This window comes from Tenrec ecaudatus, chromosome 9 (assembly GCF_050624435.1).
Source record: "Tenrec ecaudatus isolate mTenEca1 chromosome 9, mTenEca1.hap1, whole genome shotgun sequence".
In the NCBI taxonomy this organism is placed as follows: domain Eukaryota; kingdom Metazoa; phylum Chordata; class Mammalia; order Afrosoricida; family Tenrecidae; genus Tenrec; species Tenrec ecaudatus.
Window position 1 is genome coordinate 157,397,029 of NC_134538.1, and position 140,771 is coordinate 157,537,799.

The following is a 140,771-nucleotide window of genomic DNA, read 5'->3' on the forward strand; positions in this document are numbered from 1 at the left end:
CATGTAAGAAAATACATAAAAATATCCACGTATAAATTGTTTTATTGAAATAGTATAATTTGCATGTGATCTGTAATCAGTAAAGGTATCACATGTGAATTAAAACTTTTTATATACCCATTGTACTTGCACTCTTATTAATTGCTTATCACAGGATTTAGAAACTATCTAAATTGGAGACCGTGTCACCTTTTCATAGTATATTATAAACAAGTCATTACAGTACATATTTTGTGCATGCATGCCAGAGGCCTGCACACTGAGCTCACACATGTTCACATGCCAAAACACAGTTGTTGAGCTCTGTTGGTAGATTTGGCCACTGATGATATAAATCCCATTTTGTGTGTTTATTTGGGAAATAGTCACTAGGACTTTAATTCTGTTACACAACAGATTAAACTGTCAAAGATGAAAGAAAATTTCTCAAGAAATAAACAAAACCCCCAACATCAATATACGATTAAAAATCAGTAAAATTTCCCTTGGTAGCTACTAATAAATTCTTGTGTATATACATTAACCCCTTTGAGTTATTTCATAGAAATAGCATATGTTAGAAAAAAATCATTAAGTTTTAAATTAGTTTGCACTTACTTTCCTTAGTAACAAATGTCTTATTTACCAATTAATACAGATTACTCGATAGTTATCAATATGCTAATGGTTTTTACCATTTTATTCTCGTTTTTATTATAAAAAATAACAAAAACATGACTACTTAAAAAAATATTTGTTGGCTTGGCTGATCTGGTCATCTTCCTGGGAGGAGAGAGATCCTTGCGTGACCTGGGGCAGTCTCTGCCAGGTCGCATGGTCAAAGGAATCCTATGGGTGCCGCGTAAAACCTGAAGCTTCTTTTAAATCTCATTAAATTCACTTGGATCACGAAAAAAATATATATATTTGTTTCCACCACCCCCTTATTTATTTTTTTTTACAAGGGTAATAAGCCTAATTTATTTCAGTGGAACCAACTTCAAAACACACTCCTTTTACATTCAAATGCTTTAAAAACAATTTGCAAAAAATTTTAACAACCACAAAGATTTAAAATTTAAGTTATTTTAGTACTTTTCTATTTTTTCAAACAGTATTTTTTGCCAACAATAAAATTTTCATTTTATTAACAACAAAATGTCAATAATACAACTATACAAATATGTCAATAATACAACTGGCAAATGACTTGAATAGACATTTCACCAAGACACCCAATATCGACCAAGCATATTAAAAGATGCTCAACATCGTTACCTACCAGCGATGTGCAAATTAAAACCACAATAGAAATCAAATAGATTTGATGAAATAGATACCATTTCATTCCAACTACAATAGCTGACATGTTTTTAACAGAGAAAGAGAGACAGTTAAACTGACTTTAAGAAGATAAACACCTAAACTTGACAAATGGTAGTTTCTAAAGATTAAAATGAAGACTCACATCACATCAATAAACTTTTGGGGGATACTATTACTTAAAAATCCATTAGAGTCTCTTTCACTTACAATGGACGTTTAGTAACATCATTTGAAGTTGTAGGTTCACTAACAAATGCATTACTTCTAAATGTTAGCATATGACATTCCACAATACCAAAGCGTTCACATGTGTAAATATCACCACCTATCTCACCTAAAGAGAAGTTGGTGGTAGAAAAATTTTCTCCATAACCCTAATTTATGCATATCAACTTAGATTTTGTCATGAAAATTGACACTGCCAGTTATTTGAAGAGACAGGCACAATTTATTTGAGAAAATGTTTCGCAGATGCTTAAATTTAAATAGTCAGCACCTGTTAGTCATTCTTTTTTTTTTTAAACCATTTATTAGGGGCTCATACAACTCTTATCACAGTCCATACATATACATACATCAATTGTATAAAGCACATCCATACATTCCCTGCCCCAATCATTCTCAAAGCATTTGCTCTCCACTTAAGCCCTTTGCATCAGGTCCTCTTTTTTTTCCCCCCTCCCCCCTCCCTCATGTGCCCTTGGTAATTTATACATCGTTATTTTGTCATATCTTGCCCTATCCGGAGTCTCCCTTCCCCCCCTTCTCTGCCGTCCCTCTCCCAGGGAGGAGGTCACATGTGGATCCTTGTAATCAGTTCCCCCTTTCCAACCCACTCACCCTCCTCTCCCAGCATCGCCCCTCACACCCTTGGTCCTGAAGGTATCACCCACCCTGGATTCCCTGTGCCTCCAGCCCTATGTACCAGGGTTCAACCTCTGCCCTATCCAGCCCTGCAAGGTAGAATTCGGATCATGGTAGTTGGGGGGAGGAAGCATCCAGGATCTGCACCCCCTTATTTTTATTCAAGGTTTCAAGTGCACCCATGGCTACTATCGCCTCCCTTGTCCCCCGCCCACTCTGGAAGCGGTACCCAGGTGAGGTGCAGTGTGGCCTCGGAGGTGGGCAGTAGCCCAGAGAGTCTGGTGGCGCTGTGGGGTCGGAAGATGCGGCTGGCTGCCGCCTCCGTCCCCCTTTAAGAAAACCCCATGTTAGTGGGCAAGATTTTTGTGCGTGTGTTTAAAACCAACCAGCAATTTTATAATCAAGTATCCTTTATTGGTCTAACAAGCATTTAAAGAGATCATGTAAATTGTTTACTCATCCTCATAACAAACAACTTTCAAGGCAATGCATACAAAAAAAATCAAAAGCCATGGCTGTCTCTTTTGTTTCTTCCAAGGGCCTGTATCTCAGCTTTGAGAATATCTCACTAAAATCAACCCTCGGGTAAGTCTTCGTGGCCTCAGGGTCCCCACAACATCGCTAGATTGCGTGAAGTCCCGCGGCCGCTCTGGGAGGGCGGGCAAAATCGAAGAAAAGGGGTCTCCACGTGGCCCTGGGGGTCCTGACCTACGCGTTAGTCAACGAGTGTTCGTCAGAATTACGCCCGCCTCAGCGACGAAGACGAAGCCAAGAGGAGACAGGGCGCATGGCCTCTACTTACTTCCGACGTGGGCCAACCCTCCAGCACATCCGGCTAATTTGGGGCCGGCTCGCACGCAAGGCGGCCCGCGGACACCAGCCGGCAGCTGCTGGGAGACTTAAGGCTAGAACGACTTAGGCGGATGCCGTTCTGACAAGGCCGAGGAAGCGAGTCTCGCGAGATTTGGGCACGGCGCGGGCGCGGCCGACGTGCGCGCGCCAGTGAGCCGTTAGGGTGGGACGCTTGCTGGGAGGGGTGGGCGGAGCCACTACAGTTGAACGCCCGTTGGTGGAGCCCCCGCGGGAAACAAGCGCGCGCGAGTTACGTGCGCGCCCACGCCGAGACGACGGCGGCAGTGACGAGCGGCGTAAGCGCTCGGAGGGGGGGCCGACGGCTTGTGGCGGGTGGCGGTGCTGGCGGCGAGATCTCGCTTATCCTGTTTCGCTTCCGTCCCAGGACTCAGACCGAGCGAGGGGACCAGGGCCGCTTTCGGGGCCGCTGCCTTCCACGCACTCTTCATCGCGAGGCGTGCAGCCTGGACGCTTCCGCGGCCTTCCGACTCCCCGTGCGCACGCTGTGAAGCGGCGGTCGCTACCGGGACAGCGTCTCGCCTCCCCCGCCCCTCTCCCCGTCCCCCCCGCCCCAAGGCCCCGGCCTGTGCTCAGCCCCGCCCGACCGCCACTCCGCCGCCGCCATGTCGGCGCAGGCTCAGATGCGCGCGATGCTGGACCAGCTGATGGGCACGTCCCGGGACGGTAAGCAGGCACCGGGCCCCAAGGTGGGGGAGGGGCGGCGGGTCGGGGCGCGGGCGCACCTGGGCGTGAGCGTGTGTGTGAGGAAGGGGCTCCAGATTGGTACCACGAGGGCCCGGCACCCGTCCAGTCCAATCAGCGCTCGGCGGGCGGGTGAGGGGCGGTGCCTGTTCGGATTGGCGGGAACGGCTGCCAATGAGGCGAGGCGGGGCCCGGAGGTTGCGGAGAGTGCCTTCAGTGTTGACTGCGACCCAGACCTGCGCACTCGGCGGCCGTTTCGCGTTGCTCGGGGACCCACGGGCTGATGGCGCCTTGGTTCCGGAACTTACTTAGTCCAGAGCTCTGGGCTTCTCCCTCGACGCGTCCTGCTCCCGGGCGTCGAAAGAGACGTCTCCCCTCCCTTTTCCTGGGTCCCCAGGAATCTTGCCTTCCTGAGTCCACCCGCCCGGCATTGCGTTCCCGACCATTCTTTCGGGAGAATCCTGCCCAAACCGTGGTTTCCTGGAGTTGGGTGTCTTTGGCCCCATTTTGTGGAAGGGGGGGGGGATCCACAGGCGCTGTGGTCTTATTTTTCGGGGAGTCCTCCATTTTGTTACATGATTGAATTGAGGCCATGTCCAGTAAACACCGACAGATTTTGCCAGTGGCCCCAGTAAGATCATTTTGGAAATTAAGCTGAATGGAGGGCAAGGAAAGAGCCCTCATCTTGGGTCACAACTGATGACTGGAGGTTCCTTTGTCACGGAGTGAATTTTTGATCCAAAAGATGAAAAGTTTGCTGCTTTTTTGATGCTAGTAATGCGCTCTTTCATGGTCAAAGAATACCCATGCTAATAAGGGCGAAAGGTCTAGAAAGATCAACCCTTTTGGGAAAGAAGACCCTTATTTATTTGGTTCTTGTTCAGTTAAATTGTTTACAAGCTGCTGAAGAAGTGCTTATTTTCTCCACAAAACACTCATAGTTGAGTCTCATAATGGAGTGTTTTGCAGTAAAACTTGTGTGGCGAAAAAGAGGGAAAACCACTTAGTGAACTCATTTTTTTTAGCAGCATGTAATTAGATTGGCTTCTTAGAACCTTAATACAAACATTAGAACCTTTCTTGGGGAACTTAGAGGCAATCAGGTGTAGACGGCAAACCTATGGTGGGTGTGTTGTAGAATGGAAGGAAAGATTGGGAAGGAAATTGTGGTATTTGGTTAGTAAACCTTTGGAAGTGCAGGCAGTTAAAAACAATCATTTGTGTAAGTAGGAATAGTTGACCTTACTGTAACACCTCTTACTATTGTACCTTTTCCAATGAATAGAGGGTTTCCTAAATCCAGGGCTTTAGCCAACAGAATTTTTTGGAATAAAGTTGTGGAAATCCTTAAAGATTTGGTATGATGATTCCATTCATGATGGATACGTTTTTTGCTACTTCTGTATGGATTGGATTTCCTAACTTTGTAGGAGGGTGGTTGGGTCAAGGTGTAAACTTTCACCACCTGATATATTTCTGAAACAGCCCTTCTAGTATGACAAAACTACTGTAACTTAAATAGATGTGTGCACACATGCACAATTCTTGTTTATGTAGCAGAAATGGGGATTTCTTAAAATCCATGCTTTGTATACAAATACTGTATATACTCATGTATAAGCTGAGTTTTTTCAGCATATTTTAATGCAATTTTTGTGGTAAAATTGGGTGTCTCGGCTAATATTCGAGTATATACGGTAAATTTATGCTTTTTATGTGTCTGTTAGTGGATCAAAAAGATGGTTTGTTTGGTTTTTTAGCATTCAGGCTTAGAGGATTTCTATGTGAACTTGGGTGTATGAATCTCCAATGTCATTGAGCGGAAGTGACTGAATCCTCACTGCTGTTAAGCTAGAAATAGGAAGCATACTACCCTCAGGAATAAGGAATGAAATGGGTTTGTTTTTTAAGTGACCCAAATGAGTCTTTTATGTGGTTAGCATAAGAACCAGAACATTCTTTCCTTTTAATCAGATACTTAATGAGTTTACATATTCTCATTTCATGATTAAAGACCTTTATATAATCAGGATTGTTTTTTTTCCCTAGCATACTGTCAACTTCAAGTTAACCAGGGCTAGGGGAGCATGGATGCAGTCCCAAATAACTCTGTGTCTTTGAAACCACATGCTAGGAAACTGGGCACAAGAACCTCTTACAGGGAATGCTTGCTGTTGGGGGTCCTTGGCACGAAGAGGTGGACCTCTGGGGAGCCAGGAGTGGGGAGGAAGGGTAGGTAGTAGGATGTATCTAAGGCAGTTTCTCGCTTTTTGTTGCCTGTTATTAAGTCCTAGAGACTTAATAGAAAGCAACTGTTCTCTTGGTGGGTTGTGGGGCTCCAGTTGGCAGTAGGCCTCTCAGTCTTTAGTGTGTGGTGTGAGAGGATCTGGAATGGCACACGGATCAGAGGTTCAGGCCTTCACTGGGACAGCCTTGCTTTTCTTTCTTCTCCCCTCCCCCACCTACCTCCCATCCTTTTCCAACAGCTTTTAGTTCTCTTTTTATATTTCTAGGAGATTGAGGTCTTCTAGTTCATTGTAGGGTCATCACCAACCAATTACCTAACTATACTGAAATCTGCAGGAACCAGGAATTTTGGTGGCAGGGATATGGGGAGGGAATTTTGGGACACTGGGTAGAGTAGACAAGGTGAGGCTAGGGTGAGTGGTGATGTGGGGGTGTGGGAGGAGAGGTGGGCGGATGAGCAGACCAGCATGTGGCACTGGGAGGCTGGGCAGGGGGATGACCAGGAGGTGGGAGGGCCAAAGACAAACTTTGCCTTCTTTGCAATTTTGCCTAGGGCCCTGGTGGTGGCAACCGCCTGTGTGCCACTGAAAACCGTGCCGCTGCCTGGCATACTGCCTAAATGGAAGCAGGGTACCGCGTGAGTTGAAACATTGGTCACACTATATCAAGTTTGTATATGTGAATCAGTGTAACTCGTACCCAGGTACCTGGGGGTCTGACTGTATCTGGATTTTTCTAAATAAGGCTTCGTGGGCTAAGGAAGCGAGCACTGGGCTGGGACTCAGGACACCTGGTTTTTAGCCCCAGCTGTACCTCTAATTGTAACCGTGGGTAAGTCACTTAACCTTTTTTCCTCTAGTTAAAATCTCTGACATGTTACAGGGGAAGACAAATAACTTTCCTATGTTATACTCAGAACTGTTGGGAAATACTTTTATTGTTAAAGTATCGTAGGAGGGAGGAACAATATGTAGATAAGAATTATTTGTATCTTGTTTTATCTCACGTTTAAGATGTGTGTTAAATTGTTTTAATTGTTGGCACTAGCATAGAGGAGAAGGGAACGGGGTTGGTTTTCCCTAAATACGTTCCATTTGCAATTAGGAAGGAGCCGCTTAGGAAAGTCCAGGAAGCTGTGTGAGATCTATGTAATACTAGCGGGAACTTGACTCCCTTGCACAGTGGTCAGCTTGCTGGGCAGGATTAATTGCCAGGATGGATATCCCTTAAGAAAGACCTTTCACCATAAATATGGTGGGGGGCGGCAAAAAGTGGAAAGTTTCATGCTATTTTTTAATTCCATGCACTTTTTGATGCCCCCTTTATAGTTTGGCAATGATAAGCCCCTGGTCCTGACCCAAAAAAGGTTTGCCAAGGTGAAAAGGATAGGGATTTTTGTTTACCAAATTACGAGCTTGGATTTAGATTATACCCAAAGGTTAGAAATTCTAGAGAAATTACCGAAGGTGGTTCTGAGGATTCCACTCTTAACAGCTTGCCATGTGTAAACGGAGCGCAGAGCTGGACAGGCCAGCAAGGGTGCTGTGCTGTCCAAGATAACCCGTACTCTGCTGGAATGTGACAGGAGTTTTTTTTAGCATCTTTAGTTGTCCATTTTGACTAGGGAAAGTTTTGGGCAAGTTAAAGCTGTCTGATCATCTTAACCATTATGTATGACATTATGTTTAAACTGTACGATGGATACTTTCTCAGGAAGGTATTGGTCATAGACTTACTATAGTTTTTCAGTTATATCTATTATGGAATGTAAAATGGGAAGTCTACTCACCCTGGATGGTACTTAAGAAAATACAGTTGAGAAAATCCCATCCTGTTTCTAATCTGTGTAATGATTACATAATTATAACCTCTCAGGCTTTGCTGCCTTTCTGCAAAATTAACTTCACTCAGAGAAGTGGATTTTCTTCTTCATAAACTCATCTTTATTGTAATCTGTGTTCCTTCCTCAATCTTTCATCCACAGTCAGAGCATTTTCTCTAGCTTCCCTCATTCACCTCAGAGACCATATTCATTCCTTGGTCAGTTGTAAACTGTTCTTCTATTCCACTCTGTTCATTTTACGTGAAGGAGGTGGGGCCCTTAGCATGCACACACACAATTTTGGGATAATAATTGACTATATTTTACTACAGAGCTTTTAAGTTCTTTTTCATTCTAAGTAGTTAAAAATTAAAACCAGAAAGGCTAACCCATGGTTGCATTGAGGTTTCATAAATTTTATCTGGGTTCTAAGCAAGCCCCCAATACTGAAAGCTCTCTTTACCACTGCATAGTGAATCATTAACACCCTCCCCAATGTAGGAGCCCCAATAAAATGATTTTTAAAAAATCCCCCCAAATAAAAAATTTCCTCATTTTGAACTCTTAAACGATTTTTCCATCTAGAGAAGCTCCAGGAAGACACATGTTCTTTTACTTCGATACAAAAATTAATTGGAACCAAAGAAAAAGCATAAGCTCTTTGCAACAAGTAGGCTGCCCTGTGAGGAGAAACGGTCTGTAGCAGGCTGCGTGTTCCATGGGGTTCTGCAAGGTAGCAGCAATCCAAAGAAGAGTACGGGGTGGCATGGGTCAGCCAGTGAGTCAGCTAGTGTTTAGTACCAGGTGGCTCATGCCTGCATAGACTCTTGGTATGGCTGAGAATACAGGCAGGTAGTGGGATTGAGGAGCCCGGCAGACAGGCTTAAAACCAGACCAGCAGGTGTGAGCAAGATTGGAATACATGAGTCTGATGCTCCTTAAGATGAAGTTAAGATGAAGTTCCAGAAGGATTCTTGAGGGACTAGAAATTTGTAAGGCTCAACACTGTTGGCTATAGTTGCTGAGGAACCAGAATTTTACCTTAGCGTCTACCAAGAAGTTGACCAGGATGAAAGTTGGTTCCATTGTGCTAAGATGGGAGTGAGGGAGAGAAGGTAAGTTTCTGACAGGAATCTTGTCTCTTTAGCACCTGCAGAAAAGTGATTCTATTCTTTGGTGGTTTAAATATTCATGTACTAGCAGCCACTGAGGTAGGCTTTGGAGGCAAGATGAAAAAAAATCAAGTGATTAGAATTGTAAAATTGAGGAGATGGAGAGAGAGTAGTTTGTAAAATTTCTCAAGTTTCTGCAGCTAACTGGTTTTCACTCTGAAAAGGTCAGCTAGCAAAAAGTAGTTGGAGTCATTTAGTCAACTGCTAGAGTAAAGGATTTCTAAGACTTCCTTCTTGTTGGCTCTTGAAGTGTTAACCCAGGTTTTCTAATAGTATTGGGAGCCCTAGAGAGGAAGTCTGGCGTATTTGACTCATCTGCAGCATTTTCTCAGGACCCTTTGGAGATTTCAGTTTTTGAGAGGTCTGTTTTCTTTTAAAGTTAAATGTTCAGAAGTTTTGCATTTTGGTAGAAGATGTCAGATACTTAGTGTCAGATAACAACAACATCCATATACTATGGACCTGGCTGTCCTACCTGGTTACACACAGGTAGTTCCCTGTGTGGCGCAGAGTATTCAGTACTAGACTGTTAGCTGAACCCACCCAGAGGTGTTACAGGAGAAAGAACTGGCGATCTTAGATCACAGGCATGAAATCCCCGTGAACTGCATTGCTAGTCTGCAGACATGGCATTGCTGGGAGGCAGAGCTGACTCAATGGCACCTGCCTCTAGGTTCTAGTACAGTATGCCCTACTCTGTCTAAGGTATGTTCTAGATCAAGGGTTGGCACCAGGGCCTGCCTGTTTTTGGTAAATAAAGCTTTGTTGTAACATTCATGTCCATTTGTGCCCATATTGTGTCCTGGACAAACCAGGCATAGACAATCTGCAGAGTGGAATAGCTGCTACAGTGAGGTGTGGCTGGGCAACCAAAAGTACGCGCTAGGTCAGTGCTTTTCGGGGCTAGTCTCCAGACCAGCAACCTCTGTGTCACCTGGGAACTGACTACAAATGCAGGTTCTTAGGCCCACATAAGACCTGCTGAATCGCATTCTGGGTGGTAGGGCCAGCAATCTGGAATTTAAGACGCTTGGAGGTGACTGAGAATCACTGTTATAAGTAATTGTCAAGCCTTAGTCACCCATACCACCTTTCATGGTTTTCTTAATATTGTTTTCCTTCACGTAATGTTTTTTTGTTGTCAATTCACTTTCAAAAACTAATTTTATGAGAGTTAACACCATAAAAAGAGAGACCATGAAAACAGTATGTTATAAAGCCATAACTAACCCAGCTAGGTACTTTTCTTTTTAAAAACTTTCTTTTGTGATATGAGCGAAGGGGACACAGCACAATGGTTTTCTGTTCAACAATCCATACACATTTTGTTTCCTGACCTTGGTAGCAGTCCCCTGCTGTAGCAGCTCCCTTCCCTGTTAGTTACCATTTCCCTTTGTCCTCCTTTCGGATCCAATTCTTGCTTTCTGCGCTTTCTCCCTGGGCAAACATGCTGCCCTTTTGATCTCCTGGTTGACTGTTGAAAGGATCCTGCACTTTGCTGGTGGCATTGTTCACCCTGTACCCACCCAAACCCAAATCCCCTGTCGTTGAGTCTATTCTGACTTGCTGTAATAGCTATGGTTTCTGAGGCTGGAAAACTTTGTGGGAGCAGCTCACCTTTTCTGTCTCCCACGTGTTTGAACAGTCAACCTTTCAGTTAGCAGTCCAGTGCTTTTCCTGCAGTGCCACCAGAACTCCTTGTTCACTCTATCGGTCTATTTGGCTGAAATTTGAGCTGTGATGCTGAGTCCAACCAAACCTATTGCTGTTCCCCGTAGGACAGGCTAGAACTGCACCATAGGTTTACCATGGCTTTCATCTTTCCAGTAGCAATCTGCCACATCTTTTCTGCTGCACAGCATCTGCCCTTTCAGTTAGCAGCCCAGCATTTAACCACGACACTACCAGGACTCCTTGAAGCCATAATTAACGTTATGCCATCAAGTTCCTTCTGACTTACAGCAATACATCAGCTCCGAGCTCACTGCCATTGAGCCCATGCTGTTATAATGACCCCATAGGACAGTACAGCTGCCCCCGTGAGTTTCCAATTCTGTAACTTCACAGAAGTAGAAAGCCTTGTTCTTCTGAGGAGCAGCCGGTGGTTTCCGATGGCTGATTGTGAGGTTAGCAGCCCAACGTGTAACCATTAGACCACCAGGGCTCTTTAGTGATAGCTAGACCCTGTTAAATTTAGTGTTCTCAACATTAAAAATTAGAGCTTATTAGATGTGTTAGGGCCAGATGGAATTATTTTCTTAATCATGGTAAATAAGTGACTTGGCAGGGATGATTTAATGGAATTTAAAATGTCAAAGAGGTAAAATCATACACTCCTAAAGCTGTTTTTGCACAAACCCCAAACTGTTCTAGGTATTTATGTGAAGGAAAAGCCGAAGTGGCAAGATCTGGGAGATTGCTACAGAGTTCCTTCTAGACTGCCCAGGTGAAATGTCCTCTAATCCACCAGCCTGTGCCTTGATGGGGATGAGCAAAGATGCTGTGCTGCTCCAAGCTATCTAGAAAGCGTTTACTTCCCTTAGCTCCGAGAAAACATGTCTTTAGAGGCTTCCTGTCCTTTGTACCTCCCCATGTCCTGTTCAATGGCCAGTGTGCTGAGGGGAAGGTCCCCTGGTGCTCGGAACAGAGTCTCCGTCCATGGCGACCCGTGGCTGAGCGGCGTAGTCCTTTTCAGAGATGACCGCAGATAAGGGGCCAGCAAAGTTTCTGGAAAAACGTCATCTTTTCATTTCTCTTTCCCACTAACTCTGAAGCCGTCCTATTTGTCCTGTCATCTTACGATACCAAACCCTACCCCTAGATTTAAAGCCCATATGTGTGTTGCACATGTTTACACTCAACTGTTTCTTAAGTGACAAAAATCTGAGACTGATTATTGGTGCCTGATTTGCGGAAAGTTAAATAGAAAAGTACAAAGCACAGTCAAACACACCGGAGAATGGGCAAGTACTATCTTGTATGTTTGCCTCAAAATTTTAGTGAAGAAAGAAAACATACAAATAAATTCTTTACTTCTGAGGCTGTCCTTTCTCCCTCCAGGACCACCATCCTTCCCCTACTGACTGGCCTGGGGAGTCCCGTGGGTCAGTGCTGGGTGCTAGGATTCTGTGGGATGGAGAATGCGCATCTCCTTCATCACCACTTTCCTTTTCTCATTCCAGCTTTCTGCCCTTGTTCCTGGGTTGCCTGCAGGTCTGTCCCTTGTGTGTTAATGTTCTTTTCATTTTTTCATGTTCTGTGCTGGTTTATGGATTTGGGAAAGCTTTGCTAGGCTCTTGGGAGCTGTCACCACCCACTGGGAACTTGTTGTTTTTTCAATAGATAATCAGCCAATCATTTTTTCTTTAATTCTCTTCAGTTGTATCTTTATAGCCAGAGATAGCTTTTTTTTCAGAGATAGCTTTGCTGTTCTAATTGTGTGCTTAGAACTTTTTATATTGGAAGACACCACACATTGGAGTGCGACTGCTACTGTGTCAGAATTGCAGCTCTGCATCTAACTGTTACAGTGTAAGTATTTGCAGGCTGCACATTAAGTTTTAATTGTTTGCTTAGCCTTTTCTAATGCTTCTCACATCTAAGAAGAGCTGTCTCTGGGGAGAGTTCCTAACAGGTATCCTTAGACAATGCCAGTGGCCAAACCCTGTGCTTAGATTTGAGTGGGGCAGAATAGATCTACTTTAGCATTTTTGCCTGTTTTGTTGGCATATAAAGACCTGTCCGGTGGTATTTCTGCCGACTACCACGGCTGTCTCCCAGTCCTGTTGTGTATCATGTGACTACATGGCTGTGGGGCTAGTAGATTCCCCCCCCCCCCCCATATTTTTTATCACATCCAGCAAGACTAAACCTATTCTGGACATTTCTTCTGGGATAGGCATTCCATTTGTGAACATTTCTGGCCTTGTCATGGGCATTATGGTGGGAATGATACCAGTTTTGGTTATTGTGAACCTGTGGGACTATCTGATGCCACCACAGAAGATAACCCTGCTTTTGCATGGGAGGCATTGGAGGGAAGGAGCTCCCATCACCGCTTGATAGGACTTTCATAAGTTCTGGTAGGAGGATTCAAAACCAAACCAAACTCAACTGCCATCCAGTCGATGTCTACTCATAGTGACTTACAGAACAAGGCAGACTGCCCATTGAAGTTTCTGAGACAGCAGCTCTAGGGGAGCAGAAAGCACAGTCTTTCTCCAGAGGAACAGTTGGTGGTTTTGAACTGCTGACTTGTGGATTACAGCCCAACAAGTAAGCACTACACCACTACCAGGCCTTTCAGGAGGATAGCATATTAGGACTGTTACCGTGTGATTAATCCATTCCTACAGAGTTTTGTATATCTCAAGTCATATTAATCATTCCCAACTAAAGTACAGTGATGCCCTGGTTGTGGAACTCAACTAGTTCCAAATTCTTGTTTGAATACTGAAAAGTTTGAAAACCCAACATTTTTTCCCATTAAAAATGGAAAGAGCTGTAAGAGCCCCCAATACAATGTTTTTAAAAATCATGAAAAATCAAATAATTGGTTCTGAGGCTGCAAAATTACCCTTATAAATTCATTTATTCCAGCACTTAAAGTCACTATGGTGACTTCTTGCATATCACTGTCTTGGATATGCTACTGCCATCGAGCTGTTTCTGATTTATCGAAATTAATAGTAACTTTTCAACCTTTTCCATGGTCTGAGTTTTTTGTTTCGTGGTTAACCATTTGACACCTTTTGCTACATTAAACTCTTTAGTCTCTTTTCCCCCTTCCCAAAATGTCGATAATGTCGACTTAGCCATCTATTCAGCTGCCAAGTCAGACAAACGGTGACCTGATTGAAATTTCACAATGATTTCGTTCTTTAACACTCTCTGTTCTCACCGTTGTCTGCTTGCCTTTGCTCCTGCTGTCATTGACTTTCTTAGGAGCCATGGTTAGGATCTTTTATGCTCATTTGGAAACACAATGAAGGATGTTTTAACGCACTGACACAAGCACTCTGTATCTGAGGGAGAGCGGCGCTTAAACTGAAATGCCACTCCTTTGGTGTCCGAGACGAGATACACCGTGTGACTTACTCGGCCTGTGCAGGGTTTTAAAACTGGATTTTCAGTTTGACGACTGAGCAAAGTTAATCAGCAACAAGCAGAGTTTTGGGGGTTTTTTTGGACTAACTGTTCAAGTAGTGGAAAGTTGGATCTTGGAGCCCTTCGACAACTGCGGTATCACTTTATAGGTGTCTACAGCCCTCCTGTGTCAGTGTGGTGAGTTTTTTCGTAATGTGAACCGTACATTGTGAACTGTTGACATTTGAAAAGGGAGTTATAAAACAAATGCAAATGTATAGTGGACTAAACGGAGTATTTCCTCACAGGAGAACATGGTGTAAAAGAGTAATGAGTTTGTTTTTTTTAGAGCTTTATTACCAAAGAGTTTGCATAGGTGATTTTGAAGCTGAATTATAAAGGAACAACAAAGGTAGGTGGGAGAGGTTAGAGCCTTTGAAAGGGATCCGCACGAGGGTAAGTCAAAAAGCATTACTATAAAATCATAGACACGCTTGTGAAACAATGTAATAGAGCGTGCAGCCAGTTTCTCCACACAGCCTCCATCCGGTCTTTTGCCTCCTCCTGACTGATACCAGTGGCTCCATCTCTCAACTTTTTCTTTTTTTTAATTTATTTTTATTTTCTTCCCCATGTCTCAACATTTTCATCAAGAATTCTGCACTCTTCACATTATGTCACGGTGAAATGGCAGTTTGGGCATCTTCGAGGTTCTGGAATCCTGTTCCTTTTCAGTGTTGTTGGAGTTTGGGAGCAGAATGAAGCAAGGTCGGGTGGTAGTGGGAGGGGTCAGGTTTCCCTTGAGGAGTGAGAATAGGGGCACTGTCACGGTGACAGAGTTCTTGACACACGTTCCTGGTTTCTCTTTCACCAGTGCAGTTTTTCCTTTTCTGAAAACGACTCCCTCAGTGCCCTTGATGGTTCTGTGTCCTCTGAGAACATCTTATCAAGGTAAATGGCCCTTTTGGTGTCTTAGAAAACAGAGCCGACCGCTCCGCCTTGAATTTAGTGGGACCAACAACACCCCTTGGAAGCCACTGCTTTAAAAAAGCATTTCTCTGAAGGCACCCTAATGGGACTAACTTGTCTGCAGCCACCCACTGCTTGATCTCGGAGATCTTGTAAACTCGTTTAGAATAAACGGCTGCATATGTGAACGTGAAACCTTGTAGCAATACTTTTTGACTTACCTTTGTGTTAACAGCTGCTTTTTGCCTTGGTTCCACCTGAAAACTTGAGCACTTCTGGTTTCTACCCACTCTGGACTAGACTGGAAATGGGCTAGGGGGTCTTTATGCAGAATCCCCATGGCTGTGTCCTCAGTACTGAGTATTCTGTAGTTAGATAAGAGAGAAGGGGGCAGAGAAGGTGTACCCTCATTCTTCAGGTTGAGTGTTTGAGGGAACCAGAAGTACTCCCCTCTACCTTCAGAGGGAAGGGACCTGCGCTACCCCAACCAGTTGTGAGCAGGGATCCTCTGCTCAGGCACCCCCCAAATCCAGCGCTACTGTGCAAGATTACACCCAGGCATAAATTTAAAAGATTGCTTGCCATACATTTTATGTAGTAAATTAAGGATTCAACGTGCCTTATGTATGTGAAATATTGCCAACTCTCAGGCTCCTAGAAAACCACCATACTAGACCCCGGTCACTTGCCTCAGCTTTCACATCTGTTCACATAGTGTGGTCCTCACGGCTCTCACACACGGAGTGTTCATCCAAGGAATGGGTAAGCAAGTACGTGTGTGTGTGTGGGTATAATTGCACAGACATCTCTGAAGATTGATCAGGTTTCTTGTGTGGGCGGGAGGGGGAGGGTGGGAGGTCACCTGGGCTGGGGGGATCTAGGAAAGAGGGCTGGCTGTCTGTACCATGTGGTTTTGAAAGAGTCGCTCCTCAAGCCCAACTCTAGGTCAGTCTCTCAGAAGACAGGCCCAGAAATTACCTCAGTGGAGATATCAGTGAGCTTTATTCCTCTTCAGGTGGCCCTGCCAGGCTTCTTGAGTCACAAGGGTAGGAGGAGCCTGCATTCTGGTACTGGGATGTCTACCCTGGATCCCCTGACAGTCCCAAGTACAGAGTCTTGGTGGAAGGGCTGGGTAGGAGCAGGCTGGAGGGGAAGTGTATCTTGAAGGTAGCTGCTGGGTAAAAAATATAAACAAACATTTTTCTGTTGCTTTTCAGATAAAAAAAAACACTTGGGCCGCTAAGTTCTCAATCAGGTTTCTAATTCTAAGAAGGTAGCATGTCATTCTCAAAGCATCTGGTTCATTCTTGTCAGGTTAGCAAGATGTGGCCTCCCTATTTGTGCTTGTCCCAGGATGCTCGAGTCTTTGCCCTGTTGCTCTTTTTTTTTTATTTAAACATTTTGTTAGGGGCTCATACAACTCTTATCATAATCCACACATGTACATGCATCAATTGTATAATGCACATCTGTACATTCTTTGCCCTAATCAATCTCAAAGCATTTGCTCTCCACTTAAGCCCTCCGCATCAGGTCCTCCTTTTTTTCCCCTCCCTCCCTGCTCCCCCCTCCCTCATGAGCCCTTGATAATCCACAGATTGTTATTTTGTCATATCTTGCCCTATCCGGAGTCTCCCTTCCCCCCCTTATCTGCCGTCCATCTCCCAGGGAGGAGGTCACATGCGGATCCTTGTAATCAGTTCCCCCTTTCCAACCCACTCACCCTCCACTCTCCCAGCATCGTCCCTCACACCCCTGGTCCTGAAGGTATCGTCCACCCTGGGTTCCCTGTGCCTCCAGCTCCCATATGCACCAGTGTACAACCTTTGCCCTATCCAGTCCTGCAAGGTAGAATTCGGATCATGGTAGTTGGGGGGAGGAAGCATCCAGGATCTGGGGGAAAGCTGTGTTCTTCATCGGTACTACATCGCACCCTCACTGACCCATATCCTCTCCTAAACCCCTCTATGAGGGGATCTCCAGTGGTCGACATTTGGGCCTCGGGTCTCCACACTGCACTTCCCCCTTCATTCACTATGGTGTGTGTGTGTGTATGTATATATATATATATATATATTTTTTTTTTGCATGATGCCATATACCTGGTCCCTTTGGCACCTCGTGATCGCACCAGCTGGTGTGCTTCTTCCATGTGGACTTTATTGCTTCTGAGCTAGATGGCCGCTTGTTCACCTTTAAGCCTTTAAGACCCCAGACACTATCTCTTTGATAGCCTGGCACCATCAGCTTTCTTTGCCACATTTGCTTATGTACCCGTTTGTCTTCAGCGATCGTATCATGGAGGTGTGCAGCCAATGATATGATTTTTTGTTCCTTGATGCCTGATAACTGATCCCTTCGGGACCACGCAATCACATAGGTTGGTGTGTTCTTCCATGTTGGCTTTGTTGCTTCTGAGCTAGATGGCTGCTTGTTTATCTTCAAGCCTTTAAGACCCCAGTCACTATCTCTTTTGATAACCGGGCACCATCAGCTTTCTTCACCACATTTACTTGTTCACCTACTTGCCCTGTTGCTCTTCTTGTTTTTCGCTGCATTTTTTTACTTGTTAGGGGACCTTGGAGTTTGTTCCAACTTACAGTGAGCTGGTGTACAAAACACTACCAGGTCCTGTGCCATGTTTGAGCCCATTGTTAACTGTCATTGTGTCGATTCTTGTTTTAACGGTCTTCCCCGTTTACTCTGCCCTCTACCAAACCAGTCCTCCAGGGACTGGTCTTCTGACATGTCCAAACAACATGACTGTGTCTACACATTTTAAGACTAAACAACTATATCGGAAACGAAATTTTTATCCTGTTTTGCTGTTCTGCAGGAAGCTCTTTGCCAAAGGGAGATACAGTCTTGTCTGTTGCTCCCAGACCTCCCCGGCTCCATGAGCTGTGTTGTAGATAGCATTCCATCCCAGAATGCTCCACCCCTTTCTCTGATCTCAGCCCTGTTTTCCTTCAAAGTTTGCCCTGTCCTTACTGCTTTAAGCCTTCCCTACCTCTCCAGTCATGTTGACCATTCCAGTCTTAGACGTCTTGAGGCAGCACCTACCAAGAGCACCTACTGGGTACCTGGACCTTGCTGCTTGTATTCTGTATCTTGCCACTTACCTGGGGGGTGGTCAGTGGAATTTTCCCACCAACTTTTTGAAGTTTATCTGTCTATTTTTCTCTAGCCAATATCATGGGCTTCTTGAAAGTAGAGAGCTTCTCTCCTGTGTTTCTTTGCCCGACCCAGAAGCATGTTCGGGGGAGATGTTCAAGGAGAGGTGGGCTTTTGCAATTTTGACTTCCCCTTTGATAACAGGGCTGTTCTTCTTCCTGCTTAAGGTCCTTTCCCTGGGCCCTTAATATATGTCTAGAAATGCCAACAGTACATCCACTTTATAAAATAATCCCTTGAATTGGGCCAATAAAATTTTTTTTTTAGTGGTGTTTTACTGTGTTTCCTAGGCAAAACATAGCTTGGGCTAGATATTTTGGCCTGAACCTGAAGTGATTGGTGATTTTATTTTAAAATTCTCTGTTTAATGGATTATATTTCCATGACACAAACCCATATCAATCTGTTAAATACCTGCATGGGAATGTAGCTGAGTTATTTTTTAATGTTTATCCTTAAAGTTCCTTTAAAATGTTTTATCTCTAAGCAAACATTGAGTTGCTAGTCCCTCTCGAGTATTTGTGTCTTAAACTACTAAGGCTTGCTCATTTATCTATCTATTTGTGTTTTAGACTTCTCTGTAATAGCACAGGCTAGTATTTGGTGCTGTGTTTATTTTTTTAACTAGTTATAAAATATTTATAAAGCCTCCATTATATGCTGTGAGGATTTAAATTTTTTTCTTCATTTACAGTAGAACTGATTCTGTTTTATTAAAGTTCACCAGGAATGCTGCTATGCTTATATTTGTAGTTTTTCTGTCTGAACTGCGTGTCTTCAAGGAGCCCTGGTGGTACAGTGGGCTTCTCGCTGAGCGCTAACCGCACGGTCAGCAGTTAGAGCTGCAAGAGAAGATGAGGCTGTCTGCTCCCAGAGATAGGGACCGCTAGAAATCCCACGGAGCAGTTTACTCTGTTCGCAGGGGTCATGATGAGTCAGAATTGACTTAGTGGCAGTGAGTTAACCATAACTTCGGGTCACTTAAATTTAATGCTGTGATTTCTTAAGGAAAAGCAGTCACTCAACCTGTTTGATTAGTAAAATGTCTTACTTAATTTTTTTTTTATTTTTTTTTATGGTAAAGCCTGACTTGCCATAAAGAGCCTGACTTGAAATCTCCTTGGGCCATTAGTCTGGAATGGGACTTTTGCTGAGGTCTCAGCGGGTGGGTGGTTGTGTTTTGTTCTTTCTGCCTACTTTCCAAATTTGCACGATCTTTCCTTTCATTAGCATCCCTAAGTTTCAGATTGGACGTTGAGTTGTCTTAGCTGCCAGGAAGCAAGAAGCCGCTAGTCGCTGGTCTGGTGGGAGCCCGTCGCCACATAGCACCATCCTAACGTGAGCTGAAGGCCTTTCTCCAAAGGCTTGATGATGAAACACATACTTTAAACAGTCACTTTTGCAACCCCAGCTGCCACAAGGACCAAATCCCTCAGAGCCTTGAACCTTTTTTAAACCAATTGTCAGTCATAATCTTCTTTGGTCACTGCTTGTATGAAATAAAACCACCCTGATCTTGTTCACTTTATTTTCCTATCCCAGAATCTTTATGGTCAACCTGTTTTCGATGCTGTGTTGACATTGCTGGCAGAGTTGACTCTGTACAAATCGACCCGTTGTTTTCATTTATAATGCAAGGTTCAGTGTTTCTCTGACTGCCTACTTCAGCCTGTGAGGGGGTGTGCATTCAGGAAGGCCCCTGCTCGCCGAGCCGTGAGTTACCCCCAATTTTTCAGATAAATTACCGAATGCGAACAGAAACAGGTGGTGAGGAAGAGAAAGGACGTGAGAGCAACCTCATCCATCATAGAAGCAGGCGTGCACAGTGAAAGGGCAATTTCCAACGTTGTCAGATACAGCCTACTTGAACCAGAGACTAGCGTCCAGAAACCCCCTTGTTGAACTGAAGCTGTGATTTGAACTGTTCCCTGTTGGTGAAATATTAAGTACCCTGGTAGTAGATGAGATGTTCAGAAGCCATCGTAAGCAAGTTAAAGCAATTGAACAAAAGTTTGCTCCACTTAAAAAATGACCATATCTAGTTCATTTTAAAAAATCACATGAAAAGAGTTTTGCTTCTTATACTATACTGTTCACACCTGAAAATATAAATGTGAATGGAAGTCCGTGACTCACTTCCTTGATGCCAGTGTTTAGCGAGCTCCAGGCATCCTGCAACCTACAGAGGTGATGGTAGTGTGGTTTGCTACCCACCATTGTTCTTGCTTCAGTGATTCACTAGTAGGTTTTCATCCATCAGAGAGGAGATGAGGGTTTTTAACATTTCAGCTAAAACACATTTCTACCGTTCTGAGGATTTTTTCCAATTGTTTTTACAAGAAGATTCCCAAAACAGTTTCTCCTAATGTCTACATTTTGTTTATTAAAGCTAGTTACTTTTCTCATCCTTAGCTACCATCTTAAGATGAGCAATAGGGATTCGGGGATTCAGATATTTGTGTTCTATGCAGATAATGGCAGTGGGGCGGTAGGCCTGTGCCGCAGTGTGGAACTCAGTGTGACTCCCTCCTTCCAGGTTTGTAAGCCATCCCCCCCCCCTACCCCCCAACCCCTTCCTGCAGCACCAAGGACAGGATAGGGGAAGGAGTGGAGCTTGGGCTCAGTGGGCGGCGGCGGCAAGCACAGTGTGTATCGAACCTTGGCCAGCTTGTTTTTTTACATTTTTCAGTGACTGTCAGAAATGACCAACACTGAATCCCAATGGTTAGAAACTCCTTTGGGTCTTCTGCAGTTCCCCCAGCTCTCAGAGACTCATTTCCTCATCCACAGTACAAAGGAGTTGGACTCGGGAATCTTTACGGTCCATTCCTGCTCTCCAAGTCTGTGCCTTTCTGAAACCCTGTTTACCAAGAGTGTAGTGCTTTCCACTTGGACTTTCTGAGCTAACGCCTGCTGTACACATACTGCAACAGCATGCTGTCTGACATAGTTTTTCTAGACGATGTCTCCTAAAAATCTAGCCCCCTCGAGTGCTATCTCTGTTTGTGTGCTGTGTAGAGCCACACACCGGAGGCTAGTGATTGTAGGAGTCTGAAGAAAGAATGGTTTCCAGTTGTCTAATCTGGGATGCTATCAACTTCTCTATGTTACAGGAGATACAACTCGTCAGCGCATCAAATTCAGCGATGACCGAGTTTGCAAGAGTCACCTTCTCAACTGTTGTCCCCATGATGTCCTCTCGGGAACCGTACGTATTAATTCAGTGTCAAATTTGATTCCTGGCATACTGCTGAAGTGAACTACTGAATATAATTGATTCCTTATGACATTATACAGCGATTTAAAAATTTTTAAACATTGTTGAGAAGTGCTCATATCATAATTTCTGTCTACTCAGATTGGTGACTTTAATTTACAATAATGGGTTTTCTTAAGTTTTCACAAACATTGTATTTTGAATATAGTTATTGATTGCACTTTGGGTTCAGAAATTGTATAATTTATTTTTAAAGTTTCTTTTGTTGTCTTAGAGAAAGTAGACTTTAATTCAAAGTAATAGACACTATTATGATTTGTGCACCTTTATACATTAGAATCATAGTGGGGACAGTATGTTAGTAAATACTTAAATTCACACAAGCTTAGTTTCCAAGGAGTGTTACTTACATACGTTCATATTGCTGACTCCCAATAACGTAGAGCTTTTCTCAGATTGCATGTCTAAGACATTGGTTGGGTCTTGAGGATCATCATTTGAATTTGTGAAAGAAACTACAGTGGTGAACAGAATTTTTTCCCTGATTCAGGGCTTTGGTTGAAATGACTTCTCGCTACAAGTAGCTTCCCTTCAGCAGACTGGTCTGGGCCCGGGCGGTCAGTTAGTCTTGCTGGTCAGAAAAGAGTGAAATGCATAGATTTCTCTTTTCAGAATTGGCAACTCTTTTGGCTGAAGCTGCCTAAATGTGTAGCAGAGGGCCTCCTTTGGTGGGAAGAAGGATGAACCCCCACCATAGAGGAATCAGGGCAACTACAAGAGGATACCCCTTCCTTTTCCAGTAGGATTGAAACTACATTATTTTTTTAAAGAGGCCCATTTTTGTTTTTCCCAGCACAGTATCACAAGATAAGAAACCCAGGTCTGAGCACTTGAATGATGGCTATGACTATTAGTAACAGAAAATAAAGTTTCTTTTTTTAAAAAAAAATCATTTTATTGGGGGCTCATACAACTCTTACCACAATCCAGAAATACATCAATGTGTAAAGCACATTTGTACATTGTTGCCCTCATCATTCTCAAAAATTGGCTCCACAGAAAATAAACTTTCATAGCTGCTCTTTCAGAGTTTCCACAATTACTTTCTACTGTGCTGCAATGCATGTGACATCTGTGAAATCTTTCTGTAGTCTGTGTCCTGAGGCTCTGGGTTTCAATTGTATCCATTCTAACAGTTTGTCATTTTATCTAATTTATAATTTCAGGTAATTTTAGGAACATAAATAGGGTATTGATTAATGCATAAGATGGCAGGATTTAGTTCATTTTAATTTTTTTTTCACTTTAACTTTTTTAATACTGTACACCCAACCATTAAAAGGAGACCGATGATTTCTTATTTTGGTCAAGCGCTGATCTTCCTCAGACTTGGCAGGAAGGAGTAATGGAAGCACCTTCTCGTGTAGTTCTCCACATAGTTCCGTGAGACCCGTGTTCCACAGGGTGCAGATGTTAAATTAGCTCTAATGAGATTACATGGATTATTCAGAACCACACAGTTCTGGTGATTTTAAGTAAAACCGGGACTAAACTCCAATTTTCTGATCTTCCATCTTTGTCCAGTTCTTGTTGGATGGAAAGGGTAAGTGGTTGGTCTTGGACCTTTCTTTTTTGTAACGTTCTTGCTGATGAAATGTAGGATGTACTGTGTATCTTTCAATTGGTTTTAACAAAACTTTGATCACATTTGGTAGCATTTTCCTGTATGGTACAGGAAAAAAGTGGATGTGTAGACTTGGTGGTGCCTTCTGAGTTGGTGACAAATTGTTAAGCACTCTTTTAGGAGACTGGTGAAATGTCTCCGTTTGGTCACCTGGTGAGACAAGGCCTTGTCACAGTGAGAGATGGGCTCCAGGTGTTCTGGCCTCTTGGTGAGGTTAAGCCAGCAGTCAGAGGGCTGATTGCAGGATTGAGTGGGACCTCAAGGTAGTCCTCGCCTGGACGACTCCTAAAAGTATCCAGAACAGCAAGTAATAAAGGCCGTGACTGCTTTAGCAGCAAGTGCCTGCTGAAGCAATGCTTTCCTCAGTCAGCGTCTCTTCCCCATCCATGCCTCTGGGTTCATGAGGCCTGCTTCCTTCTCTTTGTTACAAAGAATGGAAAGACTCAACTGACTGTAGCTGGTGGATTTCCAGTGCTTTCTCTTGGTTATTTAGAGGCCGAACTTTCTCTGTCCTCCTGACCTAGTTCCTTAGATTTCTCACTTTCATCACAATGAGACTTCAGCAACATTTCAGATTATTTAACAAAACATATTCCATGACTTTTTCATTTCCAAGTGCTGCCAGGCATTTGGAGATGGAGAATGTGTTCTGAAAATGTGCTCATAATTACCAATTAGTTTGAGACTGTGTAGTTCAGTTTGATGAAGATGTCCCTATAACATTTTAGCCTTTCTTAGCTTCATAAAACCCAATTCTTGAGCTAATACATTAATCAGAGGCAATAAAATGTAGTACAGAGAACTCAAATAATTGCTTGATTATTTTTATAAGAAATGTTGAGTATTTCTCTCTCTTGTTGTGAGTATTAATAGCTTAGGAAGTGACTTCATTAGAGGCCTGGGTTATTTTCCAATCATCTCGAATGCTGTCTTACATAATAGCTCCACTTTTGATCCCCTTTGACACACGCCGCCGAGAGGTGTCTCCTTTCAGATGCAGGCAAAACACAAACCTGTGCAGCGTTGTGGATTTTTTTTTTCTCCAAGAACTCTTTCTGATGCATATCTTTCCCAGGAGTGGAGAAGGTAATGAAGATTGATCCTAGTCCCTAATGATGTGTGGGAGAAAGAGCAGTAGTTCACAGAAGGCATTTTCCTTAGTTATACCTCATGCTACTATGAGAGGAACACCATGTTTTTAGCAAACAACAGTTCATTTCTCCTACTGTGGGCTCTGTATCAGCTCTGGGGGAATTCCTATCTCCTCCCAGTGTCTGCTTCCCGCTTCCCTGGAGATCTCCACATGTCTTGACATCTCTGAAGGGCTTCAAAAGATGCGATGAAAAATGGAATTTAAAAGATAATGGCCTTTTACATGACCTCCTTGAAACCTCCTCATGTCCCATTCAGTGTATTTGTTTAATCTCTGTTGCATCCTACCTTGATTTGTCTTGTTAACCTCACAGACTTTCCCAGCAGGGTGATAGAATCCGCTCTTTCCCCTGGGGGGAGGAGCATTCATTGATTCCTATCAGAATTCCATCCAAGTCAGGGATGGCCACTGCAGCCTGAAGTTCAGGTCTGCTGACATGGCAGTGCACCCTTGCTCTGCCTGTCCCGAACAGAAGGTCCACTCCCAGCTTCTCCCTGCTATTGGGAGGACAATGTAGGCTAGCAGGTGTTACTTAAATCCCACACAGGAGTCTCAGGGTTTTGAAAGTAAAGGCTGTGTTTGGGGGTGGGGTGGGTGTTTCATTCCTTTTTGAGCCAGCACAATGCTTGCTGTTGGTGAGCTTCTGATTCCTTAGAGGCACCTCATAGATTAGGGGTGGGGAGCCAGGCCAGTCTCTAGGATTTCAACTACAATTGTACATATTTTAAATAAAGGAATTGTCCATGAAATTTAGTTTTGAAAAAAAAAAAAAAAGAAATTTAGTTTTGAAAAGTACCCCTGCTGTTTAAGGGGATTTGGGGGGGCAAACCTAAGTTTTGAGAAATGACATGCCTTCCGTGGTTTTTGCAAACCCCTCAGGAGTTCCTTTTCTGTAAGTGTTACATGTCTGCGTGTGACCGATGTGTGCGCATCTTCTGAAATACTAGGGTCATTAGGAACAAGGCCAGGTATTTCTCAAAGTCCTTATTAAAAGATGATCTGCTTTTTTGAAAGGATTGGTTGGGAGTATTGGCTGCTCAAACATTCTGACTGGCTTGATTTTATGGGGCCCTGAGTAGGTTCTGGGTTTTATCCAAGTGTAATTTTTACTAATTGAAACTCTCTTTATTGCTCCTCTGACTTTCTGTTAAGGCATGGCCTAAAATCAGTTAATTGGGTACACACTATCCTGAATGTTTGCTAGTACATACGCAAAGAGCCCGTGACCTTACGGAGAAGCAGACTAAGTGAGGAGACAGACGTAGACCTGCAGAAAGTGCCCGCCACCAGCCGCTGCCATGTAAGTGTCGTGAAGGCTGGGACTGGGTTCTCTTCCGAGCTCTAGCCCTGCACCCGCACCGTGCTTCTCCTGTGTTGACTTGACTCACCGAGCTATCCCCAAGCAGAACCCTGCACAGACCTCGTCCCCAGTAGAATCTCGAAAAGCATGTCTAGTGATAGCAGTACTGCTGGCTTTTCACAGATGAGCCACCAGAGAGCATCCTGGCTTCATTGAGCTGCTTGATGGATAGGGCAGCAGCTGGTTACTCAGACAGGCACAAAGCTAGATGGAAGTCTTTCTTGGCGTGGAAACAATCTCTTTCCCAGAAATGGACTTTGGGAGCAACTTTGGTATATTAAACGAGTTGCTTCTTTTCCCACAGTATTGGTGTGGTTATTTTTCTTTCTACTCTGTACTAAATATGACAGCAAGTTTTTCGAGCTTCCCAGTTAACAAAATACCATTCCCCCTCCCATGTGACTTTAAAGTTTATTATTGTCCTTATACGATACAGATTTACTATGTGTTTTGTTTATCTCAGTGTACTATGAACTCAGGCATTCCTTTAGCAAGTGTGTCTAGAGACTTTCAAAACTAAAAACCACAGTATAAGCACAAGGTTACTGACAGCCTTGAAAACCAAGCCCTGCATGTTGTTTGGAGCAAATGGGCACGTGAGCATTCTGAGCTGCTCAGTGTGGTGGCAGGGTGGGGAGTTAGATCTGGCCCTTGCCACGAGCTTTGCCATGACACCAAAGGGCTGGCTCAGACTAGGCTCAGACTATGCTGCCGACTGCCTTGCTAGTAATGTAAATCAGGTGCTTGAGGGTGGGACCAGGCAAAACTGCCAGTATATGGAACCCTAATGAGGGGCTGGGTCAGTTTTGTTGGAAATGAGCCATCTCAGAGGTGGGAACCAGTGGATCTCCAGAGCACCAAGAAAGGTGAGCCGAGAGTGGAACTTGTCCTTTGGGCCTGAGATGATTCCCATGCTGAGAACCTCCTTGACCAGAACTCAGAATTGTCACCTCTTACTAAAGTGGGTGACGGAGGGAGAAGTGGAGGCAGCAGAAGCAGGAGACGGCCAGGATACCAGGAGGAGACTGCCCACAGATTAAAGAAGGCAAGCCCCTCCGGCATTTGGTGGACCTGGGTGTGCCAGCCCACCAAGCTAGAGCTGAACTCCTTTAAAAGTGGGCCTTGAGAGTGGAGTGTCTTTGGGCACTTGGACTCAGAAGAGACTGCAGGGCAGGGGGCCAGAGAGGCCTATGTGCGAAGCTGTATCCTGAGTTGTTTCTGATCCTGAAATGTATGTAATCTGTTACTTCCTGAAAAAGTCTGTAATGTATTGTCTACTTTTTGGGTAACCATTCCAAGGAATTGGTCACACCCAGCAGAAAACTAAGGGTGCCACGGGGGGAGGAGGGGCAGTTAGTGTTGGATTTGGTGAGGGGTTAGGGGCATGTCTTAACTTTTGTCTCAAGGGAATCAACCTTGGGTTGCTAATGCTGCAGGTGGCCGCCCTTGTGAAGTTAGCTGAGGAGGGCAGACAATTTTGCCAACATGCTTTGTCCATACACGTTCTCTGGGGATAACCCATGTCTGTAGTTCTGGATAATCTTAACCAACACTCACTTTGAAAAAATGGTTTTATTTATTTTTAAAACTCTTAAGTGCAAAATAAGTACACAGACATTCTTTTTTATATGTTTCATATATTCCAGGCTGATAGTTTTTTGTTTTTAATTTTTTAAATCATTTTATTAGGCGCTCATACATCTCATCACAATCCATAACATACATCAATTGTGTAAAGTAGATTTGTACATTCATTGCCCTCATCATTCTCAAAACATTTGCACGTAAAGAAGCCCCTGACATCAGATCCTAATTTTTCCCCTTCCTCCCCGCTCCTCCTCCCTCGTGAACCCTCGATAATTTATAAATGATTATTTTGTCATATCTTACACAGTCTGATGTCTCCCTTCACCACTTTTCTGTTGTCCGTCCCCCAGGGAGGTGGTTATATGTAGGGCAGGTAGTTTTTTAAGGTGACTTGTTTGGGGGTTTTCTCTGGGTGTTTAGCTGAGGCAGTCAGTACGTCCATGGGTCAAATGCAGACGCAGGTGAATCTCAGTATGGTGAACTGAACACTGATATCTTAACTTCCCCTGTATTATAAACACACAGCATTTTTGCCAGTACAGCGTTTTGCAGGTGTGCAGTGTCCTGTTAGCGATCACAGTACTCGTGTTGTGCAACTACCACCTAGTCTTTGCAGTACTTTCCAGCTAGCTTTTTAAAGAATAGGAACTCTCAACACATCAAAGTAGAGAGTAAGTTTAAGTAACCATTTTACACAGAACCCACCTTAATTCTTTTACCATCATGTCTTTATTTTTAAAAGATTTTGAAGGATATCTCATGCCTTGGTCCTTTGAATTGAATTCAGAGCCTCTTGAAGATAGGAATAGAATGGAGCAAAGACTGCTTACTCTAACTGGGTGGGAAGATGGGATCACCTGAAACAACTTGTTTGATGGTCTGCTGCCTCAGGGTTGTCAGTACTTCCTGGAGCCTGGTTTTGTGTAGTGAGTCTATCTCTATTACATGCTGTTGACTAAGAGCTGAGAATTGCTCAGTTGAGCGACCCTTTCACAGGGGTTACCCGGTTCATAACAGTAGCAAAATTACAATTATGAAGTAGCAGTGGAAGTAATTTTATGGTTGGGGGTCACCACAACATGAGGAACCTTTATTAAGGGTCACAGCATCAGAAAAAGGTTGAGAATGACTGCTCTAGAGAAATGAAGAGTTTTGTTAACCTGCTCGTATGCTTTCTGAGGCTGTCCTGCCCACTGGGCCGGGGTGGGATGGTTGAGGGCGAGTAGGTGGGGGGAGGGGGGTGTACAGGGGTGGCGGGACAGACATATCATGTGGAGCATCCAACTCTTAGAATAATAAATGAAGCCCTGAAACCAACAATGTGATCACTATTATTTAAGTGATGAACCACAAAGCACTAGCACATACTCTGCTGAGGTGTGTGAGTTTTTAGAAGGGATGTGTTCTTTAATGATGTGGTGGGACCAACTCCCTAGGGGAGCTGACTCGATGAAGGACTTGATGGTCCCTCTGGTTTCTAGAGTTAACACATTGTGAGTATATGACACCCGTAAACTTTGTTGGTCTTGATGGACTATAGGAATATGTCAATATATTTGGATACATTAATTTATAAGATAACAAATTTAGGCAGGTTTTTTTTTTTTTTTTTTGCCTTTTCCCTCTTTATTTTATTTACTATACTAGTGTTTGGAGTGCTGAGGTTTTCTGTAGGTTGGGATTCAGTGGAGGGGAATACTGAGGAAGGGGAAGAGAGCAGGCAGGCGAGGTGCAGAAGACTGAGGGAGCAGCCCAGAAGAGCAGTGTCTGCTGGCAGACCACCATCGAATAAAAGACTGATTATCTAGCTGTTTGTTTTCTTTCAAAACTAATTTCAAATGTGAATCTAACTGCAAAATTCTTCTGAAAGAAGTTTATTTTTCTCCCGTGTCCCAGAAAGGCACTAGAGTGGTACAGTGGTCCAAGCCGCCCAAGCAGAGGCTGTCTGCTCTTGTGAATGTTGACAGAAGCCTCAGAAGCCCTGTGGAGGGAGCAGCTCTTCCCTGTCCTGTAGGGGTTGCTGTGGGTCCTGGTGGACAATAGCTGGCAGTGGGTTATGGATATCCCAGGGTGATGTTGGTGCAAAGATCAGCATTCATTTGTCTTGTTTATTGAGGCCCCAGGGGTGCAAGCATTACCCCACATGGCAGCTCCTTGAGTGATTGGAGGTTCATGTCCAACCAGGTGCCATGAAAAAAAGCTTGGTGGTCTACTGAGAAGTCAGCCATTAAAAACTAGATGAGTGATCTCCAGAAGTCAGAGTTGCCTCCATAGTGACTGACTTCGAAGTAGAGCTAGGTCACTGGGTGGAATGGGGTGGGGTGGATGGGGTGACTGTGCCAGTACAGTGTATATAACTCTGTTGTGGGGATTGGTCAGTTCTGCTATCCTCCTGGGCTTAATTAATATGAGTCATTCCCTGGGCAGAGAAGCCTCATGACCATCCAGAAAGAAGAGCCAGGAGTGGACGTAAGATCCCTTTGATGAGCTACCTGGATCCAGGAGAGAACTGCGTTAGTGAAGAGAGCAGAACCATGGAGTCAGCACAAGGCAAGCAGTGGCCTTACTGGACCACTGAGCAAGAAAATCGAATGTCTTTAGCAGGAGCTTTGCATTTGTTGGAGAACTGGGTTTGCTGACCTAGGAGCTGAAACCGAGGGCCTTTGGACTGAAGCTTCCCAGCAGAGCGGGCTCCCTCTGGACATTTAGTGTCAGACCTGTGAAAGCATTGTAAAATGTGTGTGAGTGAGGTGGATGGGGCCAAGGGCCAGAATGGGCACAACTGAGAGGAAGCTGTTCTGAAAGAATTGTGTGATGGTCGTTTTTGAGCCTGAACTGTAACTTGTACGATCTGTGTGATACATGTCAGGGACCATTGAAGCCAGAGAAGCAGAGAGGGGTGTGGTCAGGTCATTGGGCTCTGTGAGTTGGTGAAGTACGGAGGCTGGTGTTATGTCTAACCTTGGAGGTTCCAGCCTTGGGCAGTTGATGTGATCAGAGAGCGTGATTCTCTCCTGGCAGTCAGGGGAGGTCAGACACCGCTCTTCCTCCTTATTACAGGGCCCAAAACTATCTGGCCCTGCGTGGGAAACTCTTGATAAAGTAACATTTGAAGAAATGCTCTTGATAAGAAGCCAGCCTTTGCTGAGTGACAGTGCATATGCCTGGTGCTCACCTGGGCTCCTGCACAAAACCTCCAGAGACCTTTAGTGTGTGGGGTCAGAAAGCTGCAATGTTTTATGGCCCTGCCCCTGCTGCCAGCACCCTTTTCTCTGCCTGGGCAGCTTTCTTATGGCCCAACGGGAAGCGTATGGACCCCAGGGTAGCACCTGGTCTCTGCACTTCTCTCATAGGTGCACCTTCTTTCAGTAACAGGATGGTCTGTTGTAATAATACTTGTGTTCTCGGCATATCCAGGGGCAGAAGTTGGCCAAGTGTTAATTACTACAGTCTTTGAAAAGGGGGAAAAAAGAAGAACCCCTCCTAATTTTTTCCTCTTCAGGTCCCAGTGGACTTGGGGTTGGCAGAGAGGAAGTGGGTGGGGTGGAGATCAGAGGCAGAATGGTAGGGTTCCTTTCTGCACATGGTATGTGACACCCTCACCAGCCAACACCCATTTTGAGGACTTGCTAATTAGAGGGCCAGGATTGAAACTGGCAAAGAAAAAACTTAATTTTGATAGAAGAAATACTAATGACCTGCCTGAGGCGCAGGGTTAGGCCTTGGCGTATTGCACGTGGCTTCTTGAGCTGAGTGTCCAAGCCAGCATTGAGGGCGAGAACTTGGAAACGTCTAGGGTACCATCAGGAAGGGCGAGCGCACCTGCAAAGTCCATCTCTCCTCCTGCTGAGGCACTCTGCCCTCGTCATCAGTGGCTTCAGCAATAGACTGACAAGGAGCTGTCATGAGAAGAATGGGAATTCTAGATCAGATCATTGTGCTTTTTCAGAACTTATACATGGATCAAGAGGCAGTTGTGCGGACAGAACAGCGGCATACTGCCTGGTTTAAAATCAGGAAAGGTGTGTTAGGATTGTATCCTCTCACCATTCTTGGCCAATCTGTATGCTTAGCACATCACCAGAGAAGCTGCTGGGCTCATATAAAGAATGTGGCATCAGGATTGGAGCAAAGCTTATTAACAACCTGTGCTGGGCAGATGAGATAACCTTGTTGACGGAAAGTGAAGAGGACTTGAAGCATGTGTTGATGAGGATCGAGGATTACAGCCTTCAGGGTGGGTTGCCACTCAATGTCAAGAAGAACAAAATCCTCCTAACTGGGCCAATGGATAACATCATAGTAAGTGGAGAAAAGATGGAAGTTGTCAAGGATTTTGTCCTGGATCCACAATCAAGAAGCAACTGTCAAGAGATCAAAAAATGCACCACATTGGGTAAATCTGGTGCACAAAAATTCTTTAGTGTTGCTTTGAGGACTACTAGTGCACCTGACCCAAAGCCATTGTATTTTTAATCATCTCATATGCATGTGGAAGTTGGTCATTGAATAAGGAAGACTGAAGAATATTGATGCATTTAAATTGTGCTAGCAAAGAGTATTGAAAGTACCATGGACATCCAAAAGAACAAACATGTCTTGGAAGAAGTATGGCCATAGTCCTTATAGGCAAGGCTGGGAAGATTTTGTCTTAGATACTTTGGCATATCAGGAAAGATGAGTCCCTGGTGAATGACATCATACATGGTAAAGTGGACAGAGGAAAGGAGGAAGGCCCTTGAGATGGATTGACACAGTGGGTGCAATATTGGGCAGGATGGAGCAGGACCGGGTACTGTTTAATTCACTAGTACATATGTGTCGTAACCGACTGGATGAGACATAAGAACACCACCAGCAACTGATGTGTATTCCCTGCTGCCTTTCTTACTTTCTCCCTTACTGTCACTTGTAACGTTTTGGTGTTTTCTGCCCCTTTCTTTGAGATGCTTGAAGTATCAGACAGCATAACAAGAAGATGGGAATATTTTTGGCACAACTCAGTAATAGAGTCATTGGGAGAGTGAGATAGGGTGTGTGTCACTGGATTGCACATGTAGAAATGAACAAATTGCCTTATGTTTTTCAGTATATATGAATGAATGGAAGCTAGGTTCGCATCCAAGGTACAACAGTTGGTCTCTTCTGGAGCCACAGAGGGAGGAGGGTAGTTTGGGATTGGACGAGGCTGTGGAATGAATATATAGCTCATTGCGTTCATGAACAACTGTCTCCTTTGCTGTGGGAGCAGAACTGCCTGACCTTGTTAATAAATCTCTGTAGCAGAATCCCAATCCAAAAGCGGATGGGGCAATTGGAACACAACTTAAAACTAGCAGGAAATCCTAGTTTTTAAACTGCAACTCTGCCCTGTAGTTGTTAACAAAATCATAGTTTAGCTTAATTATGAAGCAAGTCTGCAGTGAGCATTGTGCTCTCTTTTTAAAAGACTTTCCATTCTGTCCAGATTGATGACGCAAACTTGAATGGTTAGAAGCTTAGTGGGCAGAGTGAGTTTTCTTACTAGTGGTAGGATCATTTGGAAAAGGATAGTGAGACTGCTTACACAATTTGAATGTTGCCAGTGCCGCTGTATTGTACATGCTGAAATCATTTGAGCGGAACTTTGTTTTGCTGTGTAGTCAGAGGGAGTGGGGTGGGGAGAGTGTGTGTATGTGTGTAAAATTTCAGAAAAGTTACTATTAATTGCTCTGATACAAATGTTGATTTCAGTGTTAAATAAAATTTCCCATGAATGTGGCTTATTTAATGAATGTTCTTAAGACAGACTATTTTATTTCCCAGTGCTTGTCCTCCACCTTCTCCCTCATTAATTTTACTCTGAGTGGACACTGAAAAAAACCTAATCCATTGTCATCAAGTATTCCAGCACACTGTAGCCTTATATAGGGTTTCCAGGGCTGTAAATCTTCATGGGAGCAGACAACTTCATCTTTCTCCTCCAGAGTGGCTGGTGGACTTGAACCACTGACCTTGTAGGTAACACTTAGCAAGCAGCACTACCAGAACTCCTGAGGGGACACTGGTCTTTAAAACCCCATTCAGTGATGGTGGGGAAATAGATGTACGTGCATATATTTATAGGCTTAGTATTTAGGCAGCAGATGGACATTGGATACTTATTTCAAGAATACTTTATTAAATTGGCATTCCATGAGGCACACCTTCTTGACACGATCGCTGAAGACAAATGTGTGCATAAGCAAATGTGAAGAAAGCTGATGGTGCCTGGCTGTCAAAAGATCTAGCGTCTGGGGTCTTAAAGGCTTGAAGGTAAACAAGCGGCCATTTAGCTCAGAAGCTGCAAAGCCCACATGGAAGAAGCACACCAGCCTGTGTGACCACGAGGTGTCAAAGGGATCAGGTATCAGGCATCAAAGAATAAAAAAATATTGTAAATGAGGGTGAGTGCAGAGTGGGGACCCAAAGCCTATCTGTAGGCAAGTGGACACCCCCTTACAGAAGCGTCATGGGGAGGAGATGAGCCAGTCAGGGTTCAGGGTAGTAATGATGAAACACAGTTTTCCTCTAGTTCTTAAGTGCTTTCTTCCTCCCTCCACTGCCATGACCCCAATTCTACCTTACAAATCTGTCTAGACCAGAGGATGTACACTGGTAGAGATAGGAACTGGAAACATGGATCTAGGACAGATGATACCTTCAGGACCAGTTGTGAGGGTGGAGGAAAGGTGGGGTAGAAAGGGGCAACCGATGACAAGGATCTACATATAATCTCCCCTGGGGGACATACAACAGAAAAATGGGTGAAGAGATATCGGACAGTGTAAGACATGACAAAATAACTTATAAATTATCAAGGTTCATGAGGAAGGAGGGAGGGAGAAATGAGTTGATATAAGGGCTCAAGTAGAAAGCAAATGTTTTAAGAATGGTGATGGCAACAAATGTGCTTGACGATGGATGTATGGATTGTGATAAGAGTTGCATGAGCCAACAATAAAATGATTTTTTAAAAACCCATTCAGTTCCACCATTACCTGTAAACTGACCTAGGGAAGTCGGCCTCCCAGTTCTCACCGTTTGTGTTAATGCCAGTAGCTCCAAGGAGGCGTGTGTAAAACTGCTCTTGGATGAGAAGAGTCTGGAATGACTGGCACCTTCTCTCTACCCTTCCAGCCGATTAACTGCTGTTCTTGTCAGATGTAATGTGTCCAAAAGTAACCAATTATCTGTCATAAATCACCCCCCCTGCCCTTTGGTTTAGTCTTTTCTTTTGGGGCATGGGTGGGCTTGGGAGCTGGGGCTGAGTTGTTTCTTCCAGTGTGGGCGGATGGCCACCTCATCTGCATGTACTTCAGTCTGTTGGTGGAGACCTAGGTGTCTGTCCGTGAGGCACCAGTGAGTGACTAGCAGCAGACGTTCACATCCAGTTCTGCTCCATTAGCTTCGGGTTTGAGGCAGATCCCTTGAGCTCTCAGCCTTTCTGCTCATATCTTCGGGAAGGCGATGATGGAGTCAGCAACTAAGAGGCTGCCAAGTGCGTTATCTGCCCCGCTCCTTTTCCTTGCCTTTCTAGTTGAACCCCTAGGTCCTTATTTTTGCTAGCTTGTGGTAAATAGCCTCACTTGGCCTTTGCCACCCAGGAGTGTCAGTAATGCTCCTGAAGCATAGGGTTTATTGTGTCATATTTCTGCCCAAGTAGCCCAGTATTATTCTTTGCCAATAGAGTTCCTTCTGCATTTGTTTGATTGCTATTCAAAATCGTTGGAACCCTGCTGGCGCTGTGGTTTAAGTGCTCATCAGTTGCATGGTCAGTGGTCCAAACCTTGCAGCCACTCTGCATGAGAAAGAAGAGGCAGACTCGTACTTTAAAAATTGTCTTGGAATGGCTGCTGTTTTTTGTCACTGTGAGTTGGAATGAATCAGTGACTTTGGGTTTGTTTTATTCAACATCTTGAGTCGGCAGCCTCTCTGGGCTGGATCCCTGCCTCCTGCTTTCCCAGGCCATCTCACCGTGACAGCACCAGAGCAGCGCTCTGGCTCCGTTGACCTGCTTGCTGGGCGTCTGCAGGTAGGAGAGGCTTCGCTTCTTGAGGACTTGGTCGGGCCTCTCCCCCAGCTCTCCTGCTGCCCTTCCTCTGCTGGTGTTCTGTTCCCGGAGAATTTCACCAAACATTAATGCTGAGTAGTGCTCACTCTCTTTTCTGAAGTTCTTTGAATATGAAAGCATTAGAAATATGTGAATTAATGAGATTGGGGGAAAATGCATCCTTCGTTTAGTCAGTACTTAGCTGTAATTTTATAGATAGCAGTTTTGTTTCCTGTTTTCAGCAGAACGAACTGCCAAGTACTGCCTAGTCCTGCAACTTCCTAATTTCGTGTCCATTGTTGCAGAAATTGTCCATCTGTCTCCTTTAGGGACTTCCTCTTTTTCTCTGACCCTTGCTTTATTAAGCCTGATGTCTTCACACACTGGTTTATCCAGCTCTCATGTCTCAAGTTCAAGACGAGTTTCCCCATCTTTGTTTCTCAAGAGTATTCTGACTGTCCTTCCAAGGCAGAGTTGTTGGTTCTTCTCACAGCTCACGATATAGTACATATGCTTCACCAGTTAACGGCACTGCCCTCCTCCAATCTGCCGTATTCACGGGTCAGGTGCTCTGTAGGCCTTCCTTGTGACATGTTTGCTTTTTAGCATTTCAAGATTTGCCCAGCGCTGTGTTTGCTTTCTTCATTGCTGGCCTCATGAGCATTGGCTGTCGGTGCAAGTAGAAGGGAATCCTTGACAAGTTCAGTGAGTTTCCTTCTGATGATAATGCAGTTACACGGTCAACTCTGTGATGCTGCTGAGCTCCGATCCCATGGAGGCCATCATTGGTACTGGAGGAGAAGAATGACCAAGGGCTGCATTCTTCCTTGTTGTGCTTTATCACATGTTATTAATACAAATCGATATGCTGTTGACGGGCTAGCTTTAGAACACTCTGACAACAGCATACAGAATCCACATAGCAATCGTGAGCGAGCTGAAAAAAGACAAGTTCAGAGAGAGTCATTTCTTAGGGCCAAGTGGATCACAAAAGGTAATGGGAGGTTTCTGGTTTGTCCCAGTCTCCTGTCTTACTTTTGTGCTTAAGTCATAATGATTTTGAACAGAAGAAAAGCATAGGACACAAACGTTTCCCATGATTCTGTGCCTTCTTAAATGGACATGTTTATGTGTGTGCGTGAGTGTGCCTGCTTAAAACAGCACGATGTATGCTCTGTAGTGTGTGTTTCACTCAGTCTGTCTCGGGATATTTCCGTATCCATTATCTACATTTTTATTTTAAGTGAATGCTATTTCTAGCTATGAATGTCTTTTGTTTCTACTGTGCTGTGTGGCAGGGATCCTGGTCCAGGTGTTTTGGTGTGTATTTACAACCATGATTACTAGCTGCCCTTCCAGGGCCTTAGAACAGAACTGGGCTCCACAGGTTTTTCACGTTCCCGAAGGAGGCTCCTAAACTTTCCTTTTGAGGTGTCGAAGGCAAGATTTACATTGTCATACTATTTCTTAATTCCCTTCCTGGCCTAATGAATACAACCAAACAGACGTACTTACTACAAAGCAAGTTCATTCGTAGCTGTTTGGGGGTGCCCCTGTGCCTGATGGGGACAGTCCCTGGGGCCTTCCCCAGCACACTCATCCGCTAGTTATTAGTTGGCAGTGTGCTTAGCTGTGCGAGGTTAAGTCACAAGTATTGCTACCAAATCAGAAAAACCACTCCAAGACAAAGACGGCAAACGGAGAAGCTCTTGTTTCTCGACCTAGCTTCCACTCTAGAGTTCTGTTTCTGAAGGGGTTTCCTTCCCCAAAGAAATCTGAGCGCTAAGATTTACACTACCTGTAGCAACAGCCTTGGCCTCGCAGAATGACTCCAGTTCTGTTCCTTTTCCATGTTCTTTGAGCTTGGGGAACAGAAAAAGTACGAGGGGGCGGCAAGGTCAGGGCTTAGCACGCCGTGTGGGGTCTCTCAGTGGGATTCTCAGCGCAGCTCTTGCTGGCCTGCAAGCATTGTGCTTTGTGATGGTGGAAAAACATCCTTGCTGCAACTTTGTTGATCTTATTCTCACCAGCGCAGCTTTCAGTTTTCAACTTCTCCCTAAGCGCAAGCCCTCATGATTAGGGTCCTTTTGAGAAACTCTATCAGACAACCCAGAAGCCTGGGAAATCCCGAGGGGGGGAGGGCCACTACCTCCATAACCCTAGATGACCTTTCTGCCTGGAATTTTCCTGGCCTAGCAGCTGCCTTCCAAAGCCACTGTTTTGATTCGACTTTGCTCCCTTGATCTTACTGGTAAATCCAAGACTCATCCTTGGTTCCATTTCATTTAATAAAATTCTCTTTATTAGTTTGTCTTTTTCTCGGAAAACTGCCGGAGAGATCAGGTCTCTGATCTAGCTGCTCTTGGCATCACCCTCCTGGCTCCCCTCCAGCAGCTGTCGCTTCAGGGGTCCCTTTCCAGTTGTCTTCCACCAGTTTCTGCGCTTGAGCTAGTCTCTCTGTCAACATTGGTCATCTTTCCTCCCTGGTTCATCAACTCTGGTCTTCCTGGCCATCCTTAAAATGCCTGCTCTTCCCAAAACGGGTTGGGGCTGCAGTTGTTTCCATTCTCTCCAAGCTTCAGTGATTTGGGAAGATGTCTGTTTGGGCTTTGTTTTTTAAAAAATTGACCTTATCTTGGACCTTAGAATGGGTTTTTTCCTTCTATGGTGCAAAAACTGCCCCTTGTTTGAAGACACCGGATGAAGCTAAAACAAGTATATGACCGAGAGACCTTGTCTGAAGCCATTCACGTATCGAAGAACTATGTTGAAACTCATTTGGTGTGGAATAAACCACACCTGGTTGCGGTACTTTCAAGCCGTTCACTTTTACTTGTATCAATCAATCTTTCATCTTTTTTTGTTAATTTTAATGTACTGCTGCCATATGCCCAGTTCCACTACTTAAGTTGAGACGAAAGTGGCTTCATTGACTTTTGTCTTATTTTAAGAATAAGGTGTTCAAGGAGCCCAGTGGTGCAGTGGTTAAGCAAGCACTCAGCTGCTAACTAAAGGTCAGTGGTTCAAACCCACCAGCCACTTCATAACGGAAAGATATGACAGTGTGCTTCCATAGAGAGAGAGGGCCTTTTATAAACCATACAGGACAGCTCTCTCTCCTATGGAGTTGCTCTGTGTTGGAATTGACTCAGCAGAATTCAGTGGGGGATTCATCCAACACCAAAAAAAGGTTCAGCAGACCTACACCAATTCGTTTACCTAATCTTGTCAGTTGCCTTTAGTCACTTGTCATCTTCCATTAGCATCTTCTCTTGAAGCCCTGTGGGCTAAAGAGTACAGCTGGAGCACCATTTTTAGTGGCTGCATAATAATTCATTTTATGACTCCTTTATAAATGAATCAGTCCCTGCTGCTAGGTTTAAAAATATATATCATTGTTTGATAGCCGAACTAACTCTTGCTTCTTTGCTATTATTCAACAATTTGAGCACAGGCATGCCTGCCTTGAGCTTTTTTCTCTCGAGTGAACTTCCTGTGTGAGGATAGGGGGAAAGGTGAGATGAGAACCTTAGGTGGCACTGTGTGTTTGCGAATGGGGGAGAAGGAGCTTGTGGGAAGCGAGGGTGAGAGTGGTGGCACAGTGCAGTGGCTGAACCGGTGCACGTGTTCCTGTGTGTGCTCGCAGCAGCAACTCGATCTGTGGCCTGCTTTCTTTGCTTCTGTTTGTTCTTGGACGAGTTGACATAAGAGTCACAGGTTGTGTAGGAAAATCAGAGAAACCCAACATTCGTCTTCTCATGAAGCTGAGACTTCATTTTGGAATTTTAAAAAGAACAGAACAGACTGTGCTTGACAGTAAAGTGTCATATAAAATGCTGGGTAACAGAGTGGGTGCAGGGGCGAGGCGTGCTGGTGGGTGGTCAGGATTTCATTGGGGAAGTGGATGTAAGATAGTGGAGAATTCACAGAGAACTGACTATGTATATAATTGTGTTGGGTTTCTTACAGCTCTTATAACAATCCACGCATCAATTGTATCAATTGCATTTGTACATATATTGCCATAATTTTCAACACATTTTCTTTCTAGTTGAGCCCTTGGTATCAGCTCCTCTTTTGTCCCTCCCCAGAACTGAATGTATCACATTTAAAAGCAAGCCGTCTTTCACCGATAAACCACACAACATTCCTGTAGTTCTTGAATGCTTCCGCTCCCCACTATCATGACTCCAGTTCTAGCTTACAAATCCTGTCAGACCAGAATGCGTTCATTGGTACAGGTAGGAGTTCTCAACCCACGAAACCCAGGAACAGTAATGAGAGTAGCGATACCATGGGTGGGTGGGTTGGTAGGAGAATGACTGATCACAATGATGGATATATAATCTACCCACCCACTTACAAGGAGGACAAATAACAGAAATGTGGGTGAAAGGAGACAGCGTAAGATATAATAGTAACAGGAGTAATACACAATTGATCAAAGGTTCACATGGGTGGGGAGGAGGGAGTAAAAAGGAGCTGATACCAAGGGCTCAGGTAGAAAGAAAATGCTTTGAAAATTATAACAGATATACAAGTATGCTTGATGCAATTGATTTATGGGTTGTTATAAAATCTGTAAGAGCCCTCAATAGAAGGATTAATAAAAATAAAATAGAAAACTTTAGGGCTGGGAAGCCGTTTTCCATTTGCAATCAGTTAGGGATTGTGTTGTATCTCTGAATGTTGTTGGCCGTGAATCCAAATGAATATGACTGGTTATAATCTCATTTGGGAATGGGTTGTCTGTCTTAGGTTAATTGTTAATGAGAAGGGGTTAGCATAGGAAGTGTCTTGAGTCTGTCTCTTCAGAGATATAATAGTGATTAAGCAAACAATCGGAGAGGATAGAGGAAGGTAGATGCCAAGGCATGTGGAGACCAACCAGAAGATCAACTAGGAGGAGAAACTCAAGAAACTTAGCGGCACCCCCAGAGCCAGAGCCCACACAGCCTTCCCCTGGATTTGGACTTTTACCTGTGAGAATGCACAGCGTCTGCTGATTCAGGCTCCCTGCTTACAGTGTTTGTTACACCAGCATTGAGAAACTAAGACACACAATCAGGATGATTTATTAGACTACCAAGAATAGTGATAATTTGATTGTGAAGTAAATTACTTGGTAAACTGAAAATTTTTAACTCATTTTTATCACAAATAAACTCATTTAAAATTAGAATACATGATGACCAAATATATTGTTTGTTGAATTTTAAGCTCATGTATTTTACAGATTGGCCAACCCCAAACCAAACCTACTGCCATCAAGTCAGCTCTGACTTGCAGTGACTCTCTAGGCAGAGTTGAACTGCTCCCTAGGGCTTCCAAAGGTATAATCTTCGTGGGAGGAGACTGCTGCATCTTTCACCTAATGAACAGCTGGTGGGTTTGAACTGCCAGCCTTCTAGATAGTTTCCCAATACTTAATCCACAGTGCCATCAGATTTCCTTAAAAGAGAGCAGCAGATCTGGGGATTTGTGCTGAAATGACAGCAGGTGACGGGAGTTGCTGTGGACTACTCTGTGGGTAGTCATGGGGTGCTTCTGCCGGAGTTCCCTTTGTGGACAGTGGCATGGGTTAGCCTGTGGCTCCTGTGTCACTTAGGATGGCAGGTAATTGTTGGATTTGTTGGCTTCTGTGTTGGTTGTTTTAAGGCTGTGGCACATTGCACAAAGCCGGGGGTGACGCCAGGTTTCTGCAGTGGCACCATATTCACAGACCAAGCACTTGTTCCCAGTGATGTGTTGATTACTCCCAGAATCAGCGGGACAGGAATGAGTGGACCACACATGTCATTCGTCTACGTTTCCTGAAGTTGGGCTCCTGGGTTCATGGTCCGCTCCCATGCAAGCACGACTCAAGTCACATCTTGGGAGGAAAATTGCCTGAATTTCTTCCTCTCCTGGAATTAAACTGATCAACGAACCTTGTGTGTAAGCAGGGGCTGGTTCAAGGTAAAAGGATCACTGAGGTGGAAAGCAACGCCCCTGTTGGCGGAGGACAGAATTTATTGTCTGTTCAGATCAGGCTAGATGCACAGGTGTCAGAGCTCCATGCAGTTCTGGTTCTCCTCAGGACAGTCATCGCCCCTGGAGTCTGTAGACCATTCACTCCAGTGGGGACAGTGATAGCACACCTGTACACCCACCTAGGAGGGGTTTCGTCCTTGACATTCCTTCTATGACAGTTGTGTCAATGCCATCAGGTGATTCCAACTCCCAGGTGCAGCAGCATGGAACATTGCTATCCTGAAGGGTCCTCACGAGGATTATATTTGAGCTCATTATTATATCTATTGTGTCAGTGTCTCTTTGTCTATTTTGCTGACTGTCCTCCTCCCATACACGGTGTCCATCAGGGACTGGTCCTGCTGGCTAGCATGTCCGAAATAATGTGTGTCATCAAAGTCTCACTGCCCTCGCTTTTGAGCACCGTTCAGACTGTGCTTCAAGAGTCCTGATTGCCATGATCTTAGTAGAGCAGGTTTCAAGAAAAGTCGTAACACAGTAATAAGTTTTACCAAAGATCCCTGGTGGTACAATGGATTAAGCACTGGCTGCTAACAGCAAGGTGTCAGCAGTTCAGACTTACTAACTCCTCTGTGGGAGGGAGAGGAGACAGTCTGCTTCTATAAAGATTACAGCTTCTGAAAAACTCTGGGGAAGGAAGTTCCCAGTCCTAAGAGTCATTGTGAGGCCAAATCAGCTCACGGACAGTGGTTGTGTGCTGTTGCAATGACCATTATAATCTGGCCCATCGGGACATTTGAGCCTCTGTCACAATCCCCATCTGAGATTGCCAAGACAGTAGAGATGCGATTCCAGCTACCTGCCTGTCCAGGGCATGGACGTCATGTGTTATGCTGTACTTCTTTGTCATGACAACACAAGTACTCACTAGGGCACGGCTTCGTCCTTGTACTATCAGCAGGTAATCTAAGGCCAACCAGCAGCTGCAGCTCAGACTGGTGGGTCAGCATTACACACTCTTGCCTTGTCCCATTCGTCTGCATGCCCTTCCCCTCCTCCAATCCCACCTGTTCAAGTTGAAAAGGCTGTCTGTTACCAGGAGGGTTCTTTCCAGGGTAGAAGAGAGTATTCCTTAAGTCAGCCTCCACCCACGGACTTATCATGCAGAAACTTTGCCCCGTGTTTCTGCCATGTTCCTTATTTGGAATTGGAATAGAGGAAATGTGCCCATTAGACAAAGTCACTACTGCTTGGGACACGGAGATGATCTGGTTTAATCCTCCTCTTGATTGGATCTAGTGTGTAGGTTCTCAGTGTTACTTGGCCTGCTGGGCCTTTTTCAGAAAAAAGTACTCAGCACCCTCCTGGCAATGTAAAAGCATAGTGCATCCTCCAGGATAAAGTGTGGGTATCTGCCTTGGGGACAGTATTGCCCATTTTGCGAAACACTATCCTTTCTCACTCTGCTTGTTACGCAGAATTCATGATAGATCCTTTGTTATGCACATAATTGGATGGTTGGTGAAAAGTGAAGCAGGCCAAGCCATTCTTGGGTACTCCCTGCAGATTGCCTTGTGGCTGCTGGAAAGGAACTTTCTCTGATGGAATAACTGTGCTTAAAACTAAAAACCAAAACAAAGGCTGCCTCCTAAATCTTCTGCGAAGCCCAGCACATCCTTAGGCTTTTCCCAGTCTGTTCGCTTCTCTTGGTTCAGTTTCAGTTGCACTCCTTCGGAAGGCCTTCCCTACTCCCACAGACCAGTCACTTGCCTGAGTTAAGGGGAGCAAGGGCACAACCCTGGCCCATCTTCTGGCTGTTTGAATGTGACTTCCAGGGGATCTGAGAGGGGCGGTGTCTTCTCTCAGTCCCTCTAGCACACCTGACTTACTAGTGTGCAGCGCAAGAGGGCACTCAGTCGAAGGAATGGCTGTTCTTTTGTAGTAACCTTTGCATGTAGCTCATCTCACATAAAAGAATGTCACATAATCTCGTTTCTATTGTCACAGTGGTAAAGTAGAGCAGATGGTGAAGGATTGGCCTTAGATGTGGGGAAAGCGTCTGGCAACAACTAACAAACGGCAGCATATCACTGGGAGTTCAAAGAGCAGGACCCCCACTACTCATCAGAAAGAGAAAGTTTGTTTTATTTGCCCAGCAGACCCCCATCAGAGGTGGACTCCTTCTTTGTTAATGGTAGACTCACAGCAGGTCTCTTACTAGTACAGGTGGGGCCCCTGGGGTCTGTGTCCAGGGAACTCTAGTGCAGGCGTCCTCAAACTAGGGCCTGCGGACCACATGCGCCCCGCCAAGGACATTTATCCCGCCCGCCAGGTGTTTTTGCCCCATTTTGTTTTTTAGTTCAAAATAATATATCCACAGTGTGCATAGGAATCTGTTCATAGTTTTTTTTAAAACTATAGTCCAGCCCACCAACGGGTCTGAGGGACAGTGAACTGACCCCCTGTTTTAAAAGCTTGAAGACCCCTGGTCTAGAGGTTAGGCCAGCTTTATTTGGAAATCAGAATTGTCTTCAGAGGACAGGGGGCGGTAACTCAGCAATTGGAATTGCATATTTTCTTATGGTTTTTTTTCCTCCCCCCTCAGTATGATTTTAAAATGTAAACTTGCTGGGGCCATCTCTTTGTGTTGTGGATGTGGTGAATTTTGCATCATGAATGAGGCTTTTGAGAGTCTTGTCTCCATTCATTTGTTCTTCAGAATGATACCTCTTTCCACCTGTTGGTAGAATTACTGCCATTTTTTTCTTGCCATCAGTTTTTGTCCTTAGAGAGTTTGAAAGAAGGATTGTACATGACTTCATGTGTGTTCTGGAGAGAGGTGCAATTGCTTATGTGCTTTTAAGAAACATTGTTTTCGGCTTTAATGGTTTCTTTCTCCTTCCCCCAGAGAATGGACCTTGGAGAATGTCTGAAAGTCCATGACCTGGCTTTACGAGCGGATTATGAGATCGCATCCAAGGAGCAGGACTTCTTCTTTGAGCTTGACGTATGTGCTCTATCTGTAATGGGTTAGATTTTTTTTTTTTTAGTTTAAGTACTCATCTAATTTAATTGTGATGACTTCGCCAGACAGTAACAGTCCAAGATGATGTTTACAAAAGCACTTGTCACTCCCTTTAGAAGTAGCAATGCGGTTGGGGGAGTGGGATGCGGGGAGAGAGTGTTTCATACTTTCTGGGTGTTTATAGTCTGCAACCAGTGATAAAGCGACACTTAAGATTATTTAAAGAGCAAAGCACTTCAAGTTTGGGACCTCCTGTAAATTATCCTACGTTCACTGGGTTGCCTCAGCCCCCAGGTACCTAGGACAGGTATTCCGAGTTGCCATGTGCTTGTGCTAGGAAGCATTCTAGGAAGGGACCCCGGGATGCTATTTTACCCGCCCACGACAGGCTCCAACATTAGGAGCTACTCCAGCGGAGCTTGCAACCACACCACAGCAGCTCGGAAATAAACGTGACCCGGCACGGCAGCCAGGCTTCGGCCAGCGGAGCAAGGTGCAGCCTTCCCAGTCGCTACCATTCACAAGCACTTGCGCTCTGGCCAGGCAACCTTTTGGACACGCATTCTTACCTGCCTTGGGCGAAGCAGGGCGTTGGGGCCGAGGCCCCAGGGCTCCTCGGCGGCGCTGGGATTTAAAAACACGTCAGTGAAATCCACCACACAGGTTTCCCGCTCCTAAAACACACTTCTGCCCTGCGCCCCTGTGTCCCGGATCCGATGCGCAGTCAGTAGCCCCAGTCGCCGCAGCCGCCGCCGCCCTGCTGGGTCACCTCCCATCTGCCCGGTGTGGCACTCCGCCCGCCCACCGTCGCCGCCGCCCCGACCGAGGGAGCACGCGTGCCCGTGCCTCCATTGGAGCTGTATGGCTGGCCGGTTCCTGAAGAGCCCCCAACCCCGGACCCCCCTGCCTTCCATACAAGCGGTCGGGTTAGATTTTTATCTTCCACAGGAACCTGCCTTGCTTAGTGATAGAATTCTCTTCCATGAGTTCTTCTGGTGGGTTTTTTAAAATTTCTTTTTCATAAACTTAAATTCTTGATACACTTTGAATGTTTTATGTCTTAAGGAATTGAGGTATGGACCTAACATTTTCCCAAATAGTGTCCTAGTTGACTCAACATAATTTATTGATTACTACTAGTAATCCCTCGCTGGTTTGAGACTTTACCTTTATAGAGATAAAGCTTCAGATTGTTGTTGTAGTGTGCCCTTGAGTTACTACATCCAACTCGTAATGAGGCAGATGAGCAGCCACCAACCTTTCCGTTAGCAGCTAAGAATTTCACTATTGGGTGACCAGCCTAAAGGTGTTAATTGGCTCTTTTTCATTGCACAAGAAAAAAATTAGTCTTAATTGGTTTCCACTATTAAGAAATTCTTTAACTGTTTTTAGTATATGGCGTGTCCTGAATAAATTTATATTTTAATTAATTGCTTGTATTTTGGATAAGCTATATTTCCTTAGAATAATATTTCAAAGCGCACATTGTTTAGCTTGAGAACAAGTTTTTTAAAATTGGCTATTATTTAACTGTAGATGGCGAGCATATAACTGATAAATCTTATTTAATAAAAAGATTGGATTTATCTTTATAGCATACACAATGCTAAAATTGTTGATGCTTTATTCTTTGGAAAATAAAACCAGTCTTCCTGGTTTTAACATATGATTGAAAACCAATACTTTGGATTCATGATTTATGGACATGCTCTTTTGATTATTTTTTTACTTTCACAGTAGCACATTTTAAAAAAATGTCATTTCAGGGTCAAAGGTATTTCCAACTCAGTCCCTTTCTAACTATCTTTCTATCATTCCAGGCCATGGATCATCTGCAGTCTTTCATTGCGGATTGTGACCGAAGGACAGAAGTGGCTAAGAAAAGGTTAGCAGAAACCCAGGAGGAGATCAGTGCTGAAGTCGCTGCAAAGGTAAGCAGAGGTCCAGGCGTTTTGCTAGAACACCAGCTAGTTCTGACCCTGCGTTCGTTTTGGTGTATGCTCACTTCTTAGTTTGAAATTGTAGAGTCACAGGCTCCTTTTTCATGTTGTTTCCACTGTTGTGTATATGTTCTCTTCAGTTCACTACTTTTAAAGAATATATATATGTGTGTGTATATGTATATGAAAACACCTACTAATGTATTTTCACTCAAATGTATGCTTAGAGGATTTGCAATCTTCTATCAAGTTGGTCTACTTTTTTTAAAAAAGTCATTTTAGTAGGGGCTCGTACAACTCTTTTCACAATCCGTACATACACCATTTGTGTCCAGCACATTTGTACATATGCTGCTATCATCATTCTCAAAATACCCACTCTCCACCTGAGTCCCCGGCATCAGCTCCTCATTTTCTCCTTAAAGAATATTTTTATTCCGAAATTTTACCCTATACAAAATACAGAAAAAGTAGAGCAACAGACGGCCTCAGTGGACTTGCCAGCAGCTCTTACATTTTGCGTATGGTTCATTACACCAAAGCACATTCTAGGTAGCTTTTCATCTGTGAAGCAACCGCAGTATCACATCCAGAAAGGGACACGCGTTAGCATGTGCTCATGTCTTGAGTGCTGGTTTCTTTACATCGCATTTAATTCATTTGATGATTGACATCTTCATAGCTACATTTTAGGAAAATCTAGACTGTGAGACAGACTTAGTTATATAGACCGCCAGCGGCATCATTGAAGTATGCTGCTCAGATCTTTATGTGCAGAGATGGATTCCCTGGTTTGAGAAACATGTTCTTTTTAGCTAGCTAGCCTTTTCTGGAAAGAGCGAAAGTGGTGTAGTGTGCTGAGTCTTGGGCTGCTAAACAAACGGTCAGCAGTTCAAACTCAGCAGCCACTTTTGGGGGAGAGAGATAAGAATCTGCTTATGTGAAGATTACAACTTCAGAGAACCGCAGAACACTTCTCTGTTCTGTGTGGTCGCTATGATTCGGAATAAGCTTTTTTTTTTTTCCTGAAAAAGGCAGTGTAAATGGGGACTCTGAGGGTGAATATCTGATGTTCCATGGTTGAAAGAGATCCACAGGTCCTTTGTGGAGAAAGGGGCTGTTGTATTGTTATTTATCACTGCAAAAGTGCTGTATAGCAGATGCTGCCTAAGCATCTTCAAACTCTGGCTAAGCACAGTAACTATTCATTTGGCCCACGGTCTTTGTGAAGTAGAATCAACTGGATGGTATCTGACTAAATTTGACTGGGTGGTTAGTCTGTCTGGAGCGGGCTGTCCTTTGTTAAGCTAGGAGCTACTAAACCAGGGTCCTCAAACTTTATAAATGGGGCCAGTTCACTGTCCCTCAGACCCATTGGAAGGCCAGACGATAGTTTTTTTTAAAAAAACTATGAACACTCTCTGGGAGATTGGCAAGGGGGAGGCGGGTGAGGGGAGATGCCGGGGAGTGTAAGATAAGATATAATAACTATTTATAAACTATCAAGGGACCAGGGGTGGGATCGGGGAGGGAGGGGGATGGGGGGAAAAAAGGGAAACCGAGCTGATTCCAGGAACCCAAGTGGAAGGTGAATTATGAGAGTGACGAGTGCAATTAACTGTATAAGGGTGCTTTGCTCAATTGATGTATGTACAGATTGTGATAAGAGCCTTATGAGCCCCAATAAAAAGATTTAAAAAAAAAGAAAAACAGAAAATGATTAGGGCAAAGAATGTACGGATGTGCTTTATACAATTGATGTATGTATATGTATGGATTGTGATAAGAGTTGTATGAGCCCCTAATAAAATGTAAAAAAAAAAATAAATAAATTTTAAAAAAAACTATGAACAGATTCCTATGCACACCGCACATATCTTATTTTGAAGTAATAAAAAACAAATGGGGCAGAAACACTTGGTGGGCCTCGTGGCTCGTGGGCCGTAGTGTGAGGACGCCTGTACTCAAACCATGCCCAGTGGGCTAGCCTAGTGGTGGTCTTGTGGTGCAGAAGTTTCACAGGCAGACATGAGTGCTCCTGAGGCTTCCCGGGTGTCTTGTGTGCTGCTGTCTTGTTAAGCAAAGCTAGTTACACGCTCAGGCAGAATTGAATAGGAGGGCTCTAAGACACGGGAGGGTCGAGAGAGTGAGGCACGGAGGAACTGCTAAATGATCTATGTCTAATGAAGAATACCACTTCTTGGAGAAAGTACAGTTGTGTGAGAGGGAAAGGAGTATCTTGTCGCGCCTGCCCAGGCCAAAGACGGAGAGCGGCTGTTTTCCTGTATCAGGAGGAGATGAAGCCAACGCAGCCCCAAACCCTGACTGACTCACCAGTGCATTGGGATGTACTCAGGGAGCCGCGTGTGCTCCGACTGCTTGGTAACGGCTCTGAGGATTTCTGAAACAGTTTGAACTTCTCTACTCCTGGTTTTTATTCATGGTTTTTTTTTCCTGTTTCTTCTAGGCAGAGCGTGTTCATGAGTTAAATGAAGAAATTGGTAAATTGTTAGCTAAGGTGGAACAACTTGGAGCTGAAGGGAATGTGGAAGAGTCCCAGAAAGTGATGGATGAAGTAGAGAAAGCACGGGCGAAGAAGAGAGAAGCCGAGGTGACTGAACTATCACACTGCCTGCATTTCTCAGAGGACATAGATTTGGCGTGAGAGCCCTATTGTGGTATCTGTCAGGAGATCTGGAACAATGTGTCTGCTGAAATCTAATGATAGAGGAAGTGAACTAAAATAGTGACACACCCTCTGTGTGTACATCCTCAGGTCTGTCCACCTTCCTCTGCACCCCCCTGTGGCCATGGCCTCCCTTCTTGTCCCTCCTCAGGATAGTCCAGTCTGCCAACACTGTAGGAATAACTGCTTCAGCGGCACAGGCTCTCAGTGAGTGTCTTGCCGGCAGCAGCCTGGCCTGTTTGTGTGGCCCACCTGGGAGTCCTTAGACTTTGAATACCTTCAGATGGGATTGTCGCAGTCTCCACTGTTTCAGCCGACATGCCGTTGCAGACCAGTGACCCACACTGCTCTGCAGTTACTGTAGCCAGTGCCCCTCCCCTCATCCCTCTCCTTTTCTCTAACTCCACACCAATGTATTTTGACTACCATTGCTGTATACATCAAATGATTGTGGAAATTTTCAGTTATCAATTCCATTTTTCTCTAACTCAGTAGGTTTTGAACTCAGGACATGAGGTCTCTTACTTGGTTCACTCTTTTTGTTTGTTTGTTTTAAGTTTTGTTGGCATTACCTCACATTACCATACCGTTTTAATGGTTCAGTCATATTGAGGAAGAGTTTGCAATCATTACCACAGCCCATTATAAAATATTTTTTTCTTGTACTTGTTATTAGCTCCCCATGTCTCCCACTTTCCCCTACCTTGTCTCTAGGCAAGTATCAATTTAATGACCCAATATATCTACCTAACCTGGATTTCATATGCAGAAAACCACACAAAGTACAAACAGGAAGCAAACAAAAGACAATGACAAACATAGAAAAACTTCAATCAAAAAGAAATTATCCTGCAATTTTCACTTATCTTTGTTTACATATCCAAGTGTAAACTTAGCGAGGTCATAATTTTAGTGGGACATCTTTCTGTCAGGCTGCTCCTGAAAGGACAGGGTGGCTCAGTGGGGGAGCCAAGCTTGTGTGGGATGGGGATGGTATGCTATGCTATGGGGGGGACAGTGTATTGGGGCCCAGGCTGAGCCTAGTGCATTGCACGGCAGCAGGGCTTCTGCTCTCCAGATTGTTCACTGAGGCAGAGTATTGGGGCCCATACAGCTCATTTTACGAAAAACTTCAGGACATGGAGCACTGTGGAGCCCTGAGAAATCCTTTCAGAAAGCCCTATTCTGCACCATAGTCACCTCAAAGGGCCCCTCTTTTCTCCAGGGGCTGCTGCAGCTATCATCACATGCCCCAGGACTGGCAAGGTCAAGGGGGACTGAATTTGCATGACCAAGTGACTGCAGTTTTGCCTGTCTTTCTAGAAGGGTCTTAGGCACCATTCTGTGGCATGTTTCATTGTGTGAAAGTTTATTTCATGACTCTGTCTGGCTTTTTCTTTATCCAGGAAGTGTATCGGAACTCCATGCCAGCTTCCAGTTTCCAACAGCAGAAACTTAGAGTATGTGAGGTCTGCTCTGCCTACTTAGGTCTTCATGACAATGACAGACGGCTGGCAGATCACTTTGGGGGTAAACTGCACCTGGGATTCATTGAGATCAGAGAGAAGCTTGAAGAACTAAAGGTACATTCACAAACCTACCTTAGCTAGCTTAGCTTCTCTTGGCCTATGTTTTATTGACTGTTGTCTGGTACGAAATATCTGCTCCGTAATTCCCACCAAACAGTGGAGGATTAGCCATGGGAATTCCTGCTGGCCTCATGGATGATACCTCTCAGACCCTAGTGCTTAATGGGTTCCCATTTTTTTGGGTGGTGGCATTATGGGCTGGCTGGAACACTGAATTAGAACTCTATTCAACTGGGCTCTAGACTAATCTCACCATGCAAATCAAGGAGTTTGAGATTGAGCCAGTTATTTCTTTTATATATTTTGCACATTTCCTAGAAGGGAAAGCAGTTAAAAATAGTCCTGGAATGGGAGCCACAGCCACACATGTGGGTGTGCTAAGACTGAGCAGTGGATGTGTGTCCGTTTACCTTTCATGAGTCACTGAGGCCCTCCTAGCTTAGAAGGACGAGTTCTGTCCCGAGCATGTGCTGGCTCGACGCTGAGAAACTGGGAGTAAATGGTCATTTGTGTACACGTCTCCGCTGGAATAATCATCATGTGACATTGAAAAGAGCACGAACCAGAGACCAGAGAAGTCTCCATCTGAAGAGTTAGCCCTCCTCAGTCCAGAATTCCTGTCCCCTGACCAGCAAGGAAGGGGGATGCTCAAAAGTAGGTGTTTGAAAAAGGGCAAAATAATTTTCAGAGTAGCAAAAGTGGTTCTTGAGCCCAAAGCTAAGATTCTGAGATGGCTGCTATTTGTGTGTGCAGATGAAGACCTGCAGCAGGTCTGGCCAGCCTGCCTAGAGAAGTAGTAACCGAAGACGTTTCCAAGTTGAAAACCAGTTGTTTTTCAAAAAAGAGGCATGCTGTAAGATTCAAAGAACATTTTTGTGGAAGTAATTTGAAATGTTACTTAAGAAAGTTTGAGCATGTGAACATGTACACCTTTTGGAAAGATTTTGGAAATCAGACTTGTAAACCTAGCAATTAATGCAAGGGCACTTAAAAAGGTTAGGAAAAATGGAATTAAATCGTAATATAATTTTCCCATGAACTTTTGAAGTCCCATTCGTACTAGAAAGTGTTCAAATAGAATTTGAATTAAAAAAGCTTTCAATGGTCTGTGAGCATTGTTTGAACACCTTGTGTGGTGGGTTGTTGAGTATAGTGCCACTTAGGGCCACAGCCAGTAAACAACTCTCACTCACTATTTGAACTGCCCTTTTGTTTTTCAGAGAGTTGTGGCCGAGAAGCAGGAGAAGAGAAACCAGGAACGTCTGAAACGCAGAGAAGAGAGAGAGAGGGAGGAGAGAGAGAAGCTGAGGAGGTACAGGGTCCCTGAGGGCCAACTGGACTAGGGATGGCTTTGTCTCCAGTCAAGTGCACAGCACCCCATGATTCCAGAGTTTAGCTGTTAGTCAACCTGCTGTGCAAGGCCTGGTAGTGCAGTAGTTACGCATGCTCAGCTCCTACCCAAGGGGCTGGAGCCACCGCCCTCCGTGGGAGAAAAGATCTGGCGATGACAACCTCAGATACTGGGACGATGACTGCCCTTCATGGGGGGAGGGGCTCTGAGTGGTATCCACTCAAGAGTTAGTGTGCAGAGGGCTGGTTCTGTAAATCTGTGTGCCATATACAATTGATATCAAGCTCTCATCCCGGTCCTTGGATTTCCTAGTGCCTAGGTTTGCACAGGTGGGCAGTCAGAGCTATTGCTCCTGTGGACTGGCTTTCATACTTCTATTTATTTGGCTTGTCGGTCCTTTTGCCTGGTCTTTGGTTCTGTGTTTCCTCAATCTGAGGACATCACTGTCATAGTTGGCACAGCCACAGGCTCTTCTCAGTGACATTGACTCCTTGACAAATCACCTCACAGTAGCCTCTTTCTCCTAACTCCCACCAGCATCTTGCCGGGTCAGGCCCCATGCCCTAGGATTGCTTGTTTCCCGTTTCCATGTCCCTAATGCTATTTCCTGTCTGAAGAATACAGTCTGGCTTCTCTCCAGAGTTTGGCAGTGCTGCGTCTGACATGATGGGGGCTGTGTACTTGAGAGGACTGTCCTGGTCTGTTTGAGTACATTTATTGGACTCCAGCTGTGAGGCATGGCTTGTGACAGGTGACCTAATTCTGCCATGCCACTGACACGGTGAAGCAGAACTCGGGGAGATGCTGTCGTTCCTCCTCAGATTGTACATGTGTATCTCAGCTTCTGCTCTGCTCTTGGGGGAATGATGTCTTTGTAGGTTGCTAGTGCTGTCCGATTAAAGGTCCTGGAAGTGTCCTTTTTGTGACTGGGGATCTCGCTCTACATGACAGTCCTAGTGCCTAGGTGCCCGAGACACAAAGGACCTGATCTGAGAGGTATAAGGAGATCAGCACTGCTCTGCAGGGCAGTTCCTCTCAGCTGGTCAGGGGTCTTCATAACCATTACCGTTTTCCAGAATGGTTAAACACTGATTTTGTTTGTTTTAAAATCTGTTTTATTACCTTTGGTTTGGAGGTAATGTAGCTAGGCATATTGGGGCGGGGGTGAGGGGTGAGTCGCAAACCACACACAGTGACAGAGGACAGACTGCGCGGAAAGGGTACTTACTCCTGGGTGTCCCTCTGTGCATGCCTCGTGTGCCAGAAATGCTGAAGTGCACATTTCTGCCTCTCTCTTGCCAGTGACAAATTCTACTGACAGGGTCATGTAACTGCCAGGTCTGGAACAGGATGGGTGGCAGAGCCAGAAGTAAACAGACTTGGCCGAATCCAGGGCCTTGCTGTCCACAGAAGACACCCTGTTGGCTGCTGTATTGAGTGCTGGCTAATCACCAGTGAGCTCGAGGGGCATGGCCCTGTGCTTGATGGCTGGGTTTTCTGTTGCACCTGCTGCTTGGGGGTCTGCTGTGGGGAGTCAGCCCTCCAGTGAGTCAGCCCTCCAGTGCTCTTGAGAAGCCTTGTGTGTGTAACTGCACGCACGCCTGGTGTGTAAGATCCATGGAAGAATAAGAAAATAAGACAAACTATTTGTTACTTGGTCTTCTTTTTTCACCTTATTTTTTAAGACACTTAAATTTTTATTTTAATAAATCTTTTTATTAGGGGCTTTTACAGCTATTAAAACAATCCATACATCAGTTGTGTCAAGAACATTTGTACATATGCTGTCGTCATCACTGCACCCTGGCTGACTTGTTCCTTCCTTGTGACCTTTCTGTGAGGGGATGTACAACTGTCCACAGATGGATAGGCTGTGAATCTCCACTCTGACCCACCCTTGTTTGCAACAAAAACGGTTGTTTTGTGTAATACCCGATCCCATCAACACCTTATGTTCGTACAAGTTGGCGTGCTTCTTCCATGTGGGCTTTGTTACTTCCCTGCTAGATGGCCACTTGTTTAACTTCCAGCTTTTAAGACCCCAGACACGATATCTTGTAATAGCTGGGCACCATCACCTTCCTTCACTACATTAGCTTATGCACCCCATTTTGTCTTCAGTGATTGTGTTGGGAAGGTGAGCTTCACAGAATGCCAGGTTAATAGAACAAAGTGTTCTTGAGTTGAGGACTTGAGTAGAGGACCAATGTCCATCTGCTATATTAATACTTAACCTATAAATATATGTACATAGACCTATATCCCTACTGTTATATATTAAGTATATTTACATATGTACACGCCTATGTTTATGCCTGTATAAATGTCTTTTGCCTCCTAATTCTTTTCCTGTTTCCTTTTACTGTATATGCTCGAGTATAAGCCTAATGTCCCAGCACATTTTTAGTGCAGTTTTTGTGGTAAAATTAGGTGCCTTGGCTGATAATCGGGTCAGCTTATATTCGAGTGTGTACGGTACTTTGCTCCTATCCTGTCATCATGTTTGACCTCTGTATCTCCTCTCGGCTACTTTGCACTTGATTGCGCACCACCAGGCATTCTATGCCCTTCCCACCATCAATTTTAGATCTCTTGTTCTTCCCTTGTTCATGGGTTTGATGAATTTGTTGGCTCCCCTCTCCTTTATTCTACCTTGTCCTTTCCTCTGTCCCCTGGAACCATTGGTCCCATTGTTTTCTCCCCTGGATTGTTTATCCTGCCTAACATGTAGATAGACATGGAACAAAAGAAAAACAACCAAAACAAAAAATAGCCTGTGAATAGCTGCAGGTCTGTCTGCTGACCCGTGTGAATGTTTTCCGATCGGGTCTGATGCAGCGCCAAGCCCTGCCCCCGAGTCCACAGTGTGTTTTCAGAATTCCTCCGGAACTTTGTTGCTTTGCTTTGTGCCCCCTTCATGTTACACCATGGGGGGGCTGTTCAGAGCACACACAAGTCTTACACTGTGTCTCCAGTGCTGCTCCCCCATGGCGCTTTGGGTCAGTAAGGGGAAGTTGTGTCCTAGGGTGAGGCTGACCCTATGGTTCTCGCTGTGCATTGCCTACTCTGGGCAGGAATGTCATCCTTCAAGCTTGGTGGGCTAGGGTGCTGGTCGCCCTCTCCCCTCCCCTTCCCCAGGCTGTATCTTCAGTGCTGTCCTCTGTAGGGCATCCTTCTGGGAAGGAGGTGGTCACATAGCTGGGATAGGGGCGGCCCAGCAGACCTCTCTGTTAGTTCACAGCTTCATGCCGGTATGTTGTCCTCAAGGCTTGGCGCACCAGTTGAGGTCTGGTTACTCCCTCCCTTTCCTGTGGAGACATAAACAATCCCCTCCCCGTGGTGGATTAGTGCCCTGTTGCCCTCAGTGCTTTCGTCTCCCCCCACCCCTTTGTTTCCCTTCTTCTGCCCCCACCCAGCAGTCACTTTTCTAAAAGTCACTTACTCTTTTTTTAGGTCCCGATCACATAGCAAGAATCCCAAAAGGTAGGTATTATATCAGATGGGGTGTGAGTGTGTGAAACTGTTTTTCAAAGGTTTTATGATGAAATCTTTAAAAATTATTTTAGGATGGATAGTTTTTCACTAATAAGTAACTAGATTAGTAGTGCCGTATGTATTTTATAGTCCAGATTTGAGAAGTGTCATTTAAGGAGAGACAGGTCAGAAGATACATTATGCTTTTTTGGTAAAATGATACGCAGTGCCCTAGAATGCAGGGGTAAGCAAAGAGAGAGGCGGTGCTTGCCAAAGCTTATGAAGGATTCGATGCCAGGACTTGGGACCTCATCTTTTGACCTGACCTTGGTCCCACAATTGTTTTCTATAGTTTTGTTTTGTTTTTAAACATTTTATTAGGGGCTCATACAACTCTTATCACAATCCATGCATATACATACATCAATTGTATAAAGCACATACGTACATTCTTTGCCCTAATCACTCTCAAAGCATTTGCTCTCCACTTAAGCCCTCTGCATCAGGTCCTCTTTTTTTTTTTTTCCCCTCCCTCCTATAATTTCGTTTTGGTAGTGAATTGTATACATGACATAAAACAGCATTTTAATCATTTGAAAATATACAATTTGGGCTCATTAAATGTCCACAGTGTTATATGTAAATATCACTGCTACCTTGTTCTAGAACAGTGGTTCTCAACATGGGGCTTGGACAACCTTTTCACAGCAGTCACCTAATACATCCTGCATAGCAGATATTTAGATTACAATTCATAACAGTAGCAAAATCATAGTGATGAAGTAGCAATGAAAATAATTTTATGGTTGGGGGATCACCACATGAGGAACTTGTATTAAAGGGTCATGGCATCAGGAACGTTGAGAAACCACTGTTCTCGAACATTCTCATTCTCCCAAGCAGAAATGATTCCACTTTGTTGCATTGGTTTTGCTTGTGCCAGGGCCCTTGTGAGTGGAATCAGACTGCACTTGCCCCATTGTGTCCTCGTCACTTGGCCCTTTGTTTCGGGCGCATTTCTCCCTCATCAGCTCTGTGCCATCAGTGCGCTGTGCCAGCCTGATGAGCAAAGTGCTGGTGCTCACTTGTCTCGTGAACTCCGAGCACATCTAAGCGGAGGGTGGCATAGTCCAGCCTGAGGCACGGTGTGAACACTAGGTGTAGTTGATGTCTGCAGCAAAGCAGGACTTACAGGACACGACAAAAACACCTATTGGTGACAGTGTTCTTTCCGTTTGACTCTAAAGTTTTGTGAAAGTTCTGTGTCAGCTGAAGGAAAAGCAAAAACAGCTATAGGCTCTTGTGGAGCGCCCCCTTAGTCATCATCGGATCAAGTTCCTGGCATTTCTGGGCCCAGTGCTGGAAAGTAAAGGCATAGTAAATAAATAATGCCCCGTGCCCATTTGCTTCCTTTGTCGGAGATGAGAAGTCAGATAGACAAGCTGTTTAGAGTGCTTTGGGTCTCTGGTTGGTTAACACAGGCTCCCTTTTTGGCGCATTTCCCATAGATTAGATGCTTGGGCCATGGTTTCATTTCTACACTCTAGTCCCATGCACCCCTCCTTTGCTCTTTAGCCACCTCTTAACCAGACTCCAGTTTCTGAACTTGATCAATCCCTTCTGTACCTCAGTCAGAGGTGTATTTCATTTCAAGTTCTAGTATGTCGTTATAAATAATCCTGAAACAGTTTCATGTTGACAATAGATAACTTGGAGTAGCATTGACAGGAAGTCAGACCTCTCAGGAATTTCTCTTTCTAGAAAAGTCTTTAGTGAAAGTTGAAAGTGAAGGGACTCCCGGCACCCCACCAAAGCTCGCCCTAAAACCAGAACTTCTCCCAGTCACATCTTGTCTCTGGTAGGTCCCGGTCCCGGGAGCACCGCCGACATCGATCTCGTTCCATGTCTCGGGAACGGAAGAGAAGAACTCGGTCCAAGTCTCGGGAGAAGCGCCATCGCCACAGGTCCCGCTCAAGCAGCCGCAGCCGGAGCCGTAGTCACCAGAGAAGCCGGCACAGCTCCCGGGAGAGGAGCAGGGAGCGCTCCAAGAGGAGGTATTGATGCCTCCCTGCCACGCCGAGAGCCGCCTGTGCAGTTAGGGCTGGAGCGCGAACCCATGCGAATCGCTCCGGGTAATCTGTACCCGTTGGTGTGTGGGTGTGGGGCCTTTTTTCCCTGGTGACGTGGGTAGTTAAGAAGACACTTATGAACCAGAGTAAGAAATCAGGACTGAGATATGCAAAGTGTGCGGCTTCCTTCTGCCTAGTGTTCGATCATAAATACTTTTAGATACCAATACTCTTAGCGTTTTCACAGTCTGTATTAACAAATTAAAGCTCTGAGAAGTCCTTTTGTTTAAAATCTTGTTTAGCTTTGATTTTTTTCCCACCCCCGAACTTTGGTGCACTTTTTCCCAAGCAGACCCAGTCTAGTTTATTCTTTTCAACCTGGACTACCTTTACACATTGTTATATACCTTAGCTTGGCAGGGCATATTCAGAATCTTTAGGAAGCTACCAGACCTCCCTGTGCTGAGGAGAGAATGGGAGAGGTGTGTGGAGGGGGCTGTAAGAGACTAATGTGGAGGCGTCACAGAGCCACCAGCATGCATACAGACCAAGCCTGCACAGCTGGTGGCCCTTCAGCTGGGGCATGCATTTCTTTCTGTGGGATGTACATAAACTGTGCTTCACGGCTCTTCTCCGCCAACTGCTCCTTAGTGTAATAGGATAAGCACGGCTAAGTGCCTCTCCTCTCCTGGTTGTGCATCCTCTGTGTTCCTCCACAGAAGAAAACTGTTTAAAGCTTTTCAGGTAGTTACTTTTCTCCTTGAACTAGCCATTGCCAGAAAAAAATATATACACATAAGCTGAGTTGGTTAGTATTTAATCGATATTTTCTTTCTTAGATTCTTGTCCTGAGCAGTCTGTAAGATGCCCTTAATTTTAAGAATGGTCTGTGTGTGATTGCAGTGCCTCTGGTCACGGGGCCACTGTAATGTAGTCGAGCAGCTGTGCTCAGTGGCCTTGAGGCACTCAGCTACGTTCTGTGAGCGAGGGCACTGAGCTCACCTCACTGCCACTTCTGTTAGAGAGTCATGATACAGGGGTTGCACTGAAAAATGTCAGAGGTAAGATGTGCTCTGAGTAGTTGGTAAAGCCTCCGAAAGCTCACTTGATGAGGTCTAAATCGGTAGGAAAGTCCAGTGAACATGGATATAGGAAAGCAACAGTGGAGAAGAATCAGCCAGGAGGTTGTGGGCAATAACAGTTCTTCACAGTGTGATTTTTACCACTTGTCTCACACTCTTAAAACACCACAGTTTGCAGCGTGCCGACCAAATGCGTTTCTGAAGGTTCTGTGGAGTCCTGTGTACCCCTGCGTGTGCGGACTCGTGCTGGTCATCGAGACTGGGTGGTTTCTCTGCGGGCCAGCCCAGCTGCCCTGGCCCTGTTCTCTGAGCTCCCAAGGCCTTGCTGGGTGGTGGCGGTGGGGGCTCGGCTCATCTTCTGTGGTTGTGTTGATCTCACTTGATGCCTGAATATGTGACATTGTGAGCAATTTCTACCCCAACACTTCGCACCCCACTGTCTTCTGCATGCTCAGAAAGGATTATTTTTGTAAAACTATTAAAAACTTTGTTTTATTCAAGAGCACTTCTGTTTTTGATATTCAGATTATTCTTTTACAGGACCGATTGTTTTACCAAAAATTAGAAGATAATGTTGTGATATGTTATTACATATAAGATCAATCATGTTGACATATCTGGGGTCACAGTTTTGAGTTGCCTGTCCCTGGGAAGCCCTACATGCTTGGTTGTTCTCCTGCTGCAAGGCCCATCTGGATGCTTCTGCCTCCTCCTCTCTCCAGACACACACCATGCAGGGTTCAAAACCAGAGTCCCTCAAGCCATCTAATCATCACCCAACCTAGAACGAGGACCATCCCTATTTGGCCAGTAGTAGGGCAGGGCGTTGGAATGAAATGATAACCTGCAATCTGCCCAGCCGCTGTGAAGGTGGTCTCCTGGCCACTGGCTTTCTGGGACCCCGCTAGCTCCACTGTTGGCTTCCAGTGCTGTCCCTCGACTGGATTCCTGCTACTGATGGATACATATACGAATGTAGAACTAGGTTTATTAGAACTTGGCATTGACTGATCAGTATGTAACATTAAGTGCTCTTCCAGCTTTGCTTGAACTGTTCTGAGCTGTATTTCTGAAGCAAGAACTAGTGGTGGTTTTCCTGGTTTGAGACACCAGTAGTGTTCTTGGTTCAGGGTCACAGCTGTGCCTCTGACCCCAGGTCTGAGTATAGTGACCTGGTGACATTATGCCTGAGTAACATGGCACTGGTACTCTGTGCAGTAAATTGTAACAGAATCTTGCTGATTCATTCTGGATGTTGAAAGTATAGAAGATTCCATATTCACCTGGTCCCATAGTGAATGCTCTTTGGTGTGCATGCTCACGGAGTTTCTGGTATGAGCCTATTGTGTTATTTACCTTTCTCACGAACCTGCGTGGATATGGAGCAGGTGTTCCAGGACTGGGATTTATGAGGGGGGGTGGGCTTTGCGATTTCTGTTTGGGTTTTCTGTTGGCTGAGGGAGCTCACTGAAGAGGAATAAAGCCGATTTAAAAAAAAGTTTTTGGTCATTGATAGCTGTGTCACCTAGTCAGTCTTTTCAACATCGCATTGCCTACAGGTCTCACTTGGCTGGTGTCCTTTGGTTGTATTGCCAGCAAACTGGGTCGTGTGCATTTTGTTGTGGTGAGAAGAAAGTGAAGCGGCAGCGGCTACAGAAGCCTGGGTGGGACCAGGAAGGCCTGCAGCCTGACTGTGGCCTGTGCGCGTGCCGGGCCAGTGGTGCTATGGCTGATGGTTCCAACCCACTGGCTGTCTGGTCTCCCTCCCTTGTTAGTGTAAATTAAGCTTCAATACGCCTGAGAAGTGTCTGATGGCATCTAATGGTCATCAGAGTGTCCTTTTTCAATAGCAATGTTAGCCTACATGCTTGTCCTTTGCTGTGTTGAGAGAGAGATGCGCGTGCGTGCGCACACATACACGGTCTCCGCACACCCTGTGGTCTTGACCAGACGATCTAGGGGTGCCCTCGTTTGGTTTGGGTTCTGGGTTACCCAACATCTTTTGCTCCTCAAATTACTATTTTTCAGATCCTCAAAGGAAAGATTTCGAGACCAAGACCTAGCGTCACGTGACAAAGACAGGAGTTCCAGAGATAGATCCCCTCGGGACCGAGACCGCAAAGATAAGAAGCGGTCCTACGAGAGCGCCAACGGCCGGTCTGAAGACAGGAGGAGCTCGGAGGAGCGTGAGGCGGGGGAGATCTAGTGGTGCCTGGTCCTGCGCCTGCCCGCCCACCTGCTTCCTTGGAGTCCCCCATTGTTGAGTTTACAGCTGTGGAGGCGCAGCGAGCAGCCCAGACACGGATCCAGCGAGGCGATGTGTGGGGTCTGTCGGCAATGAAGCCCAAGCCATCCTCCAGCGTCTCTGGTGACCCTGCAATACAGTTCTCTAAAAAGGATTCTCTGTTGAGTTTTATATAATCAGACGCCCATCTCTGGCCTCTTCTTTGTAGTAGGAGTATTAGTGGGTGAATTGTGTTACCTGCCTTGGGTTTTGTTCTTTTTCGAACAATTGCTGTCTTCCTTTCTAGTCGCACGGCAGCAGCTGTGGGGATTTTCTTTTAAGTTCTTACTATCCCCTAATAGCCTCCAACTGAAAGTGGTGGGGCAGGGCGGGCTGAAGCTAGCTAACCTCTGTCCCGGGGTTCTCTTCCCTCTTTAATTACTAGCTGATCACACCGTGAGCATTTAAACTGGATGTGTGCTGGAGAAATGGAAAACGTTGGTTTAGGTGTTTTTTTCACACACACACACCTTTAAAGGTGCCTATTTAGAGTAGGAAGTTGAACAGCTGTTGCATTACATCCTTCTGCTTTTTTTATTGAAATTTTGAAATCAGACCTATCTTGATTTTTCTGTTGTATTGAATTACTATGTTTAGGATGTTTGGAGGGGGGAGGGGGGAGGGACTCTTTCATAAGCACTTGTTTTATTTTGTGTGTGGAGTATAAAGGCTACATCCTTATTGTAAAATAATAATAATAAATTGAAAGAAACAATCCACCACCACCATCATTAAACTGTAAGTTGTCTAGTAAATTGTCACTAGAACTGTTTGCTCTGACTTTTCCTCTGTCCTGTCACATTATTGATTGTGCCTTACTGTGCAAGGCACCCAGTGGACTAGATACCGACTTGCAAAGGGTCCCAGGGCTGGCCAGACCCCAACTGCCTGGGGGTTATTCTGTAACCCCTACAGCAGAGGAGGAATGGGCCTGCTGAAGAAAAGGGTCTGTTTGTTTTGTTTTGTTTTCTCCTCTTCAGTAAATGGAAATAAAAACGCAGTGTAACCACCTTAAGGAGAGCGAGTGATTTCTACATTGAAGGGTGCTTCGCCCTTCAGCGGGCAAGCATCCTTGTGAATCCAGGATATTTGAGTAATGATATTTGCACTGGGAGTCTGATGGACTCATCCCTCTTCAGTAGAGATCTCTCTGCCTGTGAGCCGCAGCATGCGGCAGATTTAATGTCTCAGGAATGTAGACATCCGCGAGGAAAAACTAGTATCTTTCAGAGTGACGTCAGAGACTTCTGAAAGGGACACTCCTCAGCCTCCCCCAACACCAAGCTCTCGGCCTTTTTAACCAAAGGGTTTCTGCCATACTTGACTCCCTGCTGAGAGAGCTTGATCTAATGGGCATCCCCGATGGCTCATCGCTTGACCCGTTTGAGTCGGGTCTAGAAGAAGTTTCTCAGACCTCCTCTGTTGTAGTGGTCATCTGTGTGCTAGAAGGGAAAGCACTTAGGATTTAGCGGCCTAGGCAGGTGGCAGAGAAGCGACAGCGAACGTATAGCTGGTGAGTGCAAGGAAGAAACTCGGGAGCCTGAGCCTCTGGTGGTGGTGATGTGGCCTTGGGCACAAGAGAAACTGGTTCTCCTAACCATTCCTGTCCATAAGCCTCTCGAAGCTTCTCTGTTGGTCCATCTCACTGAGGAGTGGCTCCCGCTTTACTGACTACCAAACACGATGCCCTCTCCAGGGAGTAGTCTCTCCTGATGATGTCCAGACTAAGGGAGACAAAGTCTTAGCATCCTCACGCTTTCAAAAAGAGCGTTCCGTCTATACTAACAGATTCGCATGGTCTGGCAATCGGTGGTATGTTTAATGTTCAATTCAAAGCCTCCCTTACTGCCCAGCTTTCACTTGTGATATGATTGAAAGTACCATGGTTTGGGTCAAACTTTTAAACTTTTTTTTTCAATGATAGTATCTAATTTTAATTGTACAGCCTGATGGATTTTTTACATACTTTGACTATTCCTGTAGTTATCTTCATATTCTCAAATAGGTTTATTCTGTTTCTTGGTTTGCTAATTTGAAGAGTATCTTATTAGCCTTTATCCCTCCTCTTCCATCCTCTCCACATGAAACTTGTAAGGTGAAAGATTCTATACCTGTCACTCATCAACCACCCTTCTCAGGGTTCTGCTTCTTGCATCTCCTTAGAACAACGGAAAGAGCCAGGCATTCTTGCTTATCAGCACACTCTGCCCTTAGAAGGGTAAGAATTAACACACAGCTTGTACGGCCTCAGTAAGTTATAAACTAGAGATGGTGACAGCAGTGAGACTGCAGGATGGCTGTGAAGACTGGGAAGTTAGGATCTTGCCTACGTACTCTCCTCACTGAAAGGTGCCACGCACCTGGTGTAAGAGTTTCTACACATCAGATGACACATTGACCACAATTAGAAAATCATGGCCCATCCAGCTGATGTGATTTGAACCATCACAGCCAGCGTTGTTCCTTGGGGTTCCTGCCAGAGATTCGCCATCAAAGTGCAAGACATAAGATAGTCAAATGAGAAATACAAGGGTACCAAAAGAAAACTCTAATTTCCCCCCCCAAAAAAAACACCCCAAAACATAACATTGGTATTTCTATAAAACCATCTTACCACCTTAAAGCAGCAGTTCTCAACCTGGGGGTTGAACAACCCTTTCACAGGAGCTGCCCAATTCATACCTAGCAAAATTACAGTTACGAAGTAGCAATGAAAATAATTTAATGTGTAAAAAAAAGAAAAAGAAAAAAGAAAATGATTAGGGCAAAGAATGTACAGATGTGCATTATACAATTGATGTATGTATATGTATGGACTGTGATAAGAGTTGTATGAGCCCCTAATAAATTGTTTAAAAAAAAAAAGAAAAGGAAAAAAAAAATAATTTTATGGTTGGAGAGTCACCACACAAACTATTAGGAAGATTGAGAACCACTACCTTAAAAGGTACTCTTCAGTACACTAAATAGATTTGTCAAGTCTGTGATTTGGTTCTTGGAAACATTTTTTGTACTCTTATTTGGAAGGCTGACAGGATCACCTTGTTTTCTCTTGTTTTTTTCACCTTATCACATCGCTGCCCTTCCAGGTCCCTCTTGTGGAAAGAGTCACACAGAGTAAGGGCAAAAGGCATGCTAGTTTTGGCCAAAAACTGGTGCACTGAGAAGGCTGTGGGAGCTGTCATGGTGGCAAAACCAGTTCCCTGTTGCCACAAATCAGGCCTCTTGTCGCACAGTTAAGCAGTATTTTCAGAACCTCTAAGTAGCTTGATAAACAGTCTGACTGGTGGATGATCTCCAAAAGCACTATGCTCAGAAACAAATGAGCACCTTGTATATTCCTGTAAAGAGTCAGAAATACATAGGAGCGGTTCTGCCCTGCCCTATAGGGTTGTGGTCAATATAAGTGAGTTTTTTTGAAGTGCACTTTTGGTGAAAGGGCCATGTTCTAGGCCTTTCACTATTTGTTAACTTAGGGACTTGGTGCCTTAAGAAGTCCTGGTAGCGCTCTGGATTAAGTGCAAGGCCCGAGATTCAAACCTCCTGGCCCTCCAAGGGAGAAAAGATGAGGCTGTATGCTCCCAACGATGGTCTCGGGAACTGTGTTTAGGGTCATTGAGTTTAAATCAACTTGATGGCAGTGGCTTATGTAGTCCTGAGGGACATATTGTGGGAAGTGTACGATAAATGATTCCTACAATTTACTATTCCCATATTCTCCAAACTTTTTTTTTAGCATCTTGACCTAGACTGAAGCACAGTTACTCCATTTCTATCCATGGCCGTAGGTTCCCAATGAATGCTGAGCCTGCAAGAACCTTGTCAGATTGGCCCTTAGCTCTCTCGACGTTATCCTGATCCCCCACCAAACCTAAGGCTGTCTTAGTGACTCCAGCACTTAAAAGCTCCCCAAGTCCTTTTCACCCTAACATTAAAATCCAAGCAAAGATCCAAGAGAGAACTCTCAGAAGCCACTGTCAATCTTGTTGGACGTGACGCCCTGCCCTCGCCCACTTAATGCCAAGTCACTTCTAACTGCGCGTTGCAAAGCAGAACGGCCCCGCAGGGCTTTCATGGCTGTCCGCTTTGGGGAAATGGCCAAGCCTTTCTGGAAGGGGGAGAGGTGGGGTTAAGTATGCCACAAAGGCTTACAGTGTTGGCAACTCACGGGCCGTTTAGAATCGATTTCGATGGCAGTGAGGTTTTGGGGTTTTTGGTGAGATTTTCCTGTCAGTGGCTCAGAGCTTGCTTAGGACCTCGGAGTTGTGGTACATGAGTAATAGGCACAGTTGTCAACATGTTCCCAGCTACACATTTGTTTGTCTCATCTAGTGTGATTTTAAAATAGATTTCAAAGTAGTATAATCAAAGTGTGGGTTTTCTAAAGTAATTTTATGCTTTAGAAAACAACTTTGTGGCGAGATCCTTGGCCCAGGGAAAAGCTAATAATCCCTGCTAAATTTATGTTAGGAACCCCGATGGCCTAGCAGGGTCCACCGTTTAAGACTTTATTGAGCAAGTGATCAGAAATGCTGGCTTATGTGAAGGCGGCATCAGGATTGGAGGAAGGCTTATTAACCTGTGATGTGTAGATGACAACCTTACTTGCTATAATTGAGGACTTGAGGAAGATCAAGGATTACAGCCTTTAGTGTGAATTACAGCTCAATGTAATGACCAACATCCTCACACTGGAGCAATTGGTAACATCATGATAAATGAAGAAAAGATTGAAGTTGTCAAGGATTTTGTTTTGCTTGGATGCATAGTCGGTGCTCTCGAGGCAGCAGCGATCGAGACCAAAAGACCCATTGCATTGAGGAAATCTATATGAGGAAAGACCTCTTTAGAGTTTCGAAAAGAAATGTCACTTTGAGGACTAAGGTACACACACCATGGTGTTTTCATTTGCCTCACAAATGCATGTGCAAGTGGACAGTGTATAAGGAAGCCCAAAGAACTGATGCCTTCGAATGATAGTGCCGGTGAAGAACATTGAAAATACTCTGGCCTGACAACAGAACAAACACCCACGTTGGAGGTATGGCCAGCGTACGCCATAGAGGTGAGGGTGGCGAGACTTCATCTCACATACTTTGAACACGTTATCCGGAGGAACCAGTCCGTGGAAAGGACATCACCCTTGGGAAAGTAGAGGGGCGTGAAAAAGAGGAAGACCCTCCACAAGATGGGCGGACACTGGTTGCAACAGTGGACTCAAGCGTCATAGGAACAATTGTGAGGCTAGAGGACGACCTGGGCAGTGATTCTCTTGTGTGGATGGTCATTATGAATGCACATAACCTGTTTTTCAGAGTAATTCCCTCAGATTGTCTCTTCAATGATTTATAACTGGTTCCTTAAGCTCTCCACTTGCTTTTCATAATCTTCATTTCTATAAATTCTATTTGGTTCTTGAAAAAAATAAAACGCGGTTTTTCTCAGGCTGTGTCCTTAAACCTTTCCGATGAGCCCTCCCCCGAGTAGTTTTGGTTGACTGCCACTGGACTCCACTCGATGGACATTTCTGGATGGTGCTGTGGCCCATATCCAGATCCTACACCAACGGAGACCCAGACCTGTGGCTTCTTGCTGTCAGGAGAAGGAGGGCAGAGGAGTTCCCTGCTCATCCTGGCAGCACTGGTGGGTGGCTTTTTCCAGTCCAGCCAGCCACTGAGGGAGCCTTAAGTCGGGCGGAAGCAGATCAAACTCTCCACTGTGGAATGGCTATTGAGGGATCTCTCCCACGAGCGTGTCTGGACATGAACAATTAAGTGAGATGCCTCATGAGTTTGAAAACCAACTTTTATTGTGAAATGTTACCAACAGTTTTAAAAGTTAACTGGGCTGGAATGTGGGGCTTTGAGCTCAGTATTGCCATTCAGCCGTTACCTTGAGCACTAAGGGGAAGGACAAGGGCCCACACGGCCAGAGACCGGCGTGGTCAGGGAAGGCACGTGAGGAACAGAGGTGTGTCTTCCTCATAAAAAGTAAATGGAGAGGTCATCACTCCATTTGACCAAAGGATGGCGCGCGTGGCCCAGAACTAGAACTCTGCTGCCCCTCCCCAGAGAGGACAGTGACAGGGAGCTGGCCCAGTGGCTCATTTAGACCAATACAGTGGCACAAGAGGGGCCAGCCCTTAGGTAACGCCTCCCTGAGACTCAACCGCCATGATCACTGGAACTCATGCAGCCATGTGGAACAGCGCTGGGGTCCCCAGAAGGCAGCCAGGTGAGTGGGGCCATGCAGACCCTCTCCAGACGTCCCATTTGGCAGCCAGAGGACTGCCTGTCCCCCTGGCCTCCTGAATGACACTGAGGAGGAGGCTGGCAAGCAGATTCTGCACACAGTGTTCGCCCTGGGCGGGGCTGCTATGACGTCAGGGAGCCTCTTAGGGGAGAGGGCATGCCATGACACTTCCTCGGGCCTCCAGCCCTCTCCCAGACAGCCCTGTGGCTTTGCACAAGCTGCTGTGCAGGGGCGGCATTTCAGGGAGTACCCTGACACAAGGCGCCCGGGGACAGGCAGGTGCGCAGGAGGCGGACGCCACACCTGCCACACCTCCCCTCAGTGTGAAGGCCCTTCTGAGTCCCCACCCATGCCCCTCAGAGTTCTTAGCCCCTTGCCTCTCTCTATGCCCTGGGCCAGCTCTTGGGCCGGAGGGGCTACTGGAAAAGGGGTCAGAGCAATGTGTACTGTCACACAGACCAGGTGTCACCTCGAAACAAAGAGCGTGGGGTGAGAGCGGTCTCCACATGCCCTGTGCTCCAGCTCCCATGCTCACGGCAGGCTGCCCTCCTGGTCACTTGGGTGCCCGGACACACACCCAGGGCCGGGGGGTGGTACAGTTCAAGGCCACCAGTTTGCCTTCCTCCAGGGCTCCACAGCGCAGCTCCTTGTCTTCCCAGAGCCTGGGGAGAGGGGAGAAGCTGAGGGGCACACTGCCAGGCCCACTGAGGACCCCCTTGAGGGTGGGAGCCTGAACTCATGGAGGACAGGACAGATGCCTGGCCCCCCCACACCTGTCACACTTGGGGTCCACAGTGGGCAGAGCCCCCCCCGCTCCCCCAGGTCCCAGGTCACTCACATCTGCGGCAGCATGGGCGCCCCGTTGATCCAGTGCCAGCCCTGGTGACTGTGCCAGGCACCCACCCAGGAGTGCAGGGCCATGTAATGTCTGATCAGGATGCTCTGGGAAGAGGTGAGAAGCGCAGGGAGTGGGGGTCAGTGACCTCGGGCGGGGGCGGCCTCCACTAGGAAAGGGCTGAGGGCCAGGGAGTCAGAACTGCCAAGCTCTGCATCCTCGGAGCGGCATCTGGGCCACCAGGGCACCAGGTGATGCGGGGGCACAGCCCGCTCGGCATGGCCAGTTGCAGAGGCCACCACAAGGGGACTAGGCTATCCAGCCAGCCACCTCGTCTGTGGCTGCACCCATCTGCCCCTGATGAGAGTAACCTCGGCTTTCTCCTATGGATCGGCTGATGGTTTCCAACTGCTGGGTTGAGATCCGCCGCCCGGCCAGTGTATACCCACTACGCCACCAGAGCTCCTTGTAGGAACCTCGTGGCACACATGAACTTGCATGCATGTGGGGAGACGAGCAAAAAACCAAACCCAATTCCTCTCCCACTGCTTCCAGGGGGCTGGGGACCCATCTTGGGGACCAACTCCAACGCCATACAGAGAAGATGCACACGCCCAAGGATGCACGGGTCCCACGTGGCCAAAATGGACAGCCCAGCGCAGATGAGACGAATGAATGGGAAGGGTCACGTGGTGATGAACACCAGCCCTCATCACTGAGCGATTTGTGTAGACACAAATCCTCGACTGGGTCAGCTCCCACTGTCAGCACACCACAGTGTGACAGTGTGTGTTTTAATAAAAAGTCTCCCAGCTTTACAGAAACAGAGCCGTGAAGAGAGGAGGAGACCCTGACCCCGGGTGTTCAGAAACCACAAGATGAGCAGGGATGGGGGGCGGGGGGTGTTTCCCAGGCTGCGAACACCTTTTCCCCACAGACACCTGGTGGGCTCCGACTGGCCAGCTTTCAGTTAGCAGCTGAGTGCTTAACTGCTGCACCAGCAGGGCTCCTGGTAGAGCCACGTTTGTCCTTTTAGGGTCCCCTGCACGGGATGGCCGGCTGTCGACGCTGGGTCCAGGGCCTGCCCGCAGTATTACTGCACCCGCTCTGGTGAATGGTGATGGGTGGGGAGCAGCGTCCCATGCCGAGGGTCCTGAATGCCCCGCAGAGTGCCCATGAGGAGAGCAGGGCACCCCGGCCTGCCTTGCTCTTCCCCTCACGTTTGTGTCGATATTAAAGCCAGCGTGGAGTGCGGGCAGTGACGTAAGCACGCAGTGTGCCATGTGTGGTGCGTGTGCGTGAGCTGTGCATTTGGTGTGCCATGTCTGGGTACTGTGAGGTATGCGTGGTTTGTGCATGAGTGCAGTGTGAGTACCCTGTTTCCCCAAAAATAAGAGTGTCATATTAATTTTTGTTCCCAAAGATGCACTAGGTCTTATTTTCAGGGGATGTCTTGTTTTTCCTTGAAGAATAACACGGTACACAGGTATTGTTGAACAACAAAAAACGAAATGTATTACCTGTAGTACTACAGTAGTAGTTGTCATCATAAACCAGCATAACCAGGCAAACTGAATCCTACAATATCAAGAATTTCTGAATGTTACTCCTGCCCCGCGCGACTCACCGTCTAGTTGTGAGTCAGCCAGACCCCGTCAGGGCAGAGCGAGCAGCAGAGCAGCAGGCGGCAGCTTGTCCTGGCGGCGGGGCGGGCTCTCTGATTAAAAGAGACCTCGCACTTCCTGTTTGCTCCGGCTGCGCTGCGGCCAGCAGTGAGCTACGTGGCAGCGCCCGCTGCTATGGCCCAGAGTCCAGAATTACGGTAGCGTTGGGGGGTCTTATTATTGGGGAGACCTTATTTTCGGGGGATGCCTTATATTTCAGCGAGAGGCAACGCTGTAAGTAGGTCTTATTTTCGGGAGATGTCTTACTTTTGGGGAAACAGTAGTGAGTGTGGCGGGTATGGTGTGGCACATGAGTGTAGTGTGTGTGTACATATAAAAGCCATGTGAGCATGGTATGGATGTGTGGGGGCCGGCCGGACAGGCACACCTGTGGGCTGAGCTCACTCCTGCCTGCCTTCCCTATGTTTCCCGGGAGCCTCTTCTTGGCGTTTCCAGGGCAGGGACATGGCTGGCAGCCAGTTCTGGGTGCTCTGTTCCTCTCCTCACTGTGTCCGCCCTCCGAGCGGGAAGCAGCCATCTCCCAGGCAGGGGATGACAGCGGGAGTGGGAGAGCAAGGTGGGGCAGCATCTGAACAGGTTCTGCTTTCTCTGACCCAGCATTTTCTTAACCTCCGCCCTGGGCCAAGCCTGGATCCCAGGGAATTGTCCCAGAGCGCACACAGACTCGGCCCTCCCCACTGCATGGACAGAGCAACCCTCATTTTAGGGCTGGAGAGGGAGGGGACAAGAAAGGAGAATCCTGGGCTAACTTTTATGGATGTGCAAATCTGAAGTGAAATGTGAACAAGCCGAATCCAGAGAGTTTTGTTTGTTTGTTTGTTGGGGCAGTAAGGGAGAATCATGATGAAGCCAAGTTTATCCCACAAAGCCAAGAATTAAAAAAATAACTCAGCGTAATTCCCCATAGTAAGAAATCAGATGTCCCTAATAAAATGTAAAAAAAAAAAAAAAAGAGGAGAAAAAAAAATGATTAGGGCAAAGACTGTACAGATGTGCTTTATACAATTGATGTATGTATATGTATGGACTGTGATAAGAGTTGTATGAGCCCCTAATAAATTGTTAAAAAAAGAAATCAGATGAAAAAACAAAGATAGCTATCATCAGGATAGATTCATTTTAACTCATTGAAATTATGCCAACTCATGTTTAAAACTCTTGGGAATAGAAAAGTGGGTCCTTAAGTGACAAAAATAGAAAGCAAAAGGACAGTAGAGCTGGGAGGGACAGCAAGGTGGGAAATGTCAGTAAAGGGCAATTAAAAAGGCAGACCGTGTCGCACGCTAAGACCCACTCACCTCCCCCAAGCAGCCAGGTCACTGGAAGGGGCACTTAGGAGAGATGAACCAGTGGGGATCGGGGGGATCCTGAATACCAAGTGCAGCTGAGGGGAAGGACATTGTAATAAAAAGTAGGGGGTGATTGAGTGTTACCTGCCTATAGGTGAAACCTTCTGCCTCCTGCCCCTTTGACCCGGCGTGGAGTTTAGCATTCACAAGAAAGATGGATGGCATTGAAGGATGTTTCAGTCAAAGATTCTGTGAGAGAATCCTAATCAGAAGAGAGAAAGCTTAGAACAGAATAGCAACTTCTCATGGAATCCAGACTTCCGGGAGCCGTGGAGGCTGGAGGAACCCCTGAAAACCACTGTCCTGAGGTAACCTTAAACCAAACTCTTCTTACAAGCAAAGAAGGCAAAGAAGCCAACAGCAGCACTTCAAACCCAGAAACCCTTGGGGACAGTTCTGCTCTGCCCTCCAGAGTCCGTCCGTCCGCTGAGTGAGGACTGACTGGTCAGAGTGCCTGCCTGGGCACAGTGCCCGTAAAGACACATCCACAGGCATCACATGGACAAGAGCGACTCAAAGCATCCGACAGGAACCTCCGAGGGCGGCACGGGGCAGGAACAAATCGAAACGGAGGATGAAGATGGTGGCACAACTAAAGCTTCATCAGCCCTGTCACTGAATGGTATGTGTCGGCCTTGTCCAATTGGTGTGCGTTCTTCTGTGTCTATTCTCAACAACAAACAGAAAATCCAGTGACAGACAGGAGAAGAGGAGATTCCTTGTCTGATTTCCTGACAGCAGGTTTGCAGGCGAGCCGGCCTCAGAACAAGCTCAATCTATCCACCCGCCCCAGCTCGTGTAAAGCGTCGAGTGGATGGGTCAGTGTGGCGTGGTGTACTCCCGGAGAGGGCCCTTCAAGGCACAATCTTCGCCATTCTCACCAAACGATTTGGTAGATCCTGACACCTGGGAGGTGCTTGGGGGTCGCCCATGAGATGGGGTCTCATAAGGAAGCAAGCTCATTGCGATCCAGTTGAGGGCAGCTCTTGCCACCTCTGTAGGCAGAGGGGACCGTCACTGTGGGCTTCGGGGGCTGTGTTATCTTTTCAGAGCAGTCTCATCTCCCCTTCATACACTCTGACCCCCCACCCCCACCCCAGGAGGGGCTGGTGAGTTTGAACTGCTGACCTGTGGTTAAGGACCCAACACATAGCCCACTATGCCATCAGGACTCCTTGCTCAGAATGTAATTAAGGGGGTGTGCACGGTACCCTGGTGGAGGGGGGGCCATGTAACTAAGGTGTTGGGAACCCTGTCCCACCTGGACTTTCATACCCACAGAATCTATCAAGCAAATCGGAGAAAGAAAGCCTCTTCAGACACTAACGTTCTCAAGACAGTTGCCTCGTGTGTTACTTTTTCTCGGGAAGTTGAGAGAATGTGACCCATCAAGAAAAACAAGATCAATATGGGCATCGGATCCCACACAGCAAGGAGGTCACGGGTACCCTGGGCACAAGGGGACAGAGGAAGTTCACAGCGTGTTGGTGCTGCAGGCCTAGGAGCAGCTGGGCCTCCCAACCTTTGCTCCAAGGTGTGGAAAGGCTCAGTCTTCCCAACCCTCAGGGCCTTAGTCCATACCATTACTGCTTACTGGGACACTCGTCCCTTCTGAGTCCGCACCCATTCACCTCTCACATCTGAACTTAACCGTCACTCCTCAAGGGAAGCCTTCGCTGGCCTCAGGCCATGTGTCAGAAGCTCACAGCACCATGCACCTAAGGGCACAGCACCCAATAGCACAGCGGGTCAACACTTGCCCTCATCTCTCCGGCGGCATCTGGCTCCCTCCCCTTCCTGGAGCCGACAGGGGAGGCGTTCGGCTCTGACTTCCAAGAATCCAGAGGAGCGGACACTCAGCGAACTTTTAAGGGACTGACTGGAGGATGCTACATTCTCCTCTTTATCAGAGCCGCTCATGCAAGTTCTTGGCACCTGTCACCCAGAACTCAGACCAAGCCCACTGCCAGGAATGGATTCCGACTCATGGCGACCTGATCACAGGGCTTCTGAAACTTTCCCCCACTCCTGACTGGCCCAGGAAATGGGCAAGAGCTGCCAGGAACACCTTGGGTTCATGATGTGTTTGCCTTTGGACTAATTTTTGGTCATGGTGTGTGCAGAAACCATTTACTGTTGCCTTTTTGGGCCAATCCCGCTCCCCACACCCGTGCCACCTTCGGTCGCAACCCACAGTTTCAGACACGTTGCCCTACAAAACAGAGCGGAGCTGCCCCACCGAGATTCCCATGCTGCACGTCTTTACGGAAGCTGACAGCCACATCCTTTTCCTGTGGTACAGCTGGTGGGCCCCACCCGCCGACTTTCCAGTTAGCTGCCAAGCATTTAACAACTGTGCCAACAGGGCTCTCTTGGCATGGGATTGGGCTCATAGGTTCTTCCTCACCATGGATGGGGTAACCCATGGCACCCCATGCCCTCTCTGTGCTGGGGCGAGAGGAGCACCCTCCTAGCCCTCCATCATGCCATCTGTTCCAGACCATGGGACACATGCAGCGGATGCATCCAAGGAGCAGAGGCCTTCGACGGGCTGCCTGTTAGGCTGGGCTTGGACTTTGGCTGCTTTTCCTGGGAAGCGCTTCTCAGAAAGACTGAGGGCGGATGGGAGCCCTACCCCACCTCCTTACCCCGTCCCAGCCTGAGAGTACCCTGAGCGGTCCAGCCAGTCCAGTCTGGTCACAAATGATGGAGACGTTCGTGTTTGCTGCCTTAGCCCTGGGCCTTGGGGTACTTGTTACCTAGCGTCTGTGGCTGCAGGGATAACTGGCAAGTGTCCCCACCACCGTGCAGGCTGGTTCCATGGGACAATGCCTGGGGAGCACACATACCCTTGTGCCTCTCCACCCTGGGCCGGCCTGGCCCGGCCCACCACTGACTGCTCCAGCCTTCCCAGCCCCCACTTCCCGGAATCCCGGAATGAAAAGTCACTCCCTTCCATGGCCCTGCACTGAACTCCCGTGTGCCCTGCCAGCACACCTTGCCCCATGCAGTGGGGACAGCCTGTCATATCACATGACACCCCCCCCACCCTCACCCAAGGCCTCACCTGCGTGTGGTTCAGTAGGGGAAGGGTGGCATGCTGGGCCGAGCAGAAGGCCTGGCCAGCCTCCCAGGCCCGGGTCTCCGTGGAAAGGTAGAGGCACTGGTCCTCAGCCCACATCCAGCCCTCAGGGCACAGCCGGCACCTGGTCCCTGCAAGCAAGAGACAGGTGAGCCACCTCTGCGAGAAAGGAGGCAAGTCTGGGGGTGGCACTGGACAGGAGTAGGCTGGGACAGCTTCTTGGCCTAACCCATGCCCTAAGTCCCTATGGTGAGGGGGCCCAGCCCATGCCCTAAGTCCCTATGGTGAGGGGGCCCCGACCCATGCCCTAAGTCCCTATGGTGAGGGGGCCCAGCCCATGCCCTAAGTCCCTAGGGTGAGGTGTGATGAGACCCTTGTCAGGAAAGACCTGGCTCTGTGTTGGGAAAAGAACTATTTTTTTCTAGGCAGAACAGCACAATGGTCTCAGGAAACATTTCTTAGTGGGGGTTCCCTAGGGGAATGGGAAGGGAGATCCTGGCTTCCAATTCTCCAAGGTGCTGGGAGAAACAGTACCAAGGGAGGCCAGAGGGGGGTGCCATACCTGCTCCAGCGATCAGGACTATGATGGTGACCACGGATACAGCTAGTAGAATGGCCATGATGGCCAGGGCCCAGCGCAGGGACTTCATGTACATGGGCAATCCTAGTGGGGCACAGAGTGGCAGGTCGGGAGACCACCCAATGCAGCCTCCTCGACCACACTGGGTGTCCCCCCCCGCCCCCACCCCCACAGGTGCCATGCCCACCTCAAAGCCGCATGCGGCACCACTCCCACCTCAGCACCTGACCGCCCATCCCAGACACCAGCATCCACCTCTCGGTGTAGGCAAGGATTTCACATGTGGGAGAAAGATGGAGAAGTTCCACTTCGTGAACAATTAGAGGACATGCGTTTCTAAGGAGCTCTGCCTCACGGGAAGAGCAGTAAGGATAATAACCCCCCCTCCCCCCAGCATCTGCTTGATTTCCTTCTCAACCCAGATGATCTGTGGCACACCCTGATGTCCACATCCCAAGTCCCTCCCTCCCTGCCGCCCTGCCGTCTGTAAGAAGCCATGACTACTCCTAGGTACCAGATTGAATGGTACCCCCCCCCCGCCCCGCCCACACACACACACCAATTCAGGTCCTTGCCGCCTCAGAATGTGATTTGATTCTCAACTGTACATTTGTAGATATAATTCCTTAGACCAGAGGCGGGTGGACCTTAATCCAACACAACGGTGTCCTTGTTCAAAAGAAGAGGCGCTCGAGGGGAGTCCAGGCTGGCTGGGGTGATCACACACTCCTGAAGCCCCCAGACAAACCAAGAAGGAGTTCCCAGCAGCTTCGGCGGGAGTGGGCCTTCTAGCTTCCAGGCTGAGAGAGCATGGATGTATGCTGTTTGAACGACCAAGTATGTGGTACTTTGTCACAGCAGCTACAGAAAGCCAGTGCGACCCCCTGTCCACACGGGGAGCCCCACATGCACAGCGCTCCGCTCAGGGCTACTGCCCCACACCAGGGAGGGAAGAGAGAAAAGTACCTCCAGCCTTCTTCACAGTGGCTTTCCGCCAGCTTCCTGAGGAGAGAGCCTGAAGGAGCCAGACGGAGGCATGGCATGTGGGCCTAGCAGGAAGCCTGTGCCTGACTTCAGCCCTTAAGCCTTGAGGTGACCAGCACTGGGCTTCGCCTGACCCCACTTGTTAAGAGCCACCACAGGAGTGACCTGGTTGGCGCAGCATCCCATGGACTGAGCCTCAGGTCCACGCTGGGAAGCCCACACGTCCCTCAGAGCAAAGCCGAAGCACTTGCCACACTGCCTGTCTGGTTCTACCATCCTCCTCCTCCTCCTCCTCCTCCCCTCCCTCCCATGGTGACCTGCCCCCATTCCAGAAGTTTCAACATGCAACCTGCCGGATGACTCAACCCACTCTTTCCAGTCAGCTTCTTTGAAAACTGATCAGAAGTCACTGACCCGGCGGAAAGGTCCCTCCTCGCCTAGCCCTGGGGTCTGTGAGCAAGCAAGCAAAGGGGCTCACCAATTGACCTAGCGCTGGGAAGGCTCTCCTGGGTGGAGACACGAGGGAGAATGTCAAGGCACGGGCAGACTTAGGGAGTTAGCCCCACCTCGCTGGCTTTGAGGATGGAGGCAGAGGGTTGGCCAGGAGCCCAGGAATTCAACAGCGCCTAGAAGTTAGACAAGGCAAGAACATGGAATCTCCCCACAAAGCTCTGGAAAGAAACAGTCCTTTCCTACTCTCAGTCACTGAAAGCTTCGGCGTGTGTGGAAACGTGTTACAGCAAATACATCTATGGGGCATGCAGAAAGCAAAGGCCACACTCTGCTCATGCTCCAAACCACAGAGCCGCCCGCTTTGTCCGAGCACCCCTCGCGGAGAGGGCCCCCTGGCTTGCTGAGGCCCAGCTGGCCCGGCCTGCCCCGCCAAGGGTGGGGCTGTTGGCAGGCTGCTCGCTGGGCAGGGCTCCCTTCCTGCCTCCGTGCCTGCTGCTCCCCACCCGGCCCCAAACTCCTTCTCACCTTTCCCAGGGCTCCAGGAGGCCTTCCCATGCCCCAAGTTCACTGACCCTCTCCCTCCTGGTTCCTTGTCCCGGACTATTCACATGTCTTTTTCTGGCTCTTTCTTCCTTCGGCCTAACTCTCCCGCACCCCCCACCCCCGCTGAAGAACACCTCTCCTGGAAGCACTGTACTCATTAATGGCTAAAGGATGGGTGTTTGGGATAAAACACTCCTTAAGAAGGCAAGACAGAAAAGGGAGCCCGGCGTTAAGAGACCGCCCACTCGCGGGAAGGCTGGCTAGTTTAACCAGTGCCCGGGAGAAAGACCTGCCTGTCTGCTTCAGGAAGGCCAGCATCGGGAGAACCCTGAGACGCAGTCCCACTGGGTGCTTGTGGGGTCACCATGAGACAGAAGGGCTCATGGCTGGGAGCAGCCCAAGCCATCACCTTCTCTCCTTTCTGCCCTCTCTGTCTCTTCCCAAAGATGCTGCGGTGGCTAGCTGCCTCCTACTTTACCAAGTTGGTATTGGCATTAGCCCTGAAAACCTCATGGAGTGGAGGTACAGTTGTCCTACGCTTCTCTGGAAACATTTGGCACTTAGAAATGTTCCACTTGATTTGGAAATGTAGCAACCAATCAACCAATCAGTGGGCAAGGACGGTCGTGGGGCCCAGGAGGGGAAGGTAGGAACCAATCTAGGCTCAAGGCTGGTGTTGATAGATGCATGGGTCCTCACCTTGGGACCCATTTTGGGTCGTTTAAGTCCCCGTGGAGGAACAGTTATCATTAGTGGGGTCCGGGTCATATCTGGGATGGGTGGGGGCAGTCATGGGTCCCCGTGTGGGGCAGTCGGTCTTGTGGGGTGTGCGGGGCTGGTCATCAGGATCAGGCCCTATAGGGTGGATGGAGACGCAGGGGCTGGTCTTGTGGGTCCCCATGTAGAGTGGGCCAGGATGGTCTGGTTAGTCTTTGTGCAGGGTGGGACAGTTGGAGTGTCCCTGGGCGGGGTGAGGCCGCAGTCCTTGGGTGGGGCAGGGCCAGGCGCGCGAGGGTGGTCTTATGGGTCCTTGGGTGCAGGGCATTGGTGGGTTGGTGGTGTGTATGGGGGGGTGTCTCGTGGGTTCCGTGTCGGGTGCGGGGCGCTCTCTTACCCAGGAGCGCGATGGCGCGCGGCAGCTCGGTGCCATCCGCGCGGGGCAGCAGCGCGGTCTCCTCCTTCTTGTCGGGGTACAGGTCGCGGCAGCAGCGGCAGCGGCCGAGGGGCGACGCTGGGGGCCGGTTAGCGGAGCCGGCCAGTGGGCTGGGGGGCGCGGCGAGGGCCGGGAACGGGGGCGCGGCGCGGCGCAAGCTGGCGGGGGACTCGGGCACAGGCACCGTCAGGAAGCGCGTGGAGGGCGCGGGCGAGGGGGACCGGCTTCCCTGAGCGCCCACGGGCGTCACGCGCACGTCCACTTGCAGCTCCACCGGCGACCAGGTCCCCGGCTCGGGCCCCGGCGAGTCGCTGTCGCGGGGCGGCTCGGCGGCGGGGCCCGGCTGCTCGGGGCCCCCAGGGCGGCGGAAGGCTCCGTAGCCCAGGCCGGGCATCCGCAGGGGCGCGGGCCGCCGTCGCTGGTCCCCGGAGGGGCCCGGGCTGCGCGGGGGGCTCCCCGGCTCCGGCGCCGGGCTGCCCAAAGGCTCCATCGGGAGCTCGGGCCCAGCCATGCGCGCGCCAGGGAGGGCGCACCGGGCCAGGTGGGCGGCAGCCGTGCCGGCGCGGGCGCGGGACAGGCCCCCGGCGCCTCCCAGGGCTCCGCCACGCCCTCCCCGCCGGCGCGCTGCGATTGGCTGCGGCCAGACCCTGGTGGCCACGCCCTTCCCCGGGTCCTGGGAGCCCGAGGGGCCGCGGATCCGGGCAGGGCCGGGGTTGCAGTGGTGTGTGTACCAACCCACAGCGACCCTGTGTACAGCAGACCTGTGCCACCCTCACTACTGTTCCGATGTTTGAGTCCATTGTTGCAGCCACCATGTTGATCCCTCTCGTCCAAGGTCTTTCTCTCTACCCCTCCACGGAGCACAAGTCCTCCCTCGGGACCACATGTCCAAAGCCTGTGAAACGAAGGAGCATCCTGGCTGTAGTTCCGAGAAAAATTTTTTGTTTTTTATGGTTTCTTCATCAACACGATTGAAGTGTGTTGTTTTTTCCCGTTGATCTTCCTTATTCAACGTCCAACTTTCATAAGTGAGTGAAAACACCCTGGCTTGGTGTCCTGCACACACACTTTAAGTCTTCAAAGTACAGAACATCCTTGCTTTCCAACACTTTAAAGAGGTCGTGGGCAGCAGGCTTACCCAAAGCAGGGCACTATTCCATGAGCACTGAGCGTGGGTCGCACCAAGTTGAAATGCTTGACTTATTTAGTATTTTCTCCATTTTCCACGATGTTATCTGTTGTTTCAGTTGGGAGGATTTTGTTTTTCTTTACAATGAGTTACAATCAAATTTAGTATTAACACACAAACACACCTCAACGAAGCAAACTCACTGCCATCAAGTGGCTTCCGACTCACAGTGGCCCCACAGAACAGGGGAGGATAGTCTGGGAATTTCCACGACTGTTTATGGAAGCAGAAAGTTTTGTCTTTCCACTGAGGTGGTTTTGAACTACTGACCTTGCCGTTAGCAGCCCAGCCTGTAACTAACCACTACACCACCAGGACTCATGGATATCACACAAATAAAATTTTGCTGAAGATAATTCAAAAAACACTGACAGCAGAGCATCCACAGGGAATGACTAGAAACTCGAGCTGGGTTCAGAAAAGGGAGTAGAACAAAAGATCCCATTCAGAAGTCAGATCTAGCTTGGCTGAAAACAGAGACTGGTTGAAAGATGCAGACCCTGGGTAATGTGGCAAAGAAGGGGAATTGTAGAACAAGTAAGACCCTAATGAACTCAGGCTATCCCAGATTCACACTGTGCCAGGTCTAATGTGTATGTGCCTGATGGACACTTGCACACCTCCCTCCTATATAACTCACTGTCAAATAAACTCGCTCTCGTATTCCAACATCAGAGATGAGACTCCTTTCTTTCTTTCTTTCTTTCTTTCTTTCTTTCTTTCTTTCTTTCTTTCTTTCTTTCTTTCTTTCTTTCTTTTCTTCTTCTTCTTCTATCATTTTATTGGGGGCTCGTACAACTCTTATCACAATCCATACATACATCCATTGTGTCAAGCACATGTATACATTTGTTGCCATCATCACTCTCAAAACATTTGCTTTCTACTTGAACCCTTGGTATCAGCTCCTCATTTTTCTCCTCCCTCCCCCACTCTCCTTCCCTCACGAACCCTTGATAATTTATAAATTATTATTATATCTTCATGTCTTACACTGTCTGATGTCTCCCTTCACCCACTTTTTTGTTTTCCATCCCCCAGGGAGGGGGTCATATGTAGATCATTGTGATTGACTCCCCCCTTCTCCTCCCACCCTCCTGGTATCGCTACACTCATTATTGGTCCTGAGAGGTTTATCTGTCCTGGATTCCCTGTGTTTCCAGTTCTTATCTGTACCAGTGTACATGCTCTAGTCTAGCTGGATTTGTAAGGTAGAATTGGGATCATGATAGTGGGGGGGGGGGCGAAGGAGGAAGCATTAAAGAGCTAGAGGAGAGTTGTATGTTTCATTGTTGCTACACTGCACCCAGATTGGCTCGTCTCCTCCCTGAGACCCTTCTGTAAGGGGATGTCCCGTTGCCTACAGATGGACTTTGGGTCCCCACGCCGCACTCCCCGTCATTCATCTCTCCTTCTTTTCTGTCTTTTTCTTTTTCCTCAATTGCACACACCCCTCCTATCAACTGTGGGCTGGACCCCACCTGTAACCACTCAGTCCCCAGGGCTCCTGGGACCAGTACGGTCCACTACAAACACGAAAATGATGGAGATGTATGCCAAATATAGGGGAAGATTTCTCCTTCCTTCCCCTTCTCTGCCCCCTCCCAGAAGCAGCCTCTGGCCTGGCCTTGGGGATGCACATCATCGAATCATTCGTGAAGTCAAGGCCTTCTGCCTTCAGAGAGTCAGAGGGGACACAGGCATCTCTCGCCCCCGGTAGACCCTCCATGGAGTGGATCTTCCTTGGGTCTCCGCACCCTCTCCTGGGCTGGGGTCCCCACAGAGGTGGCCTGAGTGTATCTGAAGACCAGCTGATGACTCTGGGTGACTGGACTGTGGGAGCAGTGGCTATGGAGTGAGCAGGGAGGGGAGGCCCCTTGCCCCTCCAACCACCCCCGCCCCTTCTTCTTTCGAACACTTGGCGGTGCATACATGCTGTTCCTACTCACCTTTGACCGTCCCTTCCATGGACTGTCCCTTCTCCGACTTCCTGTGTTGCCTGTTTCCACGTCTCCTTTCCTAACCTTCTGAATGTGGTCCTTGGTAAGCACTGCCCTTTTGATTTGAAATGGTGGATGATTTCAACATGGTGGGGAGGGCAAGGGGGTGAGTTCAGCTCCAGACCCAAAGTCGTGGCTGCGGGACATGGTCTTGGGGGTCCCACCAGTGTCTATTAATGGGTACATCTGCTCTGTTTTGTGGTTTTGAATTCTGTTCCACATTTTCCATCTGATGGTGGTGACCAGGCACCATCTGGGTCTTCTGGTCTCAGGACCCTGTGGACTGACGTGTGCGGCCCATGAGCTCACTGGCCTCACTGTTTCCATATGTGTGTCTGTCGGTTTTCCTGATCTCCGCTCCTCCAGACAGGAACAGACCACTAGATGGACCTTAAACATGAGCTTCTAAGACCCCGGCAGATACTCATCATAGTTGGATGCAGAATGCGTAATTTGTGAATTATGTTGTGCCGGATGACCTTGATATTCCCCTCACTCCCTGGCCCGCCCTGCCTCTGCCGCGTTGGTCTCTCCTCTCTGTTCCTCCTTTTTCTCCCCCATAACTGATAAACATCCTGTCAGCTGCCATGCAGTGATCTGCCTCCAGGTGCCGCTGTGAACAACAGAACCAGATGCTGCCAGGTGCTGCACCATGGCCATGACCCATGGGGCTTTCTTGGTGTGATCTTCAGAAGATCTCCAGGCCTTTCTTCCTGGTCTGCTGCAGTCTAGGAGCTCCACGGAAACCAGCCCGACTTCCTGACAGCGTTGAAACCTCTGCAGGTAGATGTGGGGGTGAGGTTGGGGTGGGGCTGTGCCGAGGTGGGCTGGTTGGAAACGGGATCTTGGTCTCCTTCACGGATGTGAGATTTCTACCCACGGGGCTCGGCTGCCTCCCACACGAACTCTGTGTGTGGTTTTGACTTAAAAACAAAAACAGAACAGTTTTTTTGGCATCTAATTCACAGATCATACAACTCAATCTCATGAATTCAATGAAATGTATTAACAATTGCCATCACCACAATCAATTTCAGAACATTTTCTCCTTTCTTTTGCTCACTGCTATTTGTCGGTCTCACTTTGCATTGTGAACGGGTGAAGGTTTACAGAGATCGTCAGGTTCGCATGGTTTGTTTCAACTCATCTCCTGCCATCCCCTCCTGTTCCGCCCCCACCCCCCACGCTCCCCCCGTTTCTATTCCTTCTCTCTGAGCCCTCGAGCCTTTGTTCTTTGGCCAGGGTTGCCCTTTGGATCTGAAATGGCTGCTTACTTTCACTCGGAGGTGAGTTCAATTCCAGACATGAAGGGTGGCTGAAGGCCATCGTCAGGGGTGGGGGTGGGGTGACAAAAAGTTCGGATGGACCTTGGACCCTGGGGCCACTGGCACTGTCCTCATGCCTTTGCTGTCTGTGCCACTGAGCAGTCCCCGTGGCAGTCTGAGGACTTGGGGGAAGGGCCACCAAGATTCCATTGATGCCAGTTCCAGGCCACCAGCTCTTTCCAGGAAGTGACTGAGCTGGCGGGGCTGACTGGGCACAGAAAGCTGACGGGCCCTGGCCTGGCAGAGCAGCAGGAAGACAGTTTATATCCAAACACAACTGACTATCGCAGGCAGGAGCGCGCACTCTCTCTGCCCCTGGTTACCATCACCCCTGTGGTGTCCAGGGCCCTCCTGGGGTCCCTGGACACCAGGGCTAGGAAGGAAGGGGTTTCTGCACAGCTAGCTCCCCAACACAGCTGGGAGCTTATATTCCACCTACCCAAGGGCTCTTCCACCCTCACCTGGGCACTGTCTTTATAGCTCCCAGCACGACCCAAGGCCAGCTGGTTCACATAGCTGTTCTGCCCTCTGGAAGTCATTGCTGTCCCCAGCCCTAGTGTTGGCGAATGTCACTCTAGTGGCTTAATGAATATTCATAAAATAAATAAAAACTCACAAGGCCTCATGCAGATGCTTGGCATAGTTTGCTTTATTTCCCCTTTCCCCTCAAGCTTTTATTTGACTCACTTTAAGCATTAAGAAAAGTGGAATCTTTTTGAAGATCTCAGCCTGTTACCCTGAAATCGAAGGAACTAGATAGTCCCACAACACCAGCTGCTCCAGCTAGGATCACAATAGAAGGTCCAGGATTGAGTGGGAGAAAAACACTGGACCAACGCTCGAGGGCACAAAAAAAAACAAAAAAACCCAAAAGAAAAAACTGGACTTACTGGTGTGATAGAGTCTCCCAAGATTACTCACCCTTGAAACCCGAAACCGAACTCAACCCCATTGTTCAATTTTCAGCCGAACGATATTCATTCAGGCCTCAAAGGTTCATTAACAGCGGCATCAATGAAAACAGGAAGCGCGGGGCGAAAGAGGAAGGTGGGCTGTGAACACGAGGGCCCTGAGAGCAACATCCAGGAACCAGGATGTGCATGAACTGTTGAATGGAAAACCCATCCGCCCTGTGAACTTGCAGCCAAGTCACGCTAAAATGAGAAAGCCCCAAACCAACCAAAAACAAGGCGCGGAAAGGAGAGTGGGAAGAATGGGCACTAGCACACCACCTAGCTCACCGTGTCTGCCTCCTCCTCCTCCATCTCCGTGCAAACACCCCATTCTGGCTGATCCACGGGAGCGCCGGCTTCTGGAGCTCATTCACACTACTCCACCCTTAAGCACTTAGGCACTCCCCCTTCCTAATACATGCTTTCTCCTGCCGAAACCCAACACCGTCCGCCGCCGCCCCGGTGCCAAAGCAGGTGCGGTGTCCGTGTCTGAGGATGGCTGGGACAAAGCACCAGAGAGTGGGTGGCTGGAGACAACAGAACTGGGTCTCGGATTCTGGAGGCCAAAGTCCGAGACGAAGGAGTTGACCACGTTGATTCTCCCAGAGCTCCGACGACGGCCGCTCCTCAGTCCCGTGTCTCATCCTCAGGGTCAGATGGTGCCTGAGGGCCTTGGCTGTGGGGTAGGTCACTCCATGCCCCATACCTCTGTCATCACATGCCTGTCTTCTCTCTGGGCTGGCGCTGGCTCTTCCATCATATCGGTCATATTGGATTCGTTCCCCCCTACTCTAATCTGGCCTCATGTGATTCTATCTCAACGCTTCCCAAAGTGGGTGCTACTGGCCCCTGGGGTGGTGCGGGGATGAGCCAGGGGCCGGGGGCGCTGCAAAAGCAGACGCCTACACGTTATCCCGGGTGATGGGTGTGATGGTCAGAGCTGTGTCCACTGGAAACTCCTGAGTGAAGGGAGGGGTGGAGCCCAACCTACCAATGAGGTTGAAACGTGATGACACCTCCTTGGGGTGTGGCCTTCTGCATGAGAGAGACAGACCCCGTGCAGAGCTGAGCAGAGGCTGTGGACCCTTTACCTTCTACTGGGTCCTCCAGCTCCTTTTATGTTGCCTGCTGAGTTCAGGAACCTTGAGCAGCCTCCCACCTTGGAGTCATCGTCTGGGCCAACCTCGGGTTCATTGAGCTCTGCATCCACCAGCCTGTGGCCCTCCTGCTCCACCATCCTGCTTCCTGTTTGTCCACAGATACAGATTCCACAGACCACCGAGGCAGGAGATGCCTCTAGCTAACACTGACCCACGCACTCAAACTGGACTGGACTTATGCCTGCTTCTACACCCGTGTGAGCCAGAGAGATTTCTTGATCTAAATCTCTTTCTACACACACACACACACACACACACACACACACACACGACACTGGTTTTGCTCCTCTGGAGAACCCAACCAAACACAATGGGCTAAAATACAAAAGTTTTTCATTGCCAGGGGGCGGAGAGGGAGGGGGACTTTGTGTAATTTTCTTTTTCCTGAAAAGTGGGCGGTAGGAGTTCTGGTCTTGGAGAGCCCACAGTGTGTTCAGTGGTGAGTATTGGTGCTTTGGGAGATAGAGGTACAGGAGAGTGTATTAGTCCAGGTCAACCAGAGAAACAAATTTATTGACACTCATATGTGTGCAAGAGAGAGCTTTATATCAAAGAGTAATTGTATATTAAGAAGACATCCAGCTCAGTCCAGATCAAGTCCATAAGTCTGATATTAGCCCATATGTCCCATACCAGTCTATAAATTCGTCTTCAGATTCACACAACACATGCAGTGATGCCAAATGCGGAAGGATCACAGGCCAGTGGGTGGAAAGTCTTATGGATCCAGTGGTGGTGGAAGCATCTCAGCACTGGCTCCTTCAGCTCCAGGGTGCTGGCTGCCATCAGCGTGGCTCCATGTGGCTTACCCACAGGAATGTCTCCCAGGGAGAGTGTGTGTCCCGCCTCCAAGGAGGAAGACAGGAGTTCCCAGAGTCCTCAGGAGAAGGCTGTACCCACACGGAGACATTACTGGCTATGACTTGATTGACAGACTAGACTCCAAGTTGACAGGAGATGATGGAACTGCCACAGGCAGCACCCCCTGTACAGACTTGCAGCCCCAAGGGGAGGCGCCGCCTCTACCTCCCTCCCTCTAAGGAGCAACTCCAACAGGTGGAGGTGACCCTGGGAACCTAGAGGACAGGAGACTGGGCTTCAGAGGCCAGCGTTCTGGTGGGACTCCAAGCCAGAGGGCCAGGCAGGGGTGGGGTGCTTTGTGCATGGACCCGAGTTCCCCTCACTCTGTGTTGACTTCCTGGTCCAGGTCCCTGTGGATGCGACCCTGTGTGGAGGCAGGGACCCTCTTCAGTTCCGTAAGTGATGTGGGTCTAATCCGAATCACTGCTGAGCGAAGCGATAGGGTGAGCAGACTGGATGCAGGTGCTCCGGAGCACCGGGGCCACCAGAACCAGGAGAGACTGGCACAGCGAAGACCCGGATGTGGACGTTTCCTCTCAGAAACTGTGGGTCCACACATTTGCATTCTCTGAGGAGTAGCAGCTGTGGTCGTCTTGTGGCCTTTGTGTCACAGTGGCACCCAGGGACTAAGACACCCTGTGTTGGACAGGGTTCTCTAGAGAGACAAACCAGATTGCTAGTAATTATATATAAATATATTTATAAAGATAGATATATAACACAAGAAATGAACCGTTAAATTATATACAGATAGATAATACAAGAAATTAACAGTTGAATTATAAAGCAGTGAGACACTAGCAGTCCTTTAAGGCTTGAGAGCCGCCAGTTGCCAGTCCCCTTCTGTAGAGAGAGCTGGGCTATATATATCCAGGCAGCAAACAGCAAGGCAGATCCCCAACTGTCATCAACTGTCAGTCCCCAGCTCCAGAGATGAACATTCCAATCGTGTGGGCTTAAAGGGGCCTCAACTTACAGCGACACAGTCCACAGGCTAGGCATCCCACAGGTAGTGTACCCCTTTAAACTGAGGCACAGAACAAGCAAGGCGAGGCTCACCGAGCCATTTATCCCTCTGCCTTTCAGTTAATCCTACTTGTGTTTATCGGCCAGGCTGGCACAATAAACTATCGCACACCCCCTTGCCCAGCTCCATTCCTTGCTGGCCTCCTCGTGTCCCCTGCCCCTTCCCAGGTCTGTTTAAAGGTTGAGCTTTAGCCCCAGAGAGATTAGCTCAGGTGAGTGGGCTTTCCCCCAGGAAAAAGTGGGTCTCCTCAACATTCCAGGGAGCTGGGCTGTCCATTCACGCACGTTATGTTATTGTTGGCAGGTGCAGCCGAGTGAGCTCTGACTCATGATGCCCTTTTGTGCAGAGGAATGAGTCTGTCTTTCCTTCCCATAGACACACACACACACACACACACACACACACACACACACGACTGACATTCCCACTTCTGGGAGTGGGGCGCCGAGCCCTGGAGAGAAGCCAGGCTCTTTTGGGACCTGCTGAGGGAAAGTGGCTGATGACTTAGGACCTGGCTTTCTCCTGCTTGCCTGCTCTCCCCCCATGGCACGTGGCGGGAACTAGAGGTCTTGTCAGGCACCCTAGGGGCAGTGCCCCAAGTAACGGGCAATAAGGTGGTGTGAGGTGCCGCTGGCTATCGTGGAGAACTGGAAGGTGAGGCTTGTTGTGCTGACCGTTCCAGCTTACACCTTCCCCTGAGCCCAGCTGTGAGCCCAGGGCCAGCTCAGCCAGAGGCTAGGAGGGGGCTTTCAGGGACCCAGAGGCTTTTGGGAGAACAGGATGTCACAAAGAGCAAAGAAGTATTTGGCGGTCAGACACTTGGCTTCCCACTTGGGAGTCCGGTGACCCTGGGCAAGGCCATGGCCTCACCCCACCCCACGAGGTCAGTGCTTTAGATTCACCATCCTTACCTACGTGGGTCTCCCACTGCATGGGTTCCCAGAGCCCACCCTGTCTGAAGTCACAGGCTTCAGGGAGAACCAGGCCACAGCAGCATGCTTGGACAAGCAGTTCTCGGCAGAGCCGGTCAAGGGTCTCTCACTACCCTCCCCAGCAAGGCCTCCAGCCCACAACGTTCCCACTGCCCACGCCCTCCAGGTGTGGCACCTGAAGTCGGGTCAGACCATGCAAGTGTATGACCCTGTCACTAGAGGGCGACCCTGGACAAACAGCTGCTGCCTCTGGAGCCACAGACAAGCCAGGAGCAAGGTAGGGAGACAGCCCCACCAGCCTATCTGGATCCCACCCTCCTGGCCCCAGCCTGTCTCCCTGGAGGCTCTGGGCTGTATGAGGACTTGAGGTGGCCCTTCCCCTCGCGTCTGTGGACCCACTTACTCCAAATGCTGTTTGTAGTTGAAGCGCCTTCTCAGGTGGTCACAGTGAAGTACCATTACTGCTGCTGCCGTTTATTGCTGCCACTTCTGTTGCTGCTGCTGCCGAGAGCACTGCTGCGAGGACCCTGCCGCTGTTGCTGCTCTTGCGATTACTGCAGCAGTAGTCCTTCATGCCACGGACGCTGACATTGCTGCTGCGGCCACTACTCTTACTGGTATCACTGCCACGCCTGCTGTCACTCCTGCTGCTAGTACTGCCACTCCTGCTGTCGCCACTCCTGCTGTCGCCACTCCTCCTGTCGCTACTCCTGCCTTCGCTACTACTGCTATTGCTGCTGTTTTTATCGTTACTGCTGGTGCTGCTGCTACCGCTCCCATTACTGTTACTGTTGCTACTGCATCTCCTACTACTGCTGTTCCTGCTGAGATGACCGCTGCCCCGATGCCACTACTCCTGGTCCAGCTACAGCGACTCTCGCTACGCTGGTTAACGTAGGAGACTAGTAACTACGCTCAGTATCCCACTACTAGTACCTACGAGTAGGATACTCCTGGGAACTGTGCCGCTACTGCTGTCCTAGCTGCCACTGTTTCAGCTGCTACTACAATCGCTCTTTCTACTACTATTGCTCCCGCTGCTGCGGCCAGCAGGGACCCTGCTGGCATAGTGGGTCGAGCATTGGGCTGTTAATAGCAAAGTCAGCAGTTTGAAACCGCCAACTGCTCTGCAGGCAGAAGATGAGGCCTTCTGTTCCCACACAGAGTGACAGTGTCAGAAACCCACAGGGGCGGTTCCACCCTGTCCTATCGCGTCTCTGTGAATCAAAAGTGACTGAATGGAGGGAAGGGAAGGGGAGGGGAAAAAGGAAATTGAGGAGCTGATTCCAGGAACCCAAGCGGAAAGCGAATGTTGAGAATGACGAGGGCAACGAATGTGTAAGTGTGCTTGACACAATGGATGTATGTGTGGGTTGTGATAAGAGTTGTGTGAGCCCCGATAAAATGATTTTTTAAAGTGACGGCACGGCAGTGAGCTTTTGGGCTTTGCTGCTCCTAGAAGCAGGGCTACTGCTTCTGCTACAAGAGCTCCGGACATCACTGCCGCTCCCGCTGCTGCTGTTGAGGGGATCATGGACAGACGGGAGCACAAACTCCTCTGTCTCGGAAGAAGTATGGCAGAGTGCTCCTCAGAGGTGAGGAGGGCAGGACTTCTTCCATACTTTGGACATGTCAGGAGAGATTGGCCAGTCCCTGGGGTGGGACATCATGCTTGGTAAACTGGAGGGGCAGCGAAAAAGAGGTGGTCACCTAATCTGGTGTCAATTTAAGGATTCAGAGTGTAGGGGTGGAGTCTAGGCTGTCAATCTGGAGATAGCCAATGAGACTTCTGTGTGGGCATGGCCTTCTCCTGAGAATTCTGGGAAATCTGGTACTTCCTCCTTAGAGGTGGAAGACACTTCTCTTTCTCTGCTACTCCCTGGGAGACATTGCAGAAGACAAGCCACATGGATGCAACCAGACCTCTGAAGCCAGAGAAGTCACAGAGAGACCCCTGCCGACCCTGAGATGCTTACAACACCACTGGACCCAAAGACTTTCTACCCACTGACCTGTGATCTTCTACATTTGGCATCATTGCATGTGTTTTGTGAGTCTGAAGAGGCCTTTATGGATTGGTATTGGACATATGGGCTAATATCAGACTTATGGCCTTAGACTGGACTGGGTTGGGATGTTTCTCAATGTTCAATTCCTCTTGTATATAAACCTTTCCTTATATACATATGTGTGTTTATGAATTTGTTTCTCTAGTCTACCCAGACTAACACAGCCTTCAAGGAGATGGATGGACACAGTGGCTGGGACAACGGGCCCAGGCACGGGACATGTGTGAAGACCAGGACCAGGCGATGTTTCATTCTGTTGCATAAATTCACTATGGGCCGGGAACGAACACAACCACAACTGCAGCAGCTGCTGCTGCCCGGAGCCCTGGTGGCATAGTGGCGATGTGCTAAGCTGCTCATCCCAAGGCCAGTAGCTTGAAACCACCGGTCACTTCTCAGGAGAAAGAGGAGGCTTTCTACGCTCATAAACAGTTACAGTCTTGAGACCCACAGGGGCAGTTCTACCCTGTCTTACAGGGTTGTTATGAGCGAGACTGCAGCCGCTGACGTTGCTTCTGCTCTACTCTCCCACCACTGCTGCTGCTCCCACCGCTAGGACGCCCCGGCGGTTACTGTTGCTGCTACCGATACTTCTGCTGCTACTATTACAACCACTTCTGATAGCTCTACTGCCACTGTTCCCACTGCCACTGCCCACATAACTGCTGAGATCGCTCATTATTGCCACCGTTACTGTGGCTCCTTCTGCTGTTCTGACTGCTACTGCGATTCCAGATACTGCCAGTGAGTTTCCGCTGCTGTCACTAACAGCTCTATGACCGCCACTGTCGCTGTTACTGCCGCTGTTACTATTGCTGCACTTGCCATGCTTGCTGCTGTTGCTGCCGTCCTGATCGCTGCTGCTTCTACTGCGCTATTACTTCCGCCCCGAGGACTGCTGCCGCAGCCACGGCTAGTGTGCCGGGTTCTGCTGCTGCCAGTACGACTGGCTTTTGCTGCGCCTGCCACTGGCTCTGCACGTGTCTGCAGCACGTGTCTATTGCACGTGAGACGGAGCATGTGGAATTGCATCACCGCCTTGCTGCGACTCTAAAATCAATCCATTTGTACGGTCCTGGGTGGGGCACACGGTTTGTGCCCAGCTGCTAGCTGAAAGGCTGACGGTGCAGACCCACCCAACAGCCCTGCGGAAGAAAGATCTGGCAATCTGTTCCCATAAAAACTGCAGTCAGGAAAACCCGGTTCTGTTTGGTAAGTTGCACATCAAGGACCAAAACAAAATGGACAAATCAAATGCTCTGGGGGAACTTGAGCCCATTAGGGAGAAGAAATGGCTGCATTCCTGGTCCAAACAGACATTAGAGAGCAAACCACAGGCCTCAGGTCCTCATCTGCCTCCTGGTACTGTGCCAGGGCCCAGGCTGCATCTGCGAGGCCATCTCCAAGAGGCGGCAAGGGTGGGGGAAGTGGGGACCCAGAGCTGAGCTGGCGGAAAAAGAAGATGCTGGCAGGCCGAGCTGTCATGCCCGCCTAAAGGGAAACGTTTCAGCACTCTGAGAAACAGAAAGGTGGAATGCAGGCCTGACTGAGTCGGCTGTGTATGTGAGAAAAGAGACACCGTTCCGTTCTAGCCATGTTTCCTCACATTTACCCACCCTTGGGGTTGCTGGGTGCCCCACACTGGGTCCCCGTGCCTCACCACCTTGCAGGAGGTCCACGCTGTCCCTGATGACCGCAGGGGAGGGCCCTTGCTCGCCTCTCCCAGCTGCTGACAGCGGGGGCATTCCTCTGCTCTCTGCTCTGTCCCCCCTGTTCCAGGGTCACACTCAGCAGGGCCCAGGAGACCCCCTGCTCCGGTGTGACCTGCTGTGGACGGGGAACAGCTGCAGATGCTCCCCAGACCAGGTGGCTCTCCCAGGTGGGGGTTGGTGAGGATGTTAACACATCATTGAGAGGATAGGCAATTCACAGCATATGTTCACCTCGGTTGTTTCATTCAGCCCCAAATGACTCCATGGGCTGGATGGGGAAACTGAGGCACAGGGTGACCCAGGCTTGCCTTTCCCTTCAACAGAGTGATGGTGTGTCTGCTAGCCAGTGAGTGATTCTCCCTCCATCCCTGGTAACCTTCACAGAATGTCCTCTTCTGCCCTTGACCTTTATCACAGGGTCTCCTGCCGTATCGTGCCCTCCAGATTTGCCCCAGTGGTGAGATGTTCTGTGAGTGAATTCATCATTCTCTTCACTGTTGCCTAGAATCCCACAGCAGGTATGTGTTTATTTTGAACCTCAGGATGCATTTTCAAATCAGAAGGCCTCCCCTCCAGAGTGTCCCGAGTGGTGATGTCAGCCCAGAGCTGCAGGGAGACGTGGCTCCTGGCAGGCAGCCGGCCGGGCCCACCAGCTGCTCAGTGAGCCTTCCTGGGCTCTGCTCTCTGCAAACCACGTGCTGGCTCCAGGCAGAGGGCCTTCCAGCTCTAGCCACGTGTTCCAGGACTCCAGGCCTCGCACGGCACATGGCACTGTCTCATTTAAGCATGTCACCCAGTCGCTATGACGCCAGCTCTGACCGTGCCCCCCCATGTCTTGAGGTAGCCCCCTGCCCCTTGGGGTGTTCAGTGCCTGACTTTCCCCAGTAGCTGGCCTGTCCTTTTTCCAAGTCACCTCAGTTGGTGGAGTCAGACCTCTAGCCTCCCACTCAGCAGCCAAGAATATCTGTATGGATTGAGAATAAGCAAGGCCTGAAAGCACAGTAAGATTAAAAAAAAATTTATGCTTTTAAAAAATTATTTTTATTTTAAACTTATTTTATTTTTGTTAATCGTTTTATTGGGGGGGCTCTTACAAATCTTATAACAAGATATCTTTCAATTGTATATGTTTTTTAAATGAAAGAAGTGAGACATTGATCCCCAAGCTTACTGTCAACGATTTCGTGTGGTCTTCCAGAACTGTGCCTTTGGGACACGCCTGGCATTCCTTGGCTATGGCCGCAACAGTTCCATTCCTCCCTTTGCCTTCCCACAGGATTCTCTCTGCATATGTCTGTCTCATCCCCGCTTCCTATGAGTGAGGAGTCACTGAGATTGACCCCCTCAATACAAACTCACTGCTACTGAGTGGATGCTGACTCATATGGCCCCTATAGGACAGAGTAGAACTGGCCTGTGGAGGTCACAGAGACTGTGACTCTGTCTGGGAGTAGAAAGCCCTGTCTTTCTCCATCGGAGGAGCTGGAGGTTTTGAACTGCTGACCTTGTGGGTTACAGCCCACTGTTTGACCACTATGCCACTAGGGCTCCTAGCCTCCACAGTGTGAATATCGGATATACCAGGGGCTACCAGAAGAAAGAGCAAAGCTATCTTGGAAGCAGTACAGCCAGAATGCTCCTTAGAAGCGAGGATGGAGAGACTTTAGTTCACATACTTTGACCATGTTGGCAGGAGAGACCAGTCCCTGGGGAAGGACGGGGTGGTTGTTGAAACGGAGGGTCATCCCAAAGAAGACGCCCCTCAGTGAGATGAATGGACACAGTGGCCGCAGCAATGGGTCCAACCATCACAATGAGTGTGAGGATGGCACTGGGCCTGGCAGGGTTTGTTCCACTGTGCGCTGTGCATGAGGCTGGGTAGTAGGGATTGTGTGGGGACAGGTGCTGTGGGCCAAGTGCCTCTTGGGGCGCCATTCTCCCCCCAGAACTGCACTGAGGAACTCGCACCTCTGACGACTTCTCCCTCAGCTAAATGGCAGCCATGCTGGCTTGTGCCTGACTGGTGTGTTCAGTCTGTGACGAATCCTGACGCTCCCCCCAAAACCTTCCCACAGTCAGACCAGCGGGATCAGGGAGCCCCCGCTGGGGTCCTGCTCTGCAGATTGCCTGCCCCAATGAGGTGGCACCACGGTTAAGCACTCACTTGCTAACTGGGAGGCTCTGCCAGGGGGAGTGGGTGGGGAGGGGAGATGAGGCAGCCCGTCAGCTAATGAAAAGATGACAGCTTTGCTGGCTGACCCGCTCTAGCCAAGGCCAGAGTCCTGAGCAGCTTTACACTGTAATCCTGACTCTGTGGGGTTGAACTGGGTACTAAGCCGGTTGTCCTCCCTGTAGACACGACCTGGGTTAGTGCTGGGTGCAAGGGTCTCTTGGATGTCCCGTGACGGACATTCCCTCCCTGGCTTTTTGAATGTTGTTGGGGTCTTCTCCGTCTGGCGCATCATTTGTATTTTTGCCTTTGTACGAATATGATCTTGTCCTGACCACCTTAGTGTGATTTGTCCTGCAGTGTTTCAGTTGGGTTTCCCAGCGGCAAAGCACAGGAGGCAAGGCTGTATGATGATGATAACGGATACCAGGTGTTGTAGGGAAAGCAGGGGTGGGCGGTGGGGAGGGGAGAGGGATTTGGAGAGTGAACAGTGAGGGTGGGAGGGGGAGGGGGAGGGAGCACCAGCACTCAGCGTGATTGCACAGCTCAGTTTGAAGGCCGTGTGACCCTGGGCAGGGGGGAGGCTCTTAGACTGATGTGGGGGTGGTTGCACAGCTCCCCTGGATGTGACTGAACAATCAGACTGTGGATGATGTGCCAAGAAAACTGTTGGGGAGAAATAAAAAAGACGACAGCTTTGGGGAACCCTCTGGGGCTGCTCTGCTCTGTCACAGGGGGTCACTGGGAGTTGGGGTGCCCAGGAGGCTGTTTCTCACCAGACTGGCAGCCCGCGGACAGAAAGTACACCATCGGGCTCACTTCACAGCTCCCATGAATAATGAATCTTGTGAGTTATTTTTTGCCTTTCAGGCCTACAGAAAGGAGTGCTCATGACACAGGGGGTGAAGCACCAGACAGTGAGCCTGGAGGTTGGTGGTGTGAACCCACCAGCCCATCTGCTGGGGAAAGAGGAAGCAAACTGCTTTTGGAGAAGGTGTGCAGCCTCAGAAGCCCTCTGGGACAGGTCAGCGCTGTCCTGTAGGGTCACTGTGTTAGCCTGGGTGGACTAGAGAAACAAATTCATAGACACTCATGTATGTAATAGAGACTTTATGTCAAAGAGTAATTATATATTGAGAAAACATCCCAGCCCAGTCCAGATCAAGTCCATAAGTCTGATATTAGCCCATCTGTCTAATACCAATCTATAAAGTCCTCTTCAGAATCATGAAACACATGCAATGACGCCAAATGCAGGAAGATCACAGGCCTGTGGATCCAGTGCCGGTGGAAGCATCTCAGTGCTGGTGTGGGTCTCCACGTGGCTCCTCCAGCTCCAGGGTTCTGGTTTTATCAGGGTCTCCATGTGTTTCTCTTGTCAGCAGGAAGCCAAGTCAAGTGTTGGTGTGTATCTGGCCTCCATCGAGCTGCGGCCTGATGGACAGGTTAGACTCTACCCCTTCGAGAGTCCACGGGAGATGATGTAACTGCCACAGCCACTCTGAGCTGGAACGGACTTGATGGCAGTGGGTTCGGGCTGCATGACACATGCTCACATATGAGGGGCTTCCAAACAACCTCTAGAAACAGAATCTAAATTGAACGGAATTTCCCCGTGAACTTGAGAAGCCTGCTCAGACAGGCATCTGCATCTCCAAATCAAGCTCAGCCATTCCTGAGAGTTTTGCTCCAATCATTTTACTTCTAGAAACAACTCTCATAAAAGGAAAACCACAACTATTTTCCTGGGAAGTAGTCTGCACCAGTGAAGGGTGAGAAACTATTGAAAGCTCCATCAACAAGAGAACCATGAAGAAGTATGGTGGCTCCCCATCACGGACTCCTCTGCTATGGTGAAGAAGAACCCACCAGAGCTATTTGAAGGGACAGAAAATGTGGGGAGCAGAGAACGAGAAGAGATGAATCCTTTAGTCTCCTATATGAAGGAGCCTGGCAGGCTGGGTTTCCAGTGGTGGAGGGAGGCCTTCACCCTGGTGAGTTGGAGGTGAGTCCCAATCACGTTCTCAGCGTTAATATTGTTCCCCACTACGTCCTCCCATCCTAGTGCTACCTTAAAGCTACCTCTTACAAGCACATGGCTGATTGCTATCTAGCCTGTAGTCTTAACCAGAGGAGCAGACACGTGCTATTGCTCTCTGGCTCTGAAGACAGCCACTCCCCCTGACCTGACCTGGGCACTGGTGTTAGGTCACCCCTCCTACGTACTCAGAGACCTTTAGGGTTAGGGTACTTCCCACTTTGTTACCTAGGTGGTTACTTGTAATTAGCGGGAGGGGGGCTTGCATGCCCCCTGAGTGTATATAAGCCTTGGTTGGAAATATATTCTCTCTCTCCGTGTGGACCTGGCTCCAGAAGTCCCAGCAGTCCCAGAAGTGAGCATTTGCGTGCCCTATCTTGTCTGATGTCTCTTTAATTTTACCCCTCAATTACACAACTGCCCTTTGGATCAGGTCGCTCGTGGGGGCTGGTACCCCACATAAAAAAGGGGGGGCATCCGTGTTTACTTTGCACATATTGAAAAGAGCTCGGGGACATATCTGTGAGGGGCTTCTAAAGGCTTGTGGGTAGTGGGATTTTCCTGGGAACTTTCAGGAGCTCCCTCACACAGGACACAAAACTCTCAAGAAAAGTGTTTCTCCGGAGGGCTAGGATTTGGGGTGGCTTATTTTTCTGTGCTTGTTTTGGTTGTGCTATTGTCTGCAAGAAAACAGTGTGCTGTAATAAGCTTTTTGTAACAAGAACAGCGATGTTATTTTAGAAAAAGAAGGGCAAAATTAGGTTTGCTTGGTTTTTCCCCTCCATGAGAGGAGCTCGCTGTCGCCTGTGGGCCCCTGTTCCCCTCCAGGGAGCGGGTTAGTGCGCGAGGCAGCCTTTTTTTGGCAAGGCCAATACTGCAGGCCTCATGCCCATCTAGCAGGCAGTCATTTGGCCGGAGTCAGCCCTTCTTAACTGCAGATTTGGGATGAGTGAGGCCAGTGATGAATGCCCTCATGAACTTGCCGGGAGAAAGAGGGACCCACCGGGAGGAGCCCCAGCCTCTGTCTTGGTGGGGTGTAGGTCTGAGGAGCGAGACCGTTGATCTCTCCATCATGAACTCCCAACGAGAAAGCGAGATCGATCCCCCCCGAGGAGGCCTTTGGTGGGCTCCAGGTCCGGGAGGTCTGTGAGCTAGGACACGGGCCCTGCTTAGGGACACTGGTATTCAGCAATTCAATAATGAGTCTGTCACCAAAGAAGGGGGCTGTGAGCCCTATCAGCTTGATCCCCATGTGTCTTGGGGAAAGGAAGGGTACTGTGTCCTAGGGCCGCCGTAACATAGGTACCAGCACCTGGGCGGCTTATAACGTCTCTCGCACTTCTGGAAGCCTGGTGTTCAAAATCAGGGTGTTCCATCTGCAAGGTGGGTTCCTGCGGGAGCCTCTGTCCCAGTGAGTCCTCCTCCCACCCAACGCCCCAGCTCGCTCCTGAGTTGAACGCCATTTCTGGAGTCAACGGTTGCTTATGTTGCCTTCCAGATCTGTCCTCTGGAGAGCCTGGGCGTTCCTTGGCTTGTGGATGCATCATCCCTGTCCCTGCCTTTGTTTTCACATTGCATCCACTCTGTGTCTGTGCATCTCCTCCCCTCCTCGAGGTGGAGCCACTGGGATCGGCTCATCTTGCTCACATTGAATGTTAACGCACCTCCGACCGCCAGAAGAACAAGCAAATCTGTTTCGTCAGGAGTACAGCCAGAAAGTGCCTTCAAAGTGAGGAGGGCAAGACTTCCTGTCACGTACTTTGGACTTGTTACACAGTGATTGGTTCAGGGATGGCATGTGACTTGGAACTTACTACAGTGATTGGCTTGGGGAAGGGCACCTGATCCAGCAGGGCCAAACCGTGGGAGAAACTGTGCGCATCTTGGCCGGTTGAGGGGCTGGTTCAGGTCCTCCCTGAGCTTTTTCAGGGGAGGATGCAGCCTGCTCCACGAAGGGAGCAGGGAGCGAGGCCCTCGAAGCCCTCGGCCTCCCATCAGAGCCCGGAGCCCAGGCGGTACCCCTACGTGGCGGTACCCCTACGTGGCGGTACCCCTACGTGGCGATGAGACTCGAATTGCCAGCAGCCAACAACAGGCCCCCGGGAAGGGGACCGGGCCCAATCCCAGCCAGGTCGCAAAGCACCTCTTGGTCCTGAGTTGGGCTTTCCTTCCCCTTGTCTTCTTAAACAGCTTCCCCTACGTTATGCGCTTCTGGCCAGTGAAGTCAGCGAATGGCCTCTGTGTATTTGGATGTGGGCATTTCGTTATTTGTATATTTACCACCATGCTGGAAGCTATCTGCGCCAACAGTATTCCACATACCTGCAGGGTCACCCACAGTGGACAGGTTTCAGTGGGACTTCCGGACTAAGACAGACTCGGGAGAAAGGCAAGGGGATCTACTTCCAGAAGTTAGCCAGTGAAAACCGTGTGGGGATCCACAGAACCTTGTCCAGTGGGGTGCTGGAAGACGCGCCCCCTTCAAGGCTGGAGGTCTCTCAGATTTACAGTGGTCTTACCAATGGACCACAGCAGCGACGTGAAGAAGGCGCACGGCTGGGCAGTGTATCTCCCTGCTCTACGTAACGTCAACACGCGTTAGAGCCGACTCAGAGGCCGCTAGCCACAGCCTATAGAGCTCCCTGCCACGGAGTCCATGCTGACTCATAGCCACCTCCCTGTGGATTTCTGAAACTGTAACCGCTCACAAGAGGAGAGAGCCCAGTCCTTCTCCCTCGTTGCTGCTGATGGTTTCAAACTGCTGACCATTCGGATCGCAGCCCTGTGGGTAACCACTAAACAACCAGGCCTCTTAGCAACAACCTGTAAATGGTCTCTTCTTCCTCCTAGGCACTAAGCCCTCCTGTGGCCCCAGGGATCATAGATAAGGCAGATTTAAGGGGATCCCACTGATCAGTATTGGAGAGAGGACCAGTTTTTTTGGGGAAGGCCACGTGACATCTCAAGGCCAGGTGAAATCAATGAAGTGAGCCCCTATCCCCAGCCCCCACTGGTATGAAGGGCATAACTCATCAGCACAGAACTGCCTTCCCTGACTCCTCCCGGCTAGCACCGCCCCCTAGTCAAAACATCCCTCACTTGCCATACACATAGGCCAGGCAGCTACCATCCAGGTGGCCCTGGCCTAACGAGGTTTGTGACAGGGGGGTGTCTCAATCAGGAGCAGGAACCACCTTCCCCAAGGCCCATGACACCTTGAGATACAGTGTGAGATGTCGCTGGCTTCCATGAGCGGGAACGGTTTGAGTCCTCTGACAGGGTTCCACCTGAAACTCAGCTGACGCACAGGTTTACTGCATCTGGGGGCCCCAGGCGCCCAGATCCATTCTCTTTCTGGAATCAGAGCTGGTCAGCTGACAGCCCAGGGGCCGCTGCATCCATTCTGCGGATGTGTTTCATTGGCTCCTGCAGGGTTTTGTTAAAAACAGATTCATCTGCCAACATCACATGTGGAGGAGTTGGACTGACCAGCTGGGGTCGCAGTGGAAGGGCCGGCACAGCATTCCTGGCTGCCACCTGCAGCACTCACCTAAGTGGAGGGCTGGGCTTTCTCCTTTTCACCTGGGACCTGGGTCTGTGGCGCATGCTCCCTGCCCCAGCAAACACGCGTGATGTGCTGATGACTCAGGGAATCAGCAAGGGCTCGGATGGAATGTCAGACTCGGGCAACCTATTGAAACATGTTTCTCAACCATCTTCTTAGCTCCAGGCTGAGTATCTCCTCAATGGCCAAGTGCAAGGAAGCCTGGACATGAGTCTGATCTTTGCTGAAAATCTAGGGCTTTGGGTCTCCAAGTCCTTGGGTTTTGATGAGTGGGTTTTGATGGGTGGGGTGGTAGGAAGCAGTGAGGTGAAAAGAGGAGGGGACCCCTGTCTCAGGAAGTGCAGGGAGGTCTGGGAGGTTCCAAGCTTCTCCTGTCCACCTTCTGGAGGTGGCCGGATGGTGGGTGGCCAGGAAAGAGGCCTTCACAGCCCACGAAAGCCAGCAGTTGGGGCCTGCTACAACTTTGAAGGATGAGAGGCTCCTCAAAACTGACCGAGGAGAAACAGCATGACGTCTGAAACGTGCCACAACGTGTGTGAACCTTCAAAACACCGTAGGCAAGGCACGCGGGTGGAACAAACTGGACCCGCCCAGGGGTTCCCTTGGCGAAAGACTGCCAACCTACTCTCATAAAGACTTCAGCCAAAGAAGCCCGGGAACCACTTCCACTCTTGTCACTCGGGGTGGCTCTGAGTCAAAATCACCTGGATGGCACCGAACAACGACAAAGACAGAGAGCAGGGGGAATAGGGCGTCGCCATCAGTGGGGCTGGGCGTTGGTTTGGGGTGATGAAATGTTCTGGAATGAGATAGTGGTCATAGTTGTACAATGCTGTGAAGCATGAATAGCGTGGAATTCGTTGTGTGCTTGAAAATGGTGAATTTTGTTAGATGAATTATAGTAATCAAAGTTTTGAAATCAGAATATCCTATCAGTTTGAACCGGTTCAGTCATGGCCAATGGAAACAAAGACAGCCTAGGCATTGCTATGCAACCAACTCTCTTTTTGGTTGGCTCTGCCCCAGTACAGCTAGTGGTGCTGGTGCCCTGGTGCTTCATTCAAAGATGGCGGCCAACTTCCTGGCTTTGAATGCATGTGGCTCTCCAAGCTCTGCTGGGAAACCTTCAGGAACTTGATGTGGGAGACAGTCCTGTCTGGTTGGCAGCACGGAGAGGTGTGACTTCTCCTCAGCACACAGGCAGTGGGGTGCCATCGTTGAGCAGGGCATTTCTTGCTCAGTGCCCACCCCCAAGGGAACTGGTTGTCTGGCAATGCAGATGCGCCCTTGTTTCCTTCAGCGGTGGCGGATCCTTTTCAAACCAGCTCCAACCCTGTTACTGAGTGAGATGGAATTTTCTATCACCCTACTGGGATGTGACCCGAATTTACTATTTAGTTGATTTAAAAGAAAATAAAAGGTCATTGCTTCTACTTCTGAGTTTATGGGCCATTACATCACCGTGTCCTACCTATGGGAAAGGGACTGTACTATTTGGCTGGAGGTTAGGACATGAAGTTAGACAGTTGTACAAATACTGCTCCAGGAGAGAGGGATCATGGCGGATGGTCCCTGGTGGGGCGTAATTGTCACAGAGCTCCCCATCTTAGGTTGGGGACCGGTTTGCCAGAGTGGGTCTGTGCTCCAGAGGGTGTTTAATGGCTGGCTTTTGGGAATTAGATCATCATCCTCTTCCTCTGAGCCACAAGGTGGACTTGACATTCTAACTTTTTGGCTCCCACTACCATCGAGTTATTTCCAACTCACAGTGACCCTATCGGCCAGCGATGAACTGCCCTTGTGGCTTTCTGAGGTTGTAACTCTTTACAGGAGCAGGAAGCCTCTTCTTTCTCCCCAGGAGCAGCTGACTGTCTCCAACTGCTGACCTGCTAGCACAACACTTCACCATGGCACCCCCTGGGCTCCTCCCAGGACAGTAACTGCTTGCACCAGAGACTCCAAAGTGGGGTGGCTCACCCCAGTTCTGAAACTATTAAGCTTCCTTAGTTTGTGGGGTGCCCTGGAAGAATCTGAGGGGACTTGTGAGCAGGGGGTTTGTACTTGCTGCACCTTGCCATGCCTCCAGGCAGTCTCTGGAAAAGGACATCATGCTCGGTAAAGTGGAGCGGCAGCCAACAAGAAGACACTCAAGAGCAGATGGATGGACATGGTGGCCGTGACAAGGGGCTCGGACGTGACAAGGATTGTGAGCACTGCATAGGGCTAGGCAGTGACCTATTCATCTGCACACGGCGTCGCTTTGGGTTGGAACCAACTTGATGGCATTTAACAAGAGCGGACCCAGGAAGTACTGGGAAGGGTGTGAGAGACTCAGTCAGGGAAGAGAGGGTGTGCCTAAGTCCTGGTGGTTGACCTGGAAAAACCCCCATGGCAGCTCCTGGCACCCCATCACCACCAGCCCTTCCGCACCACACTCGGCTGTAGGACGGCACCTAACAAGAGCATGGCGACTTCATGTATGACACGTCAGGGTAGAACGGCACTCCGAGGCTGTTTTCAGAAGTGGGTCACCAGGCCTTTCTTCCGAAGCACTTCTTAGTGGACCCCACTCTTGAGCCTTTGGGTAAGCAGCCTGGCAATTCGACTTAGCCATTTTCACGTCCCTACCTGGGAAACCATAATTTAAACCTTTATCTCTCAGTCCTTCCGGGAGTCGCGGTGCAGGGGCGGGGCGGGGCGGGGCGGGGTCCTGGCATTAGGCGGTACCCGGCAGCGGCCCCTCCTCTCCTGCCCCGCCCCACCCACTGGCTCCTCCTCTGACCCCGCCCCCTAGCCTGTCCACCTAGATCCTCCCCCGACCCAGACACGCCCCCGACTCCTCCCCGCCTCCCTCCAACCCGGTCCCTCCCCTCCGGGCCCCGCCTTCAGCTCCTCCCCTAGGGCGGACCTCGGCAGCGGTGGCCGTGGCCGTGGCGGCGGCGGCGGCGGCGGCAGCAGAGGTTCCTTGCTGCTCTAGGCTCCGGTGCGATGGAGCCGGGCCCCGCGCGCCCCGCGCCCCCCGCGCCCCCCGCGCCCCGGCCGCGCTCGCCCGCAGAGGCCGAGGCCCGCGGCGCTGAAGGGCTACTGCGCCGTTCGGGCTCGGGCTACGAGGGCAGCACCAGCTGGAAGGCCGCGCTGGAGGGTAAGCCCGAGCCCACCGCTCGCCGGATGCGGGCCGGGCCCCGTCCCCTGCCTGCTCGAGCTTGGGTCCCTCGGCCCACTGTCCTCGCCTCCTGGACTGCCACTCTCGCCTCCCGGCCCCTCGCCCACCCCATCACTTGTCCCCGCCAACCCCGGTCCAGCTCAGGTTGGCTCCCCCACCATCCCCACCGCCGGGTCCCTGCAGACCCCCACCTCCGGGACAGCGATCTTTAAGCCCCTCGCCCCTACTGCTCCAGCACAGGCCCTCTTGTCCCGCACCCCCAGGTCCAGGGCCCTTATTCCCTCTGCTTCTTGCCCACCCTGACCGGGGGGGCGGTCACAGTCACCTTGGCAGGTGTCCGGATGGTGGGGAAGCGGGGAACCTGGAGGTTGATTTCTCTGCCATCAGGTGCCACACGAAGCAGGGGGCAAGCGGCTGGGGGTCACCTAGAACCTAGACCATTGGCCCACTCTTTGACCTTGGGGGCAGGCTTGGGGCTGGAGAGAGGTCGTGGAAAATGGCAGTTTCTCAATTGCAGACCTGAGTGGCACCGTGGGGTGAAGGGAAAGGTGGGAAGGGGAGGGGGAGGGGAGAGGGAGCAGACTCATGAACCTCCTGGCAAGGTCATGGACCCAATCCCTTCCAATCACGGGGGTCCAGGGACTACCTAGGGGCAGTGGGAAATAGGGGTTTAGTTCCTGAGCTCCTGCTGGGCCCGTGAGATTGGAATTGGGCAGGTGGAGGTGTGTATGTGTGGAGGGTGTGTGGTGTGTGGGAGGTGCTACGCATCCAGGGAAGGGAGGCAGGTTCGGCTAGGTGTCCCCTGTCAGGTGTCCCTTGGACCTGAGTCCAGGCTGGAGGTCCTTGACAGCACCCCTGAATCTCCCAGGAGTCAGATAGGTGGACTTTCTGGAGCAGGTGGTCTCTTAGGAGGTGTGGAGAGCAGGGTGTGGCCAGCGCCAACCTGTCCCTTGTGGGAAACTGACCCTCGAGCACTCCCGTGGTGCGAGGTCAGGCAAGGTGAGCCTGAGCAGCCTTACCAATGGGGTTGGACTTCCTTCTGAAGGTGCCTTGAGAGCCAAGCCTGGGCAAGAGGTGGGCTTGCTGGGTGGTGTGACCCTGAGAGAACCCCTGGGGGGCAGCGATGGTTAAGGGCTCAGTGACGAGGTGGGTGGTTTGGACCCACGCAGAGGTGCTTGGAAGAAAGGCCTGCGATCTAAAAGGTCGCAGGCTTGAAGGCTGCCTGGAGCAAGCTGGTCTCCATCCACCCATTTGGTCTGGCCTGGGCGAGGGTGGTTGGACCCAGGGTGGGCAACGTGTAGGGAGGAGCTTGGTCACACTGCCTGGAGGGTGGAGGACTGGGGTCCCACAGCCAGGACAGCAGAGGGGAGAGGCTGGCAGTCTGGAGAAGACCTGGAACCAGGCATAAAAAGCGCATCAGGAAGAGAAGGTGGAGGAGGGCGGGCAGACAAGCCTCCTTCCTGCCTGCCACGCCACCATGGAAGATGTGTGGCTGGGTTTGCCTGGTGACCCTGGACTCCCCTCCTGGATAAGGCTCCCTCCTCCTGCTGCATTTGTCATCCACCCATCCATCCATCCATCCATCCATCCATCCATCCATCCATCCATCCATCCATCCATCTTCAATCTGAGGACTGACCAGTCGCGGTGGTTAGGGCAGGAGCTCTGGGGATACCTAACTTCTGTTTGACCTCTTCCTGCTGGTTCCCATTCTGGCTCTGGCCCCCGTCCTCTTGCTCCCTCTGTGGAAGTGTCCATCAGGCCAAAGGGTGACTGAAGTCTCTCAGGGCCCCCCACAGAACCCAGCCCACTCCCATGGGCCCCCACGGAACCCAGCCCACTCCCACACCTACCTACCTGTGGCCCACTGGGTCCCACTTGTCCTGTTCTTGCTCTGGGCTCCTGACACCTCCTGCCAGTCCCTCCGCTCCCCAAGAGCCCACGATGTGAGCCCGTAGTCCTGGAGATACGGCCTCTGGGGCCTTGCAGGGGTAGAATCTGGAGGCTGAGCCCCCGACTGCCCTCTCCCTGTTCCCTGCAGGCCTCCTGGGGGTCTCTCATTGCTTGTGGGGGACAGAAGGAAGCTGGGAACCAGCTGGTCCCCTCAGCTGCTTTCAGCCCTATGCTAACCTTTGTGCCCACCCCCACATTCTTCCCTTCTTTACTCAAGTGTTTGCTGAGAGCCTTGCTGACAGGCTGGTGACGCCGTGCCCTCCTAGGACCTGGAGGGCAGGGCTGAGGCAGCTTTGGCATGGGGCACAGTGTGTGGAACCACACTGGGTCCCCATGGCCACAGGCTTGCAGGGTTTCCCTTGAGGGAAACCTGTTAGGTCCTGGAGTGACCTCTACCTCTCAGGGCTTCATGGATGCAGGCTGGGCGTGGGTGGTGTCCGCTCTTCCCGGCACCCTGGTCTTCCTGGCGCCTGCAGCCCTGGTGATGACACAGGTGACGGCTTCTCCACAGACCCCTTCAGACCACTGGCCTGTCTGCTTGAGCCCACCCCCCACCCAGCTCCAGAGTGGCTGCCAACTGCCCTCCGACGGAAGGCAACCCCACCACAACGGACCCCGATGCTCTGCCTTTCCCGTGACCCCTGCAAAGCCAGGGTTTTTTCACTGCCTGATTTCCAGCAGCAGATCACCAGGCCTTTCTTCCTAGAGCATCTTAGTCTAGAAGCCCCACGGAAGCCCGTTCCGTATCACGACACAGGATCATCCGCCAGATGACTGGTGGCTGTGAATGAGGTGCACTGGCTGGGGATCAAGCCTGGAGAGGAGAATCCTACAGCTGAGACACCTTAACGAGTCCAGGCGGTCATCCCGCTGATACAGGGCCTGCTGAGCCAAGAGCCTGGCTTGTCCACTCTGAGGGGACCCACACAGAGGCCCAAGTGCCATTATTTCTACACATGAAACACTTGCTGAGCAACTGCTGGGTACCTGAACGAACCACGGTCAGCTCACTGAACGGTCCCATCTGCCCTCACAGGATGATGCCCATTTTACAGATGAGGGTACTGCCACGCAGAACCGCTGAGCGTCCTACCAAGGACACTTCTGGGTTGCTGACACTTGGAGCCACTTTGTGAGATTTGTCACAAAAGCCCTGTGACAGGAAAGCGTGTCCCCTTCCCCAAGCTGACCAAGGACATCTGGCTAGGGGAGGGCCACTCAAAACCAAACTCACTTCTGTCTGGTCCGTTCCACCTCAGTGACGTGTAGGGCAGGTAGAACTGTCCCTGTGGGTTTCCGAGGAGATGTTACTTTGTGAGAGTCCCGAGCCTCAGCTTTCTCTCCTGGACACATGGTTTCGAACTGCCGAGCTTGTGGTTAGCAGCTCAACACAATGACCTACTACGCCCCCAGGGCTTCTCGGGAGGGCCATTGGAGGTCATCAAATTGTGCTTCCGACGTTCATAGCCAGTCCCCTCCCCTTGGTCCTCAGAGAGACTCCACCTTCGGGTTGACAGTCTCAGCCCTCACACATCAAGTGCCTGGGGGAGCTTCTGGAATCACAGCCCTGGGCTGCGAGGACAGGCCACTTCATGGCGAGGGAGCCCCACAGAAGCCCTCGGTCAGTTCTGCTGGACCCTCCCCTCTCCTTCCACCCCCAGCGTCAGGGAAGCACCGGGGAAGGTGACCCCGAGCTCCAGCATGCCTTCCAGACCTCCTGGGGGGTGGTGATGCAGACTAGGGCTATTTCTGGCCTGGGGGTGAGTGTGCATAGCCCAGGCTATCGATCCCCAGTGCGCCCCGATTCTGAATTTTTAATGTTGAAAGTTTCTTGATTAGTTAGAAACCCACAACTTCCCGATCGAAAAACCACACACCTACATTTAGCTGAGCATCTGAGAAATTTCAAAATGACCAAATTCCCCGATTGATCGTTGGCAACGGCCGTGCTGCTGCTCTGTGCCCCCCGACTTGGGAGCATCAGCTGGGAGCCATCTGGGGCTCTGAGGATGTTGTGGGGCTCAGTCCCTCTAAGGTTAGCTTAGGAGCCCCGGTGGTGTAGTGGTTACAAGTTGGGTTGCCAACCACAAGATCAGCAATTGGAAACCCCCAAGCACTCGCGGGAGAACGAGGAGACTCTACTCCCAGAAAGAGTTAGTCTTGGAAACCCACAGGGCCAGTTCTACCCTGTCCTGCAGGCTGGCTTTGACTCAGAAATGACTTGAGGACAGTTTTGTTGTTGTTAATATTAGCTCGAGCCAGTGAGAACATAAACTTCTTGTCTGATCTTTCCTGTGTTTAGAGGGTTAAGAGTTGGGTGGATGGTCTGGCCTGCAGCCTCATGGGCCCTGGCAGTGAGCAGTGCGGGGGCACCGTTCACCCTGCATGTCACCCTATCCACACTTTAGCTCAGAACGGAGCTGACCCCAGGAAAGAATAAAGAGGCGTCTGTGTGCTGGCTGGTGCCCTGGTTGGGTAGTTGGTGACCTGTTGACCTGCTAATCACAACGTCAGCAGTTTGAAACCATCAGCCACTTTGCAGGAGAAAAGCTTTCTATTGTCATAAACAATTATAGTCTGGAAATGCACCGGTGCAGGTCTACCGTGCCTAACACAGTTGCTATGGGTCAGAATTGACTCAATGGTGGTGAGTCGTGTGTGTGTGTGTGTGTGTGTGTGTGTGTGTTCCAGTTGATGTTGAGGACAAATTGGCAGATCGCCCCGGCCCCAGAGAAACAGGTATGTGCCTCTGTGGAATTCCCAATCTTGGTTATGTTTAGGACCCTAGCTAGGACTTGTTGTTCAGGGTGGCCCGAGTTCCCTCTTGCTGCAAAATCATAGAAACCTCTCAAACAAAAATATTCAAAGAGGAAGCTGTTGGTTCTCCACTGGTAGTCACTGCTGAGGGCTGTGCTTCCTTCCATCTCTGTGCCCCATCCTCAAGGAGCCCTGGTGGCAAGATCAAGGCTGAAGGGAGGGGAGGGGAGGCCTTCCCAGCGACATTCTCATAGGACAGGCCTGGCTGCCTTTGAAGGGCGAGGAGGTAAATTGTTCTGAGAGAAACAAATTCCTCCTGGACTTTTTCTCACCAGGGCAGGTTCCCGTGTTCGTCTTCATAAGCCCCGTAAGACAACCAACGATTGTCCGGTGAAAAAATCTATCTGGATGGCCACTTTAGAACCCCCTCCCCAAATAGACACCACAATCTCCGCTTGGAGCAGAAGTGTCCAGCAGACCCCCCTCGAGAGCTACTGTCCAGAGTGGACCTTGTCTTGAAAGTCACCCTCGTAGGCTAAGAACGTGTAATGGTGGGAGGAACGTGCCTGCTGCTGTCCACTGATCCATTCACCAAACTCACTGCCATCAAGTCAGTTCTGACTCTTAGCGACCCTGCAGGACACGTCCACTGTCTCTGTGGGTTTCTGACACTGTAACTTTCTTTTCTTCCTCATGATTGTGGGAGATTATTAGGAAAGTTAACGGGTTATGGCACATCAGGATCAGAGAACATTAGGGGTACAGTTCTTTTGTCTACACACTTGTCTTGCTCTAGCCCTTGGCCTCTCAGGCACATGGTGAGTTGGCCTTTGCCTTGTTCCGTGGGCCTTTGCTTCATCTCCTGGTGCGGTGCCGCTGCTTTGTCTCGTCATGGGAGTAGAAAGCCTCATCTTTCTCCTGTGGAGCAGCTGGTTGGGTTTGAATCGCTGACGTTGCAGTGCAACGGGGAAGCCACGATGCTCCCACGGTTCCATCCACTGTGGACAGGGACAGATTTAAACACCTTCCGTTTGGAATCAACTCATGCATGTATGAACTGAAATTCTAGTAGCAATACTTTGGACTTGCCCTTTACCTTCTGAGGGCCAGCGGGAGCTTTGCAATCCAGAGGTGCGGTCAGGCCAATCCTCACCCTACAGAAGCTTCGGAATCCATCATCTTCATCATCATCATCATCACGTTTGTAGAGTATGTGTCATGCCAGGCACTGCTCTAGGAACTGGATCTTCTCACAAGCCTAAGAGGTAGCATCATGGGTGGGTTTGTGTCCCCTCAAGAGACATGTGCCCATCCACTCCCTGGGGGCCTGGGGACATGGCCTCCTTTGGAAAGAGCGTCATCCTGATGTGATGTGTTGCTAAGACGAGCTCCTCCTGGAGCAGGGCCCTCATCCCAGACGACTGGCCCTATGAGAAGAGAGCACACAGAGAGGGAGACAGTCATGGGAAGACAGAGGCCGACACTGGATTGATGATACCACAAGCCGAGGAACGCTGGCAGCCACCAGAAGATGGAAGAGACCAGGCAGCCTCTTCCCGGAGAACCGCCCCACCCACAGAGCCATGAAGATAAATTTCTGTTGAGTGAAAACCGTGCCGTTTGTGATCACCTGTGCCAGTAGCCCCTGGGAAACAAGGCCGGCTGGTACTTGGGTTCTCTTATTCAAAGATGAGGAAGTGGGCGGGGCTTTCTGGACAGCTAGAAACTGGTGGAACCCTTGAGGGCCTGGGCCACCCTTCAGGGCTGCAGGGTGAACTCACCCCCATGTCTCCTTCTTCAGCCCAGCAACAGACAGGTCTGTAAGGGGAGCGGTAACGCCAGGGAGGTCCGCACCCCTTAGAAGCACCAACTATTTGAGGCCCAAAGGGCCGCATGTGCCCAGCGACCCAGTTTAGAAAGCGTAGGAAGGAAAGAGGCCTAGAAACAGGACACACAAGGGAGGACGGAGGCCTCAGAGATGTGCAAGGATGTGTAATAAAACGTGTGAATTGCAAGTCTTCACTGGGTTCCCACGGGTGCCGTTGTGGCGGTGTAAAAGGGAGCTGATGTCTAGGAGTTCAGAAGGAAAAGAAAGATTTGAAACTGGTGGTTGTAGCAATTGCACAATACTCCTTGATGGGACTGAGGGAACCATGGGGAGAGATGCTATCTGCATTAACTTCCGATTGAAAATGCATCGGGAAAAAGAAATAAAGAGAAAGAGGAGGAAAATTGAGCTGACTGCCAGGATGCACTGCTAGGTAGTGGCAGAGCTGAGATATGCACTCAGGCAAAGAGGTTTCTGGTTGGCAGTTTCTGATTGACAGGCAAGGGAAGAGACGGGGTGGAGGGACACTTCTGGTGCAGGCTCCAGGCGGTCATCCTGCAGCCCCTGGTCAGCCTTCGATACCATTGGGCCTGAGGACAGCAGCGAGGGACAACACAGCCTGAGGGCAGGCTGGGACCACCTTGCCGCTGGACCCTGCCGGCTGTCTGCTCTTGCTCCGAGGAAACCAAACCCACTGCCAGCGGGCGCACACGTCGCCACCGCTCATAGACAGGATGCCAACGTGTGTGTTGGGGTTTCCAGTACAGATGGCAGACTAGCCGCATGCTGTATTCTCTCTGCCTTCCGATCCTCGTTAAAACATTCAAGGGTTAAAAAAATTAGGTTGTTAATAGTTTTATTGACAGATAACTCAAATGTCACGTACTGCAGTGGTTTGAATATATTAAAAAGAATCGTTCAATCGTCACCACAATCAATTTAGAGCATTTCCTTCACTTTTATATTCACTGCTCTTAGCTCCCCATTCCCTCCCCCAGACTCCCCCGCTGCAACACTAAGAAACTATTCATCTAGTTACTACCTCGATAGATTGACTTATTCTGGATTTCACAGAAAGAAAATCTTACAACTCCGCACCAATAACAAAACACAGGGAAACCCAATCCAAAAGCAAGCAGGAAACAATGAAAACCAGAACAACTTGAAAATGGCTCAAAAGGGAAAACAAATGATACGACGTTAAAATTTAATCTAATCATGCCTGCATTAATTCACTCTGGGAGGGGTGCTGTCTGAGGGCAGTACTTACTGTTCCCATCCCAGTCAATGACCCAGAGCAGGGCCAGTGGATTAGCTAATGTGACTCTACCAGCCAAAGGCCCCAACTCACACCAGACTAGGACCTTCCCCCGCATGGGTCTAGTAAGAAGACAGGGGAAGATATTGAAAGGATTTGCCTGTGAGCAATTGCCAACAGGATTCCCTTGAGTGGTATCCTGTCACATGTAAAAGGAGACCTTGGAGAAGCAGCAGGAGAAATCTCATTATTAGCAAGAGCCTGGAACAAAGCTGGTCCTTTGGACCCAGATTCCTGTGAGTGAACCTCCTGGATCCAGAAGACAGCTATGCCATCAGAGGAGCACAGCAGAACCAAGGGACAGCACGGACCAACAGAGCAATGGACTTCGCAGCCCAGTGACCCAGTCGAGTGTTTCTGTGCAGGAGGCCGGCTCACGGGTGGAGTGCCTCTGGGGACTTCATTGGGGACGCTAGACTTGCTGACCCATGGGAGTGGAACGGAGTGCTTTCGGGATGAGGCTTTCTGGAGTGGGGTGCCTCTGGGCACTTATTCAGGGAGCTGGGTTTGCTGACCCACAGAGCTTAAGGCAGATGCTTTAGGGTTGAAACTTACAGCAAAGTGGTATGCTCTTTGGGCATTCATGAGCAGACTTGACATTTAGTAACAGGTCCTGGTAAACAACTGCCCTGAGCATTTTTCACTGCCATTGCAAGTGTTTAACTTTTTAAATAAACCCTTTGATGGTGAATTTTGTCTGTGAATTTCTGTGAAGTCATTGCAATGGATTTAGAAACTGGAGAGATGAATTATAGAGCACCAATTAGGGAAGCAACCCACTGGGGGGTTTCAGTGGAGGCTTAGGGTCTGTGGGGATGCTGTGAAAGGAGTTGGAGTTTTTCAAGCTGGGGGCTCAGAATTTAAGCTCTAATACAATTCCCTCCTCTGCCCGTGGATTTTATATTTAGAATTCTTAGATCACACAGGCCAGTGTGCTGCTTCCGTTTGGGTGTAGCTGACACTTCACTTAGATGGCTGCTTGTACATTTCTATACCTCCCACCCATGCTATTCTTTTTTTTAAGACAAAAAAAACCCTTTCAAATGAAAAATAAGTTTTATTGCCATATACTAAATATATCATACAATTTCATTGTTCAGTCATCACCACAATCAGTTTCAGAGCATTTCCTTCACATATTCAGTCTTGTTAGTGTTCTGTTTCCCCTCCTCCCCTGCCCTGTCCCTCATCCAGTTATTGCCTCTGTCGATCCACCTATCCTGGATTTCATATATGCGAAATCATACCAAGCAATGCAAATCACATAAAGGGAGCAAAGGACAAACAAAAACAAACAGCAACGACTAGACAAGACATAGGAAAACCTCAATCCAAGAGTCAGCAGAAAATATAAAGAACAGAAACGACTTCAAAATCGGTCAAAAGAGATCAAACCATAAGGTGTTAACATTTTTAACCTAAATGTGTCTGCCTTAATTGACTTTACAATACTTTTCCCCCCTCCATGATAGCAGGTTATTCATATCCCTTGACTAGGGTCAGAGGCAGTTCGCCAGAGACAATCCATGTGCGGACCCTGCAAATGGATTTGGGCTTCCATGGTCATCCATAGCCTTCTGCAAACCGGGTGTTCACAAGTTAAGCGCTGATACGATTCCTGCTACTTATCGCCAGTTTGTCCTACTGTGGCGGCTTGTGTGTTGCTGGACTGCTAGAAGCTTTGTCACCCGTATTTCAAATGCCAGAAGGGCCACTCAAAGTGAATAGGTTTTAACAGAGCTTCAGACTAAGAACAGACGGTGAAGAAGGACTCCACTTGCCACTTTGGAGGAGGAAGACGCTGCGGAAACCTTAGGCACTGCTGTGCAGCATTGTCAGACTCGGAAGCCTACACAAAGGAAGCTGCGCATCGTCAGAGATACTCTCTGAGGGTGGATGGGCTCGCAGTCTGAGGACACTTGAAATGTGACTGAAGAGGAGCTGATTTCTCAGAGGGGGGTCTGCCAGGGTGCCTTGAGTCAGTAAAGCCTGTGGGGGTGGAGCCTTCTGGATCTTCATTGGCTGATGGGGCACAAATCAAGGTAAAGAGAAACCACTGCAAACATCTTCTAATGATTGGAACTTGGGATACGCAAAGTATGATTTTGGAAAAATTGGAAGTGTGTTAGGCAAGGTTCTTTAGAGAAACAAAACCAGGGCACTTATGAATATATATGTGTATGTGTATATATCTGTATGCATATGTTTATACAGCATGAAGGAACATAACAGCTAATTAATTAGTCCACACAGCACTACAGAGGGCTTAGTTCAATTCATTCTGTGGAACAGTTAATATACTGGAAGTCTTCAATTTATGATGGCTGCTGGGTCCTAGGTCAAGGAAGCAGACAGCTTGACTCGGGCAAGGCAGGCTGAGTCTGCCTACAGGCAGCAAACAGCAGGCAGGCTCACCAACAGTCAGCAGCTCAGGAGCTTAGGGAAGCAGACCTGGATGGTTAGCTAAGTCAAGCAATGCAAGGTGACAGGATCCACCAGCCTCAAGCTCAAGCAAGATATACACCAGCAGCATGGTGAAGCAGGTATCTAAGGAACCTCAAGCTTTAGCAACACAATCCACGGGCTGGCTCTCCCACAGGTAGTGTAGCTCAGAGGTTGAGGCAGAGAATTAACTAAAACAGCCACACGCTGGTCTGCTCACCAGAGAGCAAGAGAAAGGGGCAGGCTTGCGTAGCCATTTTTCTCTTCACCCTCCAATCAAACTGTGACTGATTAATCCCACATGTTCCTATTGGCCAGGTTGGCACACTAAACCTACCTATCTTAGGAAGTGATCAAAAATGAAATGGAATGCCTACAGGTTGATATCCTAGGCTAAAAAGGACTGGTATCAGCCATTTTGAATCAGAAAATAATCTGATTAACTATGTCAGAAATAACAACCAAGAGAAAAGGCATGACATTCATTGTCAGAAAGGATCTTGCTAAATTCTTCATGAAATACAGTGCTGTCTGTGATAGGATTTTATCTATCCACCTTCAAGGAAATCCAATCAATACACCTATTATTCACATTTGTTCACCAACCACAAAAGCTAGTGATGAAAAATTCTACCAATGACTTCAATCTGAAATTGATCAAACCTGCGATCAAAATGCATTGATAATTATGGTGATTGGAATGCAAAAGTAGGAAATGAAAAGGAAGGAACAGTAGTTGGAAAAAAATGGACTTGGTGAAGAAATGAAACAGGTGATCACATGATAGAATTTTTCAAAACCAATGACTTATTCATAGCAAATGTTTTGTTTGAACAACACAAAAGGTGACTATACATATGGACTTCCCCTGATGGAATACACAAAATCAAATTGACTGGGAATACATGATGGAGAAGCTCAAAATCAGACAAGGGTCTGTGGAACAGACCATCAATTGCTCATATGTACAGTCAGGATAAAGCTGAAGAAAATTAAATGAAGTCCATGGGAGCCCAAATACGACTTTGAGTCTGTCTGTCCTGAATTTTGAGGGTATTTCCAGAACAGATTTGACTCACTGAGCACTAAAGAGAGGAGACATGGTGAGCTGTGGGAGGACATCAAGATCATAATTCATGAAGAAAGCAAAAAGTCGTTGAAAAAGACAGGGAAGAACGAAAAGATCAAAGTGAATGTCAGAAGAGACTTTGAGACTTGCTCTTAATTGAAGAGTAACTCAAGTGCATGGAATAAGGATGAAGAAAAGGAACTGAGAAAATTTCAAAGGGCAGCTCAAGAAGACAAAGTCAAATATTATAATGAAAACCAAAAGGGAAGAACACACTCAGCATATCTCAAACTGAAAGGACTGAAGAAAAACAATTCAAGCCTCGAGGTGTAATCTTGAAAATTTCTATAGGCAAAATATTGAAGGACGCAGGAAGCATCAAGAGAAGATGGACAGAATGCACAGAGTCCCTGCACCAAAAAGAATTCGTCGACATTCCACCATTTCAGGAGGTCGGATATGAGCAAGAACCAATGGTGCTGAAGGAGAAAGTCAAGCTGTGCAGAACTGAATATCCTCAAACAAGCCTCCAGGAATTGGCAGATCCCCTATTGCCATGAAGAAGCGCTGGAAGCACTCACTCATCTAAGCCAGGAAATCTGGAAGACAGCTGCTTGGTCAACAGACTGGAAGAGATCCGTTGCCTCCATTCCACAGAAAGGTGACCCAACAGAATGCTCAAACGATAGGACAATATTATTGGTATCGAATGCAAGTGAAATTTTACTTAAGATCATTCAACAATGGTTGCAGCAGTGCATTGACAGAAAACTGCCAGCAGTTCAGGCCAGATTCAGAACAGGACGTGGAAGAAGGGATATCTATCATTGGTGATGTCAGACAGATCTTGTCTCAAAGTAGAGAATACCAGGAAGATGCTGACTTGTGTTTTATTGACTACGACAAAGCACTCAACTGTGTGGATCACAACGAATTATGGATATCCTTGAAGAGAATGTGAATCTGAGAACACTTCTCTGTGCTCCTGTGGAATCTGTGCATGGGTCAAGAGGCCGTTGTGCGAACAGCACAAAGGAATACTGCAAGGTTTGAAAGTGTGTGAGGGTTGAATCCTCTCACCATACTTGTTCAATCTGTGTGCGGAGAAAATCGTCAGAGAAGCTGGATTATATGAAGAATGTGGCATCAGGATTGGAGGGAGTTTATGACAACCTGTGATATGGCCCCACCTTGCTTGCTGAAGGTGAGGAGGACTTGCAGCACTTGCTGATGAAGAGCAAGGATTGTAGGCTTCCGTAAGGATTACATCTCAATGTAAAGAAGACCAAAACTCCCACAGCTGGACCAACAGGTAACATCAAGATAAGTGGAGAAAGATTGAAGTTGTCAAAGATTTTGTCTTGCTTGGATCCACAATCAAGGCTCACAGACGCATCATTCAACAGATAAAAGGCATTGCACTTGATAAACCTTGAGACTTCGTTAGAGTATTGAAGAGCAAGGATGTTACTTTAAGTAACATCTGACCCAAGCCATGGTATTCTCCAGCACATCATCTGCATGTGAAAGTTGGACATTGAAGAAGTAAGACCACAGAAGAATCGATGCATTTAAATTGCGGTGCTGGAGCAGAATATTGAAGGTACCATGGACTGCTGGAAGGACAAACGGATCTGTGTTGGAAGAAGTAGGCCAGACTGCTCCTTAGAGGCAAAGATGGCAAGACTTCTTCTTACAGACTTTGGACACTGTGGTAGTTACGTAATCTGGTGTCAACTTGAGACTATTAAGAGTGAAGGGGTGTCTAGCCTATCAATCAGGTCACAGCTTGATGACCTCATTTGGAGGCGCTATGGAGTTAAATAACTCGCTGGAGGTGGAACACAAAGAGACTCTCTGCGAGACATTCCTGCTGACAAGCCACGTGATCTACACTGATGGAATCAGAGTGCTGGAGCTGGAGGAGCCACGTGGAGACCCACGCCAGCACTGAGATGCTTCCACCACCACTGGATCCACAGGACTTTCCACTCGCTGACCTGTGATCTTCCTGCATGGCTATGTGAGTCTAAAGAGGAATTTATGGACTAGTATTGACATATGGGGTAATATCAGACCTATGGACTTAATCTGGACTAGGCTGGGAGATGTTTTGTTTTTTAAATTTTATTTAATTATTTTTCTGGGGGATCGTATAACTTTTTATCACAATCCATACATACATCCATTGTGTCAAGCACATTTGCACATTTGTTGCCATCATCATTCTCAAAACATTTGCTTTCTACTTGAGCCCTTGGTATCAGCTCCTCATTTTTTGGGATGTTTTCTTAATGTATGATTGCTCTTTGATATAACGTTCTCTCTCCTTTACAAAAATCGTTTTATTAGGGGCTCATACAACTCTTATCACAATCCATACGTACATCAATTGTTTAAAGCACATCTGTACATTCTTTACCCTCACCATTCTCAAAACATTTGCTTTCCATTAAGCCCTTGGCATCAGGTCCTCATTTTTTCCCCTCCCTCCCTGCTCTCCCCTCCCTCACGAGCCCTTGATAATTTATAAATTATTATTTTGTCATATCTTGCCCTGTCCAACATCTCCCTTCACCTACTTTTCTGTTGTCCATCCCCCAGGGAGGAGGTCACATGTAGATCCTTGTAATCGGCTCCCTCTTTCCAACCCACCCTCCCTCTACCCTCCCAGTATTGCCACTCACACAGTGTCTATGAATTTGTCTCTCTAGTCTACCCGGACTAACACAGACATGTTGTCAGGAGAGACCGGTCATTGGAGAAGGACATCCTGTTTGTTAAAGTGGAGGGGCAACGAGGAAGAGGAGGCTTCAGTGAGCTGGACCGACAGTGACGGCATCAGTGGGCTCAGGCATAGGGACGATGGTGAGGAGGGTGCAGGGCCTTGCAGTGCAGCGTTCTGTTGTGCATGGGGTCACCGTGGGTTGGAGCTGACTCCACGGCCCCTAACAACAGTTATTCCCTGCTTTGGATTTGGATCTTACTATTTACAATCCTTGGCTCACACAGGCTGATGTGCTTCTTCCATGGGGACTTAGTTGATGCCTCACCTACAGGGCTACTTGTTTAAGCCCTTAAGACAGACCCCAGGCACTTTCTTTCAGCTAGGTGGGCGTCATCTGCCCTCTTCGCCACCCTGTGCTATGGCACCACATCTGTAGTGATCCCTTCACGAGGGTAAGGACAGGGCAGGGCTGCAGTATAAGAACCGATTGTTCTTAGGTTAGGGCTGACTGTTAGGTGTGAGCTCAGAATCCACTCATAGAGCGAAGGTTTATATACACCACCGTTCCATTTTAATGGCCACATTGTCAGCTTTTGGAGAGATCAAGAAAGGGATTCTTAAAAGGCTGCAAGGATAAAAAGAACAAGAAAAATAAAGAACAAGAGAGAAGACATAGCAACACAATCTTTTTTTTTTTCTTCTGGAGTTTGTGGCGTTTACAATAGATTCTTAACATTTATTTAATAAATCATTTTATTGGGGGCTCTCACAGCTCTGATAACAATCCATACATCCGTTGTGTCAAGCACATTTGTACCTATGTTGCCATCATCATATTCAAAACACTGCCTTTCTACTTGAGCCCCCTGTATCGGGTCCTCTTTTTTTGCCTCCTCTCCCCCAAGCAGCATAATCTTGGGAGCTAGGAAAAACGGATGAATGGTAGCTGGCTCCCAACCTGAGAATGTTCAGAGGCAGGCAAAGGAAGTGGAGTCTCTCAGTAGGACCTCACGACAGTCAACGGGGCAGCATCGGATGTCGGCTGTGGGGAGTGAAGCTAGCCTACAAATAGGAGGCACAGAAGGATTTAGGTCCCCCTTCTATAGAGCCCTGGCAGGACCCCGAGTCAAGTCTCTCAGAGAGATGGCCTTCAGATGGCAGCGCCTCTGTGTCTGTGGGCATCTGAGTCAACACTCAGTCTCCCGGATCCCTCCGGCCACCTCTCCCTCGACCCCCCAGGAAGGAAAGCGGAAGAGCCTGCTCCAGGGGTATGAGTCAGCCCGAGCACAGAGCTAAGGAGCTGAACAGTGTAGGGTCAGCAAGGCAGACCGCTCTGCCATGAACCACCGTGTTAGTCAGTCCCACGCATGGGCTGGAAGGTGACAGTGAACTCTGTAGTCTCTGCAGAAATGCCAGGGTGGGTGGCACCTGTCTCTTCCTGCTTCGCAAGGGGGAAGATAATCCTCATCAACTCTCGGGCGACTCCTGTGAGGCTGAGGTCAGAAATGTGTTTTGTTTTTTTAACCAATTCTGACACTAACCGTCTCTCCCATGCGGCTTTCTCCTTCCCTGCTTGGGTTTGCTAATTCCTTGCGGTGGCTGCACCGAACTCACCCACTTTTGATCAGGGGCTGCTTAGGGAAACCTGCCCGATGCTATTCTTCATTGAGCACAGTGGGTCTTCTCAGACATGCCGCCAGGCATGCCTCTCTGATCCTCTACTCAGCACACTGTCCCCTTGGCCTTTGTGCTCAGGTTCATGACACAAAACTATTTTATCTCGGCCAGTGAATTCCCAGGAGGCCACCCACCCTACTCCACCCAACCCCACCACACCCCACTAATTTTATCTTGGCCAATGAATTCCCAGGAGGCCCCCCACCCCACTCCACCAGCAAGCCTCCAGTCCAACGGCCCGCAGCTTGCTCTCTCTGTGGGCCAGGAGCCCCGCTGTTCTGTCTCCCACACGTCACCTCCTTCTGCTGTCACCACTGCTCTGCTGTCTCTGGTGTCACACCCTCTGGCTGCAGCCCCACGGAGGTTCACCCAAGGGCTCTCAAGGTTGAGCTTCTTGCTGGTAGTGAGGCCCTCCTTCCCCAACACTGGGGTGCTCAGTTGACAGAATGGCACATGTGCCCGCAAGGGTTTCCTCCACATCACTGGCAGGTTCCCACGCCACGAGGGGGTCATGCCCCCTTGTTCTTCATCACAGAGTAGCTGAGGCACATGGGACAAATGATGACATCAAAGAGCTGAACAGAACATTTCTAAGGACAGCTCAAGAAGACAAAAATAAGGGTACATGATGGAGAGGGGAGCGGAAAGGAAGGGGGAAAATGAGGAGCTGATATCAAGGGCTCAAGTAGAAAGCAAATGTTTTGAGAATGATGAGGGCAACAAACGTACAAATGTGCTTGACAACATGGTTGTAGGTATGGATTGTGATAAGAGTTGTATGAGGCCATAATAAAATGATTATATCTCTATATAAAAATATATATAAATCAAAGAACTAACAGATAAAGACGCTAACAAACAAGGACATTAAAACAGTTATTTTAACTGCATTTCATATGTCAATAAAACTAAGCAGTGACATAAAAATAAAAAAAGAAAATGATTAGGGCAAAGAATGTACAGATGTGCTTTATACAATTGATGAATGTATATGTATGGATTGTGACAAGAGTTGTATGAGCCCCTAATAAAATGTTTTTTTTAAAAAGTAGGCTTAAATTGAATTTATAGCTTGAAGCACAGTGATGTGATGAAACATGTATATTAAACTGGAATGAAGAGAGATTAGATATTGCAGAAGAAATTATCAATGAATGACAAAGCATAATAGAAACTCCCCTTGATGAAATAAAAAGAGAAAAGAAGAAAAAGGAAGACAAAAATTAAATACTAAAATGAAATATGCAAAGACCTGAAGTTAGAAAACCAAATGAAAGCGTCCTCTCAGCATATCTTAAACTAAAAGAACTGAAGGGAAAAATTCAAGCCTCAACAGCACTGAAGATCTAGCCCAGGGGAGAGAGGTGGGTCTGTCCTGACCACATGGGAGTAAATTGAGAGAGAGAGAGAGAGAGAGAGAGAGAGAGAGAGAGAGAGAGAGAGAGAGAGAGAGACCCTCATCGCCCTGGGGACAACATCCCTGCTCAGAGCAGCCAATGCACAGAGAGGACCGTCGGGCCAGCCCCACCAGAAGATAGGCTGTTCCCTCACTGACCCCCAGCGCTATGGGGGACAGCACTGGAGACTCTGTGTGGAAAGTGTGCCCAGGCTGCCCCATTCATCACAGTGGGGTGAAACGCAAAGGGAGAGCAACAGGGCAGCAAAGAAACAAAGTCCCCAAGGAATCCTGAAAATTGACTTCTGATTCGGGGACAGGGCTTGGCGCCTCATCACACTTGATCGGAAAACACACATAAGTGTCAGCAGACAGACCTGGAACTATCTATTGTTTTGTTTTTAGTTTTTGTTTGTTTCTTTTTGTTTTCCTTTCACCCTATGTCTATCTATATAAGAGGAGAAAACAGTGGGACTAGCAGTTCTGGTGGGGGGGGGCGTGGGAGAGGAAGGGGTGGGGAAGGGGAGTGGGGAGCCAACCAACTCAGGGATAAGGGCACAATAAGAGTTCTAAAACTGATGGCGAGAAGTGTGTATAACGCCTGGTGGGGTTTAATCAAGTGCATGTATCTTAGAGGAATTATTGAGAGCTGAATGGAGGGTGAGCATCATAGTGGGATAGGAGGAAGGTGAAAGGAAATAGAGGAAAGAAATAGGAGGCAAAAGCTAGTTATAAAAGCTATAGGCATATATATGTAAATATATCAATTTTTAATAAAAGGGATAGAGGCGAATGTGCATATATTTATATGTTAAGTATTAAGATAGCAGATGGACTTTGGGCCTCTACTCAAGGGCTCTCTTAACCCAAAGACACTGTTGTACTAACCTGGCACTCTGTGATCCTCACCTTCCCGACACAATTGCTGAAGACAAAATGGTGCACAAGCAAATGTGCTGAGGAGATCAGAGGATGCCCGGCTAGCAAAAGATGTAACATCTGGGGTCTTAAAGGCTTGAAATCAAACAAGTGGGCATCTAGCATGGAAGCAAAATAGCCCACATGGAAGAAGTACACCAGCCTGTGTGATCATGAGGTGTTGACAGGGATCAGGCATCAAAAGATCCAAAACAAATAACTGTATCAATGCAAACAAATGGGGTTGGAGTGGAGACCCAAGCCCATCTGTAGACTATTGGACATCCCCCCACAGAAGGGTTACAAGGAAGGGATGATTCAACCACGGTGCAGCATAGCACCGACGAAGCACACATCATTCCTCTAGTTCCTGAATGCATCCTCTCCCCCTCTACCATGACCCAGTTCTACCTTACAAATCCACCTGGACCAGAGAACACACATTGGTACAGGTAAGAGCCCTCAACACATGGAATTCAGGACAGATAACCTTCTCAGAAACAGTAGAGGGAGTAGTGATATCATGAGGGTAAGGGGGTGGCTGCGGAGGGGGAAAGGGGAGAAAAGGGGAACCCATCACAAGGTTGGATATATAGCTCCATGACCCCTAAAGGGGACAGATAACAGATGTGGGTGAAGGGAGACAATGGACAGTGAAAGATATGAAATAATAATAACAATATATAATTGATCAAGGATTCACAAGGGTGGGAAGGGAGGGGGAAAAGAGGAGCTTATATTGAGGGCTGAAGTAGAAAATATTTTGGAAATGATGGCAACATACGTACACATATGCTTGATACAATCGATGTATGGAATGTTATAGGAGCTATAAGAGCCCCCAATAAAATGAATTTTTAAAAAAATATTCAAGCCTTTAGAGTTGCGATATTGAAACATTCTATGGGTAAAATGTGGAACAATGCAGGACTCATCAAGAGACAATGGAATGAATACTCAGAGTCACTGTACCAGAAAGAACTAATCAGCTTCCAACCAGTTCAAGAGGTAGCATATGAGCAAGAATTAATGGCACCGAAGGAATAAGTCCAAGCTCTATTGAAGGGATTAACCAAAAATAAAGCTCCAGGAATTGATGGAATACCAACCGCAATGTTTCAACAAGCTGATGAAGCACTGATGTACTCACTCATGCATGCGAGGACATTTGGAAGACAGCACCCGGCCAATTGAGGAGGTCCCTGGGTAGCCACTCCAAAGAGGGGGTGATCCAAGAGATCACCTTTATCAATTATTGAACAATATCATTGATATCACACGCAAGTAAAATTTTGCTGAAGATCATTTAAGAACGGTTGCAGCAGCGCATTGACAGGGAGCTGCCAGAGGTTCAGGCCGGATTCAGAAGAGAACGTGGAACAAAGAATATCATTGCTGATGACAGATGGATCTTGGCTGAAAGCAGTGAATACCAGAGAGATGTTGACTCATTTTTTATCGACTATGATAAAACATTCAACTGTGTGGATCCTAGGAAACTATGGATAGTCTTGAGAAGAACGGGAAATTCGAGAAAACTTCATTGTGCTCCTGCGGAATCTGTACATGGATGAACAGAACTGGGGACTGCTGCACGGTTTAAAATCAGCAAAGTTGAGTGCCAGGTGTGTATCCCCTCACATATTTATCCCATCTGTGTGCTGAGCAAATAATCAGAAGAACTACTTGAAGAACAATGCAGTGTCAGTATTGGAGGAAGGCTTACTAGTGACCTGCGATATTCAGACGACATGCCCTTGCTGGCTGAGGACTCAAATCACTTGCTCTGAAGACTGGGATTGCAGCCTTCAGAATGGATTACAACTCACTGTAAAGGAAACAGCTCCTCACAACGGGACCAATAAGCAACACCGTGGTACTCGGGAAAGACTGAGCTTGTGAAGGGTTTCAGCTCGCTTGGACCCACAAGGAAGAATCGCTCGAGAAGATGCAAGAGTAAACTATCTCGTACACAGCTTCCATCGCAACCGGCACATTTGAAAAAAAGAAAGTTTTGAAAAGTAAGGACATTGCTTTGAGGACCAAGGTGCGCCTCATCCAAACCATGGTATGTTCAGTTGCATCCCACGCACATGAAAGCTGGGCATTTGAATCAGATGGACGGAACCCATGCATCTGAATTATGGTGCTGGCTAAGCAGGTTGACAGTGCCAAGGACTGCGGTGATGAGGGCCGGCCCCGCGGCCTGGTGAAGCGTGGCAGCTGCTAAGTGAAAGGCCGACCACTCTCCAGGAGAAAGGCGCCCCGGCGGTCCGCTTCGAGAAAGATGGCAGCTCTGGAAGGGATCGGAGGCAGCTCTACGCTGTCCTCCCGGCTGCTGTGCTCAGAACCAACTTGAGGGCAATGAAGAGTCAGGTTTCTCTGCCCATCCTTTGCAGCTGGGATTTTTGTCACATACACCACAAATGGATTGTGGAACCACGATCAGGCACTTGGGTGCCGCTGCAGTGGTAAGCCCAAAAAAGTTTCTGCAGACTGCCCCCCAATTTCCCTGCTTAGCTCATCGTGGGCCAGTAACAAGAGCTCATGGGTCAGCGCTGGTCTCTGGGGGCATTGCTTTCAATGATGTTCAGACATCACTTTGATATGAATAGAAAGACTTCTCCTTGTTACCTATTAAAATAGAGACTTCTCTGTTTTACTTGGTTGTTGCTGGGGTTTTTGCTCTTGTTTTTATTGTGCTGTTTCTCTGTCTAGGAAAGCCAGGACAGGTAGATCTATCGAGACAGTAGCTGGGTTAATGGTTTCTTGGGGGCACGGCAGGGGGCACTGGGGAGAAATGGGGAGCTCATAATCATGAGCTCATGGTTAGGATAAGTTTACTCATAACAATGAGTATGAGAAAGAGGAACATACTCCGAAACTGTGATGATGGTTGTACAATCTTCCCAATACGATTGTGTTAGTCGGGGTAGACTCGAGAAACAAGTCCAGGGAGACTCGTGTGTAGAAGAAACAGTCTTATATAAAAGAGCAATTGCACATTACGAAAACATCCCAGCCCAGTCCAGAGCAAGTCCATAAGTCCGATATTAGCCCATATGTCTGATACCAGTCTATAATTTCCTCTTCAGACTCACACAACACATGCAATGATGCTGAGTGCAGGAAGATCACAGGCCAATGGGTGGAAAGTCTTGTGGATGCAGCGGTGATAGCATGTCAGTGCTGGCGTGGGTCTCCATGTGGCTCCTCCAGCTCCAATGCTCTGGCTCCATCAGCATAGCTCCATGTGTCTTGTCAACAGGAATGTCTCGCAGGGAGTGTAAGTGGCCTCCAGTGTGCTAGTTATGTCTGTGGTGCCTCCAAATGAGGTCCGTGTGCTGTGACCTGATGGACAGGCTAGACTCCACCCACCCCTTCACTCTTAATAGTCTCAAGTTGCCACCAGATTATGTAACTATACAATGATTGAATTATTGAACTGTTTGATCTGTGAATTACATGGCAATAAAATCATACATAAATGAAATAAAAACAAAGACTTAAAAGGGAAGGGAGGAGGTCACAGGTTATTGTAAGTTGCCTTATGTCCCCCTCAGAAAGATGTGTTCCCGTCTCAGCCCGTGGTGCCTGTGAACACGACTTTGTTTAGAGATCAGGTCTTTGATGGCGTTACGACAGGAGCTCATATTAGAGCAGGGCGGGCCCTAATCTAGAAGGAGAATAAAAAAGGTGCAGAGATGGGCAGAGGGAAGATGGCCAAGTGGAGATGGAGGCGCAGACTGGAGTGATGCTGCCACAAGCCAAGAACCCTTGCAGCCACCAGAAGCTGGAACAGCTAAGAAATGACTCACTACTGGAGTCACTAGAGAACTCCTCTGGTGACACGCTCCTTTCGGGCTGCCGGTCTCTGCTGTGTTTTTATTCACTCGTAAAGCGTGTAAAAGGTGGTCCACGAATAAGGGAGACCATGGAAGCATTGACACACTTGACTTACGGTGATGGCGGAGACTGTAGAAGAATGCAGTGCGCTGTTAGAAGAACAAACAAACCTGTCTTGGAAGAAGTACAGCCAGCATGCTCCTTGGGAGCAGGGATGGCAAGGCTTTGTCTCATGTACTTTGGATGGGTTACCAGGAGAGCCCATCCCTGGCAAGGACACCGTACTTGCTAGTGGAGACCATCTAGGTGGAGGTCAGTAAAACGGAGGATGACCTGCAGGGCGGTGGAGTGACACAGCGGCTGCAGCAGTGACTCAGACATGACAGGATTGTGAGTACGGGGCAGGACCGGGAGGTGGGGGGGTGGGGGGGGTGGTTCCTCCTGTGGTGCAGAGGGTCACTAGGAACTGAACCCAACCTGATGGCATCTACCCTCAACCTCCTGTGGTCCTTTGTTATGCGGCCCTAGGAGAGGAATGGGCCGGGATCAGGCAAGGATTCTGGGTATTGGAGGACAGCGTTTCAGGAGGTGAAGGGAAAGCCTTGGACCAGTACCCTCTCTTCTCTATGACCCCTTGCTGGTTACTTGGTGAGCCCCTTCTTTTCCCCCCCTTTTTAAATTCTTTCTTTCTCCCAACAGTTTTGGAGGCGCAGAATAATAGAACTGAATAGTTCCATCGTTCAAACGTGTCGGGGGGGGTGGATTGTACGAGCACCCCCACGTCCATCCTAGCGCATTCCATCCCTCCATGTTGCTTCACCCCCAAATTGAGCTGTTCCATCATGATCAGCTTCAGTGCCCCACCCCCCCACCTTCATGATTTACTCCCAAACTCCCCTTCCCCTCCATATAGCCTTTGAGCCTCCTTCTGTTATCTGAATCTTCCATCTTGCGAATTCTAGTCATCAGCATTCCATCCGCAGACCCTTCTGCAAAGCATGGTCTTGGGCTCCTCCTGGCTCGGACCAGGTCTGAGCGCACGCGCAGTCTGTACACCAGTGACCTCCAGCTAACCATGGATCCAAGCCTCACTGGAGGGGGCAGATCATCTGGCCCACTGTCCTTTTCCAGGGAGACAGCCATCTAGAGAACATCCAGAAGATCTCTGTTTATGGACAGAGGTTGGGGAGAGGGCGGGGAGAAGCAGGGAGAAGTTCATCCTGGAACTCTGAGGGGATAAGAGATCCAGGTGCCCCCAAGTCAGGAACCACGCCTATTTTGGTCACCAGGCCCCTGCTGCCCCTTATCTGTCTGTGCAGACAACGGACTCCTTTCTGTTTCTCTTGGACACCGGGTCCACTGTATTTCATTTGGCCAACAAGGTCAGACGAAGCCCAGCACAGGCTGTGAAGGTGGGAGAATTCATTTCTCCCAGGAGCCTGTTGGCTGAACCCTGGAACCTGGGAGAGAATGTTGCTCTCAGGTGCCGGCGAATCAGTCTCACTCATAGTCACAGAATGAAACACTACAATATCCTGCACCAGCCTCTCAGTTGCTCCGATGTGTGAGCCCACTGATGCAGCCACTGTGCCAGTCCATCGTAGAAAGCATCCCCCACCTTTGCGGCCCTTCTACTATTACCAAGCACGATGTCCTTCTCCAGGACGGGCCTCTCCTGACAACATGTCCAGAGTATTTAATAAAGTCTCTCCATCCTTGCCTCTAAGGAGCACTCTGGCTGTACTTCTTCCAAGACAGACTTCTTCAATCTTCCTTATTCCATGAGCAAAGGGAAAGAATCATGGGAGAGGGAAGACTGGAGGACTCAGGGAATCCCAGGGGGAGGTGAAGCACGGTGGGGTGGGGGCGGGTGGGCAGCCTCAGAGGGGTGTCTCAAGCAGAGGAATCACAGATTCCGCACTGTGAGCTGCGATGTTGTGGGCTGCCATCAATCAAGTTGACCTCAACTCCTAGCGACCTCGGGTTCTTCCACTGACCTGGAGTCTCAGACTTGACTGTGCACCAGGACAACCCTCCCCGCCTCCCTACACCCCACAGGCTGGTTAGAACTCAGGTAGCTCCGCCTGGAGTTTTCCTTGGGTAGGTCTGGGGTGGCAAGAATCATCTGCATTCCTAACGAGGTCCCAGGTGATGAGGATGATGGGTTGGTGACAGGATCACTTTGGGAATCACTCACTTAGCACCTGGCTGGCTGTGTGGAATGATCCAGAATAAGGAGGGGAAGGGGGGAATCAGAAGGCTTTGGCCTGCTAACCACAAGGTTGGCAGTTTGAAACCACCAGCTGCTCTCCGCGAGAGAGACGAGCCTTCTACTCCAATGAATAGCTAGTCTCAGAAATTCCAGGGGGGCAATTCTGCTCTGCCCTATGAGGTCGCTAAGAGTGGGCATAGACTCAATGGCAGCGCGTCTGGTTTTGGGTTTAGGAGGGGCCAGTCCTTGGAGAAGGCGTTGCCCTCGGGGAAGTAAAGGGCAGTGTATAGGAGGAAGACCCTCTACTAGCCAGATGGACAATGACAACTGTGAGGATGGCGAGGGACTGGGCAGTGTCTCATTCTGTTGTACTTGGGGTCACCGTGAGTTGGTGGCCCCCAACCACGGGCATGGCTGCCAGGAGAACGAGAGACTTTCTGAAGTTCATGGTGCAAGACCTGACAGTTGTGAGGAGTGGGGGAAGGAGGAGACAGGATAATCATTCATCAAGCACTTACTTGCTGGTACTGGGGTTGGCATGGGCATGGGTGGGGTTGGCATGGGCGTGGGCGAGTAGGGGTGGGGTTGGCATGGGGGCGGGGTTACTGGAACTGGGGGTGGTGGACTCTGTGTGTGGGGGGTATCAGGCACTGTAGCCCTTTCTCTTCCCCCCAGACACGACCACACGTCTCCTTCTGGGGGCCATCGCGGTGCTGCTGTTCGCCATCCTGGTGGTGATGAGCATCCTGGGTGAGTGTAGGTGCCAGGGTGCGTGGGGAGCCCACCAACGGCACCTCCTAGCAGGAGGGGACCAGACCCACTGATTCCATGGGAGTCAGAGCAGATAGAAAACACACGGTTGGCTCCAGGTGCGGCTTTACCCCAGAAAGGGAGCATCCAGGTGACCTGGAGAGTCAACCGTGCGGGTCGATGGAGGCGGCTCGCTGGGCCCCCAGGCAGAGCTCCGAGAGGCAGCACTTCTCAGAGAGGGTGATCCCGTTCATTCATTCAGTGGGTTTTTCTTTTCCTGGGAAAAAATAGACGCAATAAAACAGATACCAACACACCTATGTCTATGCCTGCCATTCAGGGACCACCTTTAAGTTCATATCCTTTCCCAAATGCTTTCACCGTCATCCACACAAACTCCCCGCCTGCTCACTAAGCTGCCCATCGAACCTTCTAGGTTGTGCCTGTCGATTGGATTGCATCTAGACAACTCTTGAGAAGAACACAGAGCTCAGGACTAGAACCTTGGTGGTGAAGTGGTCACACCTTCAACTGCGGTCCGCAAGGTCAGCAGTTTGAAACCACCAGCTGCCTGGAGGGAGAGAGATGGGGCTTTCTACTACTGTAAACAGTCACACACTTAGAAACTCACGGGACAGTTCTCCCCTTCCCCACAGGGTGGCTAGGCGTCACACGGACTCCATCGAAGTGGACTTTTTAAGTTGTGTTGCTTAGAGATGTGTTTAGGTGACAGTTTTGGTTTATTGTTTAGGGCAGTGGTTCTCAACCTGTGGGTCACGACCCCTTTGGGGGTCGAATGACCCTTTCACAGGGGTCACCCAATTCATAACAGTGGCAAAATGACAGTGATGAAGTAGCAACGAAGATAATTTTATGATGGGGTGAGGGTTACCACAACATGAGGAATTGTATTCAAGGGTCCCAGCATTAGGAAGGTTGAGAACCACTGGTTTAGGGGAAGAGGTGTTGAAGGAAAGTCATTCAGTTTCAATGACTCCAGAACGTCTAGATTCCACGAGAATTTGAGATTCTGTCTCACACACACCCCCTTTTGATCCAGAAGTGGGTTTTTTGTGTGTGCTCAGTTTCATGCTGGGTCCTGGGTTAAGTGCTAGGGATAAAAAGATGAGGGTGACATTGTGTCTAATGTCAAGAGCCAGGGCAGGAAGTCATTGAAGCGAGGAGACAAGAAGGTGGGAGCCATAGTGCGTTCTCATGGAGGAGGGGGAAGGGACCGCGAGGGCGGTGATGTCAGCTGCCAGGGAGCCGGTTCGGATTTGTGTTCCACAGAAGGAAGCTCTGCCCGGTCTTGTGCCATCCTCACAATTGTTCTCTATGTTATTATGTATTATTATAGGTGATTGTAACTTACTTCACGTACTTTTGTTTGAGATGAACTTGTTTGTCAGTACAGACTCCAAGTCCATTTCAATGTTACTTTTCCTTTTTTTTTTTTTTAGACATTCAGCCGCTCAGACCACTATTGAGGGATTTAATTTTTTTTATTTTAAAGAGAAATACTCTATATTTATGCAGCCCAGCTCAAGAAACAAAGTCAACAATATCCTATTAAACCCTCCATATGTGTGGTGTTCTTTCTCCCTGCCCAGTGCCCCTCATCCTTCCTCCCTACTTCCTGGATATCCTCACAATGTGTCCGGGCTCTGAGCCCACCGACGACGCAGCCGCTGTGTCCACCCAGCTCATTGAGGGCCTTTCTCCTCCTCGCCGCCCCTCCATTTGACCAGGCGATGTCCTCCTCCAGCCACTGATCTCTGCTGACAACATGCCCAAAGTACTTGGGATGAAGTCTCACCCTCCTTGCCTCCAAGGCGCATTGTGGCTGTACTTCTTCCAGGAGAGATCTGTCTGTCTTTCTGGCAGTCCACAGTACTTTCAATATTCTTTGCCAGCACCACCATTCAAATGCATCCATCCTTCTTGGGCCTTTTATAGTCAATCTCCGACCTGCATCTGCATGGAAGGCGACAGAAAAATACCATGGCTGGGACCAGGCGCCCGAGTCCTCAAAGTAGAACCTGAAGAAAGGAAGTTGTGTGTCTGCAAGCCTGTGCCTCTCCACACTGACTCTAAGTCTCTTCTCTCGTGCCAATTGCAAATAATGCAGCCCTTCCCCTGACCCTCCCCCCACCATCGGGCCCAGATTAGCTCTCACTAGTGAGTGGGCACAGTCCTCCCAAACTCAGACACCAATGCCACATCATCTCTGGCCTGCTGGCTACAAATTCGGGGGCTACTAGCAGCCTCTCTATTTGGGTAACTGGCTAGAATGACCGCAGAACTCGAGGGGGCTGAATGAATGAATAACTTCATTATAACGAAAAGGATTCAGACAGAGATGCATACAACTGGATCTAGGAGGGTCCCCCCACAAGGACCCCTCTGTGAGGTCTCTCACCTACCAGGAAGCTCCCCGAAGCCCCTACGTGCAGTGTCTTTTATGGAGTTTCCCGTGGGTGTGATGCGTCCACTCTTTGCCCACGTGGTTGAACTTAACCTCCAGCTGCTTCCCCTCCCTCTCCAGAGTTGGGCTGACCTTCTCACACAGGGCGTCTCTGGTCAACACAACAGCCAGTTTGAGAGCCTGTAGCCCCACATGTGAGCCGGAGCCCTCCAGGAAGAGCACCGACAGCACTCAGAGGGGGACTTCCGAAGGTGTCCTAGTGGGGAGACAAAGGCCACATCCTTTTATTAACTTCCTGAACTCTTTATTGTGGCTCAGGTGAAGATTTACAGAGCAGATCAGGTTTCCGTTCAACAATCTGTACATAGTTTGCCTCATGTTGGTTAGCAACCCTCAGTGAGAGAACCCCAAGGGCCCCGTGGGCCCCCTGGCTCTGGTACCCTTCTTCTTACCTTCCTTGCCTTCTCAACCTTGACCTTGGGTGGACCCCAAGTGGGTGGCGAGTTGAAGGTGTGCATACTTCCCTTCTGTGCTAGTCTGGGTTGACTAGAGAAACAAAGCCAGAGGTACACACGTGTGTAAGAGAGAGTTTTATATCAAAGACGAACTGTACATTAGGAAAATACCCCAGGCCAGTCCAGATCAAGTTCATTAGGCCAGTATTAGTCCAGGTGCCCCATCCCAGTCTATAAATTCCTCTTCAGACTCAGCAACATATGCAGTGACACCGAATGCCAGAAGATCGCAGGCCCGTGGGTGGAAACTCTTGTGGATCCAGTGGCGGTGGATGCATCTCATCACTGGCAGGGTCTGCACATGGCTCCTTTAGCTCCAGGGCCCCAGTGCAGCTGCTTGTATCTTGTCAACAGGAAGTGTCTGTCTGCCCCGCCTCCAGAGAACTATTTATCTCCATGGCACCTCCAAATGAGGTCATCAAGCTGCGATCTGATTGACAAGCTAAACTCCAAACCTTCACTCTTTTAAAAAAAAAAATCATTTTATTAGGGGCTCATACAACTCTTATCACAATTCATACATACATCAATTATGTAAAGCACATCTGTACATTCATTACCCTCATCATTCTCAAAATATTTGCTCTCCACCTAAGCCCCTGGCATCAGCTCCTCATTTTTCCCCCTCCCTCCCTGCTCCCCCCTCCCTCATGAACCCTTGATAATTTATAAATTATTATTTTGTCATATCTTTCCCTGTCACCCTTCACCCACTTTTCTGTTGTCCATCCCCCAGGGAGGAGGTTATAGTTAGATCCTTGTAATCGGTTCCCCCTTAACAACCCACCCTCACTCCACCTTCTCAGTATCACCACTCAAACCACTGGTCCTGAAGGGATCATCTGTCCTGGATTCCCTGTGTTTCCAGTTCCTATCTGTACCAGTGTTAATTCTCTGGTCTAGCCATATTTGTAAGGTAGAATTGGTATCATGATAGTTGGGGGAGGAAACATGTAGGAACTAGAGGAAAGTTGTATGTTTCATTGTTGCTACATTGCACCCTGACTGCCTCCTCTCCTCCCCGAGACCCTTCTGTAAGGGGATGTCTAGTGGCCTACAAATGGGCTTTGGGTATCCACTCCACACTTACCCCCTCATTTACAATGATATGATTTTTTGTTCTGATGATTCTTGATACCTGATCCCTTCGACACCTCATGATCACACAGGCTGGTGTGCTTCTTCCATGTGGGCTTTGTTGCTTCTGAGCTAGATGGCCACTTGTTTACCTTCAAGCCTTTAAGACCCAGACGCTATATCTTTTGATAGTCAGGCACCATCATCTTTCTTCGCCACATTTGCTTATGCACCCATTTGTCTTCAGCAATCGTATCAGGGAGGTGAGCACACAATGATATGATTTTTTTTTCTTTGATGTCTGATAACTGATCCCTTCGACACCTCATGATCACACAGGCTGGTGTGCTTCTTTCATGTGGGCTTTGTTACTTCTAAGCTAGATGGCTGCTTGTTTACCTTCAAGCCTTTAAGACCCCAGATGCTATATCTTTTGATAGCGGGGCACCATCAGTTTTCTTCACCACATTTGCTTATTCACACCCGCTTTGTCTTCAGCGATTATGTCAGGAAGGTGAGCATCATAGAATGACAATTTAATAGAATAAAGTATTCTTGCATTGAGGTAGTACTTGAGTGGAGGACCAATGTCCTTCTGCTACCTTAATACTAAACCTATCAATATATGCACATAGATCTATTTCCCCATCCTCATATATAAATATATTTACATATCTACATGTCTTTATTTAGACCTCTATAAATGCCCTTTGCCTCCTAGTTCTTTCCTCTATTTTCTTTGACTTTCCTCTTGTCCCACTATCATGCTCAGTCTTCATTTGGGTTTCAGTAATTCCTCTTAGTTACATTATCTTTGATCACACCATACCAGGTCTCCTACAGTTTCCTCACCACCGATTTGGATCACTTGTTCCCTTGTCCCTGGGTTTGTTAACACCACTACCTTTCCCTCCCCCCTCTCCCTTTCCCATGTCCTATTGTTTTCTCCTCCAGGTTGTTCATCCAGCCAATCTTATTTAGACAGACCTGCAGAGATAATAACATGCACAAAAACAAGACAGAGCAAAACCAAACAACAATATACAACACAACAACAACAACTACAAACCATTGACCAAAAAAACACACACAAAAAAACACAACAAGAAAGAAAAGCTTGTAGTTAGTTCAAGGACTGTTTGTTGGCTGTTAGGAGTCAAACCTTCACTCTTAATGGTCCCGAGTTGGCAACAGATTATGTAATTATCATACTTTCCCTAGTGTTATTGTTTCCCTGCTTTAGAGACCTTGCTGTTGCTTAGGCTGAAAGCTGAGCCTCGGTGGAGAGCTATGGCTAGACTTGCAGGGTAACGCAGGGCCTAGTCTTGAGGGTTGCAACAGTCTATCCGACCAGTCAGCCTGGTCGTTTCTTTCTTTTTATGATTTTGAGTTCTATCCCCAGTTCCTCTCACCCTGCCCAGCATCTTCTAATGTGATTCCTTCTGAGCACTTGGTGGTGATAGCCGGGCACCACCTAGTGCTTCTGGTCCCAGGACCATGGAGACAGAGGTTCCTGTGGTCCCTTAGCCCCTGGACTGCGTGTTTCCACGTGTCCTCAATTTCCATTGCCCTTCTTGCCTCTGAACACGGAGAGCCTACTAGTCACCTGAGTCGTTCACTCAGGCGCTTGTAGGACCCCAGTCCCTACTGTCTTTGTGGACTGTTATCCTGGGTGACCTTGGGGTGCCCTGAGACCGTGGACCAAATTCTTTGGGGAACGTTCATTGTTGACCTCACAGGGTGCCATGTGAACCACAGCAGCTACATGGCTAAGCTCAACAGAGCCCTTTAAAGAAGGGTGGCAGGCCCTGAGGGTTTCCACGGGTTTTCAGTGCCTCTGAAGACCAGAGGTGAGCAATGCTCCTGTCAATCTCACCAGACCCTCACCTGTCGGGGAAGCACCATAAGCAGGTGGCTTGTGTGTGTGCAGGAAGCTGTGATCCCTGGAGCTACACAGTTACCCTTTTGCTTTGTGGGGAGACTAGGCCCTGTCATTATGTAGCAGGTGGCGATTTCCATAGAGCTCCAAGGGCTTGTGGAAAAGCAGCTGGCATGTCGCCCTTGTGGCGACAGGAGCAGATGGGCAGGTGCAGGCCCACCAGCGTGGCTGCATTAAGTGGGGTCGACTCGGCTGTCCATGCCCATCCTCAGGGTCACAGGGCCCTGGTCACGCTCACGGCTCTGTCTTGGTGTACCCTGGAATCAGGCACTCGTTTGAAAGCTGATGAGGAGTACGCCAGCGAAGGGTGCAGTCAACACATTCCAAAGAGGGGGTGCTTTTCACCCAGATGGGGGGCGGGGATCAAGATGAAAGTATCTCTCTCAAAACTCAAGTGGTGAGCCAAAGGGTGGGGGTGAGAGGGAAGCAGGAGAGAAAGAGAAGGGTCTGCATTGGAGAGGGGAATCCACATGGCTTGGGTTGGGGAGCTCCGACAGAGACAGAGCACAGGAGAACACCCTAAGAGGTGGCTTCACACCTTTGAGCAAGAAGACCTTTGGGGGTCTGGAGGAAGCCCACACGTCTCTCCCAGCAAGTACAGGCACCCACAGACCTGTCCTAGAGGGGCCTTCACCCTGTAGAACCTGTCACATGGACCCTTGATGCTGGTGGTCACTGCCAATGTCTGCACCAGTACCCCATGCCCATGGGTTTGCCAGCAGTGGGCTGGGTGGGATGACCTTGGGAAGCCCCTGCAGAAGAGGGCAGTGAGGCATGAAGAGGCTGAGCGCTGACTCCCCCTCTTCCTCAGTTGCCAAGGGATGGTGGGCGCCAGGTGGGCAGTAGCATGGGCTGGGCAGGGGGCTGCGGGGGCCAGGTGGTGGGGGGTGAGGTCTGTGCACTGAGCTCCTCTCTCCCTGGGCTTCCAAGGGGTGATGGAGGCGGTGGGGGCTATGGGTGTGGGCTGGGCCCTGAGAGCCTCTCTCTCTCAGCATCCAAGGGCTGCATTAAGTGTGAGGCGCCCTGCCCGGAGGACTGGCTGCTCTACGGGAGGAAGTGTTACTTCTTCTCTGAGGAGCCCAGGGACTGGAACACGGGCCGCCAGTCCTGCCACACCCAGGAGGCCGCACTGGCTGTGATCCAGAGCCAGAAGGAGCTGGTGAGTGTGTGGGGCAGGTGGGGGGAGAGGGCTGGCCCACGCAGGGCCACGGTCCTGGCCAAGGCTGTCAGATGGCCGTCCACATCAGGGGACACTCTCTCTCAGCAAGGCTGCTCTGTCCACGGACATGAGACCAGACCAGTGGCCTGCTATCTGACACCGACTCTGGGCGCCCCCACGTATGTCTTCGTGGAAATGGACGCCACAGGGTATTCGATGAATTACTTTACAGGCATGATCCAGGCCCTTCTCCCGGGGCCCCTCTGGGTGGACTCCAGCCTCCCAGAAAGGGAGACGGGAGAGGATGTAGAGGATGGCAGAGGTGGCTTCCTAACACTAGACCATCCAGAAATAACTCACTTGACTGACAGCACCCGTCCACCCCACGCGCACTCCCTCCCCAAGTTCTGCGGAGAAAGTCCTGGGATTCTGCAGGTAGAAGGACAGCCAACTGTGAAGTCCATCCCAGACTATCCGTCAAGAGTCTCTGGGTTTGGGGACACATCTGCCCCCAGCAGCTGGCCCAGTGGGTGTGGAGTCCACGGGTCAGTGAGCCACTCAGCCTGAGCTTGGGCTAAGTGTCTCACTTCCGGGTTGTACTGGGAACCCTCTCCCGAGATGAGGCTGCTTCTCACCCTGAGTTTTCTCCTCCCTCATGCAGGAATTCATGTTCAAGTTCACTCGGAGGGAGCCCTGGATTGGCCTGCGCCGAGTAGGGGATGAATTCCACTGGGTCAACGGGGACCCGTTTGACCCTGACACGTGAGCTTCGTCCGGGAGGACTGGACCTCCACCCTCCACACCCGAGGGAAACCCTGACTCTCTGATTCTGGGGCACACACCTCTGGGGTCACTGTGAACCTGTTACCTGGGGCTGTCTTTTCTTTTTAATCATTTTATTAGGGGCTCATACAACTCATCACAATCCATACAGACATCAATTGCATAAAGCACATTTGTACATTCGTTGCCCTCTTCATTATCAAAAGATTTGCTCTCCATGTAAATTCCTGGCATCAGCTCCTTATTTTTCCCCCTTCCTCCTACTCACCTTTCCCTCATGAACCCTTGATAATTTATAAATTATTATTTTGTCATATCATACACTGTCCAGCATCTCCCTTCACCCACTTTTCTGTTGTCCATCCCCCAGGGAGGAGGCTATATGTAGATCCTTGTAATTGGTTCCCCATTTCTACCTCACCGTCCCTCGACCTTCCTGGTATCGTCACTCTCACCACTGGTTCTGAAGGGCTCATCTGACCTAAATTCCCTGTGTTTCCAGTTCCTATCTGTACTAGTGTACATGCTCTGGTCTAGCCAGATTTGTAAGGTAGACTTGGGATCATGACAGTAGGTGGGGAGGAAGCATTTAGGAACTAGAGGAAAGTTGTATGTTTCATCATTGCTACACTGCACCCTGACTGGCTTGTCTCCTCCCCCTGACTCTTCCGTAAGGCGATGTCCAGTTGCCTACAGATGGGCTTTGGGTCCCCACCCTGCACTCCCCTCATTCACAATGATATGATTTTTGTTCTTTGATGCCTGATACTTCATGCCTTCGATACTTCATGATCACACAGGCTGGTGTGCTTCTTACATGTGGTCCTTGTTGTTTCTGAGCTAGATGGCCGCTTGTTTACCTTCAAGCCTTTAAGACCCAGACGCTATATCTTTTGATAGCCAGGCACCATCAGCTTTCTTCGCCACATTTGCTTATGCATCCGCTCTGTCTTCAGCAATTGTGTTGGGAAAGTGAGCATCATGGAATGCCAGTTTAATAGAAGAAAGTATTCTTGCATTGAGGGAGTTCTTGATTGGAGGCCCAATGTCCTTCTGCTACCCTAATACTAAACCTATACATATATGCACATAGATCAATTTTTCCATCCTCATATATGTACATGCCTGTATTCAGACCTGTATAATGGGCTGTCCTTTCTGTTGCTCCCAAGTCCAGCCTGCAGGTGACCCTGCTCCATGGGCCAGAGCCCATGTTCTCTTTGTCCTGTGACACGCCCTTGTCTGTAGGGTGTAGGGTAGCCACTGCCACACCTCTTCTACAGGCAGGAGCCTGGGATGTCCCCAGTCCATAGTCCAGAGCCTGCCAGGCTGCCACAGCAGCTGCAGGGGCAACTCTGCTGAGTCATGTGCCACCCAGGCACAGCCCCATGGCTGGGAGGACCTGAGTCAGGGCCTCCTCGCTTTCTCCTGCCTTGTCCCAGGAAGACCCCTCACCCCCACAAAGGGCAGGGCTGACGTGGAGGCTTGTTCAAGTGGCCTTACTGGTCTGGATAGAAGTGTGTATTGGTGTTGGTGGTGAGCGGTGATAGTGTGTTGGGTGGGGTGAGGAGGTGCTCACCTGTGAGAGTGAGTGTTGGACCGTGTGCGTAGTTAGTGTGTGTGTGTGTGTGTGTGTGTGTGTGTGTGTGGTTAATGTGTGAGGTTAGTGTGTGATCATTGTGTGTGGGGTGTGTGAGGTTAGTGTGTGTGTGTGATCAATGTGTGTGAGGTTAGTGTATGTGAGGTTAATGTGTGTGGTTAGTGTTAGTGTGTGAGGTTAGTGCATGTATGAGGTTAGTGTGTGTGTGAGGCTGGTGTGCGTATGAGGTTAGTGTGTATGTGAGGTTAGTGTGTATGTGAGGATAGTGTGTATGAGATTAGTGTGTGAGGTTAGTATGTGTATGAGGTTAGTGTGTGAGGTTAGTATGTTATGAGATTAGTGCATAAGGTTAGTGTGTATGTGGTTTTGGTGTGTGAGGTTAGTGTGCGTATGTGGTTAGTGTGTGGGGTGAGGGTGTTAGTGTGTGGAGTGAGGTGTTAGTGTGTGGGGTGAGATGTTAGTGTGTTGGGGTGAGGGTGCTAGCATGTGGGGTGAGGTGTTAGTATGTGGGGTGAGGGTGTTAGTGTGTGAGGTTAGTGTGTGGGGTGAGGTTGTTAGTGTGTGGGGTGAGGGTGCTAGTGCGTGGGATGAGGGTGTTAGTGTGTGGGGTGAGGGTGTTAGCATGTGGGGTGAGGTGTTAGTGTGTTGGGGTGTGGGTGTTAGTGTGTGAGGTTAGTGTGTGGGGTGAGGGTGTTAGTGCGTGGGGTGAGGTGTTAGTGTGTGGGGTAAGAAGTTAGTGTGTGGGGTGAGGGTGCTAGTGCGTGGGATGAGGGTGTTAGTGTGTGGGGTGAGGGTGCTAGCATGTGGGGTGAGGTGTTAGTGTGTTGGGGTGAGGTGTTAGTGTGTTGGGGTGAGGGTGTTAGTGTGTGGGGTGAGGTGTTAGTGTGTGGGGTGAGATGTTAGTGTGTGGGATGAGGGTGTTAGTGTGTGGGGTGAGATGTTAGTGTGTGGGATGAGGGTGCTAGTGCGTGGGATGAGGGTGTTAGTGTGTTGGGGTGAGGTGTTAGCATGTGCAGAGTAGGCGGATCACTGAGTAAGTGCATGGATCGTGGGAGCGAGGGCACAGAATAAGGGTCCAAAGAGAAGGCGGCAACGTCAGAAGGTGAAGATGGGGGTGGCTGGTCATAGGGTGGTGGTCATAGGGTGGCCATGGGGGTGGCTGGCCATGGGGGTGGCTGGTCATAGGGTGGTGACTGGCTATTAGGGGTGGCTGGCCGCGGGTATGTGGTTGGCCTGGGTCTACCGACTGTCTTCCTCTAACTGCAGGTTCCCCGTCTCAGGCCCGGGGGAGTGTGTCTTTGTGGAGCCCACCCGGCTGGTGTCCACGGAGTGCCTGATGACCAGGCCCTGGGTCTGCAGCAAGATGGCCTACACGTGAGGGTCCGCCAGGTGGCTCCACCGCTGGCCGGCTCGAGACCTCGCTTCCAGGCAAAGCTGGGCTGGGCAGCCCGGGCCAGCCCCTCCCCCAAGCCCTGGCTCCCTCTGCCCCAGGCAGGTCCTGGACCTTGCAGCTGTGTCCCATTGGCTAAGCCGTGTCAGCATCCAGCCCCTACACAGGCATCCACGCACCCATGCACACATGCACCCATGCATCCAGACCCTTGTGAGCAGCGTCCACCCTCAGCTGCCCAGCTCTGGAGTGTCTCTTTCCCACCTGGTGCTTGGGAAGGATGGGGATGGCAGACTGAGTCACCATCCACGCTGACAGGCCCAACCTTCCCCCGTCCCCTGACGTCCCCCGATTCCGACCAGGCCAGCCCAGGACCTTGGAGATGGGCACCTGTGCCCAGAGATGTAGCTAAGGTATAGCAGGTAGGGCAGCTGTCCTGGTCGCCGTTGGTGTTGCTGGAGTCAGGCGCTTGGCTGCTCACCGCTAACTGCAAGGTCATGGTTGGAGCCAGCAGCAGCTCTGATGGGGAAAGAGACAGCGGTCTGCTTCTGCAGCGACCACTCGCCGAGGCAAGCCTCTGGGGAAGTTCCGCGGTGTCCTGTGGGGTCACTGCGAGCCAGGCACACTGGGCTGTGCTCAGACAGCTCCAGAGGGACTGTGTGGCTCTGCTGAGCGCCAAGAGACATGGCCGGAGTCTTGGGGAAGTTGAGGCACAGGAGCTTGGCCTGGACGGCAGTCACAGAGAAGACGGTTGTCAGAGGGGAGGCCTGGGCGGGGCGCCGTTCCAGTGCTCGCTGAGGCCTCTGCCCCCCGCGCCCCGGCTCTCAGCAGGTCCCCCGTGCGTGGTGCTGTTGGGTTGGCCCTGACCGAATAAAGACATCACCGCCCAGTCTGCTGGCCTTTTTCCTGGGGTCCTGCCTGGCAGGGTGGGGTGGGCAGGAAGGGAGGGACTGTGGGTGCACTCTGTGGGGTCCGCAAAGGTGCACTCATCCCATGGGTCAGAGACCTGGGCAAATAAACCTTTGGATTACTTAGCGTCCAAGGTGTGCTCTGCTCCACAGGAGATGGCATGGGCTCCCAGGCCTCACCACGCAGGGCTGGGATGCCTCCTGGGGGCACAGGGAGCAGCCCAGAAAGTACTGGAACATTCTATGAGGGTGGGGTGATGGGCGATATGAGGTGGAAGGCCTTGGAGAAGAGGGGAGATCCAGTAGCTCTTTTAAGCTTTCAGGAGTCACCTGAGTAAGCAGGAGCTGCTGTGCCCGGGTCTCTGGGGTCCCCTAGTACTGCCCTAACTGTGGCACCCCAGAGTAGTGGCGAGGGACACTGTACTGGATCCTGACCGTTTAGAAAATAGCTTCCACCCACCTTACACCTCTCCTGGGGTTTCAGGCACAGTCAACGAGGATTTGTCACCTTCTCAGGTACAAAGTAAACATGCATTATTTATCAGGCAGCAGTGGGAGTGCCAAAGTGGCCAAGGGGACTGAGGGCAGGGGGGCTGGAGACCCTAAGGACACGTGCCACTGCATGCCCAGGGCACTTGCCCACACTGGACTCACCCACTTCCACAGCACTTCCTACGCAGAACCCCGGGGCAACGCTGCCACAGGCAAGGGGATGACCTGGCAGCCAGCCTGTGGGTCCTGGGGGAGAACACTGCAGGAAGGGGGCATGGAAGGGAGGTGTGTGAGGGACAGTGAGCAGTCCACTCCAATGTCTGAGCTGACTTACCGAAGGGACAAAACCTGCCTGCCTCCACCGGGCCGGCTCTGCTTCGTGGCGACCCCATGGGACTGAGTAGAATGTCCACCTCGGGTTTTCAAGGCTGTGGCACAGCGGTTGGAGTGCTTGGCTGATCACCCACAGGTCAGCAGTTCAGACCCAGTAGGTGCTCCAGGTGAGAAAGGTGAGGCTGTCTGCTTCCGGGAGGATGACAGTCATGGAAACCGCTGGGGAGATTCTACTTCTGTGGGTCTCTGGTTTCCATCAAAGGAAGGAACGCCAGAGAAAACCGCAGCATGGACATGGGAACGTCGGCCACGTCTCCCCGAGGCTGGAAAGGGGCCATGCCCCTCCCTGTGTGGGCTCCACCTGAGGGGCCCATGTCCCACCTGCACGGAGGGGACCTTCCCCATGCCACCCCAGGGCTTTCTGCTCTGAGGCTGCACTGGACTGAGGGGTGCTTAGCTCGGGGACTCCACCCTGGCCTTTTTTTGCTAATCAGTGCATTTCCTACATTTTCCTCCAAATAAAATTTTAGTTGTAGTTCACAGACTTGGATAGATAGTACATCCATTATCATTCAGAAAAATGTTTTCCGCTGTGATTTGAAAACATTTTATTTTGTGGTGGTTCTTGAGACTGTCTGAGGGGGGGGTCTTTGAAAAGTTGGTGGGGGAAGAAAAACCCCATGTTCTGAGCACCAAGCTTCACAGCTATGAAGTAGAAGTGATGCTTGTCCTGCCTGCCTGTTGCTAGTGGGAATGGATGTTAGAACTGCAGGGGTTAGAAACAGATCTAGTCCCATCCTATCAGTCCCGAGGCCCATGCAAGGTCACACAGCTAGTGGCACAGTAGCATTAGAACTCGGATATTCGGAGGTGGCACCATTGTGTGCTGGCCCTTCACAGCTACATGCGTATGCTGTGTGTGTGTCTGTCTCTCAGAAGGCTGAGCAAGGAGGCCCCGAGGCCGGAGCCAGCCTCAAACACCTGTTCTCTCCAGCAGCTGGAGCAGGTGCTCAATGCGTGTGTGGAACTAAACGGACTGACTCCTAGTCCAAGGGCACTGTCGCTGGCCCGTTCCTGCTCGCTGCCAAAGAGAAAGGACGCGTGTGGAACAGCAAGCTTCTCAGCCACGTCCACTATGGTCCCCACGCTCAGAATCCTTCTGAGCAGATCCCCATGCATCGAAGGTAAAGCTTGTTCCCGAGTCAGTTCAGGCCAAGGGACCCTATACAATAGAGTGAAACACTGCTCAGACCCGGGCCAGCCTCACACCTGTTCTTCAATTTGAGCCTGTGTCCATCCATCCAGCCGAAGGCCTTCCTTTATTGTTGCTGTCCACCTAGCAGCACGTCCTTCTCCAGGGACCGGTCTCTCCTGACATCATGTCCAAAGGACACGAGACGAAGTCTTGCCATTCTCGCGTCTCAGGAGCGTTCTGGCTG

At 48.9% G+C, this 140,771-nt stretch overlaps 3 protein-coding genes across 7 annotated transcripts; 2 read left to right on the forward strand and 1 right to left on the reverse strand.

Moving 5' to 3' along the window:
- The first annotated feature begins 3,320 nt into the window (after positions 1–3,320).
- LUC7L2 (LUC7 like 2, pre-mRNA splicing factor) lies at positions 3,321–61,752 on the forward strand. 5 transcript variants are annotated; one of them, XM_075558728.1, is made up of 12 exons: positions 3,322–3,705; positions 6,524–6,801; positions 21,306–21,400; positions 25,399–25,546; positions 44,146–44,244; positions 46,083–46,193; positions 48,670–48,813; positions 50,295–50,471; positions 51,698–51,789; positions 55,282–55,311; positions 57,165–57,356; positions 60,482–61,752. In XM_075558728.1, the coding sequence occupies exons 5-12, from the start codon at positions 44,149–44,151 to the stop codon at positions 60,657–60,659; spliced, it is 1,020 nt and encodes a 339-aa protein (XP_075414843.1). In that variant the 5' UTR covers positions 3,322–3,705; positions 6,524–6,801; positions 21,306–21,400; positions 25,399–25,546; positions 44,146–44,148; the 3' UTR covers positions 60,660–61,752. The 5 variants fall into 5 exon arrangements, with proteins under 5 accessions (XP_075414839.1, XP_075414843.1, XP_075414842.1 ...); XM_075558727.1 differs by lacking the exon at positions 25,399–25,546 and having other exon boundaries at positions 6,524–6,607; positions 6,715–6,801; XM_075558726.1 differs by lacking the exon at positions 25,399–25,546.
- A 4,791-nt stretch (positions 61,753–66,543) lies between these two features.
- KLRG2 (killer cell lectin like receptor G2) lies at positions 66,544–78,175 on the reverse strand. Its single transcript, XM_075557752.1, has 5 exons — positions 77,615–78,175; positions 74,503–74,604; positions 73,926–74,071; positions 67,828–67,931; positions 66,544–67,651 (listed from the first exon to the last, which is right to left on the reverse strand). Exons 1-5 carry the CDS (start codon positions 78,162–78,164, stop codon positions 67,543–67,545), a joined length of 1,011 nt encoding a protein of 336 aa, XP_075413867.1. The 5' UTR covers positions 78,165–78,175; the 3' UTR covers positions 66,544–67,542.
- A 23,467-nt stretch (positions 78,176–101,642) lies between these two features.
- On the forward strand, positions 101,643–138,388 carry CLEC2L (C-type lectin domain family 2 member L). The gene is made up of 5 exons (XM_075557405.1): positions 101,643–101,796; positions 126,637–126,711; positions 133,660–133,826; positions 134,488–134,588; positions 137,476–138,388. Exons 1-5 carry the CDS (start codon positions 101,643–101,645, stop codon positions 137,585–137,587), a joined length of 609 nt encoding a protein of 202 aa, XP_075413520.1. The 3' UTR covers positions 137,588–138,388.
- Positions 138,389–140,771: the final 2,383 nt, after the last annotated feature.

Coding starts and splice junctions, on each gene's coding strand:
- LUC7L2 (XM_075558724.1), top strand. CDS start 3,645: ATGTCGGCGCAGGCTCAGATGCGCGCGATGCTGGACCAGCTGATGGGC. Junction 46,194..48,669: donor GTGCTGAAGTCGCTGCAAAG/GTAAGCAGAGGT, acceptor TGTTTCTTCTAG/GCAGAGCGTGTTCATGAGTT. Junction 57,357..60,481: donor AGGGAGCGCTCCAAGAGGAG/GTATTGATGCCT, acceptor ACTATTTTTCAG/ATCCTCAAAGGAAAGATTTC.
- KLRG2 (XM_075557752.1), bottom strand. CDS start 78,164: ATGGCTGGGCCCGAGCTCCCGATGGAGCCTTTGGGCAGCCCGGCGCCG. Junction 74,072..74,502: donor AGTCCTGATCGCTGGAGCAG/GTATGGCACCCC, acceptor TCTTGCTTGCAG/GGACCAGGTGCCGGCTGTGC. Junction 67,932..73,925: donor CCCTACTGAACCACACGCAG/GTGAGGCCTTGG, acceptor ACCTCTTCCCAG/AGCATCCTGATCAGACATTA.
- CLEC2L (XM_075557405.1), top strand. CDS start 101,643: ATGGAGCCGGGCCCCGCGCGCCCCGCGCCCCCCGCGCCCCCCGCGCCC. Junction 101,797..126,636: donor CTGGAAGGCCGCGCTGGAGG/GTAAGCCCGAGC, acceptor TCTTCCCCCCAG/ACACGACCACACGTCTCCTT. Junction 134,589..137,475: donor GACCCGTTTGACCCTGACAC/GTGAGCTTCGTC, acceptor CTCTAACTGCAG/GTTCCCCGTCTCAGGCCCGG.